This window comes from Thamnophis elegans, chromosome 2 (genome assembly GCF_009769535.1).
Source record: "Thamnophis elegans isolate rThaEle1 chromosome 2, rThaEle1.pri, whole genome shotgun sequence".
Lineage (NCBI taxonomy): Eukaryota > Metazoa > Chordata > Lepidosauria > Squamata > Colubridae > Thamnophis > Thamnophis elegans.
In genome coordinates, this window is record NC_045542.1 from 36,316,105 (window position 1) to 36,460,283 (window position 144,179).

General features: G+C 42.8%; 4 protein-coding genes across 6 annotated transcripts; 1 reads left to right on the plus strand and 3 right to left on the minus strand.

Annotated features, from left to right (window-relative positions):
• Positions 1–3,279: 3,279 nt before the first annotated feature.
• Positions 3,280–14,830, minus strand: DNAJC14 (DnaJ heat shock protein family (Hsp40) member C14). Of its 2 annotated transcripts, none has more exons than XM_032210986.1 (7): positions 14,718–14,830; positions 12,964–14,413; positions 11,545–11,651; positions 9,422–9,541; positions 7,771–7,931; positions 5,620–5,716; positions 3,280–4,614 (listed from the first exon to the last, which is right to left on the minus strand). In XM_032210986.1, the coding sequence occupies exons 2-7, from the start codon at positions 14,119–14,121 to the stop codon at positions 4,377–4,379; spliced, it is 1,881 nt and encodes a 626-aa protein (XP_032066877.1). In that variant the 5' UTR covers positions 14,122–14,413; positions 14,718–14,830; the 3' UTR covers positions 3,280–4,376. The 2 variants fall into 2 exon arrangements, with proteins under 2 accessions (XP_032066877.1, XP_032066876.1); XM_032210985.1 differs by having other exon boundaries at positions 14,705–14,830.
• Positions 14,831–24,511: 9,681 nt separating this feature from the next.
• Positions 24,512–41,165, plus strand: LOC116523875 (transmembrane protein 198-like). Of its 2 annotated transcripts, XM_032238959.1 has the most exons (6): positions 24,512–24,716; positions 25,934–26,041; positions 30,057–30,300; positions 35,111–35,686; positions 36,740–36,888; positions 40,380–41,165. In XM_032238959.1, exons 3-6 carry the CDS (start codon positions 30,114–30,116, stop codon positions 40,524–40,526), a joined length of 1,059 nt encoding a protein of 352 aa, XP_032094850.1. In that variant the 5' UTR covers positions 24,512–24,716; positions 25,934–26,041; positions 30,057–30,113; the 3' UTR covers positions 40,527–41,165. The 2 variants fall into 2 exon arrangements, with proteins under 2 accessions (XP_032094850.1, XP_032094852.1); XM_032238961.1 differs by lacking the exon at positions 25,934–26,041.
• Positions 41,166–46,941: 5,776 nt separating this feature from the next.
• On the minus strand, positions 46,942–64,902 carry MMP19 (matrix metallopeptidase 19). Its single transcript, XM_032211235.1, has 9 exons — positions 64,557–64,902; positions 62,226–62,314; positions 61,847–61,977; positions 56,117–56,332; positions 54,809–55,054; positions 53,203–53,328; positions 52,382–52,546; positions 50,623–50,750; positions 46,942–47,957 (listed from the first exon to the last, which is right to left on the minus strand). Exons 1-9 carry the CDS (start codon positions 64,653–64,655, stop codon positions 47,730–47,732), a joined length of 1,428 nt encoding a protein of 475 aa, XP_032067126.1. The 5' UTR covers positions 64,656–64,902; the 3' UTR covers positions 46,942–47,729.
• A 32,202-nt stretch (positions 64,903–97,104) lies between these two features.
• On the minus strand, positions 97,105–103,113 carry PYM1 (PYM homolog 1, exon junction complex associated factor). Its single transcript, XM_032212363.1, has 3 exons — positions 103,065–103,113; positions 100,035–100,128; positions 97,105–98,099 (listed from the first exon to the last, which is right to left on the minus strand). Exons 1-3 carry the CDS (start codon positions 103,093–103,095, stop codon positions 97,580–97,582), a joined length of 645 nt encoding a protein of 214 aa, XP_032068254.1. The 5' UTR covers positions 103,096–103,113; the 3' UTR covers positions 97,105–97,579.
• Positions 103,114–144,179: the final 41,066 nt, after the last annotated feature.

The window sequence follows — 144,179 nt, forward strand, 5'->3', positions numbered from 1 at the left end:
AAGTGAAGTCTATTTTGACTCTAGATAATTATCTCTACACAAATGAGTGTTTCCCTAAGTGCAATATGCACACAGGGTCTCACAATCTTTCTAAAGTTTAAGGTTTGAATAAAAGCTAGTCCCACGATACCTCCATTCTGAGAAGGTAAATCGAAATGCAAATGTTTATCAGGGGATGCTGCCATTCAATTATTGGCTCTCTGGTATTTTAATTCATTTTGTGTCTTATTACGAAAAAAAGATCTTTGTTAGGTTTTGTTGGGAGCATCACAATGAGGCAGAATATTAATTAAAATATTCATAAATTTAACAGGCATTCAAACATTTGATATAGGAAAAGAGCTTGGACTTGCCCATCAGCTAACCTGCAGTTTTCCTTTGCCATACTGTTATAGTTTTAGAGTGCCACCTTCTGGAAAATCAGTGGTATGCACATATCAAAACCATCTACTTACTAAATAAAAGGAGGAAATAACTGTGGTACTGTGGCATATTTTTGGAGAATTTAAATCTTTAATTGAAAAAATTCAGAATGGATTGATCTAGGTTAGGGACAAAGAAAACCAGGGCGCTAACTTAAAATTTCCTTTATTTACTAATGGAAGCTAGGAAAAAGGCAAATAGTTTACTGGTGGATCCATTCATTCATTCATGATCCTGATAACAGGGTGTGTGCAATCTAAAAAAAAATCGGAGAAATCAATTGGTGCACAGATGATTTTTTCCCTTCCTTAATTGGCAAGAAAATTGTTTGCCGATCTATACAGAGTTTTGCCCCAGGGAGAAAAATTAGCTAACTGCCCAGTCTCATGTTACATTAAGCCATGTACTCTTCCTGGATGCCAGGCCGGGGGAGGAGGGGGGGGGGGGAGAATGGACACCTTTATGCTGCCATTTATACTGTTTCAAAAGAAACGGCTATGTCCCCTTAGCCAAAACAAGAGCAAAAAATGGCTTTAATCAATTTATATTGTTAAGAGTTCAACAGCAGCTGATGGACTATATAGGATTATATATAAGCTGTGAGATAACATCATCCTGTTTTTCATATCTGCAAATTAGAGAGCAGACCTCTGTATATGGCATTCTAGCAGACTTCTGCAAATGTATAAAATGCATCTTTTAAGGTTGCAGTTAGGTCATCGACACAATGTGTATGCATGGTTTTCCCTTTTCCTTGCTTAGCTTCTAGTGGAACTTGTTGGGTCAGGACAGCATCAGGCTGGTGAGAGAGCTGCGACTCATACCTTGTGGCTCATACTGGTTTCCTTTCTTTCTCTCTCTCTCTCTAGCACTTTCACATTCTTGATGGAATGCCCTCTTGCCTTTGCATGTAGATTTTCCGATCGCTGTAGAACTACCGCTGTCTAGATTGAAAAATCATCACACATGATTCAGGGAGCATTGCTTATTTAGCTTTGTGGGGATGGGGCACAATTTTGACTTGTGTGCCAATTGCCTCTGTTCCTGAAGGGTCTTGCTCAAATCATTCATGCTTTTGTCATTTTGCAACACATTTTCTATGGGGCTGCCCTTGAAGACCGTCCAGATGCTTGAATGGATCCAGAATCCAGCAGCGTGGATAGTTAGGTTATGGACATTCCTCCTGATATCCAGGTGACATCTCTATGAAATACACTGGCTCCCAACAGGCTTCTGGAATAATTCAATGTGCTGCTTATCCCTCTCTAAAGCCCCCTGTGGCCCAGGACAGGGTTATCTGCCCATCCCATCTGCCCCAGTAGAGGGCGCACGCCCAGTCCTCTCACTGAGTCAACACCACCTCATGGGACCTTATGAGAGGAATGACTTTTTGGTGGCCGCCCCAATCTGCCCTCTGATACATGATTGGTCCTGACCCGGCAGGCCTTTGAAAAATCAGTCTAAAAATCAGGCAACAATCAGCCCTTCCTCTCAGCATTTTCAGGCTTTCTTCCAGCATGAATGGTGTCAAGTGAATCCCTGCAGTTGTTAAGTTAGTAACACGGCTGTTAAGTGAAGTGGGCTTCCCAATCGACTGGACTTGATAGAAGGTCGCAAAAGGACATCGCGTGACCCAGGGACATCGCTACTGTCATAAATATGAATCAGTTGCCAAGCATCTGAATATTGCTCAGGTGACTATGAGGTGCTACAACGGTTGTAAGTGTGAAAAATGGTCATACGTCACTTTTTTCAGTGCTATTGTAACTTCGAACAGTCACTAAGTAAACTGTTGTAAGTCAAGGGCTACCTGTATATTTCAGCCCGGTTGCCGTCTTATGTTATGGTTGACTTTTAATGCATTATGTTGGCTTCTCTTGGGGCTGACTTTTTACATGCCCTCCTGAATGACTTTGTTTGAGTCAGGGGCCCATATAGGTGCTGAAAGTAATAGATCCCTCCATCAAGGCAACGAAAGAGCCACATGAATTGGAAAAGTCAGCCTTAGCAAGGCTCAAGGGAAGCAACTCCGTCATTAACTGAGCAAATCACTCTGAAGAAGGGCAGCTAATGCAAGAGAGTCAGGAGTCCTTGGTGCTCTCTGAGCTTGCTTGTTTTCTTGTAGACGTTTCATTACCCAAATTGGGTAATATCATCAGTGCTAGTAAGGAGTGCTGTTTGCTATCAATTTATATTCTGGTGGCTTGCCCTGTCTGTGTGGGTGGGGGCTTCAACTTCAATTTCAGACCAACAATCAAGCAAGCAATACCCCAATCAAGAAACTACCACACAACCATCAGTAAAAAGCCCCCAAAAAACAACCTTTAAGGCTGCCCCCACCCACACAGACAAAAAAGACACCTGAAGACACTGACAGCAAACAGTATTCCTTATTCGCACTACTGATGTTACTTAGTTAGGGTAATGAAACATCTGCAAGAAAACAAGCAAGGTCAGAGAGCACCAAGGACTCCTCATTTCAACCCTATTCTCCTTTATTGGTAAGAAAGTCAGGTAGGTCTCACAACTGGGCTGATCTAGCAGGATTTGTCACGGTTTAACAATGCAAAGGAGAAGCAAATAAATATACTTCTCACACAATCGCTCTAGGCAGAACAGTGAGGAAGTAGTTTTGGCAGGAAGAAGATAACCATAGGCCCTGCACCCTAACACCCTTCAATGGAGTGTCTGGGAATGCGCAGGGCTAACTGGGTAGCAGGACAAATACCTAGCTGTTTCCACAATAAAAGAAGGGAAGCATTAAACTGCATCTTTAAACGTTGAATTCCTCAAAGACAGAATCGTGCACAGGGTGCAACGGTGCATGGGCTAAGAATGAAACTGTAGGCCAGCCTCTCCAAGGCATTGATACATATTTATAGAAATGATAGTACACATTGTATTAAATATATGTATATACATACAAATTTGAACTTTTAAAAAAGTAACCTTCTGTAAAAGAGGTTGAACAATTGTAGAGCTAGCCATCCGTGCTAAAATTGTCACCTAACACACCCATGTCGTGACTGACTTGACCACAGTCTTCTTAGGCCAGCATAGACAGACAGCGTGTACTTGCTAAGATCCAGGAAGAGCAAACCAAGCACCTTAGAACACAACAGTCAAATTTTACCTCCAGAGCCAGCAGCTCTTGAATCGCGTGGTAGTGCAAAACACCTCCTCTCAGTAGTCTCGCAATGGGTCTCCTTCAAGAAGGAGAAACTGACTTGGCATAATCCTGAGCGATAAGTAACAATAACCGGGCTGCATCTCTGTCTCCCCTGGTCTTTTGCTAAAAGTATTAATCTGGATGAATTCCTTTGCATGGCAAGCAATTGATTAACATTTTACACAAGGAAATTCCAGGTAGGGAGTAGCTCTCCTCTCACCATTTAATCTAGGGGCAGAACATCCAAGATGGGTTAAGAAGACGGTTGCTGAATTGGACCTCCCCTTTCCTGCCCACCCACTCTGAAAGTTATCGCAGGCAAACCAGGCCTTCCCCTGGGCACTAAGCCGTCCTCTATCTTTTTTTTATTTTTCTTCAAAGCCTTGGAATGAAACAAGAGATTTCCAGGCCAAGCCTTTTTGTGGACAAGAGTAACAATCAACTAAAATAACTGGTGGAAGCGGTAGCCCCGCCCGAGAAGTAGCGCCAGATAATTATAAAAGCATACAATTGGATGCTTAAAGGCTCGATATTGTCCACACCTTATTTTCATTAAGTGCTTTCAGGAAAATATCCAAAGGAGTTCTTTGGTATCACAGGATCCATATTAACGACTGCATGGGAGAATAGTTTGTTCCAGCTGGAAGTTACAGGGTTAGAAATGAGTTCCAGAGGAGCCTGGAAGCTTCTCTCTTCTCAAGAATACTTTTTTTCAATTTTTAAAACAGCCCTTTTGCTACCTGATAAAAAACCAGGGAGGTTTCCCTCCGGTTCAGTCAGGTCCTTAGCGCTGAAAGGGGCGTCTCACTTTTTTCCGCCGTTTCTGCTTCGAATCGCCTTTCTGGAAGCTACTGTCCACTTTTGAAGAAGAGGCAGGAGGCGTCGACACATTCCCAGGGGCTGGGGGCTGGGGGCTGCTGAAAAAGTTCCCGTTTGGCATCTGCCCGGGGTTCCCTTGGAAGATGCGGTTGAAGAAGTCCTGTAGTTCTGCAGCTGAAGCTGGGCTACTGTCTGAAGCGGCTCTTTTTTGGCGTGGGATAGGGGAGGAAAGACAGATGGAGAGAACAAATACATCATCAGATCCCGAACTGGATTTCAGCAGAGATCTATGTTCGGCTTTATGCTAAACTATATAGTGGAAGGCAAGCTTCAGAATTTGCAACTATTCATCCCAGGAAGAAAAGGAATCTATTTTTGGAAGACCTTTATAAGTACTAAATTTTATTTATTTATTGAAGAAAAGGTATGGTATATAGCCACCCAACTCACTCTCAATCCCATGGTTTTTCCTCATCTTCACAATTCTATCACACACGAGGCTATTCCACACTCTTACCAGCGTACTGGACTGCTTTAAGCCCCAGGAATATAAGCTATGTAAACTGAGTTTCACTCTCTTATCAGCTTATTGCTTTAAGTATAAAGGTCTCTCATGGAAAAAGTATAAAAGAGACAAGGCAGAATCTGGCCTCTGTAGTGAAAATTCTCCTGGTCTGACTCTCTTTAAAAAAGGAGAAAAAAGGAGAGCCAACAAAAAGGAAGTTACAAGCTGTTGTTAGTTTGGAATTAACAACCAATCAGGTGTAGGGCTGCACATTTGTGTTTAACACAACTACTACTATAAGGCTAATTGTGGACTATTGATTTGTGATTCAAATTCCATCTTTATTATTTTTTAATAAACAACTAAAATTGGTAAACATATCTAATGCTCCTTCCTCCTCCTATTTTCTCCTTTCCCTGTGAGGTGGGCTGGGCTGAGAGAGACTGACTGGGCCAAAGTCATCACCCAGCTGGCTTTCATGACTACGGCTGGACTACAATTCATAATGTCTCAGATTCTAGCCTGGTGCCTTAATCACTAGACCCCTTGGCATGTGCCTGTACAAATGGGGGGAAAAGATCAAACAGATCTCTCCAAACTCTTCAAACTGAATGGGATACATACTGTAAATCCCTAGATTTCAGTTCTCAATGAGAACCAAACATTTATTAAGAAGAAACCAACAACATAATTCCATACTAACCTCTGGCGTCCTCCAGAACCTCTTGATCCAAAAGAGATATGATAGGGAACTCGATGCGTATCTGGAGAGATTCCCACTCGCTGGCAACCAGCCCATTCTGCATATCAGAAAGGGGGGGGGAAATCAGCTATCAGTTCCTGACCCAGATCTGCCTCACAAAACAGACAGGAATATCCTAAAAATCTCATTTTTCTTCCTAGACCAGAGGTCATCAACCAGTGGTCTGCGAGAAAATCTTGGTGGTCTGCAGCGCACCTGGGTAGAGGAGCTGCTCCAGGTTGACCAATGGGCCGATCTTGTGACTAGAAGTCTGAAATATGGGACCAGCCAGGTAGCTCATAGTGGGACTGGAAATCTCTGCCACAAAGTGCAAGGAGTAGCGCAGCCCTTGCCAGCCGGAATGAGGAAATGGTGCTGTTACGGCAAGCGGGGGTTGCGGATGAGGTGGGCTGAAGCAATGCATGTCAGCAATCCACAGCTCTTTCTGCTGTGGCTTCCTATCGGCTGAACCCACCACTGGCTGGCAATTTCTCAAGACTTCAATTGCGTATGTTCTGTTAGTGGGATCAAAATATTTTTGGGGAGGGCTGGGAAACAGAAAAACAGCTGTGGAATTAAGTTCATTGGGAAATAAAAGCTTGAGTCCTCAGCATCTCCAGTTCACTTCTCCAGCTGCTCACACTCTTTAGTGTCATGATGGTGAACCTATAGCACATGTGCCACAGGTGACATGTGGAGCCATTTCTTAGGACATGCGAGACGTTGCCCTGTTAGCTCCAGTGTGTATGCGCATGCTGGCCATCTGATTTCGGCATTCATTTTCAGCCATTTTTCCTTTCCCGAACTTCCGGTTTCCTCATTGGGCTGTTTTTTTCCCCTCCAGAGGCTTCAGGGAAGCCTCCTGAAGCCTCCAGAGGGAGAAAAACGGCCCAACGTGCAAACCGGAAGTCGGAAAATGGGCTTCTGGGGGGGGGGGGGGAGGCCATTTGTGCCCTCCCTAGGCTCCCACAAAGCCTCTGGAGCCTGGGAAGTGCAAAAAATAGGTCCACCATGCCGTTGCGCCCCAAAAGCGGTTTGTGTGTGTATTGTGCGCTCATGCGCAGGGGGAAGGTGCATAGCATTATGGGTGTGGGCACGTGCACGCATGACCCTCACCCACCCACCCCACTTTTGGCACACAATGGCAAAAAGGTTAGCCATCACTGCTTTAGTGCAACTCCTGTTTCCCTGCAATCTTCTCTCATCTCCAAGGTAACCACAGTTCTTCCCTTCCCTTCTCCTCTCAATAATACTCTCCTACTAAGGTTCACGTCACTTCTTGGAAAGCTTCCATGTTAGTGGCCCTCACTACTTCTTTGGAAGCCAAGTTCACTGGTAAAACTAGTCATGAGTTGAAATATAGCACGATGTACCTTTAAGTGTAATTGCACCATTTATTTGTATGAAGGTACAAAGATACTTGATTAATTTCCCGATGCCAATAACATCACATTTGCTTTTTCCATAGCAGCCACATATAGGTTTCATATTTTTATCAAGCTATTATAACCCAACTTCCCTTTACTGATCAGTAATTCCTCCCCCTCAGCTCCCATCTGCCTGAAAGTTTTCACACCACAATATTTCTGCTTTTTATTGGGTCAAGATGTCCTTCATTGACCTAAGCTCTCTCTCACAGACTTCCTCTCCCCTTCCCAAAGAATCCCCTCTTTAAGACTTCATTGTGTCCTGTTTAAAGCTGAGCAGAAAAGAAAGCAACACTCTTTAAGATGCTTTATGCATTCGATCTGAACTTTATATTATATATATTATATTTAAGCCTGTTTCATATCTGAAACAAATGTTAAACACATTTTTTGTATAAGCAGATATTGCTGCTAGGTTAAGTTCCTTAACAGACACCATTCTCCTCTCTCATTACTCTGTAATCCTTTATTGGATCACCACTGCCAAATACATGGATGTGGAAAAAACACATACTGTATATATACACACTGTACAAATGTGGAGTTACCCTAATTTACCCTGCTCTGTGAGTATATGTATTCACAAACATACATACAACACCCTAGACAAAATAAGAACAAGAACCTCAATTGAATTTCAACTTTGTGCTACCACTTTCCATTGTCAGAGTGCTAATTCAATTACCTGTAATGTCATAAACCTTCCCATCCATCATGGCAAAGTATGTGATCTTCAATCCCAGCATACTGGATTCTGCCCAGAAGTCACCTTCCTCAGCTGCATGAAATTTACTACATTCTGCACAGTATCGGCCATCCAAGGGGTCACGATCCATCTCGAACCTCCTGCAGCAAAGAACTTCAGAGGTTAGAAAGCATCAAGTATGTTCATTATATTACAGCATCTGGCGGTTTCCAGTGTGTGTGTGTGTCCGCGCACACACACAGACACGCATTTAATTTCAGCAGAAATGCAAATAACAGAATAACAGAGTTTCAAGGGATCTTGTAGATCTTCTAGTCCAACGCCCTGCTCATGGGCCATGTACCATTTCAGACAAATGGTTGTCTGAATAACATCTAGGCATGGATCGTAAAGAAAGCATTTTATGTTCAACTTATAAATACTGAAGCTTTTCCAAACCAAATATTTTAGAAATGGATGAAGGGCCAATAGAAAATGAAAATATGGGAATTGAATCCTATGTCCAACAAAATTAGTAAGTAGTTGAGGTATAACTGAACACTTGTAGAGTAGCATACTTTGGGTACTGATAATCAAGCATTTTCAAATTTTGAACTTACAATATATATTCATCTAGCTATGAATCCATATACTATCATAAATATATTAGAAACTTCTGCCCATTAACTTATCCAGTTAGTGTCTGTGTTTTTTTTTTTTAATAAGCAAAGGAAAGTTTAAGGGCTTGGGATATTAGATTCTTTGCTTGCAGAGGAATCTTTCGGGTGAAGCAGGGATTCTGGTGTTCTCCAAAACCTTTATAATCCCTTGACTGTGGGGATATTGCAACAGTTGTAAGTGTGAGAACAGTTGCAAGTCACTTTTTTCAGTGCCCTTGTAATGTTGAACTGTCACTCAATAAATGGTTGTATATTAAAAACTATCTATATCTCTCAGTCTTAGAGAGTCTTTGACACCTCAACTAAAAGCTAGACCAGTGATGGCGAATCTTTGTTCCCTCAGGTGCCGAAAGCACGTATAGGTGCGATAACGCACATGCGCGTGCTGACAACCTGTAAGGCAATGCCTGTCCCCCCGCAGGGCCGGGCCGGGCCCTTGCATATGTGTGCACGACTGCATTGCACTACCCCCACCCCCTGCGCAACCCCCGTTTTGGTACACAGGCCTCCTTTAACCCTCCTGGGACCAAAAACAGGGCACAGGAGGGTCTCCAAATCCCCCCTACCTCCGTGCATGCAAGTGTGACCCCCTCCCACGCATGCACGCGCGTCTCCCAGCAGAGACCCAAAGATCAGCTGGCTGGGGGGGAGGCGCATGCGCAGTGGAGCTGACCTGGGCAACGGCTCGCGTGCATGCAAGGATGGCTCCACGTGCCATCACGGAGTTAGATTATTGATTTAGGCCAGCTCAAGCAAAAAATATTCTACATTACTATCCAGAGACCTTCAAGGGAAATAGAAACCTTGGTGTTGCCACTCCCCTCAGAAGAAACCAGGCTTGATTGTAGTTTCTCCCATAGATAGATTGGAGAAATGAACCTAGACTCTGTAAAGTCAGGATCCTGCTGCTTGGATAGCCTGGCTGACATCCTGTTGCACCAGTGGAGAGATAATGACAGCTGGCCACTTACTTGTGCTTCCCTTGGCATTTGTTACACTTCATTGTGTTCATGACTTCCTTCAGATCATCCTGAAGTTTGGAAAGGAAATCATTCATGGACTTCGTCAGCTCTGTCTCTGCCATGCGCTTTCTGAAAGAAAAGCAAGTGAATTTAAAAGGAAGCCTCAATACAATACAATAACAGAGTTGGAAGGGACCTTGGAGGTCTTCTAGTCCAACTCTTGCCTAGGCAGGAAACTCTATACCGTCTCAGACAAAAGTATCAGTTACATAAAGCTTGACTACGGTTGTAGCAGTGTGCACACGTACTGGAAATCAAAGCCATGTCAACATACAGGGAGCCCCCAGGTTACACAAGCCCTGATTTACATTAACCTGACCTCAAGCAAGGAGTCCCAAAATGACAGGATTTTTTCTGTGCAGGCAGGCACTACACATTTGGATGTGGACAAAGAGTGACTTATCCAAGAGTTCCCATACAGAATCCCTGTATGACCTAGAGATGGCCAAGAGTCATTTCCAAATAGCACTTGGCTGACCTTCATATAATTATCCCTTGGTCTGGAGACCACCAGGGAGCACCAGGAATATAAGCTAAACTGGAAAACTGAAGAAAAAAACATGGATAGCAATGGACACCACTTCTGTACTTAGACTATGAAAACTACACTGTGTCTCTGTGCTCACAAGTAATCAAGCTTAACTTGAAGGAAAATTCAGCTTATGATTAGCTTCAAGCTGTTGGAGACAAAGGTCCTCCAGTTACGGTTGATTAGAATGATTTTGCTGTTATAGAAATGGTTTGAAAGGTTGGGAAATGCAGAACAAAAGATTTAAGTATTTTTCCCCCTGTATTCTATTGCACCAAAAAAAGTGGGAAGTCAGGACTTTTTTCTTGGCCTTCACACTTCTCTTTTTCTCCTTCTTAGCTTTCTAACTTTTGTTTCATGTTGTATTTTTATCTTATAATAAACTTTAATTAAAAGATTTTAAAAATCACCTCCAAAGGAAAGTATTTTTTTTTAAAGAAAAAGTCAGGCTGAAAACTGAAGTAATTTAGTAGTTCTGAGAATCAGGGCAGAATATTATCTAGTATCTGATCTCTGAATTTGTTATCTCTTATCTCCTGGGTTTTCCTTCCTAGAAGGCCTTTAATCAAAGAAGATAATTTGGATGCTATCATTTCTTGTACCTTATTATCATTTCTATAATATTTTTCTTCTATGATTCAGATACTTATTATTCATACAAGCAAAGGAATGATCAGACTTTTTTTGGGGGGGGGGGAGGGATAAGGGAATACTCTTGACCAAAATCTTATTCTTACATCAAATTGAAATGAGTTCAAATGTAGAGATCAAACAAGGACCAATGAACATCCTCCCTCCTTTCTGTTGCAACAATAATAAAATTGACTAGGTGACAATCCTCATGTCGCCTAGTCAATTTTATTGTTGTTGCAACAGAAAGGAGGGAGGATGAGGAGGGAAAGGAAGAAAGACAGAGGAAGCAAGGGAGGGAAAGTAAGAATAGGAGAGAGGGTAAAGAAGGAGGAGAAGAGAGGAGGAGTGGGGACAAGAGAGGGGAAGAAGAAAAGAGGGAGGAGAGGAGGAAAGAAGGCAGACAAGAGAGGTTGAGAAGACGGAAGGAGCAGGGTTGTTGCAAAATAAGATGGAGGTACGGGGTGGCAAGAAAGTGACCTATGTTTTCTATATTTATAAGATAGTGATAAATGTTAATAGTTAATAGATAAATGTTAATAGTATTTATAAGAATGTATATTTGTGAATGTATTCGAAAAGAAAAAATAAAAAACTTTATGCATTTTTTTATTGTTGTTGCTTTTGAAATAATAATTTCAGCGTTTCCGCATTTCCATTGCAGACAAAAAAACAAAAACAAAAAACAAAAAACAAAACCAGGGAAGTAATGAAAAACACCCAGCAAGTTTCAATAAGTGTTGCTACCTGACAACATTGATGCTTTTCAGATTTATTCTCTGTCCCCTTAAATAGAGGAATCTCTTTGAAAACTGGCCTGTCCACATTGTCCCAGTCTGCGGATCAAACTTCATATAGCTATGTGGTTCTGACTGGGAGTGAAGGAAGCCCAAATAGGTTTCAGTTGACTCACATTTCATACTCCTTCCGCTTCTCTGGATTGCTGACAATATCCCAGGCTGCCCGCAGTACCTTGAATGCCTCCTCTGCCTGAGGGTGCTCATTCTTGTCTGGGTGAACCTGTGTGACACCCCATCCCAAAGCCCCAAAGAAGTTAGACTTCTAAAAAAACATTTGAAACAAACATATGCTACCTATATATTGCCAATAATCCTAACAGTCATCCTGCAAAATAAAGCCAGCACTCTCACTCCCATGTGACACAGGGACCACAAAGCCAAAAAAGAGCAAGCAGGGTTTATTTACAGATCATTCCTTGTACAGGCAACATTTCTGTTCAGAAGTTCAAATAGAAAGGTTCTTTGTCAATTGAGCGCTTTCCTTGTAACAAACCAGTTACAAAAACCACAGCTTTTTGGGGGGTCAAAAGTAATTTTTCAGATGGGGATGGGAGAGATTAGCAGACTCAAGAAGCAGCATCTGCAATCCTCCTTGGTGTAGTATAGCAGCTCATTTATCCTTCTCTTTCCTCATGCCGGGAAAGATGGAGAAAAGCAAAAATGGGATTTTCATTCAATACACCTTGAAGATTTAGGGCTGGAATTTTACAAGCCGAGAAATGAACTGCAATCCTCAGACAGGAGGATAAGATAAGTTGAACTAAGTTTCCACACATCCTGTTCCCTTGTTAGCCAAGAAGGGTAAACAAGGAGAAAAAAATATTTGTCTCAGTTATCTTGATCAACCTTGCTGCTATAGATGATTGTATTTGTCGATTCCTTTACTTGTTGAAATTGACAAAGGTATGTCCCAGAGGTGGGATTCAGCCAGTTCTGACCAGTTCTGGAGAATCGGTAGCGGAAATTTTGAGTAGTTCGGAGAACCAGTAAATACCACCTCTGACTGGCCCCATCCCCATCTATTCTCTGCCTCCTGAGTCCCAGCTGATCAGGAGGGAATGGGGATTTTGCAGTAGCCTTCCCCAGCCACGCCCACCAAGCCACGCCCACCAAGCCATGCCCACAGAACCCGTAGTAAAAATTTTTGAATCCCATCACTGGTCTGTCCCCTCAAGTAGTACAATAATTATACAGTAAATCAATATGCAGGTGATAAGTGAAGATTAATCAATTGTACTATGAAAGACTGCATGATATTCCAGACCTCTTCCCCACCATCCTGAAAATGCTGGACTACGTCAACCAGACAAGAAAGGAGCTCTCTCCTACTACTGTCTTTAACCAATCCCCACCAATATTCTCAATCCTTGGAGGAGGAAGAGCTGAATTCTTGTCACAATTATTTGCTACGGTAATACAAGGAGAGGGGGGGAAAGGAATACCACCTCTTTTAAACAGAAGCTCTCTCATCAAAAAACACACACATGTTCCAATCACGAGTCAACCTTTTTGGTTCAAAAAAACATGCTTACCAGTACTGCCAAGTGCCGATAGGCTCTCTTCAATTCGACATCTGAAGCTGTGGCGTCCAAGCCCAACACCTGAAAAGGATTGAGCTCTTCTTCAGGGGTATGTGCCATCGCCAACAAACGTACCACCTCTTCGCCAGGCTGGAATGGTCCGGATCCACCAGGAGAATCGTTCTGAGCAGTGCTCCCTGACTGGGTGGTCCTTAATCCTTTGGGCATCCAAGGGACAGTGTGCCACTTAAGCAGCAGACTTGCCATCCATTTGCCAAGCCTGCATTCTCTGAAGAGGACCCCAATTTGAGGGAAATCAATTGTTGAGAGAAGCCAGGCTCCATAGCTAGTATGAGTCATTCTACTCAGAATATTGAGTATGACTGACTTGGAAACCTTCCAGCAGAGTCGTATACTACCCAGGAGAAGCATAAGCACCAGGAAGAGAATAGCACAGAGCATCTTAAGCAGGCGGTAAGTTAATGACAACCATGAGGTTAGCTGTCGGGTCAATTTTCGACATCCTATCCTTCCACGCTGGATCCAAGCCTGCACGTCAGTTTGAATGGTGTTTAAATCATGAAGGCTGAAAAAGCAGCAAGAGTACAGCATCTTCCCACCAGCTTCCACCCCTTCACCACACCGGTGAGTGACTTGTACAATTACACTGATGAACAGTCTGAAGCAAGAAACGCAAAATGAGGCCAGACCTTCCAGATGCTTCAGCAACTCAGCTTGCACATGATGATGCCCACCATCACTCCTCTTCCTAGTCTGTCTGTGTTTCCCACCAGAGGGTACAAAATGACCATCTCCTTTGTCTTTAGGAGTGGAGCGTTGTCTTTGTTGCCGGGTAACTTTTCTTCCGCCAGGAGCCCGTGTGCAATCAGGGATTTCTTCCTTGGTTTTTGTAGCCAGGCCGTCTTCAACATCTACTTCTTGGCCTAACAGCAGCGGAGATGGGTCCTTCTCCTTGAATTCTGAATGCCAGTGCTGACAACTGAAGCCGCATAAGTCATTCCCTTCCTCCGAATAAGCTGCAGAGAGATCAGTCATCTCTCTCGGACAGTTACAGGAGCCAGTTTCATTACTGGGAGTTTTATAGTCAGTAAAGTGCAAGCTGCCATTATCGCAATCGCAACTGCCATTCCAAAGCATTTTTGTCTCCATCGCACCTTTCTCCTGACTTCAAAACCTCAGCCTTCCGAAGACTCAAGAGCTCTTCTCAGCCAGGAGATGCTTTGCGACAGCAACACTTTTTTGAAGTGGACATTTTGTTTCCTGCATCCTATATCAGAAAGGCTGCAAGGGCTCAGAACAGTCTTGGCCAAATCAGGAAACTCTAGCTGGGGTTCACACAAAGCTCCGGTCCCAGGCCTGAGGTGTTTCATGGTGTTTTTTTTCTGTTCCGGAATCACTGGGGCTTCGATGAAGGTGAAGTTATAGCCATCTTGTAGCCATCCTGCAAAGAAAACCCGAGAGAGAGGGGGGAGGGAACAGATTGTACCTCAAATTCAACAGACCATTTGCCCAAACAGCTGCAAGGCTGTTTCATTCTCAACTCTTCACATCGATCACGGAAACAGAACCCCGAGACCCACTTTCAGAGCTGGAAAGTGGGGAAAGGAAACAAGTGGAGAGCAGCTGCTCCATGCTGAGGTGGCGGGGGAGAAGAAGGAGGGGAGGGTGGACGGGGATCTCCCAACCGGGGCCGCAAGAGCCGCCACAGAAATAAGGCCAGAGGGGAAGTTACCTGCTGCTGTTACCTAGCAACCAGAAGTCGGGGGGGGTCCTGCCGCCGCCACTCCTCTTCCTCCATCTGACTGCCCCCTCACTCCCTCTCGGGCAAGCCTCCGCTTCCGCCTTCCGCCCGCCTGGCCAAACGCCGCCCTCCACTTTCCACTTCCGGGTCAAGGGAAGCCTTCTGAGTGACGCGATTGGCGCGTCACGGCCGGTCGGGGCTGCTGCGAATCCGCTTTTTAAAAAAATTCTAGCCTTTTTCACCCCACTCCCCCACCCCCACCTTCGCGCGCGCCGTTCTCCCTCTCGCGCGCTCGAAGACAAGCGCTGTTTACAGCAGGCAGGTTACGGGCTCTTCTTTCCCTCCTGGAAGATTACCTAGCTGGCTTAACGTTTGCCTTTATCCTCCTCGATCGGTGCATGGAGTAGGATAATGGGAGCTATTAGTCCTGGAGGGAATCGGGCGGGAGGAGGCAGCCGTGGGGATAAGACGTGTCGGAAAGTCTATTTTGCGTCGCTTTGGTCCTAACTCTGCACCGAGGGGGTTGAGCAGCTGGGTAACACACGCCGTCCCTTCGAATCGAGCTCGACTCGGGCAATTTCGCGATCCCAATAAAGGAGAATATTTCTAGTGCAGGGTTGAATTGGGGGGTCCTTGGTGCTGTCTGACCTTGCATGTTTTCTTGCAGACGTTTCTTCACCCAACTAGGTAACATCATCAGTGCTTCTTGATCGCCTCCATATGGCTTGCTTGGCAGCCGTACAGAACTGGGTTGCTATTACCCTCCTGCAAATTTTGGGGGGGTTTCACTTCCCGATCTAAGAAAGAGTAATGTGTTTTCTGCTGTCAAAGGGTCAGAGATGCAGACATAAAAACCTTCAGGTGATAACGAATGCATTACTGTACTCCTCTTAAAAAAGAGTTCTTAGGTTAAGATTTCAATGTTTGTAAGACCATAGCAGAAATAGATACCCTTACAAATAGCTTCATGTGGAAAGGAGGCCCTGACAGTGGAAAATGGAAATTCCACTTTGGTAAACGAAGGTGAAGTACCTTATAATTAAACCTGCCAATATCTAAGGTAATTAATCCATCATTACTTGCGAGATTGTTTTGTGCATGTAAAAAATCACAAAATTGAAACGTTTTGAAACTCAAAGGTTTCCAAGTTAAGGATATTCATAGAGAAGAATTAGAAATTAAGGATGCAGCATTTTTAAATCTTAAAAGAGTCCTCATAACATAGCACTTTGATATAATCTTTGAACTATAGGTTGAATTTATATTTGTAGTTAAAATGAGCAATCCCAACTCCATTTTCTACTGCTCCCATCTGATGAAAATCATCTAAACTTCCAACTGCAGAGATTACCCTTATTCTGTAGTAGTGGAATGGAGGCAAGCTTGAAAGCATTCCCACAGAAATATAAGTTTTAGCTTAGTTTTTATTTAACAACTGTATGAAATTTGGTGAGATCATCAATACAAGATTAAGTATTAAGGAAGAGCAGAGGTTAAATATGAATAGTCCCAATGCTAATATGATAAGAAACAAAAAAAAAATGATGTCAGAGCAGTCACGTGGAGAATGAACACTGACATTGTGGGAAACTAAACAGAAATGGGCTGGGGTGAATCACTTTACATTTTTAAAGGAACAACAGATCTTTGAGGAGAAGAAAATTATTGGAGAAATGAAATGGCTATCATTATTAACCCACAATTATCAGATAGATATAACCTGAGTGATATTCAGTTATACAGTGAAGATAAAGAACTTCATGTTCTGACTGAAATTCATGACATTTTGCTTCAAAGATAGGAGAAAACAGGAAACACATATTAAGCATCAATTTCATTTTATTTATTAGATTTTTATCCCTTTATTATTATTTATAAATAACTCAAGGCAGCAAACATACCTAACATCCTTTCCTCCTATTTTCCCCACAATAATAATAAAGTTTGGGCTGAGAGAAAATAAGTCGTCCAAGTTCATCTAGGCACATACATTAATGTACCTTTTATTGTATAATTCCTAAATCCAGTACATTCAGAATAGCTTAACTGGTTTTTCTCAAATGTCTAAAGCATTTTTCCTATTGCTGATTATCATTAAAACACCTTTAATTGATTCATCTTTTGCAGGACTCCAGTTGAGAGAGACAATGATAACTGAAGTCTTCTTGAATCATTTCTCAGTGGCTGCTTGAGGCTTTGACCTAGTAGATACCTCACAGGGCAGGTTCTTTTCCTATTAAAAGTTGTCTCTGGACTAAGGCACAGAAGCATAATTCTAACGGAATATCCAAGCAGCTGGGGACATTCTTTGGATTCTTGCCCAGAGGTTTGCTACCAATTGAAAAGGTTTAGGGGGTTCTAATTTGGGTTTTGAATTAACCCAAGCCTTAAAAAGACAAAAGGTTGCTTAAGAGGAAACATCATATTCCAAGCTGCAAATGCTAAAATAAAGGCCTTCAGACCAATTTCCAGTTTTCACCAGCAGAGGACAACTCATGCCTTTTAATTCTCCTTCAGTTCATACCCAAGAGAGGCAACAGTTGGTAGAGGGGCATTATTGCAAAGAAAATTAGCGTGGGCATGTTCTGGCTTGATATGTTGGCATCTGGAGAATGAGTTGTTTTTCAGGGCCAGTGGTATGTCCTGTAATTTGAGGAAGTGTAAACTCCCTGGGAATGTACAGTCAAAGATTTGGGAGTCTACCAAAGCAAATGAGAAATACGGCTGCTTGTGGGGAGTGAGGCATAACATTTTGGACACACATTTTGCCTCCGGCTACTTTACCTGGAAGTTCCTGAGGGAACTTCATTCAATTCTGCCAAACAGGTTTCCTCAATCCCTCATTCTGGATGTAGCTGAATCATGGATACAGCTGAATTAATCATTACACTGACTATACAATACTCTTCAATATGCACATTATTTAAAGGGTAAGCAGTGAATATACAATTCAGTGCTTACCCTTTAAATAATGTGCATATTGAAGAGTATATCAAACAGTTGTTTTAGAATTTTCCACAACTTGGGAAAAAAAGGATTTCCTAGCTGACCTATAATTCTGCAAATGCATCAATTTTAGGACAGATTTTCTCAGTTTGGGACATTGCAGATTGCTTCTCTTCTCAGTCAGTATAATTCTTCAGGATGGAAATGAGAGAAATTATAATTCAACATCTTTGAAGACCATCAGGTTGTGGGGGGGGGGGGGAATGCTTACCTGAACCAGAAATTAAAAATTACACACATTACACAAAACATCTTTTTTTTCCCTTCAGTTTCTTATGCACTGACAAATGAAGGCAAATATACATGTCCCAGGATAATGATACAGGATCCAATCTGGGTCGCTCATCGGGACCAGAGGTCTTCCAAGCTTTCGGATTCATGCTGGAGCCCATCCTCAGGGAACTTCTGAGAGAGAGAAATTCCCTGAGGATGGGCTCCAGCATGAGTCCGAAAGCTTGGAAGACTAAACCTCTGATCCCAGTGACTGTCTCCTACTGAACTGACTGCTCTTGACCTCTGCTAATGTAGTATTCTCGTTAGACTGCCCTGTCTCTATTTTGTGAAATAAAATATATTCAGAGAAAATGTTTGCCACAACACCTCAGATTACTTACTTTTATATCACACATGGTTGCACTTTGTTCACCTATGTGCTGCAATAAACATTGATAAAAAGACTTTTCTTATCATTGCAACAGTTGTTGAACTGTTCAGTCTTATACATGCTCAGTGGTAAAGCTATCTGAGTTCAGTTGGCACATCGTAATTTCAATCATTGAGTTATTTTTACAATTTAGATATAATTTAAAAATCCAAAGCTGGCCCTTAATTCTAAGGCAGGTCTCTAAATGCAGCACCACCAATTCTTCATAGTTATTCTTAGAGCTTTTCAATTTACTCCATTGGATGCTCAAGGAGCAGTACTGATCACAGGGACATAGTATACAAGGATCGGGAAAATCTCCCAAGCACTCAGAGATTCGGATAGAGATTTAGTACACTGTAGAGCTCACAGCCATAGCTTAGCCATAAAGATGTCACACTATCTATTTTTGCCTGGGCTATGGCTAAAAGATCCATAATCATAATACATTCAGATAAGACAAACAAACTGGTCAATGCTACCACCTTCTTGGCTAGTCTATATTGTGTTCACCTCTAAGCTAGAGGCATGATGGCCAACTGGATGAAGACATGGAGCAAATTTTAGATACTAGACAAAACCCAACTTTTAACACATCTCCTTAGAATTGTTGCCTATTGGTAGAATGTTAGATATGTTTCAGTATATTGTATATTCAGAACATTTGCTGTGTTGCTGTACAGCCTCCACAAATTTGATAGAGAATATTGATCTTTAAAAAGGCCCAAAACATCAACACGTTATAGCAGCTTGTTGGCAATTTCGACAAACTGTGCACTTTGAATGTCACAAGATCATCCAGGAAGACACACCCAAGGTTCCAACATCAGATTAAGTGGAGATAAATAATGACATTCACAAGTTTAATTTTAGGGACTGGTCTGTGACCCAACGGATGGTTCTAAAGTGTTTATTTGAAATCAAATTTAATCAATGAAATTAAAATTGGGAGGGCAGAAGACATCAAGCTAAGCCACTTATTATTTTTGTTCCTGTTGCACTCAAAACAAATCTTTAGAAGACAATGGAACACCTGAGACAGGATGGAGAAGAGACCTCGGAACTTGCCATACCACTTCAATCCCAGTCTGAGGGAATGCTCACCCCTACTCACAAAAGGAGAAGACACAAACAACAGTGTCTAAGTTTCTGAATGAGCAAGAAGATAATTAAATTTATCCACTTACTGATCCAGATCAGACAAATGGAACCCAAAGTCTGTCTTACAAGAGTAGACCAACAACAACACTCTTGTCCCCACCTTTTCCATCTTCACACTTCTCTCTAGCCATGCAGATTGGTCAAATACTTAATAATCCTGAAAGTTATAAATCACCTCTTAAGTCTCTGCATGACTGAATGGTGGTGTCAGTTTTCACACTATGCTTTTTCATTATTCTCAAGAAGTACACAGACTGGGACACCATCCTGGATTCTAAATAATGCATTGCCACATCAATTATTACAGGTTTCAAGTGGAATCCCTGAGATCCTTCATAAAATGCATTCAGAAAGAGGACACTCTGATCTTGTTGGACTTACAAAACCATCTTCACGTCCTATTTGATGTAACACACAGGGAATTCTTAAGATTCAAACCGTGGTGCCTACTACCAGGACAAGACTCTTTCATATGGTTTGTCATCACAACCTAGAGAATTCATAAAAGTGATTATGACCATCATAGCCCATCTCACATCCCTGGGAATACATGTGTAGCCCTATTTGGATGACCTTTTTATCTAATGCCCATTGAACAAGGGAAGGGTATATGGATCACAGTGTAGAACCTCAGGGATCTAGGGTTCTTGGTCAAGAAAGAGGAAAGCAGCCTTCAACCAGTACACAACTTACATCTGGGCACAATTCTGGTCCCAGCAAGGTTTTTGATTTTGCTATCAAAGGTGTAAAATAAGACCATCCAATGATTAATTGCTTTAGTCCAATGGACCAACCAATTGGAACTCAGGACTCTTGCCAGTCCCTGGGATCAGATAATTGACTGAAGGAATTGTATACTATGGTGACACTTGCTTCATTGGACACTCCTCCTCTTCTGGAACCAAATACCATAATCTGTGATTCCAGATTCTCCGCCCCAATATACCGTAGTTCGTGTGCCAGAGGTGGTACGCAGAGCCCTCTCTGTGGGCATGCATGCCATTGCCAGCTGTTCTTCTGGTTTCCAGCCCTGGAAATCCGAAGACCAGCTGGCTGGCGCATACCGGAACCCAGAAGACCAGGTGACCGGCATGCACATGCGCACCTGCCAGCTGGTCTTTGGGTTTCTGGGGCTCTGGAGCACGGGAAGACCAGCTGACCGGCATGCACACGCATGCTGGAAGCCAGAACACCAGGTGTGCATGTGTGCGCCGGCCAGCTGGACTTTGAGTTTCCGGGGCACTCGGTGCTGAAAAGCTTTGCCATCACTGCTGTAGTTGAATGGCTCACTTTAATCAGACACATATGGATTGTAATTTCCATAATTCTTAACCAGCAAAGCTTTTCCTCCATGCTGGGTGAGAATTCTAGGTATTGTCTCCAAACAACTGGAAGATCAAGGCTGAATAAGCTCTCAGATAAAATCAAGGTACCATTCACTGATGCTTTAAGCAGGATACCCACCTGAACTCTATATGGAAACACAGGTCTCACAGAGTTCCCCTTCTTGTTGTATAGAGAATTCGGGAACCCCCAACCCTAATAGTCTGATCAGCTGCACTAGAAGGAAGTAAGAGTGACAGCAGTGAGCTGATCATGGATGATCCAGCTCTTGTGGGACAAACTCTCCTTCGAGGATCATTTGCCAGTGTTAAAACTATGAGCCTTGGGTGAGAGTTGCTTCCAACACAAAGCCTTCTCTTGTTTCTAAAGCTCATGCTGGAAAGAATCCAAGTTGCTTCAGAGGAAGGCAAGGGTATAGGAGACTTGCAGAAGCTTTTAGCGTTTGGACATTTTAACTCTCTCACAAGGGAGGCTGTGGGAAATGAAAAAGCCCTGCCTTGGCTGTAGTGGAGCTGGTAATGAGAAGCTCAGAGGTAAAAACCAATAAAAGGGCTTCTAAGAAAGTTTGAAATAAAGCAATTTGTGGTTGCTCCTCTTATGGAGCAGAGTCTACCAATCCAGACAGAGAGATCTGCAAAAGTAGTGATCTGGCATCAGACCCCCCCAAAAGCCCATGGCTAGCTGCCCAAGGCTTCATCCCAGGTGAATTTCATTTCACTTCTGTCTGAATTTCCAGAATCAATCTGTAAACATTACTAGGTTGGCACGCTGCGCTAAGACATCACAGCAGTGTTCACAAATTATCCTAAGCCATATTTTGCTTCACATTTCATGTTAATCCAATTTGGCGGATTTGCATAAGAACTAAGCTATAAACAAGTATTTGCCAACTACAAGATGCAGGAACAAGCAAAGCCCTTAAATTACAAGGTAGCATAGCACGTGATTTCAGCCAGTAGAATTGGTTTGGTTTTACCTCTTAGCATATTATATGAACACTTCACTCAAGCACTTGATGACTGAATGGCATATAAATTTAATAAATAAATCAACCTACCATTGTACGTCATTCAGCAAAGCTTTGGCTAAGTTTGAACAACAGACTAAGTCAAAATGTGCCATGCTCGTTAGTGGCTCTGCATGACACAAAATCTCTGGCAGTGAAGTGTGTAAACCTTGGTGTTACGTGGACCCAGCCAACTGTGGTTTATTCAGTAATTTGCCAGGGGTAAGTAACCAGTAACAGAAGTGAGTTCAAAATTCTTCAAGTTTATTCCATGCTATCTATACACAAGAATCTGGTCGAGGCAAATTGCTGCTAGATAAGAGTCAATGGACTTCAAGATGTACTGGATTTAGGTCTCTTGCGGGAGTGGAAAGATTCCAGACTGATGACGCATTTGACCCCACCCTCTGGCTCAGCCTGGTCATCTCCTACATAAATAATAGTTAAGCCATTGTTCCTCTTTCCTTCAATTAGCAGAGGATATTTCCTTTCAGTACACATTTGGTTTTCATACCATTCCAAAGACTGCAGAGAAACTTTTACTCCTCTGTGTCAGTTATTGTTCTTTCCCTAAAATCTCTAACTATTCATTGCTTGTCCAGAAACAGGAATCAAATTTTTCCAAACTTTGGCAATCGGTACACAGATAAAGTTTCTTTTGTTGGCAAGAATCAAGTGTTGAAATGTGGCCATAAAAGTAACTCAGAAAAGGGTAAGAAAATCTCACTGGCAGGACAGCCTGGCCAGTCTCAGAAATTGCAGCAACATTATCAACCTGTTCCTGCATTAGGTATGGAAGTTGAAAATCAGAGCACGGAATCAAGTGTACAAAAGTGAAATGTGGAGGCAAACGTTGAGTGATATCTCTCAGCAGGGTGGGCTTCTAAGCTGTGAGCAGCCAAGCCAGAATGATTTGTTTAGGCTCTCCTGCAGTGAGAGGGGCTTAGAAGCTAGGTTTGCTTGGCTTCAGGGATGGCTGAGACCACCTGCTCTTGTACACTCTCTTTATTGTTAATGGAATGGCTCTTTATTCTATTAACGGCCCTAGGACACAGGTGTCAAACTCGCTGTGTCACTTGCCGTCACATGATGTTTCGTGACATTTTCCCCCTTTTGCGGAGCTGGGCTGGGCGTGGCCTGTGCTTCTGGCCTGCGGACCGCCAGTTTGACACTCCTGTCCTAGGACATGGAGCAAGCATGGGCTTCCCACGATACCAAGGTCAAGGGAATAGCCAGTGGTGGGATCCTACTGGTTTAACAACTGGTTCAGTGATAGTGTGCTTCACGCATGCAGTTTTGAGAAAAAGTACCTTCCACATTACTACTGGGGAGGAAAACAGCTGAAGTGCGGCAATCCACTCTGCTGCTCTGCTCAACTCAGCTGAGAAGATGTAGGTGAGTTAAGCGCAGGGACGGGTGGGCAGGTCCACTTCATCGTCGGAGCAAACCAGTTCACTCCCAGCTGATGGTCGGAGCTACCTGTTTGCCTGAACTGGTCCGAACTGGTAGAATCCCACCCCTGGGAACAGCCCAGCCAGAATATCCAGGAGTTAGTGTCTCACTTTCCCTACATCTTGTCTCTGAGTTACTATGGAACTCAGCAGGATAGATTTACTACTAGAAAGGATCTCAATCTTGATCACATGACCATGGGGATACTGCAATGGTTGTAAATGTGAAAACAGTCATAAGCCGTTTTTTCCAGTGCCACTGTAACTTCGAAGGGTCATTAAATGAATGGTTGTAAGTCGAGGACCACCTGTAGTCACTGTGGCCACCTTTGCATTTGATGAACAAACGCAGGAGACCTAAACAGTCCTTTGGGTACCACCTCTGGCCTGATGAAGCATGTGCAGAGATCCATCTAAAGGGGGCCGATATCCCCTTTAAACAGCAGGCCAGGGATATTATTGGGGTTCACCTGCCCCAGCAATCCCGCATCCTCCATCTCCCCTCTTAGCTAGACACCACTTGTCCTGCGTCGGAGGCTGCCTTGGTTTGAGGCACCTGCTGTTCCGACAGCTGGCCAGCTCCGAAGCCCGAGGCCGCATTCCTGGAGCCGAGGCCGTATGCACAGCCGTCGGGCTGAGCTCTCTCTCGTTCGAGGGCGAGATTCTTCCACAAGACTCTGGGCTGGAGTGCCGAGAGAAAGCCCGCAGCTGCGGTGGGCGGCCAGGCATCCCCTTTGCTCCCAACTCCAGGAAAGCAAGAATCGACGCAGCCGCCGCCCCGAGGTAAAAGTTAGCAAGCCCCGCTTTTTCCCACCGTTTTGCAACGGCTCGGCTCCCGCCGCAGCAGCAGCAGCAAAGCTCCACTCCTCGCACGCAAATCACGCCCGGCTTTTAAATCGCGCCTTTCTTTTTGCAAAACAATCGAGCGATTCTCTCCGGCTGGAAGGAACCACCTCGGTCGCCGAGGGGGGGTGTTCCCGGCTTGGCTTCGAGGTGGGGGGGAGGCATTTTTCCAACCGATGCTGCCCAAGAAGCGGGTCCCCCCTCAAGAGCAGAGAAAGGCTGGCCCGGCTCCTTTCCTCGTCAGGAATCAGGAGGAGGCGCCGAACACCTCGCCCCCCCCCCCGAAGCCGCTTTCCACCACCCCCACCAACTTTTCCGCTGGCCCCTCCTCCCCGCCTCGTGAGGTCACTTTTCAGCTGTCGCTGAAGCGAAGGCTTCTTTCGGCCAGTTTGCAACGGGGGGGGGGGCATTTTCGACCCTCCGGGGAAGGGCTCGTTCTTTTCTTTTCCGTCCATTTCGGAGTCTCCGGCAGGGGTGGAGTCTGGGGGAATGTGGCTTTTGCGGAGCGGTCGTGGCTGTGCACGGTGTTGGGAACCTTTCCACAGACTGGTAAGTTCTAGCATGGAGGTTCCCCCCCCCCCCATCCCCAACTTTGTTATGCTGGGTTTCCCGTCGATGTGGATGCGAATTCTGATGGCCGTGGATGAAACCGAGCCCTTGCTACCATCGGCGATCCCTTCCCTCTTTGGCTGTCCTGCCAGGGACCGGGTTTCTCTCCTTGGCTTTGCTGGTTTGGAGGAGAGGCGAGAAGGAGTTTCGGGGGAAGGGTTTTTGCATCATCCTCCGGAGATTTGGGGGGGGGGGGAATTTGCCAAGTTGGACTTGGGCACGTGACTGGAGGAAAGAGGAGGGAGGGGGGTCTTTCCAAGAGGGTGGAGGGCTCGGATTTGATCCTGCTCGTGATGGAAGGAGCTTCTCCTGTGGACTCCGCGGAAAAAGCATTCTGCGAGTTAAACTTTTAAAGGGACCAAAGGCGTGTTTTTTTAAACTAACAGTAAGAAACATACTACTACTACTACTACTACTACTACTACTACTACTACTACTACCCAATTATTATTAGTAGTAATAATAGTGACTAGTAACCAATGCCAAATCCGGCGAAATAACTGGCCGCTGTGATACAATTGTATAACAACAACAACAACAACAACCACCAGGACTTGCAAATTGAAGTTGAGCGACTGTGGAAAAAGAAATTGTGTGTTGTCCCAAGGGCTACCTCGCTATTTGGAAAATTTACCTGAACGTTCTGATTCTACAAAAAAACACCCTACTTGGAACAGCTGATATCCTACCTTAACATTTCCTAGGTCCTTGGTTAGGACTCCAGCTGTTGAGCTACCAACCAGCCCCAAAGCCTGTGAATCTCACCAAAGATTAACCAATAATAATAATAATAAATAAATAATCCCGTTTGTAACGTGGCTGCGTAACTGTTGCTTTGCAACTTCGCTGCATACCCTAACCTAAACAGTTGAGAATGGTTTACTAATCCATCCCTTCCCAGCCTCCCAGCTGTTTCTCTTCCTCCCTGGATGCGCGTTAAAGGGAGTGTTTTGAAAAGGATGATGCTGGACTTTTGATTCCAGAAGGGAGATGTGTCATTAAAACTCAGCGCCCAATTCCTATCTGGGATAGGAGCCGCGGGTGGAGAAAAGGAGACCTCCGCAGATGTTTTTTGTTTGCAAGCATATGAAGCCAAAATAGGAAGACCCATTTGGTTCAGCTGCAGGTCGAAACGTGGCACATGTGTGTTTCCCCAGGCCTCCTACTTGAAAGTTTCACAAAAGGAGGATGTATGGATGTGAGATAGTGCCTTCCAGCTCAAAGGTCTCTCTTAGAAGTTTAAGCGCTGACTTAAATTAACTGAGGTAAGAATCATAGTTTACTTCAAATAATCTCTTGCTTCCTATACTTTCATACTGTCTTCTTCCTTGTTCAATGAACTGTAATCTTTTGCTACCTTAGACATGGATTCTGAGGGGCTTGCTTTCCCTGAAAGGAAAAATGTCTGATTTTTGTGGGGCCAATTGCTTAAAACTTATTTTGTGCCTCCCTGTCAGGCTTGGGGTAATCTTGAAGACCTTAGAAATCCTTTCCTTGCATGATTATGGATAGAAAAAAGGGTAATTTTGAGACAGGAATAATCTGCTATGGTTATATATGAAATATGTAAGCCCTAAAACTTCAGAACTAGCCTTAGTTATTTGATTATCTTGCACAGGAGAAGTTATTCAAAGTCTAAGAGCCTCCTCATAAGTGCATTTCTGAGGGAGAGGATTGTTTTAAAAATTGAAAATAATCAATTTTTTTTGCTTTCCCCTGATTGCCCTCCCCACCCCACCCCACCCCGCCAAAAAAGTCTGATGCCATATTTTACAGAGTATTTTTATTTACAAAAGTGTGGCTGAAGTAGGATTAGAGTATCTCTATATAGCCCTCTCAAAAGTTCCATGAAGATCGATGTTTGTCTGAGCTGACTGTTTGAGCAGTGTCAGAAATGCTAAAAATGGAAAGTAAATAGTTAAGTAAAAGTGAAGTCAGCTGAAAAAGCTGAGTAGAAGTAGAAGATGATCCTGCAGGGAAATAAATGGAGGTATTAGGAGCTGTAGCATGCTGGATTATGGACATTTTAATTACTGGGTGTCTTGAATTGCCTACATTTCCTTGCCTTGCTCCCCTCTCTAAATAAGACCCATCTGAACAATGGTGGATACCGTCCCCCTCTGAAGCTGGGAAGAGAGCCCAGAAGTTCTGGCTCCCACTTTTACCTTCTGCTCCAATTAACAAAGCTTCCCCTTTTCGTGACAGAGCTGGGAATAGGACTCCAAACTTCTGGCTGATGACCAGATTTCAATAGCCGTTGAATTTAAATGTCCTTATAAACTTCCACGGGGATGAGAGGAGAGATTCCAGTTTGAATGCATAAACGCTGGCTCGGATTTGCTGTGATAGTTGCCAGATTTGGTTAGAGGGCTGCAGAGTGAGGCGTTTTGTCAATAACTAGCTAGGGTGGGGAGATTATTCACGCTTGCATGGTGGGGACAATTTAACTCTTGGGCAATGAGAGTAAGAAGGGAAGGATTTGGAAGTTTGGGGTGTGAAGAAATAAGGTGGTTGGGCTCATGTGAACCTAGGAGGAGCCACATTGGACTAGACCAAGGGTCAGCAACCTTAAACACTCAAAGAGCCATTTGGACCCATTTCCTACAGAAAAGAAAACGCCGGGAGCCACAAAACTCTTCCCATACCTGATTATTTCCTGAGCGGCCACAAAACTAGCATATGTCGTTGAATTAAACATTCTGTTTTCTTCTGAAACTTTTTTTCCCCTTGGATTTATCCATGGTTGGCCTTTTGGGATCGAAAAGCTCAGTAAATTGCATGCTGGCGGGTGTCATACATGGGTGATTGTGACGCATATTTTGGACAACGGAGCCGCAGCAGAGGGATGAAAGAGCCACATGCGGCTCCAGAGCTGCAGGTTGCTTACCCCTAGACTAGACCAAATGGTCCATCTAGCCCAGCACTTTCCTTTGGTGACAGGGAACCTTGTGTCTTTCATGCCTTAGGAAAGGGGAGTTGAACTGGATTTCTTCAAGGACCAGGTCAGCATTGTAGTTCTCCTCTGTGGGTCAGGCCCCCCATGCCCTGTTTTCAGCCTGGACGGCCTCCTGCATCACGCCCTCCCTCCCCCCGCACACCCTGTTTTGGCTGCCAGAGGCACAGCGGACCAGTCCTTTGCTATTTCTAGGCTGGCCCCACAGGCCAGTTTTAAGCACCCCAAGGGCCAGATCTGGCTTGCGGGCCTTGAGTTTGACACCCCTGCTTTAGGACAAAGGATCCTGGATTCCCAGCCACTTTTGCTGCAGGTAGTCCTCAACCTAAGATCACAATGGAGTCCAAAATGTCCATTGCTAAGCGATACAGTTATTAAAATGAATCTGGCTTCCCTATTGACTTTGCTTGTCAGAAGGTCACAAAAGGTGATCAAAAGGCCTCAGGAAACTGTATCCATCACAAATATGAGTCAGTCCTATTTATATTGATATATTCATACACCAAGCAACTAGATTTTGATCATGTGACCACAGGGATATTGCAATGATAAGTGTGAAAAACGGTCAGAAGTCACCTTTTTAAATCATGGTTTTAACTTTGGTCACTAAATGAACTGTTGTAAATCGAGGACTAACTATGTGCTGCAGTGCTTGGGAATTCCAGAAACACAATCATGAAGGACTGCTGCATTTGGACAACACTCTGAAGAAAGAAAACTAAATAATTTGTCATCAGTGTTTGCTGGAGAATTGACATTTTAGCTAAACCTCATCATAAACGTTTCGGTGTCATTTTATTTGCGTGTTTAAAATATTTTTATAAATGTCTTCCAACCAATTCTACGCAGCTTCCAGTTCTGGACATTATGTTTTAGTGTTATCCTTTCCTTTAAAAAAATAAAAACAGCGACCAATCCCAAGTGGAGCTGCATCAGGCATGAAAAGAAGCCATACTCTTTATCTCCCTCTGCCCCAGATATCCCTCTTTTTGTAGGGCTGTTGTCCAATTCCCTGACTGGGGATAGGGAGACGAAAGTGGCAGAGAAACATGCCATGCAGCTGCCTTGGGGGTAATGTCAGGGATGGGAAGAGCCAGCTTTAAGAATAATATCAAGTGCCTCATGCCAAGGCAATTGCTTGTGGCTTCATCATATCCATTTCACCTCTTTGACATTTTGTCAGCTAAATGAAGTTCATAGCAAAACCCCTAGAGTGGAAATTCCAGATGCACCCAGCATCTTTCCTTCCCCTGAGTACTTCTAGGACTATCAGAGGCATTGGGCAGAAAGAATGATGGGCACAGCAGGAAACACCTCCTAGAGCAAGGATCAACATTCAGGAAAAGGGTCCGCTTCCTGTGATTACTGTCAAATGATGGGTGGGCTGAAAAAAACCACCAATCTTTAGGCTCAGGGTTGCAGGAGACCAGAGGAGAAAGGGAGACAATGAAGGGGCAGGCAGGGATGCATCTTTAAAGATGAAGCCTCAGCCTCACATTCAAGTTTTCTTGAAAGCTTGACCTGAACAAACTCAAGAAAGTTTGGAGCTGGGTTCACACACCAAGCTAAGTTAATACAGGTAGTCCTTGACTTACGACCACAATTAAGCCCCAAGTTTATGTTGCTAAGCAGGATAGTTGTTAAGTGAGTTTTGCTCCATTTTACAACCTCTCTTGCCACAGTTAAGCAAATCACTGCAGTTGTTAAGTTAGTAACATGGTTGTTAAGTGAATCTGGCTTCCCCATTGACTTTGTTTATCAGGTCGCCACATGACCCTTGGATACTGCAGCCATCATAGATACAAACCCTTTCCCAAGCATCCGAATTTTGATAGTGTGACTACAGAGATGCTGCAGTGGTCATAAGTGTGAAAAATGGTCATAAATTAGTTTTTCCCCTGCTGTTGTAACTTTTAACAGCCTCTAAATAAATGGTTGTAAGTTGAGGACTGCAATGGAAATCAAATTTACAATGGGGTGTAGCAGTAGTGGGATTCAATTTTTCTTGCTACCGGTTCTGTGGGGGTGGCTTGGTGGGGGTGGCAGGGTAAGACTACGGCAAAATCCCCATTCCCTCCCGATTAACTGGGACTCGGTAGGCAAAGAATAGATGGGGGCGGGGCCAGTCAGAGGTGGTATTTACCGGTTCTCTGAACTACTCAAAATTTCCGCTGGCGGTTCTCCAGAACTGGTCAGAACCTGCTGAATGCCACCCCTGGGGTGTAGTGTAACATAATACGTCGGCCGGGTCTTGGTCCTAATTGCGCAACTGTGGGAAGAGGAGTTAGGAGGATTCTCTTCCTGCCCTGACAAAATTCTCTCCCTAGGCTGCTTTTTCTGTTTGGATGGCTCTGGCAAGCTGAGCTGTTTCCTGGCTCCTGAGCATGGATCCGACCTTGCTGCTACCGGTTGCTGTTACTCTTGATCCCCGGGGCTTTAATCAAGGGGCAGCAGAGCCCACTGAGCCCGTCTTGGACCCTTGCAGTCTCCTCTCAGAAAGGCACTATGAAGTGGTGCCCTGCGTGGTTTGTGCTCTCTGCTGCATCTTTGGAGTGGCTTACTGCTGTTTTGGTGAGTAGAAGGGAAGGAGGACATTTTTGTTGCAAGCTGCTCCTTAAATGATCCCCAGCTCCTCTTTTTTAGCAGCTTCCTCTTGGGTAATAAGGATGGCTTGATTTGAACAAATACCTTTCTATAGAGTAGGGAGGCAGAAGGTTTGCATGGTGCTTCCGAAAGGCAAGGTGTACATTTTCCTGTTGACTGAAACTTTTCTTTTACACATAGAAGCAGGGGTGGGATTCGAAAATTTTTATCAACTAGTTCTCTGCCCGGTTGCTGGGTGGTTGTGCCCATGGGGGCCATGGCCTCCTCAGCCTCCTCATGATGGGGGGCATTTTCACCCTCCCCAGGCTCTGGAGGCTTTCCTCAAACCTCTGGGAGGGTGAAAATGGCCTCTCTTGGGCTCTGGAGGCTGGAAACAGACCCGTTTTTGGACTTCTGGGAGACCCGTTTTTCACCCTCCCCAGAGGCTTTCCTTGAGCCTCCAGGAGGGCGAAAACACCCAAACTGGTCTGAACTGGCTGAATCTCACCCCTGCATAGAAGCTCCAGCCGGATGTGTAATACTTGTCTGTCATACAGCTCCCGGTCAAAAATAATTTCAGAATTACAGTTTCTGGAGCATTATTTGCATATTCTTGAGATGCACATATTATTACAGGTAATTGGGAAAAATATTTTAGCTAGTTTATCGGATAGATCTCCCACAGCTTGGAAGATGACAAAGCAAAAACTTTTGTTTCCAGTGTTCATGTATTAGCTTTCCAATCACTGAAATTATTCTTAACTGTAAGGCTTGACTTCCATACTGCTACCCCTCCAATCACCAACTAGATGGTTCCGCCCCAGGCGCCTGATGCACCCTGAAAGGTTCCTGATGGAGCTTGGGAGTTTTCCTGAATCCCTTGCTCACAACTCGACCGCAGCCCTAGTGGAAGCCTGGGATAGGGCGGCCACTGGGGCTTTGGATCGTGTTGTGCCTTTGCGGCCTCTGACCCGGTGTTGATCCTGGGTAGCTCCCTGGTTTACCGAGGAGCTCCGGGAGATGAAACACCGGAAAAGACGCCTAGAGAGTAGTTGGAGGGCCAGCCGGTCTGAATCTGATCGAACACTAGTAAGAATTCATATTAAATCCTACTTAGTGGCGATAAAAGCAGCAAAACGGCAACATTTTTCCGCTCTTATCACGTCTGCAGATAACTGCCCAGCCGCCCTGTTTAGGGTGACCCGCTCCTTACTTAACCAAGGAGCTGGGAAAGACCGCTTGCAGGGTAGGGCTGAAGAATTTGTTCAGTATCTGCAGGATAAAATTGCTCAGATCCGGACAGGCTTGGACTCTGACTGGGTGGATTCAGGCGAGTCGACGGGGATGAATCTTGTGGAGACCATCTGGGATGAGTTTGATCCTGTGACCCCCGAGGGCATTGACAGGATTATGGGGAGACTCAGCACTGCCACTTGTGTGCTGGACCCGTGTCCCTCTTGGTTAGTCTCGGCTTCCTGGGAGGTGACACGAGGCTGGCTCCAGGCGATTACCAATGCTTCGTTGAGAGAGGGGTTCTTAAGGCCCCTCCTTAAGAAGCCTTCCCTGACCCAGCTTCTTTAGCCAACTATTGTCTGGTCTCCAACTTTCACTTTGTAGCGAAGGTTGTTGAGAGTGCAGTAGCACGTCAGCTTCCTCAGTCCCTGGATGAAGCTGTCTACCTGGATCCGTTTCAGTTGGGTTTCAGGCCCGGATACAGCACGGAGACAGCATTGGTCGCGTTGGTTGATGATCTCTGGCGGGCCCGGGACAGGGACTGCTCCTCTGTCCTGGTCCTATTAGACCTCTAAGTGGCTTTCGATATCATCGACCATGGTATCCTACTGCGATGACTCGGGGGGTTGGGAGTGGGGGGCACCTTTTTACGGTGGTTCTCCTCCTACCTGTCGGATCAGTCACAGTTTGTGTTGACTGGAGGGCAGGGATCGACCCCGAGGTGCGTCACTTGTGGGGTGTCCCAGGGGTCGGTTCTCTCACCCCTCCTGTTCAACATATATATGAAACCACTGGGTGAGATCATCCGTGGTTTTGGGGTATGGTATCATCAATATACTGATGATACCCAACTTTTCATCTCTACCCCAAACCACCCAAATGATGCCCTCGATGTGATGTCCCGATGCCTGGAGGCTGTGCGGATCTGGATGGGGAGGAACAGGCTCAAGCTCAATCCCTCCAAGACTGAGTGACTGTGGTTTCCGTCATCCCGATTTGTGCATCTTGTTCCATCTTTGATGATAGGGGGAGAAGTTTTAGCCCCCTCAGAGAGGGCCCAAAATCTGAGCGTCCTCCTGGATATGTGGCTTAGTTTAGAAGAACACCTGACGGCCGTGACCAGGGGGGCCTTTTACCAGGTTCGCCTGGTACGTCAGTTGCGCCCCTTCCTGGATCGGGATGCTCTGTGCACAGTCGCTCATACCCTCGTCCTTTCTCACCTGGACTGCTGTAATGCTCTCTACATGGGGCTGCCCTTGAAGAGCACCCGGAGGCTTCAACTGGTCCAGAATGCGGCTGCGCGGGTTATCATGGGGGCACCTAGGTGCCCCCATGTTACACCCCTTTTAGGCAGCCTGCACTGGTTGCCGGTTGTCTTCCAGGTGCGATTCAAGGTACTAATTATGACCTTTAAAGTGCTCCATGGCTTAGGCCCAGGGTACCTGTGAGACCACCTACTGCCACCGGTAGCCTCCCACCGTCCAGTGTGATCTCACAGAGTTGGCCTCCTCAGGGTGCCGTCAGCCAGACAGTGTCGGCTAGCGACCCCCAGGGGGAGAGCCTTCTCTGTGGGAGCGCCTTCCCTCTGGAATGATTTGTCTCCGGAGCTTCGTATAATCCCCGACCTCCGGTCCTTCTGACGTGCCCTAAAAAGTTGACTTTTCCAGCAAGCCAGCCTGGCCTGAACAAAACAAAATAAATTATTGATCATTGTTAATTTTAATTTGATTTTTTTTTAAAAAAAATGTTATTGTCAATTCTTATTGGGTTTGTTTGGGATATTCTATTTAATTTTTTTTAAACTTTTGTATTATGTGTTTCTTTTAATGTTGTACGCCGCCCTGAGTCCTTGGGAGAAGGGCGGCATATAAATCTAATAAACCAAACCAACCTAACCCAAACCTGTGAATCTATGTTAGCAGAGTTGCTGCCTGATATCTGTTAGGACAACAACTTTCAGAATTCCCAGCAAGCATCACTAACAGCTGGGAAAGGAGTCTCTAAGGTTGTGGTTTCTCCGTGATTTAATGCCTTGCTCTCATAAGGAAGGGAAGCTTTAGGCTATGAAATGGAGACTGTCTTGCAGTTCCTGAAAAGGTTTATTTGAATTTTGTTGAAAAGTAACAGTGGGATTGTTGGCACTCTCTGAACTTGGTTGTTTTCTTGCAGTTGTTTTGTAGCCCAACTAAGTAACATCATCAGTGCTAGAACAAACCCCATTTCCTCTTAGCACTGTTGATGTTACCTAGTTTGGTCATGAAACATTTGCAATAAAAAAATCAAGCTCTGAGAGTACCAAGGGCCCCACAGTTCAACCCTGAGCTACAAATATTCTCTACTGTTGGAGTGGAAGACCTGCTAAGTTGCTTTTCAACGTACCCCATATCCACCTTGAAAGGAGGGGTGCCTTGTCTCACCAAGAAACCAGAAGAAGAGGGGAGACGACTAGTAATTCTTTACCTCAGAAAATGGTCATAAGAAGTTGCAGCTAGATACAAGTACATGGGAAAGGGTGCAGATCAGTTAATATAGCAAACAAGTGAAGAAAGATAGACACAGAATGGACTAGAGTAGAAGTAGTAAAAAAAAAAAACCACCTTATTTGTTTTCCCCCCATCAATTTTTACCAAATTTTATAATAAACAAATAAAAATAAAGATAGTAGGGAAATGGAGAAAGGGGAAAAAGAGAAGTGTGGGGTAGGGGTAAAAGAAGAACAAAGTGTTCACATCCAACTTTTTTCAGTGCAGTAGAATAAAAATAATAGGGTTCAGCTTCATCTTTTTACTTTTGCATACTTAGTTTATTAGTCATTTCTATAACAACAGATTTACCTCATTAGGAAATCCCCAAAATCATTTGTTTTTTTTCTGTCCCAAGCAACAAGTTGTGAAGGAGTTTCCAAACACAATAGAAACAAAACTAGATGTTTTCTTTGATTAAAGCAATAAATTTGACTACCTCTGCGAGCTCCATCAGTTTTTCCACCCTTTCTTCCACTGTGAGGAATGGAGGTAATTCTCATCTTGAAGAAAAACAAAACCATCTTTTCTCTTTTTAAATTATCCGTTCTGGGTGCTAGTAGTTCAATTGGAGTGCATAGTGAGAGCAAAAGATTGTCTTTTATTCTTATTCTCTTGAGCTATAACCAGAAAAGAATCACTAAAAAAGGCTGTTGTTTTAAAGTCATCCATTATGTTTCCCCCTTTTCAACCCATGCTTCCATTGAGCTAAATAACCAAGCTCCAGTGAGCTCCAGTGTCCTTCGTATCTTTCAAATAACATCAAGTTCCAAAAATTGTTTTATAGTAATAATGATAGTGGCAAGTCCACATTGCAAATGAAACCTTTGTTCTAAATAATTATGACAAAAAGGCCAGGGTTTTTTTTTTAAAAAAGAAACAGCTGATTACTCTGGGCATTTTTCTTACTATTGAAAATTAACTGAACCCTGATGAGTATTTGGATGTAATGTTTCTTCAGTTGCCCTATTAACATGTCCTTCTATTCATAAAATGTGTACCACTTGCCTTGGTAGTCTCACTTCCTTCTTTCCTGTCAATAGGGTATCGGTGTTTCAAGGCCATCATGTTTCTCTCCGGCCTCCTCTTCGGCTCCGCTGTGATCTTTCTGCTTTGCTATAAGGAGCGTATCTTGGACACCCAGCTCAGCTTGGAGGTCAGCGCTGGCATTGCCCTGGGCATCGGAGTCTTGTGCGGCTTGGTTACTATGCTGGTGCACTCCGTAGGGTTGTTCCTGACAGGGCTTCTGCTTGGCTTGCTAGTGGCCACCGCTGGGCTGGTAGCCACCGAGCCTTTCTACAAACTGCCCAACGGGTGGGTCCCTGCCGGGGCCCTGCTGGGTTTGTCCCTCTTAGGTGCCGTCTTGGCACTGCGCTGGCAGAAGGTCCTCACGGTGATCTCCACAGCCGTGTTTGGGGCTGCTGTTCTGACTCTCTGCTTGGACTATGCGGTGGAGAACCTGGCTTTGGGCCACCATGTCTACGACCGCCTGCGTCTGGCCCCTTCCTCCCTGCTCTGCTGGTGCGGCTGGGCAGTGCTGGCTACGTGGCCTGCCCTCGCCTTGATGGGCGTCCTGCTGCAGTGGAAAGTAACTGCTGAAGGCTTCTCCCACACAGACGGTGAGTGGAGATCTTGGATCTGACTGAAGGAGTAGGCCTAGCTGAATATGGACCCCTTGGGCAGCGATGGCTAACCTTTTCGTCACCGCGTGCTGAAAGCACATGTGCATGCGTGCACCCATAATGCAATGCACATGCAATCTTCCTGCACCCTGAGCATGCGTGCATGACCCCCTGTGCTCCTCCCGCCCCTGCGCATGCATGTGCGGCTGCCCCACGCTCCCCACGCATGCATGTGACTTCCCAATGCACCCCCACCATACACGCATACATGTGCGACCCCCACCCCCATGCATGCGCATGAGTCTCCTGCTTTGCCCCCACACATGCGCGATGGAGCCTTGTGGTGACAGTTTGCGTACCTGCAGAGAAGGCCCTGCGTGCCACCTGTAGCATGCGTGCATCAGGGTCCTAGGGTGTAACAGACCATTTCATTTTTTTCTTGCTGTCCTTTCCCTATTTTGCCCCTGAATATACCCCACTGCCTCTACATGTAGTCCTTGACTTACAACCACAATTGAACCCCACAGTTGGGCCCATTTTTTGCTCATTTCTGCCCTCCCCAGCCCCAAGGAGCAATCTGAAAACCTCCTAAAGGTTCTGCATGGCCATTTTGGTGAAGGGGGCGGGGTTTCAGGAGGTGTCCAGTGTATAACATGCATCCAGATTTTCAGCCTTTTTTCTTTTTTGAGGGAAAAAGGTGCATCTTATACTCCGAAAGATACGGTAGCTAATAGTTGGAGGGTGGGAAGAAACCACTTCTGCCTTTTCTCCTGATCTATAAGGAAGCTGAGATTTTTAGGAATTTTAATGCAGCATAATAACAACAGAACAGATATTTTTAGCCTTTCTGCCCTTGAAGGAGATGGAGGAAGGAAGGAGTAGAGACAAGACAAATTCCAAAACCTATAAGTCAGAGGCCATAGTCTGAATCAAAGCTTCTCTTTCAACCTATCTTTTCCCCCCAGAATGGGACTGGGCTAGGCTGGTTCCAAGTGGGATTTTAAGCTAAGTCTCCATCATCCAGTCTCACGTCTCTTTTCTATGACCCAGTGGTCCTGAATCGGCGCCAGAAGCAATTGCAACTCTTACGGATTCGACAGCGGGAAGCCAAAAAGAGGCAGTGCCAAGCTCCACAGGAAGGCTCCTACCGGCACAAGACCAGTGCCATCAAACGCTGTGCCGGAGACGTCCTCGCACCAGTGAGTAGCTGCGACCAGTGGCTGCTCCGCCCCTTCCTCTTTTTGCTTCTAGGAAGCCAATCCCACCATCTCAGCCAATGGAGCCTCCCAAGCTTTCTCCAGAATGGCTTTGGGGTGCCAAAAATAGTAACAGTGATCAACTTTTGTGCCTGTTTGGGAATCCCTTTCCTATGAAGAGTTGCTTGGCTCCTCCTTCATTGCCTTTGCAGCTCCAAAAGATCTACTTTCTCAGCCAGATTGTTATTTCATTTTTTCTATTTGTGCTTCAATGTGCCCTCCATATATGCAAATACATATAGATATATTCTTGCATGCATGCATATACACACACCTCTTAGCTGTATGCAGAAGCTAATTTAATTGATAACTGTCTTGCATCCATGTTTTATTACAGCAGCATAAAATGTATCAAAATCATTCCATATTTTATTCATTTTATGCTGATATAATAAGACATCAGCGCTGGCTTTCAAGTATTACAGAAGGCCCTTGGAAAATATTCCTGATTTGAAGAGCAGCAAATCAGCTCTTAAATAAGTTGATAGTCAAGACGGTTAATGTGCCCGATAGCTATTTTACCATCATGTGTTTCGTAGGAAGAAAAGATTTCTTTCTTACTTTGACCCAAGGGCCTATGAATGGGAGGGCCTCTTTTCTCTTCATTCTGGGAACATTGCCATCCGAGAGCACCAAAGGGTTCCTGGTTTTGCCCAGAGGACCTTCTGAATAGATTGATTAAATTCTCTCCTTGCTTTGATTGGAAATATAGTCATATTTGGGTTCATAATGGAACCTTAAGAGTTAGAAGAGCCCCAAAAGGTTTTCTCTGTTTAAAACTGCAAAACTTTTGTCTGTCATTCATATGTTTTGGGGGATGTGAGCCACTCAGACTAATGAGGAACCAGCTTACCAAATTTTGAAATATATAAACAGGCAATTGATTGTAATATAGTCATATTAGGAGCATATTCCGTCACTCAGTGTCTAATCTCAGTTTAGATCTGTCTTGAGATTGATGGTGACTGCAATGTGTGGCAAGAAGAAATTCTGACTTTTGTAATTTGTACTCTGGAGGTACTGGATTTCCCTGTTTTATTTAGCACTAGCTGATAACCCGGCACTGCCCGGGTATTTATTTATCCCAACCCTCCTTCCATGAATGTTGCCGCAATTTCTAATGTTGGGTTTTTCCCCCTTACCAGAGGGACCCCCCTTGTGAAGCACTGTGAAGCCGTTACCATGGCAACTCCACAGCAGAAGCCATTTTACGGCAGTACAGTAGAAGCCATTTTAAGGCAGAACATGCTGTACCTGAACAGAACACACATCCCGAGGGGTGTTAGGGGTGTCTTACCCCCCCCCCCACAGTATTTGTTTCCAGAGAATAAGTCATCTGTGTACCAGGTTTGGTTGAAATTGCTCGAGGCGTTCCAGAGTTATGCTGGAACACACAGACACACACAGACACACACAATTATAGATAGATAGATAGATAGATAGATAGATAGATAGATAGATAGATAGATAGATAGATAGATAGATAGATAGATAGATTTCTGTGTTTATTGAATAATGAATGTTGGGACAGCTCCTGGAATCTGATACAAAGAAACCAATTTTAAAACTTTAGGGCAATGTTTCACAACCTGGCTTTTTCCGTGTGAATTGTGGTTTAGGAAGGATAGTAATGGAAGTCCAATACAGGTAGTCCTTGACTTACAACAGTTTGCTTAGTGACCATTCATAGTTACATCTCTGAAAAAAGTGACTTATGACCATTTCCCATACTTATGACCATTGCAGCATCCCCAGGGTCATGTGATTTACATTCAGATGCTTGACAACTGACTCCCATTTATGACAGTCGCAGTGTCCTGGGGTCATGTGATCTCATTTTTGCAACCTTCTGACAAGCAAAGTCACTGGAGAAGCCAGATTCACTTAACAACCATGTTACTAATTGAACAACTGCAGTGATTCACTTAGCAAATGTTGTAAAATGGGGTAAAACTCAATTAACAAATTTCTCACTTAGCAACATAAATTTTGTGCTCAGTTGTGGTTGTAAATTGAGGACTACCTGTACAACTGGGGAAGTACCAGGATGGGAAGCTATTTTCATGGCAGAGGGAAGTCAGGATCCCTGATACTTGGAGCTGAGGGAAATTCTTTTTACACTTCAGTATGGTTCTTTTCTAAAGTTTTGATCTGTGATGCAGATGTTTTTGTAGCTCTATTTTATATGTAAAGTTTGTGGGAAAGAGGAGCCCTGCTGAAAATGCAGGAACTGTTATTTTATTTATTTTATTTTTAGATGTTGAACCCACCTTTATTACTTTATCAGTAACTCAAGATGGTAAACACACGCAATATTCCTTCCTCCTCCTGTTTTTCCTATAACAACAACCCTGAGGGGTAGGTTGGGCTGAGAGAGAGGGACTGGCCCAAAATCCCCCAATGATTTTTCATGTAGAATTAGAACTCAGCGTCTCCTGGAAGGCCAGCATCGTAGACTACACCAATCTGGCTCTTGTTGCAACAATATAAATTTAATGAACAGACAAACCAATAATGAACAGCATTATAAGAATGAAAAGCTGTTTGAATGATCTTGGGCCAATCCCTCTTTCTCAGCTCAACCTCTCGTTGCTGTGTTGCTGTGGGGAAAATAGGAGGGGAAAGGAGTATTATATATAATATGTTTGTCACCTTGAATACTTATAAATTAACAATGGCAGGATAAAAAAAATCTAATCAATAATAAAAAAAAATAAAGATAGTCCTCGACTTACAACCATTCGTTTATTGACTGAAGTTACAACAGCACTGAAAAAAGTCACCACTGCTGCAGCAGCCCCATGATCAACAGGCTTGACAACTGGTTCCTATTTATGGCAGTTGGAATAATGAACCAAGCAAAATGTTTAAAAGTTATATTTATGTAGTTACTTACCAAGCGCATCTAAATTACATTAAAGTAACCAAAATATCATTACAATCCCCAAAGCATGTCACAACTTTTGAGCACCCCTAATGTTTGGAAATTGAAAGTTGAAAAATTGGACACACCCTGTAAAATGCAACATCCCAGAGTCATCTGATCCCCTTTTGCAAGGCCACCTGACAAGGAAAGTCAAAGGGGAAGCCAAATTCACTTAGCAACCATTTTTACTAGCTTAACTGCAGTGATTCACTTAACAACTGTGGCAAGAAAGGTTGTAAAATGGGGCAAAACTCACTTAGCAGCATAAATTTTAGGCTCGATTATGGTTTTAAGTCGAGGACTACTTGTAATCGCGTCATCCTTCCTGTTGTTCTGTCTTTGGAGGCCCTTACTCACATCAAAAGTGAGGTGCTTTAAAAAAATGTGAGCAAATTCCTCATTCGACACCCTCACACCCCTGCTGGTACCCACTTATTGAAGAGAATACATGGTTCCCATTTCCCTGAGGTAATCTCATAATCTCTCGTTTCCCGCTTGCTCCCCAAAGAGTTACATCCAGAGCCTGCGGGACCGTCAGCACTTGGGAACCGGCACCTCCTTGAGCAACCTCAGCCCAAGCGCTCATACCACGGTGGATCTGGATTATGACTCGGGCTCTACCGTCCCCCTCACCACGCCACAAGGTTGCCTCTGAGGAATGTGTGGGTATGTGTGTGTTCGTCATGTTACTGCGTTGTCTCCCCCGCCCCCCTTCTGCTTTTAGCAGAACCAGAGCACAAGCCGGCCAGGGTTCTTTAATATGTTCTCTTCTGTCTGCAAACATCTTTGAATAGCCCGTTATATTTAAGATTGCTTTTCAAGTGTTCAAACCAGATGGGTCTGTCTCCTTTCCTCTCTTTGGGAAGGTCCACGGGTGACTTAAAGGAGGAGCAGAGAAAGGATTTAAGGAACACACATTAATGTATTTCCACTTTATCAATGAAGGCAGTTTTTTTAGAAGATCTTGACAGCCACCTCCAAATTTTGCCGGAATAAATGGACTGGTGTCTAGGACGTCTGTCACCATCTTTGAAGCTGATTTTGTCTCTGTCTGAATGCTAAGCCATACCTGGATCCTTCTCCGGATTGAGAAGGCAATTTGCTCTACTTTGCAGCAAATCTGAAGCAAGCCTCTTTTGGCCTCGATAAACTGCCCTTTGTAGAAACTTAACTCAGGGGTAAAATACAACCACATGGTAGCTTACGACGGTTTGTTGCAATATAAACGCATGGCATATGTGTTCTGATTTGCGGTGCTTCTCCTTCAAGGTGTTGCCATTTTTTGTACATATGCCACACAAGAGATTTATTACATTTAGTTTAACCTTTCTCTAAAGGGCAATTAAGGTTGCTTGTTTCAAGAAGGGAAAGCTGCTCTTCTGTCCTCTCCTTAATCTAAGATCCAAGATGGACCCTTAAAAGCTATAGTCAGACATTCACCCTTGCCGTAATTATGATCACCTGTGGTGCCCAGAATAGTCTATAAAGGTCCCCAGCAATTTCAAAATGTAATATTGCATTTTAAAAAAAATTAAGCATGTACAAGATGTCAGCTTTCTCATTGAAATCTATTTGACCTTAAGATTATGACTGAAACTATTTGGGACACTCTCATTATTGCACAAAATCGTATGTCAAAAATCACCTTTTGAAGATTACTAACTCTAGCCAACAGGAAGAGTACCCTGTTTCCCCGAAAATAAGACCTCCCTGGATAATAAGCCCAATTGGGCTTTTGAACGCATGCACTAAAATAACCCCTCCCCCAAAAATATTGCAACACAGCAGCAGCCATGAGGTGACCACACTCGCTGCCTCCTGCACCTCAATAATAATAAGACCTCCCCGGAAATAAGCTCAAGGCTTATTTCGGGGTGGGTTGGGGGGGGGGGGAAGAAAATCAGACCCTGTCTTATTTTTAGGGAAACACGGTAGCAACATTCTTACTAGCCCAGTCTTTCCCTATTCCCTCCACAGATGTGAACATGCCATATATCTACCTTACTGAATGGGAGGGGAGTGGCACGATCGTGTCTGTGGAGAGAATGGTCTTCTGTGGTCCTTCAGATATTGGATTTTGATCTAAATCACCATCAAAAGCCTTTATGGTTTATGGTCATCTGGAGAGCCACAGGTTTCTTAATCTCTGTTGTGGTAAAGTCTGACCAGCAGGGTTATAAAATTTACAGGCGGAGCTTATATTTGCAGAACAGGCCACCTTCATGAGATGTTCACCTTTACTAAGTTGGTGATGACGACTAGAAATCAACTGGGATGTAGCAAGGAAGTGATTGCACTTCCTCCACCCTTGTAACCCCCAAAGAGTGAATGCCAAATAAAACTCTTAGTATTATTTGGAGTGCCTTTTCTAGTATACATAGAGCCATACACGCTTTGGAATGTTTCTGAATTTAACTTGACAATGGTGCTTTTACGAACATGTACGTAAGGATTAAAAATTAAAAAAAATAAGAGTCCTAATCCTTGAACTCTTAACTGGGTAAGCTAACTCACCTGATTTTCAAATCCTGATATTTTTTTTTATCCAAATTCACTCTCTGTGCATAGGTTCAAATCCTGTTCAAGAAACCTTTTTATTATTGTGTTTGTTTCCTATGACATGTTTGTTAACTGTTTTATAACTGTTCCTGTTTATAAAACTTAACACAAATACACTTTGTTTGACTCCTTCACATCAGTTCTTGGTGGGTGAATTAAGCTCGTGTTTCTGGGGGTTCCTACACAGACAAAAGATTATCACTGTTTCCACCCATCTCTGGTTTTCATAAGGGAGAAATGTGCTGCTAAAATCTGCTAATGCTTTGATCATCCTGGTGTCCCCTGGAACAACTGCTGCAAATCTCTTTTTTTTTAAAAAAAAATATATATATAAGAAGGACAGGACAAAGAGGCTACTTCTGCAGAGTTAAATAGGAATCTGTAGCTAAACTTCTGTACTTCATCTGCCTTTCTCCGTTAATATTCAAGTGAATGGATGTAAAGAAGTGTTTGCTCTGCAGCTTATAACACCTGCCTTATGTTCTGCATCCCAGTTAAAGCAGCATCTGGCTTTGGTCTGCATTAAATCTCAGTACTCCATATGGAGTTCTTTTTGATCCCTCATTCAGCTCCTACTGGCACTGTTATATTAAAAAAAATTATATATTTTTTTTCTGGTAGTTCTCCATTTCCACAGTGCTACACAGCTTTATCACTGTCATACACAGAGGCTGTTTCATAGAAAGGTAAATAATTGGACTGTCTTAAACCAATTGATGGGGAAAGCAGAATAGGAAATCAAGGGAACTTGAAAGATGTCATCATATGGAGGGGTTCTGAATGAAATGCCATCTGGACCCACAAGACTCTTGGGCCTTGGATTCCCCTGATACGACAGAGAAGCTAGTTTAATTGAAGCATTGTGGGGTATTTAAATGGCTGCCTTCTGCTTTCATAAGAGACCAGCGGGATAAACAGTGTTTCTTCATATGTTGATTTAATTACCGGTACTCTGAAACTGCTCCCATCTTGTCTCCAATCTGAATTGTGATTTGGAGCCATACTCAATTTTACATTGCTGGTTCTAACTTCCCCAATCATTTTGAGTTTTCCCTCCTCCTTGTTTTGGGGAATTGCTGATAAGAGAACATGTGTATATGTGTATGTATACAGGTTGTCCTTGACTTACAAAAGTTCATTTAGTGACAATTCAAAGTTACAATGACTCTGAAAAAATGTGACATGACTTTTTTTCAGTTACAACCTTTGCAGCATCCCCATGATGACATGATCAAAATTCAGATACATGACAACTGGTTCATACTTATGACCATTGCTGTGTCCCAAGGTCATGTGATCACTTTTTGTGACCGTCCAGCAAGCAAGGAAGACAGATTCACTTAACAACCGTGTTACTAACTTATCCGTGACCCGTCAAAACCGCGCTCCACAAAAGCGCGATCGACGAAAGCGCGCATTTGACGTCATCACAGCGCGACGAAAAAAATTAAAAATTGAAATAAAATTAAAATTAAAGCAAGCCGATTCACATAAAGGTAAGGGTTAGGTTTAGTATTTGTATTTGTATTTTGTACAAAAATACAAATTAGGTTTAGGGTTAGGGTTAGGTTAAGGGTTAGGGTTAGGTTTAGAGTGTTAGGGTTACGTTTAGCGTTAGGTTAAAGGTTAGCATTAGGTTTAGCGTTAGGTTAACGGTTAGGTTTAGGGTTAGATTTAGGGTTAGGCTAAGGGTTAGGGTTAGGTTTAGGGTTAGGTTTGGGGGGGTTAGGGTAAGGTTTTCGCTTTATTTGTACATTTTTCGATCACAGCGCGATGTTTTCGTCGCGCTGTGATGACGTCAAATGCGCGCTTTCGTCGACCGCGATTTTGTCGTCCCCGGTTTTGTGGTGGAACCAACTTATCAATTGCAGTGATACACTTAACAATTATGGCAAGAAATGGGGCAAAACTCACTTAACAAACAGAAATTTTGGGCTCAATCATGGTCATAAGTCAAGGACTGCCTGTACATGTGTATGTCGAAAATCCAGAATTTTGGCAGGAGCCAAGAATGTTCATTATGAAACTGCAATGAAATAGATACTGGTTGCCTCTTAATTATAAAATAGATTACAAAACCTAAGCACAAAGTAGTAGCCACCAGCCCAAAATTTAAGATGGTTAGACATTCTCTCCCACTTGCTAAGTTTTCTGCTTATAATGTTGCAGGATCTGGTCAACAGCCAGCTCTTTACCCTTGCAAAAGTGTTTGTCTGGTCGTGTATTAAATTTGAAGCAGGCTTCAGGATTCCTTACTAGAGTCCTCATGTCTGTTTGCAATGTGGAGCAGATACACATCTGTAATGTTTTTACATGCATGTCCCTAAGCTCAACGTTTCAGAAACTTTTGGAACGCACCAACGTGAATGCAAAAAAGAAAAAATACCCTGTTTAATATGGTTATTAATAAAACTAGACTTTCTTCCAGACTAGAACAACCAGTAATTTCAAGGTCTATATGATGGAGGTATGATTGAGCCAATGGTAGTTGATGAAAATTTATGAAAATTATTGAATTACGGGTGGAAGGAATCACAAGGATCACATACCCAGTTTGGTGTTGGCTTAGAAACCAGGAGACTGAGAGTTGTAGTCCCACCTTAGGCATGAAAGCCGATTGGTGACTTTAGACCAGTCACTCTCTCTTAGCCCTACACACCTCGCAGGGTGGTTGTTGTGGAGAGAATAGGAGGAAGAAGGAATATCAGCTATGTTCTCCATCTTGAGAGAACATAATAAAGGCCAGATAAAAAGGTTTACCATCACCATCCCAAACAACTGTCTACCTGTCTCCTATTTACTAGGCGAAGTTAATTTACTTCCAGCTCAGTGGATTATTGAATTTGTAGGTTGCTTGTGGAAATGCAGATTAGGAGTCTTGATTTAGATTTATTTTGCTGCCATATCAGCATTCTCATTTCAATTTTGGAATAATATGTAAAAGCGAAGATTCAAACAGGCAGGAGCCCACATGGGCTTCTCTCATAAAATCAGCCATTACGGCTTTCAGTCACATTGGGAGAACCCAGTGGGACCTTTTCCTTCCAACTGCTTTAATTAATGACAGACTCAAGTTACTTTGGAATGGTGGGAACAACGTGCCTTCCCAATGAGCGAGGTCTTCTCAGCCCTTGTGGAAAGGCACCAGATTAGAGATGACCTATCGCATGTGCTAGTATCTTCCTCTCCCAATATGGCGCCTTCTCAAATTCCTAGAAAGTAGGAATAGAACTGATGCCTTCATTCAGCACAGCTCCTTGACTGGAGTGCCTATCGGGTTTCTTTCAGGTCCAGCCAGCTGGCTGAGATGGCAGGAGAAAGGAAGCGGTAAATGAGACAGACACTTCTGGACTACAGGTTTTCCACACAGTGTTTGTACCCTTCCTAGATTGGCTCTGAAACTTGTGATTGCCTGCTCCTTGTTCTTCAGGAGCTGGGCTAAATTACTTCTTGCTCTAATGTAAGCATAACTACTCTGAAACTGCTTTTCACTTGAAAATGTGAAGCTTAGGGATGGGTCATGAAAGGATAATTAATCCACCAGGTTGCCTTGTCTTGGCATTCCTCTTAATCCCCATGTTTTAGCTGGTGGAATGGTGGCTTGGCAGTTAGACATCTTCCCCTCAATAGTTAATCAAAATGGCAGAGATAAACCAGAGGAGATTCTGTCAGTTTTCCCCATTGGCAGCGTGACATGAAGGTGTCAAAGTACCAGACTATCTGGCTTCATTTCTTTTATTTCTCTTTATGTAGGATGCATTGGTAGGAGGGAGTGGGCGGGATTGAAGTTTGTGGCTGTAGAATCTACAATGTTCTGACTGTTTTCATTGTTCTCAATGATGCAAAGCTGGCAGAGGGTGGGGGGCAGTGTAGAAACAGTGGCATTGTGACCAACATGGCACTAAAGGGGAATTCTGTACTGTGACTTCTTGCAAAATGAGATCAGAACTGTATTACAGAAATTGCAAGCTGACCTTCACTTCCTTTTGAGAAAACCGATAATGAACCCCACCTATTTTCTGGCAGGGTTCGCGTTTTTTTCTGAATGGGTAACAGAAGACTATTGTGAGTGTTTTAAGGCAGATTGGCATTAACTGTTGCTCATGCTTGCCCAGCCAATTATTTTCAATGGAGAATTTCAATCGCAGCAGATCATGAAAATAGAATAATGGTCCACAACTATGTTCAGGCCTGTTGGTAGCCAAGCCTCTTTGAGATAAGCTGACTACATTTCCTCCCTCTTCATCTGCAAAGTAAAATGGAGAGGAAAGGATTGTTCATTGTTAAATTTCTGTAACTTCCCCCCCACCATTTCGAAATATGCGCCTGGGATCTTCTCCTTCTGATACTAAAATAACAATTCTGAACCACATCCGTGCAAAGGAGGAGAAGGGATGGTTTGTGCTGCTCTGCCTTAGGCAACCAAACATTTTGCCTGGTGGTATCCAGCTAAACAAAACCAGAAAGAAAAATAATTTCCTTGTTGGAAGAAAAAAGCAGAAGTACAAACATAGAACAATATTCTTCTTTTTATTGGAAACCTGGTACACTTTGCATAACTGGAAGCCACATTCTAGCCCTCAAGTCATCCTGCTGGATATCTGAGATTAAATTATTACCATGGAATCTGCAGTTTGCCCTAACAATGATGTGTATCGATGTGTATATGTATGTGTGCATGCATTGCAAGAGATATACTCCTCTAACCCCAGGATATTCCATGCACTTTCCTTGTGATTTCGGCTTTAATATTATTATTTTTTAAAAAGCTTAGCTGTTGTTCTGACAGACATACAAGTAACAGTGAACCATCAATACTCTAAAACTCTGCAGTTCTATTTGACTAGACACAGCCATAGAACAAGGAATGATACTTCTAAAATGCCCTTAAAGTTCCCTTTAAAAAAAAACCCTCTGATGTTGAATTATTATTCTACAGACTGACTTCTTAGCTATAGTCTCCCAAGGTCTCCTGAATCCTGAAACTGGGCTAGTTCCTTCTGCAGCTATGTTGCCTTCGAGATCATCCGGATATTTTTTGTTTTGAAATCCAGCATTTTATTTTATGTTTTAAAAAAGGTAGATATGTCTGCAATGAAGAAGCTCAGCGGAAACGGAGTTTCCACAAAATCAGTGGTTTTCTTTGCTCCGCTGCCCAAGGTCCCATTCAGAAGACTTGCTCCTGTGCATCACCTGTAGGTGTCGCTGTGGGGTCTCTTAAAAAACAACAACAGCGCATCTCATTGCTCAGAGAAGGGCCTGTCTCTGAAAGTTGTAAGCCAGAGCATCGCCCTAAACATCAGCAGTTCATCCAGCGCTCAGCTGTGCTTAGGGGGTAGCCTCTCTCTACCAGAAGCTGGTCATTGAGTCTCCAGTAGCTCCGTCCTTTGAAAAAGTAGAGCTTGCCGTTCTCCCAGGTTAGTGCAGCATCCAGGTGTGATGGAGCCCCGGTGAAGAGGGTGGAAATCTTCCTAGGAATATTAGCAAAATGGCTCCCCAGTTCATCCCATTGCCAGTACTCCGTATCCTGTGAAAAGAGATCAAGGAGGAATTAACACCCTTCCTAGCATTCGCAGCACTTTCATCCATTTGTCTAGAGCAGTGTTTTTCAACCACTGTGCTGCGGCACACTAGTGTGCCGTGACATAGTGTAAGGTGTGCCGTGGGAAAAATACCCGCCGGGTGTTTTCAGCGGAGCTCTTCAAAACAAGACTTGTTGAATTCCGCAGGTTTTGAGGCCATTCACTTCCAAAAAAACCCACTGCTTCCCCCAATAAGCCTGCCGTTTCGGGAGCGCTGCAGATTGGTCTGCTTGACAACCCCAGCTGGGGATTCCGGGATCGCATTCGCGGCACCACGCAAATGCCCGCTGACTTGCACCTGGCTCCTCCGGGCTTATTTCCCGGCAGAGAAATCAGGACAAGGAGATTGAACGCAAAGCAAGAGGAACGAAGCCAGCACCCCCGCTTTCCTAGCAATGTCTCCTCCTCCTCCCCGTTCCCGTCACCCTCCCGCAGGCAGATTTTGGCCCAGACAAGCCAACGGGGCTCTTCTCGTCCCGGGAAGGGAGGAAGGAAGGAAGGGGCAAGGTTCAAGGCAAACTCGGGAAGGGGGAAATCGCAAAGCTGGAACGGGAGACCTTCCGCGATGAACACGAGCCCAAAGGGGCAACTCCGCGCACGAGCCTCGCCCTGAACCCTGAAAGGCAGAAGACCGCAGGACTCCCATGCGCTCCCCCACCTCCAGCAAAAGCAGCGCAGATGCTGCTCTCTTCCCTGCGCTGCCTCGGAAAGGGAGCCCAAGCCCCGCCGCCCCAAGCGCAGTTTCTCCCGCGATCACCCACCTCTGCCGCCTCTTCCCTGCGGCGCCTCAGGGAGCAGCTTTGCTCCCCCCCGTCAAATTCACTGGACTCGCTCCTGTAGGATGGCTCCGAAGCTAAAGCACAGGCTATATTCATGCAAAACAGTTCCAAGATTTTGAATCTTGGTCTTGCCCTCAATTGGTCCTCTCCCAATACTGTTCCTATACTTCAATGATGCTGTTGTTAGCTTTCAGTTTTGGAATAATGAGTGAGGAACTAGGTAATACCTACCTCATACCCTTGGATGGATGCTAGCATTCTAGGAAGTATAATCTCAAGAGAGTGGATTTTAAATTGATAAATTGATTTATACTTCACAAAAGACAATTGCAAATTGAGATAATTGTAAATTGAGAAGATATAGTCAATATAGGCACAGAGTTAAATATTTTTAACATTTTCTAATGGTGGTCTGCCTCGTGATTTTTTTCGTGAAAAAAGTGTGCCTTTGCACAAAAAAGGTTGAAAAACACTGGTCTAGAGATCCTCAAATGTTTAAGAAAATGTTTAAGAAAAGAACCCAACCACAAGCCAACTTTCTATCATCATCAGTGGCTCTGCCATTATACATTAAGAGCAGTCTTTCCTTCCTGTCACTAAGCAAAGTCTGTTCGGGGAATTGCGCAGAGGGGACGTTGACATGAACTTGCAGTTTTATATAAATAAGTATATTTTACATCTATATTTACAGCAAAGGAGATTAGTCAAACATATAGGAGCATCATGAGGTAAATGCCAGAGGATACAAAGCAGAAAGAAGAAAAAAGTGGGAAAAGAGGGAAACTCTCCCTCCGCACCCACAGCAGCCAATCACAATGTAGATTGCCTCACGCAGGAGCAAGTGGGAGCACTCTCCAACCAATCAACCACAACTGTGTGTTCTGGCTGACCACACAACCCTACTGCTCCAGCTACTAAATTTAAATATCCTAACAAACCAAGTGGCTTCCCTTCTCCGTGTGGCCTCCTCTCCAGTTCTTTCTGCAAGGCGTAGATCAGCTGTGCCTTCTCTTCTCATGCCTCTTATTAGTGACATATTCAACCTATCCTCCGTCTCTCAAGCCCCATTTTAAGAAAATATGCATTGTGCTTAGGAGAGGTAGTTCAGCTGGATGCCACATATTCTGGAGCCTTCCCAATGATGGAGCCTGCCCAATTTTCTTTGCTGTAGTTGTTAAGCGAACACTGCAGTTGTTAGGTAAATGTAGTGGTTGTTAAGCAAACCATAGGTGCCATTTTTGCAGAAAACCTGGAAGTAAGTGCTATTGTTTGGTAAGAACCATCACAAACACAATCCCATGACCGCAGGCCACTGCAAACAGCCACAAAGGCAGCTTTGTTGCCAAGTTCCTGAACTTCAGTCACATGACTATGGGCCCAACGGTTGGAACTTCAAATCCAGGTCACTGAGTGAGCGGCTGTACATCAAAGACTACCTGTGTATCCCCTGGATTCAGAGAACCTCTAAACACCAGAGAATGAGGAGCAGAAGTTGCAAGGATGAACTACAAAAGCTATCTGAACCCCGAAGAAAGAACCTTCAAAGAGAAAACAATAAGTCCAGTTGCTTCCAGAAAAAAGCACTTTTGGGACAACCTGGATGCTGCTGGAGAATTTCTACAAACTGCTATCTGAACCACAATGAAGAAAACAGGTTTTTTTGACCGAAACAATGTCACATCCTGGCATATCCAATTCATATCCTAATAATTCAGGTTTATCTCATATATCTCCAAACTTGTATTGTTCATTTTAGAAAGCTTTTTGGTTGAAAATGACTTCTAGCTTAATGCTTCCCAGAAGTTTAAAACCTCATGGTTTGTATTTTTACCTTAAATAAGAATATCTTCTTATTTACTGGCCAATAGAGAGCAGCATCTATCTTGGCAGGGATACGAGTGAGGGGCTTAGGGTAACCGTAATCCAGCTTGAATCCCCGGTAACGCCATACTTTAGTGCCTGGTAACAAAGATGGAATGAATACAGATTAAAAACAGACAGTAAAATATAGTTTATAATCATTAATAGCAGCTACAGAATCTATGGTCAAATCCCTGCTAGCAACTTTGTCTCCTAAAATTATCTACCCATTGTTGTGCCAATATACCGTATATACTCGAGTATAAGCCGACCCGAATATAAGCCGAGGCACCTAATTTTACCCCAAAAAGCTGGAAAAGTTATTGACTCGAGTATAAGCCTAGGGTGGGAAATGCAGCAGCTATGGTAAATTTCAAAAATAAAAAATCAGTGTTATTTGAAACTCAAAGTTATGTTTATTCAAGGGACCCGCTTAATTAAAGTGTTCTATAATATCAGTATGACTTATAATACTGCAAGTCTGCAATATTAAAATACTTGTATAGGGGATCCCCGGGATCCCCCGAAGAGATCAAATCACAACCAGTATGCCACCTTCTTGGTATATTGTTTTTATTTTCACTGAGTTTTTAAAAATGAGCATTATTTCATCCTTTTTTTCTTTATGTTTGATTGGTATCTGCAATTTGTGTTAATTCTGTTCATACATATAATATAAATGAAAAACCCAGCTCTCTTAAAAAATATTTTAAGTTCTTTCTGGTGCTCCCTTTTAGCTTCGCTGCTCCATCCGCTGGACTGTGGGGCTTGGAAGGGGGTGGGAAGAGCGGCGGGGCTAGCGGTGGCTGGTGATGGCAGGCTGGAATCCCCTCTCCAAGGGATCCCCGTGCAGAAAATGCGGGGAGCAGCAGCGAAGCCCCAGAGCTGCTTCTGCTCCATCCGCTGGACTGTGGGGCTTGGAAGGGGTCGGGAAGAGCGGCGGGGCTGGCGGTGGCCGGCGGTGGCAGGCTGGTTCGCCTCCTCCTCCTCCAACAGGCAACAGCACTGCCGGATCCAGTTGTAGACTCGAGTATAAGCCGAGGCGGCTTTTTTCAGCCCAAAAAGTGGGCTGAAAAACTCGGCTTATACTCGAGTATATACGGTAACAGCAAAGAAAGCTGTGTATCATTTCAATAGTAGCTGAGGGAAGCCACTAGTGTAAAAATGCCCTATCCTGGAGGCAATTACATTATCTTATTATTACTTTGGAAACCTTGTGAAGAGAAAAAAAGGTATCATCATCAGAATGGAGGTGGAACATACCTTTGGAAAAATATGTTTTTATTTATTACTATCTGATAATCCAGCGTTGCCCAGGTATTTATTTATAGGGGGAAAATGTCCGGACCAAATGTAATTTCTAATGTTGGATTTTCTCCCTTGTGGGGTACTGTGAAGCTGTTACCATGGCAACTCTACTGCACTGTACAGTAGAAGCCATTTTAAGGCACAACAGGCTGTGTCTTAACATACACACCAATGGGTGTTAGGGGTATCTTAGTCATCTGTGTACCAAGTTTGGTTGAAATTGCTCAAGGCATTCCAGAGTTATGGTGGAACACACACACACACACAGACACAGACACACACACACACACACACAAAAGATAAAATGAATGTGTTGCTCATCTTGCCAAGAGGTGACTTTGAGCAGCTTACAGCAAAGATGCATAATTTTCTTTATAAAAAGGGATCAAGGAAGAGGAGAGGGATCATCTCAATGCACAGACCTTTGAAGAAGTAAGTGCGCCCCGTACGGGGAGAGTGCACAGCAGCATCCAGCCACCCAGGCAGCCCCTTCCATAACGTTGAAATCTTTAATGGAGGGTTAGTACCAAAATCGGTCACCATCCACACGTAATCACCATGGAAAGCATACGTTTTGTCATATGGTCCTAAACAGTAGGAGAGAAGAATTAAAAATCAATAATTGCACTCTAGTTGTTTTTTTCTTATTTCTGAAAGGACACAGAGCAGCCTCCTCCTCCTCCTCCTCCTCCTCCTCCTCCTCCTCCTCCTCCTTCTTCCTGCTTCCTGCTCCCCCGCCTCCTTCTCCCCCCTCTCTCCCCTCCTCCTTCTGTAAGAGGTAAAGCAGGAAGAGAAATCCAGAGATCTATGTGCCTCTTTAAGTGTTCCTGGGTCTTCTTCAAGTCCTGGATGAAGATGGATGAATGGGTCACCTAAGTTATAGACAGATGGCTTTAATCACTTGAACAACTGCTGTTTCATGGATGGTATCATTTGTACCCATATTGTTGTTTTTCAACTCTGTGACATCACTCAGAGTGATTTAGAGTAGGATGGCCACAACACACATTCAAGATTCCCTTTAGTAATCCACAGCAATTATTCGTCTAACCATCGCATAAATCTCCACTCTGCAGGGCTTCTTCTGTGCCTCCCTACCCCAGCATCCTAATGGGATGGCAGGCTTCCAAGGTTTTGTACTCTTAATCAGTTTTGTTCTGCTGCTGAGTTCAAACTTGGCTTTTTTGCAAGCGATAGAAGAAAAAGCTTGGCTCTAGAAACCAGGATGAGAGCGATGGCTTACCCAACATGATAGCATCCAGATCATCTTTGCATGGGTCAGGGACTTTGCTAGGTTTCAGAGCACCTGCTGGGACAGTAGAGAGGGCAGGGGAGGTCTCAGGTGCAGTTGTTGACAGGGTCTTCTTACCTGTATAAAAAAATTAATTTGAATTGTGAGTCAAGCCTAAAAGAACAGGGAAAATAATTGGGATGAAATAAAGCGGGGGGGGGGGGGGATATTTGTCAATGTATTTGGCTAACTACTGATCTCTTGCTACAAGTAGTCTCAACTTACGAACATTCCTTTAGTGACCGTTTGAAGTGATGACGGCACTGAAAAAAGTGACTTATGACCAGCCTTCGCACTTAATTACTAGTAAAGTGCCCCCGTAGCCATAATTCAAGCACTTGGCAATTATCACATATTTATGACTATCACAGCATCCCATGGAGGTGTGATTGCTATTTGCGACCTTCCCAGCCTGCTTCCGACAAGCAAAGTCAATTGGGGGGGCGGGGAGGAAGCAAGATTTGCTTAACAACTGTGTGATGCAGTTAACGATGGCAGCAAAAACAAATCAGGGTGACTCACTTAACAACACCTCGCTTAGAGACAGAACCCAATTGCCATCGTAAGTTGAGGGCTATTGTATTATATTGATTCCATGATTGCTTTCTTAAAGTCAAAAGCTTATTGAGAAATGCATCGCGAAGAAGTCCAGGCCAATTTTGTCAACAGTCTTGGCTTCCTCTGCACATGATTTCAAAACCCCTGGATCAGATCCCTTCATTGTCATTGTGAGAAACAGATCTTGTTGCTAGGAGATGGACTAACCAGAGAAGACATGAGAACAGCCAAGAGGTCAAGTAGGAGGGTGAGAGGAAAAAGAAAGGAAAGGAAAAGAGACATTATCAGAATTCAAGGATAATAGAAAATAAACAGAGAGTTTACCCCTCCAGAAGAAGCCTTCCTTTTGGAAGACATAATGTGAAAGTTCATTATTTGTCAAGGGAGTTCTCCCTCTTCCCTATATAGAACTTTTTGTTTTACATAAAAGTGCCTTGGACATACTAGGTGTAACAGGGAAATGATAAGTCTACAGCACCTAAACTTCCCAGATTATATTAATATGGGATTCAATGCAGTTATTTCAAATATTTCTAGATGCTATTCTTTAAAAATTCATAGTGGTTAAAACCTAAAAGTGGACTCATAATGAAATAATGCAAACAAACAAAAAAATTATATATACACACACACATATTACACATAACACGTATTACGCATACATATACTATGGATACACCCACTATGTCCATACCCATGACTTTGTTATCCTGCTTTTGTTTCAACTCCAACAAACTTATCACAAGCCGACCCAGAGTCAGAAACCAGCCCAAATTGTCTGTTCCCAGAAGTTTTCCCCACCTTCCTTACATAGGAATTCCAGCTGCTGTGGCCACACAAACAGACAAAGAAAGAGGACAGTGCAGCTGAGCATGTTAAGAATGCTCTTTGAGGGTCAGGCCAAAGGCCAGGATGACAATCCTGTCCAATTGCATGCAAACCGGGACAGAGAGGTTCCCAAGGGACCCGGGGTGGTGTGCTGGGCTGCTGAGTTCCATACCATACAAGGCCTGGATGCCTTCAATGTCGTCCCGATGCAGGCGAAAGGGGGACCGATAACCACTGTAAGAAGGAGCCATGAGTGCTGTCGGGTACCGAGAATGACCCAGGCCAAGCGCGTGGCCAATCTCGTGGGCTGCTATGATGCGGAGGTTAATCCCACGGGAAGTCCCTTCTGTCCAGTACTCATCAGAATCAAAATGAACTGTTCCTAATTCTGGGATATCTGCATGGGCCAATACGTGACCTGAGAGAGAGAAAGGATTGAGTGTTAACTAAATTGCAATTTAGGCTTACGCTTGTGAAATTTTGTTTTAAAGATGGGCCTGTCTTATCTTACTAATTCCTCTGCACAACACAGAGCCCCATTTCCTCCTCCTCCTCCTCCTCCTCCTCCTCCTCCTCCTCCTCCTCCTCCTCCTCCTCCTCCTCCTCCTCCTCCTCCTCCTCCTCCTCCTCCAGAAGCACCAGCCTTCCTATGAAGCAATGCTGCTTAAAGCATGGATGCCATCAAATGTGGCAGGAGGGACATACACATATGATATTTTAACCATCATCTGGTGCATTGCCTTCTAAATGGTTGAAGACTAAGATTAGTGCAAGCCTTATGTTACAGATTCAACATGAAGATAAGCACATTATAGTTGTTTAAATTTTTTATAGAGAAAACAAGACTTAGGTTAAAAACTACACAAACAAGTTGAGTAGTACTTTCAAGAAGAGTCTATAACAGCTCTAACTTCTTTGCTTATAGCAGGGGAGTCAAACTCAAGGCCTGCGGGCTGGATGCTATCCGCGGGGTGCTTAAATCTGGTCTGTGGGGCCAGCCTGGAAATATCAAAGGACTGCCCCGCAGTGCCTCTGCCAGCCAAAATGCGCCATGGAGGGGGGGATGCGTGTTGCCCCTCCACAGCCTATTTTCAGCCTTCCTGGCTTCCTGCAGCACTCTGCAGGGCAAAAAATGGGCCACGCGGAGGCCTCACAGGGCCTCCATTTATAATGCATCTTGGAACTTAAGATGGTACAAACAGTTACTTATCACTCTACTATATTATATCCCTTTTTGTTCTGTGAGATAAACATTTGCAAATACACGCAGTGAGTGCCATAGTTGAGGGAAAATCAAACCCAGGTGTCCCCAGTCACAGTCCAGTTTCCAACCATACTTGCTTACAATACCCTTCTTCTATCAATAAAGCAAAATCAAGCTTGTCATCTATCACATCCTTGCCAGCTGCTCCACCCAGTTTCTCATCCAAACTCCAGCCAGCTCCCCCTCCCTCTTTCCCAGCCCTGCTTCGGTCCATACCGGGCCCATCGAAGGACCGTGAGCAGGTCCAAGGATTAGAACCATGGAAGGACAGGCGGATGTCAGCACGGCCAGTCCGCACCTCCTGGAAAGTGAGCTGGGTCACATCACTCCAGTACTTGAATGCTGTCTGGATTGCAGTGCGTGTGGCAGGGATCCCCAAGTCTTTGCTGTAACTGTAGATCCTGTAAGTTAGGTGCTTCTTGTGCCAGCGACCTGTGGAAGGAGGCACAGAACCAGAGGGATCAATAACTGAGCTCTGGCTCACCTATAGTAACAAGGCAGGATGAAGGTTGGGAGAATCACAGCCTATGAGTGAATCCTAAAAACAAACACAAGAAGGGGACATCACTACTTTAAAAGTTTGTGTAACAGCTCTCTCTCCTTCTCCCTCCATTCCTCTCTTCTTCTCTTCTCCCTCCCTCTTTCGGAAGAGTGAAATCTAAATGGAAATCCCGAAACAAAAAAAGACCAACATGGAGCCTCATAGGAACTGTTACCTGTGTTTCCCCAAAAATAAGACAGGGTCTTATTTTGGGGGGTTCCAAAATAAGCACTAGGGCTTATTTTCTTATTTCCCCCCCATGTATGGGAGGCTCACTTCTTCTGTTTGCTCGTGGCTGCAACTGAGCAGGAGGCGGAGCAACATGCCGGGGCCTGTGACCACAAGGCGGGGATGGAACTGCCCCACACTCCCTGCACTGGCTTACCTCAAGGCCCCCTCAGCCAGGCCATCCATGCCTTGACATCTGCCTCACCTCACAGCCGTGGTACACCACTCGGCCTCCTGCTCTGTTATGGCTGTGAGCAAACAGAAGTGGGCCAGTGGCCATGTAGACTCCTGCTACAAATGGCTGCCAGTGCTGCTGGCACAAGGCAGGTGTCAGAATGTGGATGGACTGACTGCGGGGGCCCTGAGGTAAGATGGTGTGGGGCATGTAGGGTAGCTCCATTCCCCCTGCCTTGCAACACAAGCAACCAGAATGGGTGGGCAGTTGGCAGAGTAGGCTCTTAGGTAGAGCTTATTTTGGTGGGGAGGGGGGTAGTGCTTATATTAGGTGCATGCATAAAACATGCCAGGTCTTATTTTTAGGATAGGTCTTATTTTCGGGGAAACAGGGTACTTGGAAATATACCCTAAACTAGAGAAATGTATTGGACTTACTTTTTTAGTCATCATGAGTAAAACTAGCTTTCCAGGCCATTACAACCACAACAACTACAAGCTGGCCCTAATTCCTACTTTAGGTCAGAGCTACATGCCCACTCCTTTCATACTAAGCATGGGTGGAGTGGGTAGACTAATTCATTAATCTTGGCTTTGTGCATCTCTTTGCTCAAACATATCAGCTCAAAGTAGATTCAAAAATACTTCCAGGCAAATCCAAAATCAGCCTTTTGAGACAGGCCTAGTTAAAGACCAGACACCGCAGGAATGCCAGAAAAGCATTTTCATTTTTGTTTGATATACACTAACAAAAATCTTGAAAGCCTGCCCAAACCCTTCACTGCTCCTTTTCAAGGACAAAAGAAACTCAAGGTAGATTTTCTCTGAATCTCTTTCTCATCTTTCTACTTTCTCGGGGCACAGCATCTCTCCCCACCCCTTCTTAAATTCTTCTACATCTGGGGATCTTTAAAAGGGAAGACATCCAAATTCTGGAGAGTTTCTCCATGGTCAATTATCTTTCACTGCAATATGCAACTGCTTTATATTTTCTTGATGAGTTAATAGTTTTGCCTGGCTAGGATAGAGACTATTGCAAAATTCCTGGGCCATAAGATAATTGGGAAAATGGAAAGACTTCATGGAAAAGACAGGGGGGAATTTTTCTCCATATTACATCCCGAAAATTACCTAGGCTTGTCCAGGAAGTCTCTGTAAACTCAGCATGACACACTTTTGATCACTGGCACTGATGATGTCATCTATTCTGGTTAAGAAAACTTCTGCAAGAAAACAACTAAGGGAGTTCCAAGGACGCCTCATTTCATCCCTGAGCTACAAATATTCTCCTTTATTGTTTTTTTATCAGTTTACATGGAGGAAATTCACAGCAAGTGAAAGTCTTACAGTAGAAATGATTGCCTGCTAGTTCTCGACTTACAACTAAAATTGAGCCCAAATTTCTGTTGCTACTGTTGAGACAATTAAGTGAGTTTTCTCCCATTTTACCACATTTGTCACCATTGTTAAGTGAATCATTGCAGATATTAAGTTAGTAACGCAGTTGTTAAGTGAATCTGGCTTTCCCATTGACTTTGCTTGTCAGAAGGTCACAAAAGGTGGTCACCTGACCCTGGGACACTGCAACCATCATAAATATGAACCAATCACTAAGCAGACTTGTTTTTTTTTTCACTTTGGTCTCAGTATTCCATCTCTAAAATGAAAATGATCTCTAAAACTGCAAAATGTCTTTCCTAGCCTGATCTTTTCTAACTCAGCTCTAATATTTTTAAGAAAACAGGGAGAAAATAAACTTGTAGGAATAGGAATATTCTTTACTGGCCAAGTGTGGTTCGATACACAAGGAATTTGTCTATGGTGCATAAGCTTTTAGTGTACATAGAAAAAAAATCAAAGTGGTAAGTAATAGATCATAAATCATAAGGTACAATCTTAAATCACAAGATACAAACAACATGTGATAAATCATAAGATACCAATGGAGAAGACAGGAAAGATGAGAAAGATGAGAAGATGTAGCTGCCATCATAACTGAGACGGGAAGGCATCATCATGAAAATTGCTGTAATCCATCAATTACAGATTTTACTAGCTTACTGGGTGCCTTTGATTATAGCCACCTGCTCTTAGAGACTTTCCAGCTCTTTGCTGATGATTATAATGTTTAGAGAGCATACAGAAGCCTCTTAATACTTATTTTCTCCAAACTGAAAAGAACTTCAACATCCACCAGAATCCTTTGGCAAGTGATGGTTTGGGAAAGAGGCTAAGTCTTATCTCCCTTGCTTTAAGTAAGATAAGAAATAGTAGTAGTCGCCTACATATCTTACCTTATCAGCCCCAGGAAGACTTAACAATGAGATAAATCCTTCTTTGAACTGAACTGAAAAATTGAATCACGTCTTGTCAAGAAATAAAAAGGGGCCATTGATTTCATTTCCTAGGAAACCACATGGATTCCTACCTTACTCATACAATATTGGTTTGTCCCTGCAAAGCGTGGATATACAGGTAGCCCTCCACTTGGAAACAAAATCGGGACCAGGATTTTTGTTGTTGAGTAAGACACTTGTTAAATGAATCGTGCACATTTTGCAACCTTTTCTGCCACGGTTGTGAAGTGAATCACTCCTGTTGTGAAGTAAACCGGGTGTTCATTAAGTGAATCTGGCTTCTCTCACTGACTTTGCTTGCCCAAAGCTGAGAAGGTAGCAAATGGGGTCACGTGAAACCAGGATCCTGCGACTTTTGTAAATATTTGCCAGTTTCCAAGCACCCAAACTTTGATTATGGGACTGTGTGGGTGCTGCAATGGTTATAAGTATGAGAAGCAGTTTGTAAATTATTTTTTTCATTACCATTTTACTATTGCATGGTCACTAAACAAATGGCTGTAAGTTGAAGACTCCCGGTAGTATTAGGTACACCTCCTTCATAGGTCTTTTGTGGGCAAGATTGTACAGGTACCGTATATACTCGAGTATAAGCCGAGTTTTTCAGCCCACTTTTTGGGCTGAAAAAAGCCGCCTCGGCTTATACTCGAGTCTACAACTGGATCCGGCAGTGCTGTTGCCTGTTGGAGGAGGAGGAGGCGAACCAGCCTGCCACCGCCGGCCACCGCCAGCCCCGCCGCTCTTCCCGACCCCTTCCAAGCCCCACAGTCCAGCGGATGGAGCAGAAGCAGCTCCGGGGCTTCGCTGCTGCTCCCCGCATTTTCTGCACGGGGATCCCTTGGAGAGGGGATTCCAGCCTGCCATCGCCAGCCACCGCTAGCCCCGCCGCTCTTCCCACCCCCTTCCAAGCCCCACAGTCCAGCGGATGGAGCAGCGAAGCTAAAAGGGAGCACCAGAAAGAACTTAAAATATTTTTTAAGAGAGCTGGGTTTTTCATTTATATTATATGTATGAACAGAATTAACACAAATTGCAGATACCAATCAAACATAAAGAAAAAAAGGATGAAATAATGCTCATTTTTAAAAACTCAGTGAAAATAAAAACAATATACCAAGAAGGTGGCATACTGGTTGTGATTTGATCTCTTCGGGGGATCCCGGGGATCCCCTATACAAGTATTTTAATATTGCAGACTTGCAGTATTATAAGTCATACTGATATTATAGAACACTTTAATTAAGCGGGTCCCTTGAATAAACATAACTTTGAGTTTCAAATAACACTGATTTTTTATTTTTGAAATTTACCATAGCTGCTGCATTTCCCACCCTAGGCTTATACTCGAGTCAATAACTTTTCCAGCTTTTTGGGGTAAAATTAGCTGCCTCGGCTTATATTCGGGTCGGCTTATACTCGAGTATATACGGTAGTCCTCAGTTTACAACAGTTCATTTAGTGACTGTTCAAAGTTACAACAGCACCGAAAAAGTGACTTATGATTGTTTTTTGATAGTTATGACTTTTGCAGCACCTCCATTGTCACGTGATCAAAATTCAGATACCTGGCAATTGTTTCACACTTATGACCTTTGCAGTGTCCCGGGGTCATGTGATCCCCTTTTGCGACCTTCTGACAAGCAAGTAAATGGGGAAGTCAAATTCACTTAACAACGGTGGCAAGAAAGGTCGCAAAATGGGGCAAATCCCACTTAACAAGTTTCTTGCTTAGGAACATAAATGTTGGGCTCAATTGTGGTCGTAAGTCAAGGACTACCTGTATACAGTATAGAAAGCCACGCTCCATTAAAAGCCCCAATAATAAAAACTTGCACTGTAGAATTGTAAAAGAGTGTCCAACACTCTTTTCTATTCTAGCTTTACGGAGTTTTAACTATCTCCCAATTAACCACCCAGTATTCTATATTCACTGAGCATGCTCAGTCTACATTGTTCTATCTTACAGGATTTGTCCATGTATTACAATTTATATGTCGCTCAGTCCAACAAGGCTCTAAGTAGCTGGCAAAGAAAACACCAAATATTCTTGAATGACATTCATAAGCCAAATATAAATAAAACAACAGTGCCCTGAGGAACACACACACACACACACACACCCCAGCAGGTGTGCCGCTTGTCACCAATCTACTCCAAAATTCTTTGGAAGGACCACATTTTAATAACTTTCTGAAAAACCAGCGGGATGGGAGCCAGTTTAATCTGGGGAGGGACATCCTTCGAAGAAGAGGGACTGCAACAAAGGGAGATGTTCCCTCAATTGAGGGTGTCTGGCTCAGGTTCCTCCCCCCCCCCCCACTATTTTGGAAGACCTTGTGACTCCCACCAGGGTGATAGTTCCCCTTTGTGTGCGAATGTGCCATTTGGGCTACATAAGAGCATCTGAAAAAAGGTGTGATTTCTCTATTATGCATATCTCAACATCAGAGAGGCTTTCGATTTGAACACAGGGCCCTGCAGCAGAATTCTCAAGGATGAGATATGCATCTCAGGGCAACTGGAGTCCCTTTCTTGCACCCTTTAATAATCCTTCACCCTTTCCCCATACCCAGGCCTTCTGCGGGAACTAGATCTGCCCAAATGCCAGCCACCTGGCCTCCAGAAAACAAGTGGAAGGATGCTCACCCAAGAGGCGATATTTGAGGGTCCTTTCATTGAAGGGGTCATCCACACCACAGCGGGGCTGCCTCATCTGGGAGACGGTTGCCACGTCCACCTGCCCAGTGGTTGGCAGTCCTGAAGCAAGCTGAAAAGCTCTGTTGAACCAGAAACAAGAGGGAGGAAAGAATACACACAGTGATTGGCATTGCCCAACATGCGCACTCTGGTTTACTTAAATCACCAAGTTCCCCAGGTTGCAGGACACTCAACTCATTGGGCTTGTCTGTGGTTCCAGTGTGCCTCCCTCTCCCCAAGTGAGACTGCTGACAGGACATCCCAAAGTTTTAGCATGTTTTCCTGAAATATATTTCAGATTTAATATCCCTGGGGCTCTTCATTTTACCTCAAAGCAACCTCGATCTCCTCTTCTGTGAACTTATGTGAGACCCGTTCTAGCGGCTGCTGTAAGTATCCAAACTGCAGCAGGAAATCCTGAAACAGGGAAATAAATTGTAAAGGTAAGCTCACCCACCCTCCCAACATTACTGGAACACAGAAAGTCCTAGCAAGCTGGATGTAGAAATACAGAACCAATGGTGCTTTTTCAAAAGGCAACTGGACTTCCTTTGTTTTTACCTGAAGACATTTCTCTTCTTATCCAAGAAACTTCTTCGGCTCTTCAGTCGAACAGAACTGAAGAAACGTCTTGGATGAGAAGCAAAACGTCTTTAAGGAAAAACAAAAGAAAGTCTAGCTGCATTTGGAAAAAAGCACCTTTGGGGCAACCATGACCTGGATGACTGAGAATCCCAGTAGACAAAATACAGAGCCAGTTTGGTGAAGTGGCAAAGGTGTTGACCTAGAAACCAGGAGAACGTGAGTTCTACTCCCACCTTAGGCATGAAAGCCAGCTGGGTGACTTTGGGCCAGTTATTCTCTCTCAGCCTAACCCACCTCACAGGGTTGTTGTTGTGGGGAAAACAGGAGGAGGAAGGAGTAATATGTATGTTCTTTACCTTGAGTTACTGATAAAGTAATGAAGGTGGGATAAAAATCTAATAAATAAAGATGAACTTGATGAAGATAGGGAGGAGCCATTACCAAGGCAAAAGGGGTTGAAGCATTTTTAAAGGACAGAACAACAAGACAACATTCAGAATTAGCTCAAGTGTACACCTCCCTAGTCCTTTATGAAGAGAGGAGGAGGAGGCTGGATACAATCAGACTTGCGAGATTGTGTTATTATAACCAATCTCAACTTCTTTTGGAGTGATTTCTGGATCCATTCCACCTAAAGGGGTTGACATTGAGTAACCTCCATGAGGTAATTTCTCTCTGTGCAAATCAACGCTAGATTTTGCAGGCCGCAGACCTTCCTTTTTCCGAATCTATTTGGCTACCCCTGCTGTCTTCAAGTGAATGGAGATAGCAAATAGCACAAATGCTAGGAGTTCTCACGCAGACCCACATTTCAGAGGATAATCCTCAATAGCCCCTTTGTTCTTCCCAAAGCATTATGTCTCTCTCACAGATACATTCACACTCGTGTAACCGTTGCTACATTTTGTGGCATGCACACATTATTATAAATAGCACGGTGCTGCTTCCTTGATCCCTCCCTGATCAAGCCAGATTCTTTTGCTGTGAGCCAAAATTGCGCCCTTGGTTGTACAGTACCGCAAAACTCCTCAATCTGCCATTTCAGCTCATCGCAAGTGAGTCAGCCATTCATTTTGCCACAAGAACAGAATCCGTGATAAATTGAGTCAACATGGATTAAACCGGGCAGATGAAACCCGAGAATCATGAAAAGCCAGGAAGATAGACTCAAGTCTGAGACAGAAGTGAAGATAGATACAACTAAAATAAAAATGAAGACTGGTTGAATTCACCCATTACTCTAAGCCAAAACAAATGTACCAGGTAATGGCTTATTACAATACCTGAACCCTATCAATGCAATCTTTATCCACTCAGTTTCATATATTATTTTTTGTTCTTGAATCAAGGTCTAGATAATGATTAGATAGATAGTTAGTTAGTTAGTTAGTTAGTTAGTTAGTTAGTTAGTTAGTTAGTTAGATAGTTAGATAGATAGATAGATAGATAGATGGATAGACAGACAGACAGACAGACAGACAGACAGACAGACAGACAGACAGATAGATAGATAGATAGATAGATAGATTATCTATCTATCTAAGTAGGCAGGCAGACATAAATATAATAGATAGACAGACAGAGAAAGAAAGAGAGAAAGAGAGAGAAAGAGACAGACAGATACCGTTGAAAAATCTTTTTCCAGTCTTTTCTGCAGGACCAGAAAGAAACATTTCTGACTAGCCATGTTGGCAGAACATCTATGTATGGCTAATTCAATCATGTTTTATTCACTTAATCTTGTTTTCTAGTTAACACAAAGCATGCTGACTTATTCATAGCAGCACACACCCCTACTAGAGTTAGACTTGGCTGTTTTGCCAGTAAAGGTTCTACTCCCCATGTTTTGAAAATGTTATAAAAAGCTCTGGAATAAAAGCATCTCAATTTGGGAAAAGGATACATTGGGGATTGAAGTCCGAGGAGAAGAAAGAAAAGCCTGGGGAGATACAGGTCAGGCCAGGTCAGGCCAGAGAGTGAGCTCTTCCCACCCTTCTTGTCTCCTCCTGACTGTCCACCATACATAGGCTTCTGCTCTTCCATCAAAGGTGGGGGGACTCTGGGTCCAACCTACCAGGGCTTCATCCTCTTCCATGCTGTTGAGAGCAGCCCCCTTGGCCGAGAGGACCCAGGCGAAGAGCTGGAAGAGCAGAGTCAGCCACGGGAGCTTCATGTCTGGTTTCCTCACACGCCAAGCCAGAGGCAGCTCTTCAGCACTGCTCCCCAAGAAGATCCACAGAGCACTTCAACAGCTGCTTCCTACTTTGGATTTCAGGCCAAGCAAATCAGAACCTCGTTCTCCACCGTCTCTCTTCCCCTCCAGCCCAAGTTTTGCTCTGCCCTCCTTGATCCCTCAATCCATCGTATCTTCCCTCCCCTTTCCAAAGTTTATAAATCAGGCCAAACAGTGGAGTGAGTCACTTCCAACAGAAACATGTTGCAACCACAATAACCCCCCTTTTTTTGCAGAATATTAACTCTTTGCAGAATAAACTTTCTCTTAAAGTGACAGCTCTTTGTGTGGGGACCTTCTTTAAACTGGTCAGCTTGATGACCCTCTGGTTCCATGGTCTGTACAACAGCGTGTGGTTCAGAGGCCGGAATGAGGCCCAGGTTGTTTTCTCTGATAACGCTTAGTTGCTAGGCTAAAAGAAAATATCTGGGAGAAAAATTGCTTTAATTACACAGCTTGTTTTAATCAAATCCAGAGATTCTGTTCCTTTGGAGAAATATAGCAATACCAGAAATGAAGCCCATGCAAAAGTCTGCCTAGGAATAGCAGGCCAATTCAAGCCTTTCCTTGATTCTTGCTTCCTTCCTCCTGTTACGAATTCCCCCTAAACAAAGAGCAAAGCTAATTAGCCTTCAACTTTATTTTGACCTGGAAAATTTGCACGTTCTCATAGTGCTAAGAAATATTAGCTTGGCTCAAATATCAAGAGTTGCCCAAGTCTTAAGTAGCATTTAATGCAGGGATGGGCAATCTTTTGGCAGTCCAGGTGGCACATGACATTTTGGGAGAGGAACACTGAGGGCTGAATATGGCCATTCAATACAAGAATAAATGTATTAATGAGTTGACATTCTGTGGGTATTTTTTAACAGTGATGAGCAAATCTTAAGGTTTAACCTATAGTTCCTATGTGTTTCCCAACTCAAAATGATAGCAAACTGCTGCCAGGTTTCTGTCATATGGTCTCAGGGAACTCTGAGGATCTCACACACAAAATATAAAATAAACTTCAGTGCTGCCTGTGGTCCTAGGGCCACCTACATCCCAACATGATTTAGAATATTGTATATAGCAGGCATAGGGAAATTGTGGCCTCCAGATGTTACTCAACCACAATTCCCTGCATCTTTCACTTGGAACATGTTAATTAGGACTGAGGGAAGTTGAAGAAGATGTCTTACTCCACCGATGATTCACTGATCCAAACTCAAGTTCTTCGAGTTCATTGGACAGTGTGCATACATATGTGTGTGTTTAGAACATAGAATTATGTAAACATAGAAAAACAGGGTTGAAAGGGACCTTGGAGGCCTTCCAGTTCAGCTCTAGTTCAAGCAGGAGAACTTATATCATTCCAGACAAATTGTTCTCCAGTCTCTTATTGAAAACCACCAATGATGGAGCACCAACAACTTCTGAAGGCAAGTCCTTCCACTGATTAATTGTTCTCACTATCAGGAAAAAAAATTCCTTAGTTCCAGGTTGGATCTCTCTTTGATAAGTTTCGATCCATTACTTCTTATCCTGCCCTCAGGTGCTTTGGAAAATAGGTCAACTCCCTCTTCTCCATGATAGTCCCTCAAGTACTGGAAGACAGCTATCATGTTACCCCTTAGTCCTTCTCTTTATTAGACTAGGTACACCTAGTTTCCCCAACCACTCATAGTATGGTTTAGCCTCTAGAACCCTTATCTGTTTCTCTTCTGTATACTCTTTCTAGAATCTCAGCATCTTTTTTTTGTGGGACATTATCAATAAATTTAAATCAATGAAAAGCCTACATACAGATACAATAGGTCTGTCTCTTGGAATTAAATATAATCCATTTATTTCGGAGTAAACCTTGCCAAGAAAACTGCAGGGACTTAACCAGGCAATCTTGGAGAACCAGACACAATTTAACAGAAGAAAGAAAAATAGCACGGCAACTAGCGTGAGGTGAATATTATTCTCTTTTGATTCCAGGAGTGTGAAGGCAATTGATACAATAATCTGGCTCCCTAAATAATTTGATTCAACCGTGAACAAATGTTTCCTTTAATGCAACTCAATGTCCCTTTCTAATTTCTAAGCAGATTGTCCCCCCCATGTTCCCAAAAGGTATGTTTCTATCTATATTCCACAGCAAAACTTAAAAAGAAAAAAGACAAAAAAGAACAGGCAACAATCCCAGATTCCTTTTTTTCCCAGCGATTGCAATAAAGAAGAAAAACACGATCCAGGATAAATCATAAACAAAGCTCTATCGGTTCTTCCCATCCTTCATGCCAAATCACTGACATTTAACTTTATCTTAAGGATTTCATGAAGTTTTTTCCTCCCTACAAACCTACTGTGCAGACATACATATTTAGGGAGATCTGTGAATCAACTGCCAGCACACCAATTGACACAAACAAATGTCAAAGGGACACGTTTCATTGCCGTCAGATAATGTGACTGATCATGAGTCAAAGGATACATATTTTTGCGCAATGATTCAACTGCTGCTGTGCAAAGTGTTTGTGAGGCTTGGTTTTCATGATGCAAGCCCATCCTTCATGCAGGTTGACATCCTTCATTCAAGTTGCAAAGCAATACATGTGAAACTATTCTTTCACTTCTGGGCACCCTATCTTCAACTTCTCAAAACTGTGGAAATATCCAATTTGACTGATGATTAATTGTGTACTATCAAGTCATGGCCAACTCTTTGAGATCACATAGATTTTCTCCACAATAATTTGTTCCCAAGACTCACTACAACACCTCCCACACCACCACCACCACTGTAACTGAATCTATCCAACTTTTCAGCTGATTGTCCTCTTCTCTTTCCTTCCACCTTTCCCAGCATTAAAGCTTTTTCCAGATCTTTGCATAATGTGTCCAAAATAGGAGAATTTGATCTTGGTCATTTGTATCTCAAGTCAGAACTCTGAATTGGATTGTTCAATGATCTTTTGGTTTATTTATTTATTTATTAAATAAATTTGTATGCCGCCCAATCCTGTAGGACTCTGGGCGGCTTACAGAGACAAGATAAAAAGTTAAAAATTAAGAGTAAAAAATACAGTTTTTTAAAAGTAACACACCATCCATTCTGTCTAGATGGGGCTGGACATTGTTCAGCAGCCATCTGTTTTCAGTGAAGGAAAAACCAGTGATAAAAATATTCTTTCATCATTCTCTTTCTCTCTTCTGTCTATCTTCACATTAATATTAAAATAATTTGAACGTTGGATATTGGGCATCTATTTTATAAACCATTTATCATTTCCCATTGTAAGGTGGCCTCTCTTCTTAATTCCCTCCACAGAAACCAACTTGACTGGCAAAAGTGTTCCTGTAGCATTTCCGACAGAGTTGCCCATTGCATCTACCAGGTGAACTTAGAAGAGACAGAACAATTGTAGATGGTGTGCAGTGCTCGGGCCAGTATCGTTCTATCTCAGCACTAGCTTTTGAAGGGCATCCTGGACAATTTGAAACAAATAAATAAAATTTCTAATTCACTTTCCATATAGGCTAAACTCTTTTCAAAAACCAGCTTCCCATTTCCAAGAATTTTCCCCAGTCTCTAACTAATCAAAAGTTATCTGCTGGCACAATTAGTAGCCCCCAATGTTTATTTAAGCAAATCTTATTTATCTGATTTTTTAAAACCTATTGTTACTCTATTCAGAAAATTAATTAAAGTATTGTTAGCCATCTACAGTTGTCCCGATAAGTGGGCAGTCAGAAGGAAGGGGAAGGGGAGGGAGGGAGACAGGCACTGTCTGCTGTGCATCACAGCCTACTTGAACTTTTAGTCAGCTGACCTCAAGGATTGCTTTCTAAACCATCAAATTATATAAAATACCTAGTTTGCTCTTAGAACATACCGCTCAATATGAGTAATTTGTAATGGAGAGAAGAAAATACTATTTGTTCTCTTGCTGTTTTATTCTGCGTGTGCCTCATTCTCTGGTCTTTGGAATTTTAAAAGGTGACCTCAAACTACCTTAGACCACACAACTACAGCTTCTACAGCTTCTGGCCACTTGGAATGCAGTTGTTCCCTGAGAAACTGGATGGGGTTGGCCCTTTTTGAGGCTTAACAGATGGGTGAGGAAGTGCACTTATTTCATTTGTGTAGCACTTCAGCCAAGAACTTGACTTGCCATCTCATGAACTGGGTGCAATTTTTAAGTATTTGTGCAAAGTTGAGAAAAGAAACTAGTTGAGACGCATTAATGAAGTAAAGTACACAATTTCCATCCACGTGCCACATGAATGGAGGCAGCAACCAGTGCTTTGGGAGCTAGATAATATGGGCAAATTATGTACACCAATAACCATTATTTGCAATTAAGAATTAGACCCGCCACGTAGGAGTGTAAGTAGACAACTACAAACAATAAATACAGAAATGCTTGTCATTGTTGCTTGAGAACATATAATGCTGCATAGCTAATTCTTCCCATCCACATTGCAGATGGATAGAGACACAGACATAGTGCTGAATTTTACATTTAGTGGGAGCAGTTCCTGTTCTTTAATTAACATTTGGCTTGAACTTCAGAACTGGTCAGAGTTGGCCTTCAGATCAATAGCAGCCAGCACTGGTCCAAACCCTTGTGGTTAGAGACATGTGTCACAGCAGACCAAGGACCGTTTGAGAGTCCTCATCCAACACAGGCCAGCAGCCACGGGGAAGGACAGTGATACACAGTGGACAGACAGCTAAGTATGAAAGAGCTACCTGCCTCAGGGAAGCAACTCAGGATGACGTCAGAGTCAGAGTAACCACCCAACACCTCTCACTTTTATATACCACTTGATTGTAGGATCAAATATTTTTCAGAATCGCAAACTCTGAGAATGGCATCGAGATACTGTGGCAGATACCCGCGGGGAGAGAGGGTGGGGCAACCCAGCTTGCATTACACTGCCACAGGCTTGCCATTGCCATTACCGCACAACATTCCCAACAAAAATAGTCCATGGGCCTGGGAAAGGATTAAAATCCATGGAAGAGTTCCCAAACAAGCCCCACCACATTCTGAGGTCCATTCGTTTATGCGTTTTCTCTTATCCCAGCAAGCCAACCATATGTAGCACTTTAATACTGAGCAGCAGCAAATTAATACATCACCTAGTCTTATTTTCTTTATCTCTTCCCTAATCTTAACAACCTGTTTCAAATGAACATCTGGCTGTTGATGTAAGATTGTTCTAATCCCCCCCGCCTTTCTGGAGCCTCTAAAGGTGGCTGAACTCCAACTGAGAAATCTTTCATTAAGGGCCTTGATGGCAGAAACTGGACATACTGTAGCATGCCAGCAGTGTCTGGAAACTATGTTCCTTATATCCTTCCAAAGATCTGAATAATGAAGAAGCAGATGTAATTATACAGGGCAAAGACTCTGTGTATATGGGATCTTATTTGTGCAGGCTTTTCTATTATGCTTTGAAGCTTGAGTAGATATAAAATGAATTCAGAAGGCAAAATGTGGACTGGTCTATGCCACTATTAGATGAATATAGAACTGGTTTAACAATCAGCCCCCAAGTCAGGGGTGGGTTCCTGCCAGTTCTAACCTCTTCTATAGAAGAGGTTCCACAAATCTACAGTGCTGCTTAGAACCGGTTCCAGCTCCCTTCCCCCATACGTCCACAAATCATCAAGATGAAGAGCGAGAGGAGGAATTCTGGGAGTTGAAGTCCACAAGTCTTAAAGTTGTCAAGTTTGAACATCCCTGGGGTTTTTTTTTCTAAAGGGTTAGGGGTGCAAGGGTCTTGTAACTTGACAGCTTTAAGACTTGCACACTTCAATGCCAGAGTTCCTGAGCCAACATTTTGGTTGCTAAGCAAGAGCGTTGTTAAGTGAATTTTACAACTTTTTACAAGTTGGCCACCCCTACCCAGTCACATGGCTGGCAAGCCACCCCCACCCAGTCACATGGCCGGCAAGCCATAGCCACAAAGCAGGCCACACCTACATAAGAGGTTCTAAAAAAAATTGAAACCCACCACTGCCCCAAGTGTATGTAAAATTGCTCTACACTGGTGATGGCGAACCTATTTGTCACCAAGTGCCCAAACTGGAAAGCATGTGCGCCCACCGGAGCCCCAGAAACTCAAAAACCAGCTGGCCAGTGCCCATGTGCATGCCGGCCAGCTGGTCTTCACACTGGCTGGAGCCCTGGAAATTCAAAGACCAGCTGGCCAGTGTGCATGCACGGACCGGCTATCTGGTCTTCTGGTTTCCAGTGCGCGCATGTGTGCTGGCCAGCTGGTTTTTGGGTTTCCAGGGCTCTGGCACATGTGAAGATCAGCTGGCCGGTGTGCATGTGCGCACCAGAAACTAAAAGAGCAGCTGGTGACGGCGTGCGTGCCCACAGAGAGGGCTCTGCGTGCCACCTCTGGCATGTGTACCATAGGTTCGTCATCATGGCTCCACACCAACAGGAAAGATAGGTTGGTTAGCACACAGCAGGGCTTTTCGTAGGGACCTATTTACAAGTGATTTGGATGAGGAGTTGGAAAATATGATTGTCACGTTTGCAGAGGGCACAAAGATGACAGGCAACAATGAGGTGAAACTTCCTTATGATCTCAAGATGCCAGAGCAACCCAATGAATTTCAACAGGTAAAAATTCACTTTTTCAGTAGGGTAAGGAAAATGAAATGCCTAACGACAGGACAGGGGAGATGATCCTTGTCAGCTAAATATGAGGGCAACACTGATATAGCTGCAAAAACAGCAAATGCAATCCTAAACGGCATCCAAAGTAGAGCATCCAGACCAAAAGAAATAGGTTCTTCTCTCTATTCTGCATTGGTCACAATATGCTTTGGTCAGAATGCTAAATCCAGTTCTGAGCACTGCATTTTAGAAAAAGCATTGATAACTAGCAGCCTCTGTAGAATAAAGTAATCAAGATGATAAAGCAACTGGAAGAGACTTGGGTGGAAAAAAAGAAGAATTGAGACATTGGTATGGCTAGCCAGAGAAGAGAAAGCTTAATGGAAGGCCTCTTACAGGTAGTCCTTGACTTGCAACAGTTTACTTAGTGACTGTTTGAAGTTACAAGGGAACTGAAAAAAGTGACTTATGATCATTTTTCACACTTACGACCATTGCAGAATCCACGTGGTCATATGATATACATTCGGATGCTTGACAACTGACTCACATTTATGATGGTTGCTGTGTCCTGGGTTGTGTGATCACATTTTTGTGATCTTCAAAGTCACAAAGCCAAGTCAATGGGGAGACCAGATTCACTTAACAACCATGTTACTAACTCAACAACTGCAATGGTTGCCTTAACAAATGTGGCAAGAAAAGTCATAAAATGGGGAAAACTCACTCAACACATTTCTCACTTAGCAACATAAATTTTGGGCTCAATTGTGGTCGTAAGTTGAGGATCACCTGTAGTTTCCAAAGTGTAAATGATAGGTAGAACTATTCAGTTTTAATTTTTGAAGACGAGAAGACACAATGGGTTTAAATTAGAAGGAAACAGACTTCAATTGGTTATCAGGAAAGCATTAATTTTAATAAGATAAAGGTTCCCCTTGCACATATGTGCTAGTCGTTCCCGACTCTAGGGGGCAGTGCTCATCTCCATTTCAAAGCTGAAGAGTCAGCGCTGTCCGAAGACATCTCTGTGGTCATATGGCCGGAATGACTAAATGCCAAAGGTGCACGGAACATTGTTACCTTCCCACCAAAGGTGGTTCCTATTTTTCTACTTGCATTTTTACATGCTTTCAAACTGCTACATTGGCAGAAGCTGGGACAAGTAACAAGAGCTCACTCTGTTACGTGGCACTAGTGATTCAAACCACCAAACTGCTGACCTTTCTGATCAACAAGCTCAGCGTCTTAGCCACTGAGCCACCACGCTCTTTTAATTTGAATACTAAACTTCTAATTCTCATCCTCTTCCTTTTCTGTTTTAAAATCCCACCGTTTCATTGTTTAAAATGAATGTCTGATGTTGTAAGCAGTTGAGAATCACCTTACAGTGAAGTGGGCAGCAAGCCAATTTAATGAATAAATAGCAAACATTAAAAATATTACCAAAAAAACCAACAACACCCAACAGCAAAGAGACTGTTACATTTAAATATTTTTAAAAACACCTTGAAAAGTAGTTAATGATAATTTCCTTTTCTTGGTAGTAAGAGGTATTTAACAATGGAGCAAAATTGCTTGGGAGGTAATGGATTCTCTGTCATTGGAAATATTTAAAGACAGCCTGGATGGCCATATGCTGAAGAGAGAGCATTCCTGGGTTAGGCAGAGGGCTGACTAGATAATGTTCAAGGTCACCTCCTGCCCTTACATTCTTTTATGCCCTGTGTAATCTGGATCATAGCAGGCCTCCAGCAGTAGGACAGGACATTACTGAACAGTGCTGATGCAGGAAATAACTAACTATGACTTGTGGGATGTTACGAAAGTAGAAGCTGATATTTATACCAAAGATTCCTGAGTAATATAGAGAAATCACCCCTCTCCTTCTCTCTTTCTCAACCACTTTGAGTCCCATATATCTCTCTGAATGATGGGCAGATTTCAAGCCCTCGGTCAGGAAATTGGCCCATTCTGGGTGCAAGGATGAGGTGTTCCTACCAAGAGTTTTCCACATATCTGTGTGACTATGCCCATTCATTGGCAGGGTTCCGTTTCTGAAGGTTTCCTAATTTTGCTGGTCTCTCCAAAAATGACATTTTAAGAACTTCATCCGACCTTTCTGGTTCTTTCCAATTTTGTGGACAGATGCCATTTGGATGTGAAAAACACTTTGCCTTAGGTCAAGAATGGACAACTTCATTTAAGTCAGGGGCTACAGAAAGCCTTCTGGGGACTTAGTGAGGAGCTGAAAAATGTTGATCCCATATTTTGCTCAATTTTGAAGCTGGGAGGGCTAAGCATGAGGATGGGAGCCTTTTATATAAGAGAGACCTTGTGGGAGTGGAGTAGAGACAAGAGTGGAATGGGAATGGATGGAGAGTTCCACCATTTAAAGTGTGAGGAATAAAAGACCTACACAGAGCAAAAATCACAATGTTTCAACTACCAATGTTGTTGCTGAAGGGATGCGGTGGCTGAGTGGCTAAGACGCTGAGCTTGTCAATCAGAAAGGTCGGCAGCTCAGCAGTTCGAATCCCTAGCACCGCTTGTTACTTGTCCCAGTTTCTGCCAACCTTAACAGTTTGAAAGCATGTAAAAATGGAAGTAGAAAAATAGGAACCACCTTTGGTGGGAAGGTAACAGCGTTCCATGAGCCTTTGGCGCTTAGTTATGCCGGCCACATGATCACAGAGACGTCTTCGGACAGCGCTGGTTCTTCAGCTTTGAAACAGAGGTGAGCACTGCCCCCTAGCGTCAGGAACAACTAGAACATATGTGCGAGGGGAACATTTACCTTTAACCAATGGTGCAACCACAGAATGCTCCAAAGGAAATCAAAGAGATGATCAAAGCCACATTAGGCCCTTAAGAGACCAAAGGTTGCTCAATCCTGCCTTAGAAAGGGGGACCAATTAGATAAAACTCTTCTCCAAGGTTATCCTAGTGTCAGGCACAAAGGGCCAGGATCACATGTAAATTCCAATTCAGAAGGTTTATTACTCAAGCCTATACACAAGAATATGGTAAACTAACAGTCAGTATAAATAATAAACAAATCTAAATCTAAAATCTAAGTACTAAATTGCTGCTAGATAAGGTTAATGGAATTCAAAGGGGGTTGGACTATTTGTGAACATGTAATGATTCTAGGCTTAGTCCGCTCTTGACTCCACCCCCAGTCTAGGTCTGCTCTGCTTCTATATCTGGTCTATGTCCAAAATAAAAATATGATTGACTCTTCCCCAAGGTGGGGTAAAAGCCCAATTTGGAAGCATGGGAATGCTGCAGTTTGAGCAGATATAAAATAAACAGTGATTGGATGGCTAGGCAGGGAGACAGAATTGACAAAGTATCCCAAGCTTTATATTACTCTGATTTCCTGTACCCCATTTAACTTAATTTTAAACTTTTGTACTTTTTTTACATAATGGCTTGAAGTAGCATGTGGTTATAGAACAAGGAATCATAGTAGAGAGGATTGAGAACAGCTGATTCTAATTCCATGTATGCACCGTAACATTAAAATTGCTTGGTTTTATGTGAAGATTAGCCCTGAGGTTCTCTTGGGGAGATGCTTGCTCAACCCTGAGACTTGGACACTTGCAGGGATTTGTATGAGTCAGAATTTCTTTTACCACCCTGCCCATCAGGCAAACAGCAATTAAAAAGATCAGTAGCAACTTTTTCACAGTAGCCTTGCACATTGGAAACATGATCTTTTAATTATTCAATCACACTTGAACCCTTGCCTCAGCCCAACAGTCAGTTTCTATGAGGTGAGCAGCCATATAAATGTGATTATTAAATAAATAAATCAAATAAAAGCCAAGGCTGGGCCAAATTGCATGCAAAGAGCTGACAGGGTAAAGGAAGATGGCTCTACTTTTGCCCCTGACTAGAAGTTTAACCTTCCCTTACAAAGGACAAACTACTGAATCAAAAATGCTCCCTTTGTGGCTTTCAACCTCTTACCAAAATGGGTGATGGTGACAGGAATCCCACATGTTTCTTGGGGAATAAAACGGGAGGACGGTGACAAAAGGATGAGGAAATGCTGCCAGGAACTGTGTGTGGCCCAACCACCCAGAAATACTCCAAGACCATTATGCTAAGCAAAAAAGAAGAAAGTGAATCAGAGGTCTGACATGGAAAAGAAAGTACCAAATGTGCTGACTTCATCAAGAAGAAGAAGAAAAAAGAAGAACTATTTATATCCCTGGGCAGTTGGAACTGTCACTTTGATAAATCACCCACCACAATGACACTTCAGCCATTCATGACCGTTTGGCTCCCAGGAGAGAACTATTTTATTCAAGAAGGACTCTTTCTTCTATCACTGCTGGATTAGAACATGAATGATGCATAGAATTTTCTGCAGGGAACCAGGGATCTTCTAATTATAGAACTGATGACTTGGAAGGGGCCAATACGAAATGATGGATCTTATACAATACCAAACCATGTAACTGCAACTCTCCCTCAAATATTAGCCAATAATTTATATATTCATGGATTTATTTATTGCACTAGGCTGGTCAAACTCCAGCTGACTTACAGGTAAATGTAATTTAAAAAAGCAGTAAGACTAGTATAAAAAGAATGTAATAAGAACATGCAGTTGTAATGCAATAAGCAATGCAATTAAACTCATTCTGGTGTTTATGTCTTCACAATCAGTTCCGATTGGTTCTCTGAAAGAGCTACGTCCATTTGAGGAGGCCATTGGTCAGGGGATATCTTTGCCTCAGAGGCTGTTCCACAGGAGGAGGAGATGATACCTATTGTTAACCCCCATCATGGCCTCCTGGGAGACTTCAGCAGGGATTCTCCTCTGAGATGTGGAAAAAGCTGCATATTAGATACCCGAATGTGTTTAGAGCTGGTGGGAACACAGACATCTGAATAACAGAATAACAGAGGTGGAAGGGACCTCGGAGGTCTTCTAGTCCAAGCTCCTGCTCAGCCAGGAAACGCTACACTAGTGATGGCTAACCCTTTTCTCCTCACATGCTGAAATTGTGCGTGCACAATGCACCCCGCCCCTGTGCATGTGTGCACGACCCCCCCCCGTGCTCCCTGCACATGTGCACAACCCCCCCGCACTTCATTTTGGGCCTAGCAGTCCTCCTGAAGCCTCCTGGGACCATATATAGACTGGGGAGCGGTTCCACCACAAAACCGCGCTCGACTAAACCGCGTCCAACTGAACCGCATAGCTGACGTCATCAACAGGGCGACAACAGTGTGGAGACAGAAGCACGCTGTAAACCCTAAACCTAAAATTAATCCCTAAATCTAAACCTAACCCCCCTAAACCTAATCCTAAACCTAACCCTAAACCTAACCCTTGACCTAACCCTAACCCTAACCCTAAACCTAACCCTTAACCTAATCCTAACCCTTAACCTAACCCTAAACCTAACCCTAACCCTTAACCTAACCCTAAAGCTAACCCTAAACCTAACCCTAAACCTAACCCTTACCTTAAGTTGAATTGGCTTGCTTTCAAAGCGCTATTTAAAGCGCCCTTCTTTCTCCGCGCTGGCTGTTGTCGCCCTGTTGATGACGTCAGCAACGCGGTTTAATCGGGCGCGGTTTAGTCGAGCGCGGTTTTGACGGGTCACGCTGGGGAGCAGCAGTACAAACCCCCGTGGCCCATTTTGGGCATAGCAGACCTCCTTGAAGCCTTCTAAGACTAAGAATAGGGCACGGGGCCCCAAACTGCATCCCCCATGTTCCCCCACTCCCATGCAGGTGCGTGTGACTCGCCGCCCCTGCTCTCGTGGAGGTGTGTGCCACTCCCTGACCCCCACAGAGATGCTTGTGACCCCCCGCACATGTGCGTGTGTCTCCTGCATGCGTGGCAGAGACCCGATAATCAGCTGGCCGGCACGGTGCAGCTGAGCTGGGCGATGGCTCGCATGCTCGCAGAGAGGGCATAGGTTTATCATCACGCCCTATACCATTTCAGACAAATGGTTGTCCAATCTCTTCTTAAAACTTAGCATAACATCCTGAATAAATATCAGAACATAACATTGTGAACATAAGATATTCTGAAGTATTCAGAAAGTCTGAAATTATACCAATTCTATAACCTGCACAGAAAAATAAAGAACACGAATGTCAAACCACTACAACAAACAAATTGTACTGTCTATACTCTTGGCCTATTTCTACAAAAAAAAAAAAAAAATAGTGACTCTCCTAGCCCTAACCTAACCCTCTGCTTTGATTAGAGACACTAGTTTTCCAACTTCTTTGATACTCCTTCCAATTTAACAGAAACTATTGCAGTGATGGCAATTTTCTTCCTTTTCATCCTCTTTCCACAGATTCCTGCTCTTCCAGATCTTTACTACGTGCAATATAGAGAAGGGCTGTTCTGCATATTTGACAAAGGGCAATCACCTCTGATGATGAGAATAGGCTACTGGGGCCAGCAGTTGGATTGCATGTCACCACCCCACAGAAACCTCCAAGAGAGTGGCTTACAAGAAACAGAAAACAGAAAATAGCTTATTTCTATCCAGTACTCCAAGTGGACAACAAATCACCCCTGTTACGGACTATGGAGCAGGCTGTATATATAGCCATTTTAATCACGACACCCAAGACTGGACTCCAGAAAGTATGAAGATTCCTGCACTGGGCAGATGGGTAGACTAAGGTCCCATCCAAATCTGTAATTTTATGAGCCTATGATTCTAAAATGTATACATTTTCTTTGGATACAGGAAGTGGTGTTTTCATCAGGTTCTTCTTTATTTGAAGAGTTTCTAAATAAACATTGATGGATGTTGGTTATACCTATGCATAGTTTTGATTACTGTAATTAGAGAGGGATTTGGAAATTGAAAGTTAGCTCATGACAAGAACTTGGCACTATAGGAAAGAGGTTCACACACACACACATTGGAATGGGGTCACCTCTCCTGTTAGAGAGAGGCAGTCCGTTGAAAGTGAGCGTGGGTTTCTTTATCTCTTAAGGAGGCCTTGGTTTCATCCCTTCCTCAAGAAGCCATGACTGGACACCACCATACTGGATGAGTGTCATCCAATATCTGCGCTCCCTTTTGGGGAAAAGGTGATGGAGAAGATGGTTGCACAACAGCTTCAGAGGACCTTGGATGAAGCAGAGTGTCTGGATTTTTTTCAGTCAGAATTCAGACCAGGGAATGGGATGGAAGCCACATTGGTTGTGTTTTTGGATCTGTGGTATGGGGAAAATGAAGATTATGCACCCATCCTTGCCTTTCTTGATCTTTTGGTGGCTTTTGATATCATTGATCAAGGTATCCTTCTGGATCAACTCAGAGAATTGAGGCTAGGTGACATGGTATTGTGCTGGTTTCCCTCCTTTCTCCATAAAATTGTTGGGTAGCTCATCTATTGGAGTGAGGTCCGGTCAATATGTTGATGATACCCAATTGTAGTTCTCTGCCTCTGCCTCTGGCAACTTAAGTGTTGCTATGGGTGTCTTACTCCAGGGTCTGGAGGTTGTGAGGTTCTGGATGGGAAACAACCTGGCAAGACTGAGTGGCTTTGGGGTTTGGAGCCCTCAGGTTCTATGACTATGCCTTCTTTGGTGCTGAATGGGGTTGCACTGCCCCAAGCAAACCCCATGTGCAACCTGGAGTCCTCCTGGATTCACAACGCCTGCTCAGTAAGTAGATTGCAGGTGTGGCTACGAGGGCCTTTGCCCAACTTCATACTGTGTGCCGGTTGCACCCATTTCTATATCGAGGGCCACTGTTCACTTATGCCCTAGTCACCTCCTGGTTGAACTATTGTAAAATGCTTCATGCTGGCGCAAAATGCAGCATCATAGGCAGGCAGTTGCATGTGTTTCTAATACAACACCTGTTACATCGCTGCTTTGCAAGCTGCATTGGTATCGGTCTGTTTCTGGATTCAATTCAAGGTGCTATTTTTGATCTTTAAACCCTACATGGTGCAGATTGGGTTATCTGAGAGCCCGCCTCTCTCTAGTTACACCTACCTATCCCTCCAAATTGAGTACAGGTAGTCCTCGACTTACAACCATGATTGAGCCCAACATTTCTGTTGATAAGTGAGAAATTTGTTAAATGAGTATTGCCCCATTTTACAATTTTCCTTGCCACATTTGTTGAGTGAATCACTGCAGTTGTGACATTAGTAACACCGCTGTTAAGTGAACCTGACTTCCCCATTGACTTGGCTTGTCAGAAGTTCGCAAAAGGTGATCCCATGACCCCGGGATACTGCAACCGTCATAAATATGAACCAATTGTCAAACATCCGAATGTAAATCACATGACCATGGGGAAGCTGCAAGGGTAATAAATGTGAAATACACTCATAAGTCACTTTCCCCCCCCCTGTGCTGTCGTAATTTCGAATGGTCACTAAATGAATGGTTGTAAGTCAAGGACTACCTGTTGTGCGGACGTACTACAAGTTATGCCATTTAGGGAGCTACATGTGGTGGGCTTTTTTAGTTGTGGTGCCCGCATTGTGAAATATTTCCCTCACTGGCAACATCACTCTTGACTTTCTCACAGTCCCTCAAGACCTGCTTGTGCCATCTGGCCTGGAGACCCCAGGAAACCCATGAACTAATGAGGGGGCTTCATTATTATATTCAGCTATTATTTCTTTTTTAGCATTGGTTTTATACTTGTGATGCTTGTTAAAATTAAGAATAATAGTTGGCATGTATTCCTTGTTTTTTTTAGCTTTGTTGTTCCACATCCAGGGTCTTGTGAGATGGGTGGCTATCTCAATTTTTTAAAAAAGAAACAAACAAAAAAAATCAATTCGCTTCCAAGACTGATTTCTGTTCAAAGCAATTGCCCCTGGTCCTTGCAATGATTGGGTTAGGGCTAATAAAACAATGCCTAGTATTAAGGGCTGATTAAATCTTGCTGATCTATTCTTCCTTTATCTGCCTTGAAGGAACAATCGGATTCAAACAGCTTTTTCTAGATGCTTTTTCCCAAGAAACTTTAATCGAAGCTCAAATAGATATATTACCACATTCCCCCTTCATCAGAAAATTCTCCCTTCTCCTTATCTTATCTAAACTTTCTTCCTGCCAAAGGAAGAGTCCCTCTTGTCATTGGCATTGGCGCCTGTGCTTCAAGGAGAGCCTTTGTGCCTCGAACAGCGATGTGACAAGGATCTTAAGTGAGGGGCAGGCAGAGGACATAACTTGCAAGGAGTCTCCAGTTCAGAAAGGGGAGTAGCAGAGTACAAGTGGTCCTTGACTTACAACAGTTCATTTAGCGACTGTTCGAAGTTACAACGGCATTGAAAAAAGGGACTTGTGACCATTTTTCACACTTATGACCATTGTAGCATCCCCGTGGTCATGTGATTTACATTCAGTTGCAACTGGTTCATATTTATGACGGTTGCAGTGTCCCAGGATCGATGTGACCATCTTTGGCGACCTTCTATCAAGCAGTCAATGGGGAAGCCAGGTTCACTTAAACCATTGTGTGACTTACTTAGCAACTACAGTGATTCACTTAACAAGTGCGGCAAGAAAAGTCGCAAAATGGGGCAAAACTCACTGAACAGTAGAAATGTTGGGCTCAATTGTGGTCGTAAGTCAAAGACTACCTGTAGCAGATGAAGGGAAAGCCATTGGGTCTTAAGTTTTCCGGAAAGCCGAAATATTTTTATTCTTATTCATTAAATTTCTATACTGCCCATCTTACCCAAGGAACTCTAGGCTGTTTATAGCATTATAATATAAATATGTTGATAAAACCATAGGTTAAAAACAGAATTAAGAACAAGAAGTTAAAACTTATAAGTAAAAGTAGAAGTCAAAGTTAAAAAATTGAAAAGGCTAAAAAGTTATCAAGGCAGCGAGAATGTCCTCAATCCATCAGCCTCTCCTTGGGGTGCATCATACCCTCAATATTCCCATGCTAATTGGCAAAACCAGGTCTTAAAACTCATCCAGAAAACCAAAAGAGTGGGGGTTCACCTGAGCTTTGGGAGTAAGATGTTCCACTGGGGAGGGGCGATAGCTGAGAAGGCCTTCTTCCTAGATCTCACCAGTCAAAATTCCTTGACTGACAGGACAAGCAGCATGCCCTCCCTTCCTGACCAGGTATCCTGATTCCGTGCCATAAGGGCTTTAAAGGAAATATTGAATTATTGATCAAATATTGCTAAGAGTGCAACTAGGTCCTAATCATTTGAGAAAAAACATACTGTAGTGTAACTTCTCAAGATGGATGTAACTAGTGAGTGATGGGATTCAAATTTTTTTACTACCGGTTCTGTGGGCATGGCAGTGGAAAGATACTGTAAAATCTCCATTTTCTCTCGATCAGCTGGGACTCGGGAGGCAAAGAATAGATGGGGGCGGGGCCAGTCAGAGGTGGTATTTACCAATTCTCCAAACTACTCAAAAGTTCTGCTACCGGTTCTCCAGAACTGGTCAGAACCTGCTGAATAACATCTCTGGATGTGACCTTGCTAGATTAGGTTGAAACATCTTGTTAAACCACCGTTAAACAAATGTGCCACGATGAGCTGAGTTCACACATTATGGTAAACCATAAAAGATGGTTTATCAAAAAAAATATGGCTGGCTTCAAAAACCCAGGAAACTGCAGTCCGGCACACAATATTACGGTTCAGCTTCAGTTAATCTTTAGAAACTGCCATTTTATAATACCGCCCACCCATCCCCTCAGCAAAATAAAACTTGCATTAGGAATTTGTCATGAACAGGAGTGGTTGGAAGATGCCATATATCACAGTGGGCAATCCGTCACCATGGGAAGCCTTGCCACCATCTTCCTCTTCAAAATATCCCACTAGGTTTGTATTCCAGCGCCAGATGTTTTCAAAGGGGAAGAGCTCATTAAACTAATGTCTCTTTCCAAAGTGGCCTTTTCCACTCTAGCATAAATATTTGGCTTGATGCAGGGGTGAAATTCATCAGGTTCGAACAGGTTCTGAAGAATCGGTAGTGGAAATTTTGAGTAGTTTGAAGAACCGGCAAATACCACTTCTGGCTGGCCCCATTCCTGGCCCCATTCCTTCCCTCAGGAATGGAGAGGGAATGGGGATTTTACACTATCCTTCCCCTGCCACGCCCACCAAACCACGCCCACAGAACCGGTAGTAAAAAAAAATTGAATCTCACCACTGGCTTGATGGATGAGGCAAGAGAAAATAGGAGGTGGAAGGGTTGTTGGATATGTTTGTGGCTTGAGTTATTTGTAAAAATGATAAAGATAGGATATAAACAAACAAACAAACAAACAATTGAGCACAATTATGAGCACAATTGAGCCCAACATTTCTATCGATAATCAAGAGAACTGTGAAGTGAGTTTTACTCCATTTTACGAACTTTCTTGCCACAGTTGTTAAGTGAATCACTGCAGTTGTTCAGTTAGTAACACAGTTGTTAAGTGAATCCGGTTTCCCCATTGATTTTGCTCGTCAGGAGGTCACAAAAGATGATCAACATGACCCTGGGACACTGCAAGCATTATAAATACCTGGCAGTTGCCAAACAGGTGAATTTTGATCCTGTGACCATGGAGATGCTGCAATGGTTGTAAGTGTGAAAAATGTCCATAAGTCACCTTTTCAGGGCTGTTGTAACTTTGAATGGCCACTAAGCAAATGGTTGTAAGTCAAGGACTAGCTGTAACTTAAAAGCTGGTATGCATTTGAGAGAGGGAGAGAGGACAGACAGGCCCTTCTGGGAAATATTATGTCTGACATATTTATAGCTTAGTGTGCATATGTGAGTACGCTTCTGATGCATGGGTGTGGGATGAATGCACATGCAGAGAGAGATTTTGTTTTAATTTTCTTTCTCCCAACATAAGCAGATGCACATCCTGGGAGTGAATCATTCAAGGCTAGAGAGGAAATCTCTATCGCGTAACGTTATCAAGGGAAACCTCACATTCCCAGCTAAGATCTTATTTCTCATTTAATAGGAAGGATGTGGGCGATCTAACCAGTGCATTTGCCAGAAGAGCAGAGAGTTGTGGAGCCAAAACCTCCTCCCTAACTATAGATATGCCAAAGACCAAAATATGCCAAAGACCGAAATGTGCAGTCTCCAATTCATGACCAAGAACTTGAGTATTCAAGAGCTGTAAAGGAGAAAGGAAGCTCATCCCTCACAGTTGTCGTGCACACCCAAGATAGAGCAGTTCTGTTGAAATCTCCCCTTTTTCACACTCTTTACACTTGCCAGAGACAAGCAGAGCAGTAGGAAAACACAGATGTGATCCCAGTTCCAAGGGAGGCTAGAGCTACAGACTGATTACCAGGAGGAACATGGACAAATTTGGCAGATGATGCCCAAGGACAGGAATTCCCCAAATTCTATATCCTGCTGATGCATTTGGAACTCTGCAAAAGTATAGCACTTAGCAATAGCACTTAGACCTATATACCGTTTCACGGTGCTTTACAGCCCTCTCTAATTAGTTATATGGAGACAGCCTATTGCCCCCAACAATATGGCATCTCATTTTACCCACCTCGGAAGGATGGAAGGCTGAGTCAACCTTGAGCCAATCAGGATCGAATTCCTGGCAGTGGAATGCAGAGTTAGCCTGAAATATGGCATTCTATCTGCCGTGCCACCGCAGCTCGTAAGTAATTCTTATTCCAAAAGATGGGAAGATGTTCATTCAAAAAATGCTGCTCTGGTGATAAGCATAGCATCATTCACAGCAGTAGCAAACTAGCAGCAAAGAATCAATTTGGACCTTGCAAACTAGGATCTGTCTGAACCTCAAAACACAAAACTACTCATCCATTTCCCATCTGCTCTGTTTTCACCATGCTTTCATGGCACATATCTATCCCACTTTCTTCTAGCTTACCAAGAAGTAGATTGTGGTCTACTTTGTCAAATGCCTTGCTGAAGTTGAAGTCTATTGAAGAGCATGACAGACAGTCACAGCATTTAAAGCAGGGGTGGGATCCTACCGGCTTCACCAACAGTTTGCTGAGCGCACGCCGCTTGACGCGCACTGCATGCACATGCAGAGTTAAGAGAAAATAGAACTTCCGCATTGAAAACAAGGAAAGGAACAAGGAAAACAGCTGAGGAGCAGCAATTCAATCTGCTGCACCTAATCAGCTGTTCTTCAGAAGCAGAAATAAAGATTTGTATAATGCAGGGACGGGTGGGTGGGGTGGGCCCACTTTCACAGAAACAGAGAACCGGTTCGCTCTTGACTTGAAGTCAGAGCTACCGGTTTGGGTGAACCAGTCTGAACCAGTTGAATACCACCTCTGAATTGAATGTTTCTAGGAAATTACTGCTAGAAGTGGTTACTTTTATAGAGAAGTCTTCCTATTGTCCCTAAGGAGTGCACAAAGTCAGCCTGCTTTTTAGGGATTGCGGAGAAGCAGACCCAGTCTAGCAGAGAGGAAAGCGTGGTTTTGATTCTCTATGGACCCTTTTGCAGTCCTTTTGTGAGTCAAGGGGGCGACCTAGGTATAAGAGGTTTGCATGAGGAAATCTATTATTGCAATGAGCAACTTGTCATATCTGGAGGGTATTTTCTTATTAAGTTGCTGGTACCTATCAATTTCAGCTGTGTAGTGGCTGGCTTTCAGTCTAGGTGTTAAAAGGCTTAAGGAGGCTTTGCTTTTACTGTCTGAGATTAAAGGTGATGGGAGGTGGGGCATCTCTGGCCTTCTTACACTCCTTTAGGGACAACAAAATCAAAATCAAGCTACAGATACTCCATGACTTACAATGTTTTGTTTAGTGACTGTATGTAGTTGCAACAGTGCTGAAAAAAGTCACTTAATGACCATTTTCACAGTTATGATCATTGCAGCATCCCCATGGCCATGTAGTCAAAATTCGTATGCTTAACAGCTGTCTTATATTCATGATGGTCCCAGAGTCATGGGATCCCCTTTTGTGACTTTCTGGCAAGCAAAGTCCATGGGGAAGCCAGATTCATTTAGCAACCCTGTTACTAACATGACAACTGCAGTGATTCACTTAACAACAGGGAGAAGAAAGGTTGTAAAATGGGACAAAACTCGCTTAACAACTGTCTTGCTTAGCAACAGAAATTTTGGACTCCATTGTGGTCATATGTTGAATTACTATCTGTAATTCAGGGAAAGATCACATGCATTCCTGACTTTGCTGACATGTGTGGCATAGTCATGTCTATTGCGTCACTGCCTGCCCATAGAGGGCCTAGTCCAGTTCAGCCAAAAATGGTCTCTTGTGGAACATGCAACTGGAAAACAAAGAAATTATTGTTTTTGTTGTGCAGTCACAAACTACACAACCCAAAGCCTTTAGTTCTTACTGGAACATCTTGTTCGTGAGGAATAGCAGCCAACTCAGAGCAGGCAGAAGAGAACAAATGTCCACATGTTCATGTGGGGACAGAGAGATTTCAGGAAGAGCTGAAGCCATCAGTATCTCGAGGAATTACTCACACAAGTATAAGAACAGGTTTTCCCAGGCCATGGCTTTCCTAACTGTGGCCTGTTGGTTTGGCTGAATTAGCAGAACTTATCAAACTATAATTCATGAGGTAGAAACCCAGGACACATCTTCCATGAACTCAAAATAAACAAATCCCAAGATGGCTTAGCAATGTGCTGGTTGTATGAATGCAACCAGCATGTTAAATCTCTGGGTTTCGGAATGTATAATGCAAGGGGCAATGTGCGTGAATGATAAACGCAGAAATAAAGATAACACACAAGCTTTTGGAGCCTCTGCTGGGAAAATTCAAAGTTATTCCTTCTTTTCCTCCAGGACACAAAGAGAGGTTTTTGTCTAGCAAGCATTTAACTGATAAATTGGTTTGTCTGTTAAATATTTGTTTCTTTGTCTCTTTTCATGTATGTGTATTTTAATATATTTTGGAATAGTTTAGTTATAATTCCATAATTATTGGTGGCAGTTGCCAAAAAAAAAAATCTTAACATAAACTGTAAAGTAAAGCCCAGGCTGAAATATTATCCTATAATAAGAAGCTGGAAACATAAGGATTTAGGAACAAAGTTGTTTAGCTCAAAGATAACAACCCCCACTTATTCATGTCTGACACACAGAAAGGATTATGGTGGACAGGGGGTATATTAAAAGCTTCGGCTGACATAATTATTTTTATATTATTTTATTATTATGATAATATTAAAAGCATCCATGGACAGAAATCACAGGCTGAATGTAGATTTTATTTCTGCATCTTTTGCAGATGGCTGCCTTAATTTAACATATCAGAACTTTTGACTTTTGTGCTAAAGCCTAGTCTCTTAGGTGTGTTTAAAATGAAGTACAATGACTAAACACAGACAACTAAGTGAAGGGAAAGAAATAAAAGGACCATAAGTGTAAAATTAGAATGTATAGTGGGGGAAACAATATCTGTAAAGATGCACCGATAGATATCTGCTGTAAGAATGAATGTTCAGTTCTGGGGTTGTTTGTAAGTTATGGGTATGTTTTTGTCAATGTGTTTAAATGTTTAAAATAAAAAATAAATAATACAATAAAATAAAATAATAAAATAAAATAAATAAAATAAAATAATAAACAAAATAAAATAATAAACAAAATAAAATAAAATAATACAATAAAACAATACAATACAATAAAATAATAAACAAAACAAAACAAAACTTCCGGTCACGACCGTAATCCATTCCAGGATTTGGTCGTGACCGGAGGTAAGACTGACTGTGCATGGACGTGCAAAAAAAATAATAATAATGGGTCAGAAGGGGAAATCGCTGCAACAGGAAAAATTGCCGTGGCTGTGTTTCATCATCACCCGAGGATGTGTTTGCAACCAGAGTGAAACATTTAGCGGATTTTTTGGTCGACACCCAATTTGGTCATGGTCAGAAGCATTTGTGAATTAAAGTCAAGTTACTAGATTTGACAAGCAATAGATGGCAGCAAGGAGACCTTTTTGATACATTTGCTGCCATCTAGTGGTCATGTACATTTAGCTAAATCAGTGTTTCTCAAACTTTCTGCAATTCTGGAGAACTCAATAAATGTCCAGAAAAATATGGGGACAACCCAATCACACAGATATTCTGTACTTAGTTTTTGGGCATCCCATCTCCTCGATATTTAAAATATTTAGCAAAATATTCAATCCAAACTATAACCCTATTCAAAGCTAAAAATGAAACATCTCCAAATCCAGGTACTCCAAATAGCCACAGCCATTCTATCTTGTCATCTTCCTACTGTACACCAAACTGGTTGCAATTTATTTACTTTTGTTTACTGTTTACTTTTTTTGCAGATCAACAGGTTGGTAGTGTGTGTCTGTGGGTTTGTGTCTGTGAATGTGTCTGGCAAGGGGCTGATGAAAGCTGATTTTACCAGCTGACTGGCAGTGAATGAGAGGGCTGTGATAGTGGACCAGTGATGACTTCTGCAAACCACAATGACTGCCCTAAACAAAAGATTTCCACATAGTAGCAAAGGAGTTTCACCCGTAACGATGGCTCCAGCTCATATCACTGGTGATTCTCTGCTCAGTTGTGGCTTCCTACCAGTGTCTGCTGCAGAGGTGGGTTCCTACCAGTTCGCACCTATTCAGTAGAACCAGTTCGTCAAATCTACCGAACCGGTTAGAAGAGGTTCCACCAGTGGATCCGGAAAGCAGGCCATACCTACAGAAGAGCTTCCAAACTTTTTTGAAACCCACCACTGGTCCTTGGATATGATTATTCTACACTATCATGCTCATATTTATAAAACTCAGTGCCTCTGTGAAAGGTAAGGATGACTACTGCGTTTGTGGTGCAATCAGAACATTGCGTGTGTTGAAGTTGTTTTAACGCAAACCAAAGATGCCTTTTAAAAAACAAATTTACATCATATTCTTATGCATGCCAGTGCTGTGTGTGAGGTAATTTAAGGTGGTTCTGACAAGCGTCGTCGGCATCTTCATATCTGGTCACATGGGCAGCAAGCCACCCCCACAAAGGAGGCCACACCCACAGAGTAGGTTCGGACAATTTTTGAAACCCACCACTAGGACTCTGCTGGATGTCTGTATGTATGTATGCGTAATCCCAGTATCACAGCAGTGGTAGCCCTCTTGGTGACAGGAACCTTAGCACGCATCCTTTTATGTCCCGCTAGGCTTCATAGATGGCAGAGTGTGTTGGGATTGTTGCAATGGTTGTGTGAAATACAACCCTGTCACTTTTTTCAGTGCCCTTGTAACTTCAAACGGTCACTAAATGAATGGTTGCGAGTCAGGCCTGCCTCTGTAAGGTAAAGGTTCCCCTCGCACATGTGTGCTAGTCGTTCCTGACTCTAGGGGGCGGAGCTCATCTCCGTTTCAAAGCCGAAGAGCCAGCGCTGTCTGAAGACGTCTCTGTGGTCATGTGGAACAGTTACCTTTCCACCAAGGTGGTCCCTATTTTTCTACTTGCATTTTTCATGCTTTCTAACTGCTAGGTTGGCAGAAGCTGAGACAAGTAACAGGAGCTCACTCTGTTACGCGGCACTAGGGATTTGAACGGCCGAACTGCTGACCTTTCTAATCGACAAGCTCTTTTATCTGTATGTATATTTCTCTCTCTCTTGCCTTTGGGAGTGAGCTGTTCCACTTCTTTTTCTTATCAGATACATCCCAAGTTCTTTTCTTACGACTGTAGTAGTCATCCTTTGGACAGATCAGAACCTTTTTTTGGCATGAGGAGGGGTTAGTCATGTCCAATTCATCATGGAAATGTCCACCACGTACTCATTTGCCTGTCCTTGCCAGCCACAAACATTTTAGTCACAGGCATTGTTGTTTACAAATACTGTTGCTAATACACACACACACACACACACACACACACACAAGCACTGGGAAATCAGAAAGCCCTGCAGATTGTGAACCTTTGTGAATTCGTAGCAGCACATCTGGAACGCATTAGGCCCTCCGAAAGAACTGAGCTGAACAGAAAGCAGAGGACGTGTCGGCTTTGGGAGGCCCTTTGTCGGAAGGACTGTTTTACCTCAGTGAAAATTCCTTTCCCTTGCAAAGAAGGTGAAAGCAAAGTTACTAGCCTACAAGTCGTTTGACCCCTGAGTCCACCCACCCGTGCCTTTGTTAGTCAATTGTGGCACACTGGATGGCCTGAATGGAGGATAGATTAAATCTTTTCTTCTTTATCATTTATCATTTCTTTACGCTTACATTCTTTATCACTTCATCATTTCTTTACAGAGAAGTTGGAGGCATTACTTGTCTATGAGCTCATTTTTGAGGGGGTCAAGTAGGAGCTTGCTTACTCTGCTTTGAGAAGTCGCTGACTACTAATGAACAGTATGCGGTAATGAATCCTGCGCTGCGTAACAGATGTGATGGTTGTTGCATTGGTCTGAGAGCACACACATTGTCAAGTAACTTTCAACTCTTCACTGAAACTTTTGAGCAAATTGGACAATAGCAGCTGAACTCAAAAAGCTGGTAATGGCTTTTCAATCTACTAAAATACGTTCAGAGGAGAAGACCAAAAGTGGGAATATTACAGGGTGGGGTGCTTTTTTAACAAATTATGCCCACAAGGCATCATTTTAGAGATTATGAATTTAGATTTCTGTTTTTTTCCCTTTCCCCGTCTGGTTCCATCCATCTTCTACGATGTTGCTAATTCTCGTCACAGGGAAAATACATACGTATCTTCCCTTTCAAAGTTTGCACTGCCCTTCAGCTTTATAAGAGACTGTTGCGAAGCAAAACAAACTCTGCGTTTCTTTGAAATGAAGTCAATCTGGAATCTCAAAAAGAGCAAAGCAAAAGATGAAGGAATAATGTAGTGAAGTAGCTTAATGCATAAAAGGAACTACGGAGAATAAAGCGGAGGTTTTCTAAATTGCTACAAGAGTACATCTAGTTTGCGCTTATGTTGTGCACTTACCATGGTCGAATTAATCGTTTTCTGATTCAATTTTCTGTTGAGTTCCCATAATGCTTTGAAATACGACCGAAACACACAGACTTGGTTCGTGTATTAGGCTGAAATATGTTGGTTAAGAATGTAACTAGAACAACGGCTTAAGAACGTAACAACTGGTCTATCATTTCCAAGGTGTATTCTAGACTAAAGGCTTATCTGGGATTTCCTGGGGTTTATGCTAAGGCATAGTTTTTTGAACCCTGGTTTATTAAATAAGCTACAAATTGACTTAGCATGTCCAGGCGATATGCTAAACCAAAATCAAATAAACTGCACAATGCTTTATTATATAATATTTAAATATATATGCAGTGTTCATCTGCATACAATAGATATACAGGATTTCTGCATTTGATTCCTGAAACTAAGAAACTGAAAACATGAGATGTGGACAAAAGATGAGAACAATAAATTCCCAGAGTGGTTTAACCACTGGAGCAAGAAAAGTCGTAAAATGGAGGGAAATTCTCCTAACAACTGTCTTACTTAGTAATGGAAAACGTAGGCTCAATTGTGGTCGTAAGTCAAGGACTACCTGTACTTCACTAGAGAAAGTGGCAGGTTACAACAATCCTTGACATTTCTGATTGATAAAAATAATGAGGTTCTGAGGAATTCAGAGCCGAGGTAGTACAGTGGTTAGAGTGCAGTACTGCAAGCTACTTCAGCCAACTGCTAGCTGCAATTTGGCAGTTCAAATCACACCGGCTCAAGGTTGACTCAGCCTTCCATCCTTCTGAGGTGGGTAAAATAAGAACCTAAATTGTTGGAGCCAATAGGCTGACTCTGTACACAGCTTAGAGAGGGCTGTAAAAGCGCTATGACACAGTATATAAATCTAAGTGCTATTGCTAATTAGACTCCTTGGATAAGGACAGCTTTCTCCACAAAGGCATTGTGAGTGTAGTTCCTGGAATCTCCTACTGGTAGCCTTCTGGCTAGGAATTCTAATGTCAACCCATCACAGAAAGTCAACAAGATCCTTTAGTGTTAGCAACTTGGTCTCAGATGAACCGACTGTGTCATAAGAGTGAAGACAGTATCATTGCAAAGCTGATTGGCTCTTCCTCAAAGAAATGTGTTGAGTTAATCCTTTATGGAGCTGAAACTAAAATAAAATTGACCAACTTAGAATCTTGTGTTTGTATGTTATACAGCTCTCATCATCTCTTTGCAACACAGTTATTGATCTATAGATCTTAATATTAAAACTAAAGAAGTAACACGACAATATATTATTCAGATATGTATTCAACATTCTTACAAATTTGTTTTTGGACCATAAGTAGCAGCTGATTATCAAAACTGCTTCATGACTGAACAGAAATTTGAACCCTAGATCTGACCTGCTAACCACTGAACTATACTGTATTTGACAACAGATTGGGGGCCAAACTTACAGCATCTGCTGATTTAGCACGTTTATAGACATATTAGGTGAGCCTTTGAATATAATATAGTTATGATTAGGGGCTCCTTGGTGTTCTCTGAGCTTGGTTGTTTTCTTGCAGATTTTTCATTACCCAAACTAGGTAACATCATCAGTGCCACCTAATTTGGGTAATGAAACATCTGCAAGAAAACAAACAAATTCAGAGAGCACCAAGGAGCCCTCATTTTGACCCTGAGCTACAAATATTCTCTTTTATAGTTATAATTGAATTGAAAATTCAATAAGCTTGAGGTTAATTATTGCCTCCAATCAAGCATAAGAATGTAATCCTCCTTTCCCTATGGTAAAATCTCTTCTCAGGAACTGCAGTTTTTACCGGGGGTGGGGGGGGTGGGGGGGGTGGGGCTTTCTGACTAATATGAAAGGAGGATTTCCTTTACAAAAACAATGTTGACTGTGAATGTTAAGATTCGAATGATAACTAATACATTAAGAAGTGGCCTTGATTTAGGAAGGATGGCTTAAATCTTTAAATTGGTGGATTTACTAAACTGATCACAGTCCAATTCAAACACAAATATCCTTGGGCCAATATACGGTAGTCAATAGCTTTAACAATCCTAAATTCTGGTTAACACTTGACTAACCTATGATTTTTTTTAAAAAAACATGACACATTTAATAATATTTGGCTAAATTCACATATTAAACTAAACACCACTGTATATAAGTTATAATAGCTGGGTATATATATCATATCAAACTCCCCACTGTTCTAAAATCTCATTTTTGATTAAATTGGTGACTTTGTCTCTGATAGATGATTCTCTTATCTAGGAATATAAATGCTAAAGAATCTCTGCCCCAATGAATTTTTCAGATAAATCTCAACACTGTCAAAATAAACTAGAGGTGTATTCGGTCAGCCAAGGATCCTGCAAAGAATAATTAGGTAACAGTTTTGTTTTAATACTTGTATTTGTGACATTTGGAGGATTCACTTTATAATGCCTTGACCATACACTCACTTTCTAACGCCTTGTTAAGGCCACACTTGGAATATTGCATTCAGTTTTGGTCGCCACGATGTAGAAAAGAGTGGAGACTCTAGAAAGAGTGCAGAGAAGAGCAACAAAGATGATTAGGGGACTGGAGACTAAAACATATGAAGAACAATTGCAGGAACTGGGTATGTCTAGTTTAATGAAAAGAAGGACTAGGGGAGACTTGATAGCAGTGTTCCAATATGTCAGGGGCTGCCACAAAGAAGAGGGAGTCAAACTATTCTCCAAGGCACCTGAGGGTAAAACAAGAAGTAATGGGTGGAAACTAATCAAGGAGAGAAGCAACTTAGAACTGAGGAGAAATTTCCTGACAGTTAGAACAATTAATCAGTGGAACAGCTTGCCTCCAGAAGTTGTGAATGCCCCAACACTGGAAGTTTTTAAGAAGATGTTGGATCACTATTTGTCTGGAATGGTATAGGGTTTCCTGCCTAGGCAGGGGGTTGGACTAGAAGACCTCCAAGGTCCCTTCCAACTCTGCTATTGTATTGTATTGTAACATGTTATCCAACAGTTGAATGGAATGAAATAGGACTAGACTAGGACTAGAATAGGAATGGAGTAGAATAGAATAGGAATAGGAATGGAATAGAATTGGAATAGAATTGGAATAGGATGGGAATAGGAATGGAATGGAATAGAATATTCTTAATTGGCCAAATATTAATTGGCCAAATTTAATCAAGGAGAGAAGCAACTTATAACTGAGGAGAAATTTCCTAACAGAACAATTAATCAGTGGAACAATTTGCCTCCAGAAGTTGTGAATGCCCCAACACTTTAAGATGATGTTGGATAGCCATTTGTCTGAAACGGTATAGGGTTTCCTGCCTAGGCAGGGGATTTGACTAGAAAACCTCTAAGGTCCCTTCCAACTCTGCTATTGTATTTGTATTTAAATGTGATTGGACACACAAGGAATTTGTCTCTGGTGCATATATAAGTATGTAATAAAAAAGTATAGTATACTGTGCAATCGACTTTTTTCTGAATGTAAGGCCTACACGTAAGGCATTTATGTTATCTTATTTATTGACTGGCGGGAAAAATCAAACTCCAAAGCAAATAGCAAATGAAAGCAGATGATGAAGTAACCAAATGTTTGCCCTCAGTGATTGCAGAAAGGACTTCCCCCACTTCACATATTTAAAAGTTTCGCCCATCACGTAAAAGCAAAATACTTTCAGGTTGCAAGACTTGACTTTATTTTTCAACCAGAATCCGTAAGCCTGCCAACTTTTGTGCTTTTGGGTTACAGCATTTTGACCCACCCACCCGCCTGCCGCAAAGGACTCTGTCAGCAGGAGAGTGAGCTTCTTGAAAGAAAGATTAAAAACCACAAGGGTAACATTGCAAAAAATTACCCTTTGTTTAAAATTACTCGACATGGAGTACAATCAAAATGAAGGAAAATAGAATTCACCAGAGACCAAGGAAAACAGATCATAGAGTTGGAAGAATAATGATGCCTGGAAGTTTTGTCTAAGGACTATAGCTTTCATTAACATGCATTTCATCAAACTTATCAGCCACCTTCTGCTCCTAGTACAAATTAGAGAAAGATACAAACCTTGTTAGGAGAGAGACAATGGGAGGGGAACAACAGTAGCAGCTGTGTTTTTGATGTCTCCCTAAAGCTTCTCCAGGTGATCCTTTAATCTTTCTGTGTGAAACAAAAGGACAGCTGGGTAAACAACAGATAAAGGATATTTGGGAACCATGTGGTGTTCTCCAATTCGTTTTCACCACAAGAAGTGGTGTTCCTGACTATTGGCTACAATTGGAAAGGCTGATGATAGTTGGAACCAAGGCTTGCTAGAAGGGGTCCTGTCTTGCCCCCTCTCCGATCCTCCCTGGTAGTAGAGGCAACACTATCCTGAGTTCTCATCTGTCCAATGAGTGGCTCTCATTTGAGCTATTCATTGGCTCCAATGAGCTAGTTTTTCAAGTGATGCAGTTATTCTTTTTACTCTCAGCCATAAGCTCAGTGACCTGCATCTAGACTACAGTGGAATATGGAAAAACCAGTCTGGGATGGGATCTAGGTTAGTTATGCATGAACGCCTTGGCCAGGCATGTTGGCCTAAAAAGGGACTTGCAAATTTGTCATTCAGTGTGTGTGTGTGTGTGTGTGTGTTTTACCCTGAGGGACACGTTTTTGGTAGTCCATCTAAAGCAGTATGCTAGCTGGCTGGGGAACTCTAGGGTTGAAGTCCACAGGTCTGAAAGTTGCCATGGTTAGATGCCCCTGATCTAAAGGCATATTAGCATGTGTGTGAAGTGGTGGCTTCAAGAAAAGAAAAACGATACGATATTGAAGTAGCTGAGCAGACAAGATTGCACTATGAATAAGACCTTTTAGCACCACCTGCTGGACAAAGGTAACAAAACCCCTAATCCAGCAAAGGACAATGTTACTGTCCTTTGTTTTTACACAGTTGTAGGAGCAGCTGCTGCTGTTTTTTTCCCCTGTTCCTAAACAGGAGGTGCAATCCGACACCAACGGTACCTACCACTAATAAAAAACATTCAGTGTACACTCTATTTCTTGACACTGACTTTGAACTGCAGCGCTGATTTCATGGCTGAAATTTTAGCCTAATTTTTTTTTAAACTCCCTTGCTTCTTTCTCATCTTCTGCCTTTGGCAATTTCAGTGTAACTCAGTGGAAAGCTTCAATGTTTGCTCAGAGACTGGGACAGAGGCTGCACTTTGCTCATGCCAGTGTTAGTTAAGAGACAGAAAGAGAAATCTCTCTCAATTTAAACTAGGAGTGTGAAATTAAATTTTGTTTTCTTAAACCAAATACACATTCCAGTTGGACACATGAAAGATCCTCTGACATCAATGAAAATATTTTAGCATATTAACATATCTAGATATAATATGATTAAACTGCAGTTCTTTCCCATAACCAGGAAGATATCACGTACTGTATGGTCATTTGCAGCCGCAACCGTTCGTGTGTGTGTGTGTGTGTGTGTGTGTGTGTGTGTGTATAAAACCACACATTTTTTTAAAAAGTTCTTCCAACTAAGTTACTCAGTCTCAGCTTTCTGCCATGCGAGTTGGAGAATATATAAAAATGGCAGTTTAAGCCACAGTGCTGCTGTGGGGAAAACTAGAAAGAGGGCGTATTGTGTGACACCTTGAGTTGCTGAGTGAAAGGTATGACATCAATCAATACATAAATAAATAAAATAACAGTTTTCAGCATCAAAGAACATCCCACAAAAAACTAACAAACAGAAAATATTTGCCCTGGCCATGTCTATAACACAGCTACCCATATTTTATACAACTGCTATTTTCTTGGTAGACTTTATTGCTATTACTCCAAAAGTTAAGCGTAGCTTTTGGTCACCCCAGGATTGATCATTTCCTCCCTTAAAATTTGGTCCTATGTTTTAAGTGAATCCATTTGCAAAATTGGTCTTCGGCTGTGGAAATTCATGACCGCTGTTCTAATATAGAAATGAGAGAGAAAGAGAGAGGGAGAAAGGGAGAGAGAGAGAGAATTTAGTTATCTTGGCTAGGAAGCCCTTGGATTTTTATTTAAATTGAAGATACCTCTTTATTTTGCCCTTCTCTTCACTTTTCCCCAAGTTTAACTTTCCTGTTATCTGAAAGGGACAAGAACTGTGCCCACTACACCGAGGATTATCACACCATATCCACACATTTATTATCGAGTCTATTTCTAATAATCCCTTAACATGAAACACACACAGGAACCAGATTCACACAAAACATCCAGCTCTTATTTAACCAAGCACAATTGTTATGTCCAGGGAGATTTTACCTGGGATGCAAAAACTCTGGACAATGATTAGATTGATCTCTTCTGCCACCTGGTAATCAAGCAGATTTGCTTTCCAGATATGACTAAGGAAATAAATTGTGCTGCTTAAGTTTGATAGTCTGGATCACACAACATAAGACAAGGTCTAGGCTCATGCAACAAGCTCCATTACAAATCATTCAATTTTAGCCCCAAGGGGCCTGTTATGCAGCCCCAGCCTGGAAGCTGCCTTAGCTAAACCAGAACACTGTGAGATCAGCAATGTTAAGACCGATTGACAGTGGCCACCCAAGGCGTCAAGCAGGACTTTTCTTCCAATCTGAAGATAACTGGGATCAGACTTCAGAATGTCTGTGTATAAAACATATGTTCCATGACTGAGCTACTGTCCCTTTTGCCTTTTTTCACATCTATCACAAACCGCTTTTGACATTGGGCTGCATCCACCAGCCAAAGAAAGGGAAGCCTATAAAATTGCTAATATCATACAGAAGACTTTAAAAAAAGAAAAAGAAGAAGAAGAAGTGCATTGGGGAGGAAAACACAGATGTCCTAGAGTCAGAGGTCACTACTGCAATTTTTATTATTGCATCCTTTTTTCAAAATGAGGAGGAAGAGAAGATGGAAGGCCGTGTGATTGTTACAGAGAACGTGAAAATGTTGAATATAATACAGTGGCAGGAGGAAAAGACAGATTGCTCCTCCTGGTCAGGTGCCTCTGAAAGTCATCCCCTCGGTGTGAAATGACATTTCACCCACCCACCTGGAATAAGAATGGAAGTGGGAAGGGGAGGAAGAAACTGGAAAGAACTAGGTGGCAAAGTTGTTGCCTTAAAGAAGTCCTAGATAGCTAACACATCAACAGCTGGGAGAAATACTTTTAAAAATTCAGACAGCACCAACATAAAATAAAATAATGGTACAAAGGAGAAGGCTGAAGACATCACCATCTTCTGGTCTTTTTGTTGCAGTTCTGAGAATGTTTCCCCAGGGGACGGTTTGTTCCTAAGCACACGAGGTCCGGTTGATATTCCAACCCTTTACAAATCCAGTTCCAGGTCCTCAAGTTCTTCTTCCAAAGCTTTCCGTCGAGCCAGCTTCTCTAACTGCTCTTTGGTCGGCTGCTTGATCTCCCCAGAGTCAATCCGCGCCTGCAGATCCTCCACCTGCCGTAGTTTCTTTTTCAGGTTTTTAACTTTCTTGTTCTTCTCTAAGGTGGCAGTGGCAGAAGCTGAAGAGACATCCCTGCTGCCAGCAGGGGTTCTTGGGTTGGCATCAGACACGGCCAGCTTACCATCCCCGCAACTGCTCGGTGTCGCCGATAAGGTTGTTTTCTCTAGAGACTGAATCAGGTCATCGTTGTCTCGATCCCCTTTTTCATGCTGCTGTTTTCTCTTCTCCTTCCGTTTGAGGTTCCTCTTAGCGGTCTTGGAGAGTCCCGTCTCTCCACCCTCGGGTCCCTTTGACGTTTGACGGGCCACAGGCGTCTGAACTTCTGGATTCAAGCCTGGAGGTAACTCTGGCTTGCTTTTAAAGAACTTCACATATTTATTCTCATACCTGCATGAGATAAGAGAGAATATGGTGTAAAGGCGGACCGTGTTTCCTCTGGAAGCTCAAGGCGGTACACACGGAAGGTTATCTTCACTTTACCCACACACACAGCTTCTGTAAAATAGGTTGAAAGGAGTGACACTGATAGAAGAGCCCTAGCACTGATGATGTTACCTAGTTTGGTAATGACGTGTCTGCAAGGAAACTACCAATCTCAGAGAGCACTAAGGGAGAACCCCCCAGGAGTGACTGTTTGAAAACTTTCTTAAAAGTGTTGTAATTACAAAAAAGTGCTATCTGGAAATCAAACAGATCATTATTACAACATTTGGAGCATACCAAGGTGCAGAAATCTAACTTAAGAGCATACAGATCATCTAGAAAGTGTTACTTTGTACAGCAACCTACAAAATGGAAAGAGTGTATGTGAAATATAAAGAACATGGCTTGGGTCAGGTGGTCTCAGCAAATTTTCACAGTCGTTGTTCAGAGTAGACTACAGGCAATCTTTATGCTGCTTTATGCCTACTAAATGAACACTGAAACTTCTGGGACAGTTACTTCTTGTTTAAAAAAGACAATGGCTATGCAACATTCTCATTCAAAGTGTTCAGGAGTGCTGAAATGTATGCAGGGGAATGTGCAAATTGTTTTGAGCTCCTTAAATAAAATATTTTTCTTGGGATCCTGCTGCAATTGCAAAGGACCACTATCTAAACCTGGGAAAAATGGCAGCTGCTTTAAGGAGTTGCAGACAGGTGTTGCATCAGCATCCTAGACCCTCTGACTTCCTTTTCTGCCTTTATTTATTTATTTATTTATTTATGGAATTTATATTGCTGCCTATTCGCACAGGCAACTCAAGGCGGCTCACAGAATATACAACTTTAAATTTGGCTACAGCATAGCTCCACAAAATGCCCCAATGCCCTGTGTTTCTTGCTTCTTGCTGAATTTTACATTCCAGATAAATGAAAATACTTTAGCCAAGCATTGAATCTTTCTTGCTGCTGACTGATCAACGGACATTTTTTATGCCATTCTGAAGAAACCTTCCCAGCCTGGCTCGGGAATTCTGGAGTTGAAGTCCACAGGTCATAAAGAGGCCATAATTCCCCACCCCTTTTCTAAAGGATTCGCAAACTGGATCTCACCACTGTAGTCATGAAACTAAACTTTCACAATCAGCCCATAACTTTTAACAAAAAACCCACTATCCATCATTCCATTGTCACAAGTAAAGAAAAAATATAATGTAAGTAATATGTTCAGAAACTTAGTGCCCCTGGAATGAGGAAATTTCACTTCAGCCATCCCAGATAAAGAAAAGCTGCAAGGGGAAAAGGAAACTGAGATAGTCAGAATTATAAGTATACACTGTCTTGAACCTCTAAATGTTTGAAAAGTCAGTAGGTGGAGATCTAAAAATAAAATAAAATCTAAAAGCATTAAATGCTTAGTGAGAATTCCGAGTTTTTCCTATCAAAAGTAGATCAAGTTCCTCCTGATCTGAGGCCACATCACTAATGAAAAATGTTTTTTTTTCAAGAATATCACTCCAAAGACTGAAGATGATGATGGAAAGTGTGTGTGTGTGTCCTGACAATGTCGTGGCCCTGTTTTTTTTGCTTTCTTGCCCTCCTACTCCAAGGACCCCACAGTCTTATGCTACCTTAAGGACTAATACATTTCTAATCAAATGAGATTTCATGAACTATACAGTCTGCTTCAGCAAAAGCAGGGAGCATCACATATACACAACTAATACAAGAGGAGGATAAAGATTATATAAAATAACATTTCGTACATCAGATAAGGTAGTCTGTGATCCACGGCTATCATGCCTATGTTAGCTTATGTTACAAGAGTGTTTATTTTTGCTTGCGTGGCCTACTTCTCTGTACATATCCACAAGAGGAGCAGGGTGAGGATCGGACTTACACTGGCACTTCTTCTTGGGGAACGTAGCCTTCTTTCACCCGTCTTTGTTTTCTCCAGGTACCATCTGGGCGCTGTGTGGATGCGATGTATTTTCCTGAAATATGGATTGGTTATTTTGGTTTGGGAAGGAAACTGCTATCAATCAGTCGATCAGTCAATCAACCAACCAACCAACCAGTCATATTTTTCTGGGTGATCAATAGGAATTTAAAGCTTTTAAAAAAAGCGAAAAAATCCTTTGCAAAACAGGAAAAAGATATACACAAACCCAACCAGCCATTCAGATTCCACAAGCAACCTAATCATAGATTTTTCAACTAAGCATAAAAATCTAACCCTAGTTAGATTATTTATTTAGTGTATGGCATGTCATATGTGGAGTAGCAATATATATTAATATTTTAGCTAAATTAGCAAAACACAATAAAATATGTTTAAAAGAACTGTGTCTAGACCATCTAACCATTGAAGCGCAGCATCGTTTATATGAAAAATAAATCAGACACTGGACCAGTATATGCCATCAGCTTGTAGCCAGTCACAACGTGATCTACAGTTTGACATGGGACTCCACAGTCACACTGAAGGGAAGATACTATTCCCCGTTTATACAGTGAGTTCCAGCAGACACGGTGTGAGGTGCGAATCCTATTCAGGATTGTCCATTGCTGACGTGGTAGTTCAAAGCCTGGCACCTTTTTCGTGGGGTCATTTATACCAGTGTTTTTCAACCACTGTGCCGCGGCACACTAGTGTGCCGTGACATAGTATAAGGTGTGCCGTGGGAAAAACACCCACGTATATTGAATATAGGCAGAGTTAATTTTTTTTAACATTTTCTAATGGTGGTGTGCCTCGTGATTTTTTTCATGAAAAAAGTGTGCCTTTGCACAAAAAAGGTTGAAAAACACTGATTTATACAGTATGTCTCCCTACATCTGGCCATTCAGTGATCTATTTGGCTTTCCATTGGGAATCAATGTTAAAATTGTTGGGCAGATATTGTGCCAATGCCGGTGGGGACTTCCTGGACTTGAGTCTTTTCGCTGATAAATGAGGAAAGTTGGTGTGCACCATTAGGGCTGGTTAGTGTCTGGAAGGGCGACCACTGACCACTAAGAAATACCAAGGTTTTGGACTCACTAGACAACGAAGTTAAAAAAAAAACTTAGCAAAAAACAATGGCAAACCACTTTGGTACCTTTGGTAATAAAGTTAGATGGGGGTTTCCAGGATGTCATGAGGAATTGAGGAACTAACACAAAGGAGACTTTTTACCTTTTTTATATGAAAGTTAAAGTTATAAAGAAATGAAAGCAAAATGCCTCTGCACAAGTAATAACGGATATTTTTTTTACAGGGCAACACTTAATACTTACAAAATGTTTCTGTCAGTGACCCTGTAAGTTAGCAAGGATTCTTATTTTTAAAAAAAGATAAAATGGCAGATGTGCAGCATATGATCATATGCAGAACAATTAATGCATGATACGCATGACAAATTAAAACTGCCACAAGGAGAACAGACACATACAAAAATCACTAATATTTTCAGAGACAGTTAAGGCTACACTGCTTCCTTAAACCAACTGTAGCAATTTACTGAAGAGGCTTGGATTTAAATCTGTAGTTTAGACACAAAGCTGACAGGGTGACTTTGTTCAATTTCTCTCTTAATTTAATCCATCTCATAAGACTATTCCGAAGAGAAAAAACATTATAAACAAGGTCTTTATTCTGAAAAGGCAGCATCGAAGAGACTCTTCTATTATATATGGATTTGACTAAAAAGTCCAGGAGGATTACCCTGAAACTTCATTGGTCAAAGGGAGAAAAGTCCAGAAATTTCAATCTCTTCAAAAATTCTGCACAAGTTATATTCAAAGACACAGGTTGGGGCAGAGGGGGGGGGGAGAAACCAGTAACATCTGCAATCCAAAAATAGATAGAAATTCACTTAAAAAGAGAAGAGTGAGCTTAAGACCCACATTAGATGTTTGGCATGTACAAGCTATGCATACAGAATTGTAGATACTCACTTGTGGTGGTGGGGAAGCAAAATCAATGGAAGGACCTCCTTAGAAATGTTGCTGTATTATTTTATTAGGAATTTATTAGGCCTATTGACGTTTTAAAAAATCACAGAAATCTTTTAAGCAACAAATGCTTCCTTAATCAGGCAACTTCATTATGAGAAAAGGCGGGGAAGAAATAAAAATAATTACAGAGGCATATCTATACCAGGTCATGTTGTTGGATTCCATCACCGATATAATTTTGATTTAGATACCTAAATTCCCCAAAACTGACCTATTTGATTTAGATGCCATTTTTAGATACTCCTAATTAGATACCCCCTAATTTGATTTAGATACCATTTCCTCCCTGAACCTGATTTCTTCCGATATATTGGACTGCAATCCCCATCTTCTCCACCTCTATTGGTTGGGGATGATGGGAATTGGTGATCCAATACTTCTACAAGCGGTTCGATGGAAAAGGACACATGTGTGCATATAGAATGAAACTAGTCACAGACTAAAAAGCTTTATTTAGTTAGACGCCCTCGGAGGGAACAGTCCCAAGGGAATTCCCGGGATACGGCAAAGGCAATCCCCGTAAAGACTGCCCTCTTGCTTTAACGCACGTGAGAAAGCGGAGGAGAAACCTGCGCGTCTCGCACCTGCCACGGGGATGGCTTTCGGGCGGGCGCCGAGAGGGCTGCCTTGCTGCAAGGGGCGTGGCGCGAGACGGCGAGCCCGGGAAGGGGCGGGGCCCAGCGGCGGGGAGAGCAGGCAGCCCAGAGAAAGGAGGGACGCCCTCGAGGCAGGGGGCGTGGTGTAAGAGCGGGACGGACAAGCGAGGATGGAGATGGGGAGGAGCCTCGCTTCGGAAAGAACCGGGGATGGAGCGGCCGGGCGTGAAGGGTGGGGGAGGGCGGATGTCCGAGTTGGGAGGGAGTCAGGGGAAGAAAGACTCTGGCACTCGAAATTACGTCCCTCACACCCCAACCGCAGCTCCCACACTCACCGGTTTCATCAGTAACATAGGGAGTCGCCATCTTGGAAACGCGACCCACTTCCGGTCGCATCCCCCCCTCCCCCGGATATGGCGCGCAGGGGAGGAGAAGACGGGTGCTCCTGCGGCCATTTTGTCCCGGAGCGGAACTGCTTTTGTGCTTCACTTTAGTTTTTTGCGCTCTTTGTGTCCGACGCTTAAGCCCTCTTTTTTTTTGGGGGGGGGGGGATGTCGCCAACAGTTCTGCGTGCCAGAACTGAAATTAACAATGCTTTGAACCTCGAAGCTAGCTTTCTTAAGTGTCTGTCTGAGGATGGTCAGTGCCATTCATTCACTGCATTCTCTTAAGGAGGATTCCATCTGTTTATAGGAACGCAGCACAGCTCCCCTTCCCGATTTTATTTTAAATATTTTGCCTGATCTTACAAATCCTTTTCTGTAACCATTTCGAACAGAGAGAGTGTTTGTTAACACTCTTATCTTAGGAATCTGATCTTGTAGTTAATGTATGCTTTAGTATATTATGGGACTCTAGAAAGCCAAATAAAATACAGTATAACACTAACCATGGGCGAGTAGTTTGCAAATTTACCCGATGCCTTAGAATAATACTGGAGAATGTTAATTTTACAAATACAAGTGACATAAAAAGATCAAGAAGCTGAAGGCTGAAAACCTTGACTTCTATCATAAGTGTTTATCCCTCAAAACACAGACATCTAAATACAGAAAGTTAAGATTAAGCAGATAAATTTGCTGAGTTATAATCAGGATAATATGGTAGCATATGACATTTTAAGTAGCCCAAGTAGCTATAAAATAGTTGTAATTTGGGAGAGGGTGTTTCTGTTTCTAGAATAGCTCCTATAAAAGGTAAGCAGGTTGCTACATGATTTTTCAGATTATATTAGCGAGATCTTCCTACCCACTGGAATGGAATGGAATAGAAAATAGAAATAATAGAATTCTTTATTGGGCAAGTGTGATTGGACACTCAAGGAATTTGTCTCCCGTGCATAAGCTCTCAATGTACATACAAGCAACACGTGATAAATCATGATCATAATCATAAATATCATCATCATAAGATACAACACACAGTGATAGTCATAGAATACTAAATAAGCAATCAACATAAATCATAATAGGATATTAAATAGAAACAATCAACATAATCATAAGATAACAAACAACATAGTCATAAGCCAAGGAAATAAGTAAAGGAAAGATGAGAAGAATAATAGTAATACAGCCCTACTAGGTGGTTTGTCATCCCAGGGCATAAGACAGGGTTGTGGGAATTAGTTGTGATAGCATGGAGGAAGAACTGTCTATCTTTGGTTGTTTGGCGTGCAATGCCCTGAAGCATTGTCTTGAGGGAAGAAGTTGAAATAGTTTAGGTCCAGGATATGAGGGGTCTGTAGATATTTTCACAGCCCTCTTTCTAGCTTGTGCTGTGTACAGATCTTCAATGGGAGGCAGGCTGGTTGCAATAGTTTTTTCTGCAGTCCTAACTGTTGAAGTCTCTGTCTGTCTTGTTTGGTTGTTGTACCAAACCAGAACAGTTCTAGAGGGGCAAATGACAGACACAATAATCCCTGTGGAGAACTGTATCAGCAGCTCCTTGGGCAATCTGAGCTTTCTGAGTTGGCACAGGAAGAACATTCATTATTGTGCTTCTTTGATGACATTTTTGATGTTAGATGTCCATTTTAAGTCTTGAGGTATTATAGAACCTAGAAGGTCTCTACTGCTGATACTATGTTGTCTAGTATTGTAAGAAATGGTAGAGTAGGAGGGCTTCTCCTAATGTCTACTATCTTCTCTACAGTTTTTGCTGACTGGCACCTTCTAGACTGCTAGCCAGGTCTCACATCGGCTTCTAAAAACATAGGCGTAGCGCTGTTTTAGGAGAATGCTCATGTACACGCACAATAAGTAAATGTAAATTTTAAAAAGTGCTGGGTCCTATTTTGCTGTTTTTGATTCTTTTACTTTAGCTTAGATTACTGGTTTTTGTCTGTTTCTGCCTACAAGAGGTTTCAATTACCTAATTTTTACTGTTTTTATTACTTCGGGGATGTGGGTATGCCATTTTTTTTTAATCCTTTCCAAATCCATGGCCAGTTCCAATTTTGTCCTTGTGGATAGTAGCATTTGATAGCAGCATTTGCTGCTATTCCCAAGGACAAAATTGGAATTACCACTAATACTGCTGTTCCATTGTTGCACTAATCAAGGATGAAGGTTGCTTTTTACGGATTGCTTCACATCATGCTATTACTCCGTACCTTGTGAGCCAGGCTTCTTCAGAACACAGGTTTAGCACTGTTTCAGAAGAGCACTATACTCACTTTTATGAGTACATGCTCATAAAAAAACGAACTGATAAATGCAACCAATTGGTTCAGATACTTGAGTGGTGGGTAAAACCACAATTCCATGAACCCACTCATCCATCCACACTTTGTCTTGTGTTAAGGAAAGTGATTGTTGGTCAATTTCCTGTCAGCAGGCAGTGCTTGATGAAACAAGAAACAAAACTGGAATAATGCATAAATAGCTTTCCTTAACATGTCCTGCATTAAAACAGAACCACTCACCATTCTCATTATTGTAGAATAGGCACCATAGTTGTACCGGTAAATTTTATGTTAGTTAACATTTCTGTCAACTCAAGGACTATGTAGAGAGCCCTTTAATGCAGCCAACTGGTTGTTCTTTATGTGCAGATTCTCATATTCTCCACACTGACATCAAGATGCACTCATGACTTGATTTTTTAAAAATGTACTTAGTGTTGCCTTAATGAGACAGCTTAAAGTTATATGCACCTGTTTCAATTTAAAGTAGTTTCCCCCCACGTCTACCAGGACAAATTTTAATAGTGAATTGCTGTAGTTGATTTTAGAAAAAATTTCCTTAGATTCTGGAGAGAAATATATAGATGAACTGGCAAGGTAGAGATTTCTCACTGTGCACGTGGAAATGGAAAGAGTTTTCTTGGGAAGAAGGAATCTTTCCTGAGTTTTGAATGTATGGAAATAAACTGCATTCTTTTGACCTTCTTTCTGTGGGTCTTTAGTACCATCAATACAAAGAGCTACACACTATCCTACATTCATCATCAGTGTGCTCTATTGGCATAAGATTTCCAGTTTGGTCTAAATTTGGATAGGGTACTAGAATACAGGAGATTGCAAGTCCTGTTTTAGCCCTTTTACACTTTTGCTCCATGAGCTGCCTTGATCACCAGTTTTCTTTCAAGTGTAAATCAAGGTGCTGTTTTTGACCTTTAACCCCCATTAAATGGCGTCAGGTTATCTGTGCACCACCTCTTCCCAGTTACATCTGCTGGACTCTTGTGACCTTCCAAAAGTCCCTTTAACACAGGGTTTTTTTCCAACAGGCCTACACACTGGTTGATTCACGTATGACATTCTGATTTTAACCCTCTCAAAAATCTTGGTTTTTTTAATTCTTTAAAGTGTTCTTTGTAATGCATTATAATTATTGGTTTTATTCTACATCATCCAGAGTCACTCTGGACAAGATGAAAGGCCATTACATGCATGCATGCATACGTACAAAAGTCGTGAAAGAAGTCAACAAGAGATTTAAATTGATAAAACACTGACATCTGCATCCTATAACATCCCACAAATAGTGCAAAGTAATGACACACAAAAATACCTTGCCTCAGTGTATCTACATCTATGTATCTATCCATCCATCTTATCTATCTATCTATCCTCTATATCCATCCATCCATCATCTTTCTCTCTCTCTCTCTCTTCTCTGTCCATCCATCATATATCTCCCCCCCTCTCATCTCTATATGTCTATCCATCCATGTATTATCTATCATCTATCTATCTAAAGTAATGTAAGGAACAAAAACAGAGTATTGGATAAAGTTTCCAGATGTGCAATGTGGCTTTAGTTCTTAGAAGGCAAGACCAGAGAAAATACTTATCTGTCTTCTCCCAGGAGGTTGTAAAATCGTTGAGATAATATGATAATTATACAAGTATGAGATTAGCATACATTTTAACTTCCCTAAGGAGAAGTCAGACACAATAACAAAAGAGCATCTAGTCATTTTTTAAAGAAATATCAGAAGAAACACTCCACCTCACAGTAGGACTTCATTACTCCATTAAAGATGGGAATGGAGGGAGATTGTTGAAAGAACATGTAGTAACAACTTCTGCATAGGTATCCTTTTGGTCTATGCAATTGCTTTCTGTATCAATAACTATTAGGTAGAAAATCCTAACCTGCTGGGCCTACTAATCCCAGCTTTAATCATTTTTTTCCTCCCTGTTCTGAGTAGCATATATTGTATAATGACCAACCTATCCAGCAAGCAGAAGCTTATTCTTAACAGCAGCTGCAAGAAACACAACAATGCTAAACATAATAGCCAGATGCTAGAAGGTTAGGGAGGAGAAGATATTCCAATCTAATTCACAAATAAAGCACCAGCAGATTGAAAGATTTATACAGAGGACAGAGAACAGCCTCTCGCTAATTTGCCCCTTTCCATAGATGAAGGCAATGCTTTGCTTGAAATGTACTTTCCAGTACTGTAGGTGTCACTGCAGCTTGCGAGCAGCTGGGAAAAACCAAAGGAATGGGAATCTGATTTCTTTCTCTGGTCTAGCTGGGTGGCATGAGGGATCAGTGTCTTCGTTGTATGGTATTCATAGTCATAGCCAGCCCATGGTAAATTTTAATCTGGAGTTTGCACCTCGCATATACGTCTCATAAATTCTCTCGCTCGCAGCTTTTTCCTCTCTCGGGGAAGTTAGTTTAAAAGAACAGCTATCAGGGCGAGAGGAAGAATCCTAAATCCATCTTTAGCAGTCCAGATGGTTACTCTCCTCACCCCCACCCCAAACCTACAAGACAAAGAGGAAAAATTGTGTCTTGTTTTTTATTCAGTGCAGTTTGCAATTTGCACACTGTGTGTAGGCAATAGCCTTTGGAACAACATCCTCCAAGAGAACAGGTGGGCCCCTGCCCTCCCAGCCTGGCTTTTCCCATCAGCATCAGGATAATGTAAGGCTAGAGCGAAGGAAAACTCCTTGTAGATGCGTGGAAATGCATGGTGGCACCAGGAATTTCTTTGGTGGTGTGTTTTTTTAATTTAATTGTTGTTATATATATAACCTTTTGTTATATATATATATATATATATATATATATATATATATATATATATATATATATAACCTTTTACACCGAGAGGAAGAAATAGATTTGTACTGAGATTTTAGATCAGTGGGAAAAGGTTAAACTGCTTACTGTACATTACAACCTTGATGCAATCCCTATTTTTTGTGGCCATAACAACAATAATAAAGGTGTGGTTAGCAACCACACTATTAAAACTTCTGTGTTTTGACCTGGCCTGTGCAAATTCTACTCTTCATGCTGGTTAATTAGTTTGCCCACATTTTTATCCTAACTGGGAATTGAATGTTGGCCTGATTTAGAGCTGCTGCAAAGCCAAAGAAATCTAGCTTGGAGGCCAGGATGTTCCAGGGAGGCAGGCTCCTAAAAACGCAGCACCATTTAATCAAGGGATCTGCTCAATCTGAATATAATTGATACCCTGAAGATAATACTACACAATATTTAATCCTCTTGATCCCTAGAATACTATAAGGATACCTTGGCCTACAACTTTCTGCATGCCTAGTGTAAATCAGAATTCCTCAGTCTTTGGAATATTGCAGTCTTTCCCTAAGGGTTTTTGGTGTCATTTTACATTCCCCTTCCTTCCTTCCTTCCTTCCTTCCTTCCTTCCTTCCTTCCTTCCTTCCTTCCTTCCTTCCTTCCCATTCATCTAAATTTCAGGGCCCTCCAACTCCTCAAGTCTGGGTTGCTTACAAATAAAATAAAAGACAGATATTTTCATTAAAAAACCCACAATAAACAGTCAACCTTAAGTTAAATAAGTTAAATAACCATAAGGGGGCCCCTAAAACACTGGGAGAACAACCAGGTTTGAGTAATTTCAAGCGTGTCATAAGGATGGGAGCTGCACAAATCTCCAAGGAGATATCATAAAGCAGAAGCAAATTTAATCAAGCCTATGACTTCTTCCTATCTTTAATAATATATTCCCATTTCCCCCCCCCAACCAATGCCTTTTTTATTCTGCTTTTTATCTAAGAAACTCGAGACAGTTTATTTCCTTCTCTATCCAGTAAAACTAGGAGGTGAGCTGGCCTTCCAGTGAGCTTCAAGGAATGGTATTTCTTTAACCTGATCAAAACTCTAACAATAAATGTTGTTCTGAATTCGTTATTATTTTAGATGTGCAAGTAAACTACGGTTCTGCAACAGCTTTACTAATTTCCTATTCCCAGTTGGTTATAGGGGAAGGAAGCGCCCCCCACCTCCTGAGTTTAACTTAAAAAACACAAAGAAAACTACTGTATTTATTGAGCTGGCCAGGAGAGAGAAGTTAGAGCAGTTGCTGCCTCCTCCACCAATTTAGTCACCTAACCCATGACTTAACTTCAGAGACAAATATGTACAGTAATGTAGTCTCACACTGCAGCCTGAATAGCTTGTCTGTGCTGCTAATGGCTGTTCCTGAAGCCAACTTCCAATCCAAATTAGCTTAGTTGTTTATGGGGCCAGGTGGGTGCACAGTCTGAACTTCAGTCACCACAGGACTAGACTCATTATTCCTCTGCTTCCTGCCGTTCCCACCCATATACCGGTAGGGTAGATAAATCCTATTGGGTGAACTGTTTGACCAGTGCTTGCCTTTTCTTTTACAGACTGTTTTCTCCTCCTGTGCCTTTCTTTTTGCTTGATGATGCACTGATAATGTTACCTAGTTTGGTAATAAAATGTCTGCAACAAAATAATGAAGTTCACAGAGCATCAAGTGTACCATAGTTCAAACCTGAGCTGTAAATATTTTTTTTGCTTCTTCAGATGTTTGCTCGCATGGTCGCCTTCACATCTTGTTCCACATTTCCTTTTGATACTAATGCAAACACTTTCTTTGTTCCCCTTTCCGGGACTTATTTCTTATTCTCTTATATCATCATTGTTCTGATCCTAAAATACAGGAACTCTTCGATTTGCCACCACAATTGGATTTAGAATTTTCATTGTTAAACTGTGGCTGTAATCATGCAGTCATTAAGCAATTCCGGGTTCTTCCTTTGACTTTCATAGGAAATTGCTGAGAATGTCACAAATGGCAATTATGCAACTCTGGGATACTGCAATGAATAGAAATACATGCGGATCGCCAAGTGTCCAAATTTTGAACATGTGATTGTGGAGTTGCTGTGACATTTGTAAGTGCAAGGACTGATCATCACTTTTTGCAATGCTGTTCTAACTTAAAGGTTTTTAAATGAATGGTCATAAGTCAAGGATTACCTGTAATCAAGAAGAAAGGGGACAGGCTATTCTTTTCTTCTCATGAACTCCTGTAAATACCATAGAAACTTTGTAACAAGAAAGCACAAAGGTTTCACTTCCATAGCGATCAGAAAATATTCACTGAGAATGTAGCTTCATTCCAGAGTTCCTATGGTGCAACTTAAAAAAAATTAGAAATAGAAAAACAAACAGAAACTTTGCAGTGCTGTAGCCAGGGGATGAGAAAGCAAGGGGACCATGCTTCACACAGCTTGGGCAGAAACTGAAATAGGTGCCCATTGGGTGTAAAGGAAGTTTTAGATTATCTAAGTATCAAAGAATCTTTAAAGAGGAACCTGGAGAAGTAATGACATAATCCGAAGGTGAGTTAGAGGCTTACACGGGCTTTCAAGTTTCTGTTATTATATCCTACAACAATAATGTAGCATACCTGCCATCCTTGCAGTGTCTGTTTCCTGATCTGGCCTACTTCAAAGGATGACATCAAACAGAAGTCCTCTCTGCCCCTTGTCATACCAATAAAACCAAGGTGACTTTATTCTGAGGTTGTTGTTGTTTTATCCCATCACACTTGCTTCAGTGTTCTGGATTATGTAATTTCTCCTCTGTCACCCTCCTTAGTAATTCTTTCATAACAAGATCTCTAAATTCTTTTACAACACAGGTGGGGAACTGTGGCCCCTTTATGATTTGTGGACTTCAACTCCCAGAATTCCAGCATGGCTGGCTCAGGAATTCTGGGAGTTGAAGTCCACAAGTCACAAAAGGCCCATAGTTCCCCATCCCTACTTTACAACAAGAAATGTACAGGTTCAATTGAGTTATGAGCTTCTAGAGGGCAGGGGGGGATTTGGGGTGAGGAAAGGCCAGGTTATGATGTCATCCATTCCTGCATTCAAAAAGAGGAGTGTGGCTCATTATGTTGGTGGGGCAAGCAAAAAGTGTAAAGCTGCCTTTAGTCTCAATTGGTTATTGTTTGTAATTTATGAGAGTTTTGAGAATTTAAATATAGCTCTGGTTGATGAACTCAGTCAGAAGATATTCCCCATTATGTTCTTTGTTGCCAGAGGAAACAAAGCACTGCACACAACAACATTACACATTGCTTATTCCATTTGGTTTTCTGACTAATTATTAGCTGTACTTGTCTTGGTGGCTTAGAACTGTTACCTCATACAGACGGAAGAATATGATCTATTGGGATCTTTTCTAAAGTCTCAGTAAAATTTTTACACAGGCAGAAGTTTCTTCAACCTTGATGATAATCAAAGAATTAATATTATAAGAAATGATGGACTGTTTTTGAGGTAGTCTATCTCACTTATCAGTCTTCAGCAAAACATACAACACAGGAACACTTTGTCTTTTATTAATAACAAAATCAATGGACTCTTGATTCATATAGACTATAGATTTGTATCCTGCTCTTCTATCCAGTGACTTTGATTAGGTCCACAATACAGGTGGTCTTTGCTTAGGTCTATTTGTTCAGTGTCTGTTTAAACTTGCAACAGTTGCAGCATTCTTTTTTTTAAAAAGTTTTTTTAAGATAAACATTAAAAACATTGGACGTAGTGCGACATTTCTGGCATAAATGTTTCCATATAGTGATTAGATCTTACAACAATTACATTTTATATCCATTACATAGGTATGTGTACTCAGTCAGATTATCTGTGCGTTGATCCTTTCTTTTATAGAATTACTAATCATACAAATACATATCTGATTCCTACCTATCACACATTCTTAATATCATATTTTTCAGTTCTTAACTTGTCTGTGTTTTTCTGTCCCGGCCTTTTCCCCTCATTTCTAACCATCGGTACCATTTGTCCCAGATTTCATGATATTCCGTCTCACCCTTGTCTATGAGCTCTAGAGTCAGTCTGTCCATTTCTGCACAAGTCAGTATCTTATTTATTATTTCTTGTTCCGAAGGAGTCTCTTTATTTTTCCATTTTTGTGCAAAAACTAGTCTTGCTGCCATTAAAATATGCAGCATTAAATATAGTCCACCTTTGCCGTGTTTTTCTTTTGTGATCCCTAGTAGAAATAATTCTGGCCTCAACTCCATCCTTTAGCATCTCTTCCAAATACTTTCTTATCTGGTGCAGCATTCTCATGGTCATGGGAACATGATCAAGATGTTGGCACCTGGCTCATAATTACAATATTGGAGCATTGTGTGATCACCATTTATGACCTTCACTGGTGGCTTCCTATAAGTAAAGTTAATAGAAAAGCCAGCAGACGGTCACCATGTGATGTCATCCTCACTTAAGGATCCACACTGATTAGTGTAAAAATGGCAACCAAAAGTGCCAACATTTCCATCGTTAAGTGATGTAACAGAATAACAGAAATTGGAAGGGTCCTTGGAGCCTCTTCAAGAAGCAGATCCTATACCATTTCAGACAAATGGTTGTCCAATATCTCTTCTTTAAAACCTCCATTGCATGCATAACCTCTGAAGGCAACTTGTTCCACTGATTGATTGTTTTCACTGTCAGGAATTTTCTCCTTAGTTGCTTCTCTACTTGATTACCATAGTTTCCATCCATTGCTTCTTGTCCTTCCTTCAGTTGCTTTGGAGAATTGATTGTCCCCCTCTTCTTTGTGTCAGTGTCTTAAATATTGGAAGACTGTTATCATGTCATCCCTAGTCCTTCTCTTTGTTGGACTAGATATATCCAACTCCTGCAGCCATTCATCATATGTTTTAACCTCCAGCCCCCTAATCATCTTTGTTTTTCTCTGCACTTTTCTATAGTCTCAATATTTTTTTTTGTACTGTGGTAATCAAAACTGGTTGCAGTATTACAAGTGTGGTGTTACTAAAGTAATACATAGTGGTAGTAATACTTCACATGATCTTGATACTATTCTTCTGTTGATGTAGCCTAGGACTGCATTGGCTTTTTGGGCAGCTATAGCACCCTGCTGGCTCATACCTAAACGGTTATCCATTAGAACTTCTAGATCCCTGTTAGAGTTACTGCTGTTGAGCCAGGTAACACGTATTTTGTACCTGTGCACTTGGTTTTTATTGCCCCAGCATAAAACCTTACTTTTCTCACCACTGAATTCCATTTTGTTAGATAGGGTCCAGTGTTAAAGTCTGTCTAGATTCTTCTGGATCTTGAGTCTATCTTCTAAAATTTTGGCTATTCCTCCTAGCTTGATGTTGTCTGCAAATTTGATGACTTACCCTGCTATTCCCTTATTCTTGACTTCATCTTCACAGATTTCGGCTGTAGGCTGATATTCTGCCTTAATTACATGTCTCTCTTTCCACTTTTTATACTTGTCCTTTTTCTCTTTCAGTTTATCAGAGTTTTTTATGCAACCATAGTGGTTTCATCTGGAATCTCTTGTTTTTCATTTCCAATGGTATTGTACTAGACTGGGCTTTTATATTCTCATTTTTCAGAGTTTCCCAAGCTTCTTGAGATTTTCCCTTTTAAGATTTTCATCCATAGAATCCTTATCAAGCTCTCATAAGTCTTAAGATGCTAGTTTGAGTCTATTGCTTGTATCTGAATTATGTTGAATTCTAATAAGACACAGTCATTCTCCTCCAAGGTTCCTGCAACTTCAACCCTATCTATCATTTCGTCTCATATATACTGTGTGTGTATGTATGTATGTGTATGTATGTATGTATGTGTATGTATGTATATGTATGTATGTATGCATGCATAACATATATATATATATATATATATATATATATATATATATATATATATATATATATATATGTTATTTTTATTTACTTATCATCTTATTCTTAAATTTCATTTGATTTAGTACAGCAATCACTTCTCCTTTACCTGCAAGATTAAAAACATAATTGTTATTTTCTTGCCTTGCTATGTTATTCCAGTAACTCTTAAAATAGCTTAAGACCTTTCAATAATCTTCACTATGATACCAAAGCCTTTCTCTTCTGGTTTCAAATAGATTTAAATCTATATATGAGGTTATATCACATTGCTAGCAATGATAAGATGTTCTAATTACCACAACATCTGTTAAAAATAGAAATCCTTCTAAATAGAATTGTTCCAAAAGATTTTTTTAACTTACCTTGGTGATAGAAGTTTCCTTCTGTCAGCAAGTACCCTAATTCCAAGCTTGGGAACTGCGAATCAGGTCTTAAAAGACTTCCAGAATACTTAACAGGATGAGAGCCATACATAGAGAAAGAATATTGAAAAAAAATGATTAGCTGTTGCTGAAGGTCTTGATTTTAAGAAAAGCTAAACCTGTGGCTACTGAAATGCAGATTTTGACCCAAGGAACCAAATTTGAATAACCTCAAAGCAATTATAAATAGAATTATGAAAATGACCAAAGTGGGTGAAACTCAAAGGTGGTATTCAGCCGGTTCGCAGCGGTTCATCCGAACCAGTAGCAGAAATTTTGCATCAGTCGGAGAACCAGTAGCAATGGCTGGCTGGCCACGCCCCTGAACTGGTCTCCTTGTTGCTGGTTGCTCACCCTGACCATCTGGTCACCACTTGCTTGCACTGCCTTTTTGCATACCGGCTCTCTAAGAGGCCGGTGGCTGGCCGCTGGCCACTGAAATGTCCTCCCATCAGCGAAAAAGCAGCTGCCATCGCTGCCATCTTCTTCGCGCATGCGCATCCCATTGCCTTGCAAGTCCAAGTGGAAGGGAGGGCAGGGGTAAATAGAGAAAAATTCAAAGAAAATTCCTACCTTTTCCTGTGGGTGTGGCTAGGTGGGGGGGAATGTGATTGAGTGGGTATGGGCATGAGTGATGTCACGTTGGTGAGGCCCACTCAGTCTCATGTCCCCCCCAGTTAACCACACCCACCGAAAACTATTAGCGAAAACTTTTTAAATCTCACCACTGGTAAAAGTCCCACAAAAAAGATACTGAAAGAATTGCAAATTATTTTCATCAACGGAAAATAATCTGGAACTCTGCAGAACAATTGTGCCTAATCTTAGCAACTTTAAGACCTGTGGACTTCAACTCCCAGAATTCCCCAGCCAGCATGGAATTCCGGGAGCTAAGGTCCACAAGTCTTAAATTTGCTAAGGTTGGACACTCCTGCAGTAGAAGAAGCCAGCATGATTGCACAAAATGTTTACTGAGGTTATAAAAACAAAGAAACCCAAAGGACACATGTAGGAGATGGAATAAGAGAGAGGTCAACAAGGAAGAAAACACAACAATATTTGAAGTTGTGGCGAGAATGGTGTTGGAAGGACTAAGGCTCAGAATGAGCTGAGGCTAACCAAGGATGTATTAAAAAATTAACAAAAATCTGTGCTAAAAATAAAAGGAAAAAACCCTAAATATGTCAGCTAGTCAACAAGGGTGGAAAATATCAGCAAATAACAAAGAAAGTTCTCTTATTTTGGCTTTTCTGAAAAGGAGGCATTTGTTCCATAAGGTGATTGTGAAGAGCAAGATGAAGAGATAGGAAACTGAAACTGACAAAAGCATGATAATGGAATATGATAATGAACTATCCTCTGGGTATCATTTACCTCAAATGACTAAATCTCCAGAGTCAGATGAATGACATCATACTGAAGCTGTAGAAGAAATTGCTGATAGTCTGTCTGAATTTACATGTATTATTCTTGAGAAATCCTGACAATTGAGTGAGCTGCCATAGAATTAGATAGAGGCATAGGTTAACTCCGTAGGAAGAAGAATTCAGAGAACTATAGACTAGTTCAGTGAGATGGTGAACCTTGTCAACACAGTGCCAAAAAGGGAGCACTTCGCATGAGCGTGCTCGTCTGGGCTGTGACTAGGAAGAGAAGCTGCTCGGGGCATGCGCACACCAGAAAATGATCTTCCAGTTTCCGGCAGGCATGCCAGCCAACAAGTCTTACTGCCACACATGCGCACCTGGCTGGTGCAATCAGCTGGCTGGCGTGCATGCTCACACCAGAAAACGGAAGATCAGCTCTTCCGGTTTCCAGCACTGCCGCGTGCGCAAAGGTCCGCTGATCGTTGCATGCGCATGAGTGCCAGAAACCCGGAAGAGGAGCGGGCGATGCCGCACATGCCAGGCGATATGGCTCCACGTGCCACTTTGGGCATGCGTGCCATAGGTTTGCCATCATGGGACTAATTAGTATGAATTAAATACCTGGGAAGATTCTAAAGAACTTCTTGAAAATCATATGTTGATGATCAGAAGTCGGCATGAATTTCTCGAGAACAAAGCTTACCTGATTAAACTTACCACTTTTTTTCAAGTTGGTAACATCCTTAGCAGAGTGGAACAACATTATATAGGCAGTCCTCGACTTACAAACATGCGTTTAGTGACCGAAGTTACAACAGCACTGAAAAAGCGACAACACTGATGACTGTTGCAGCAATCCCCATGGTCATGTGACCAAAATTTGGACGTTTGGCAACCGGCTCATATTTATGATGGCTGCAGTATCCCAGGGTCATGTGATCACCTTTTGATCAATCTTCCGACAAGCAAAGTCAATGGGGAATCCAGGTTCACTTAACAATCATGTTTCTAATGAAACAACTTCAGCAATTCACTTATTAGCTGAGGCAGGCAAGGTCGTAGAATGGGGCAAACGTCACTTAACAACTGTCTCATTTAGCAATAGAAATGTTGGGCTCAATTCTGGTCATAGATCAAGGACTACCAAAATATTTCTTTCTTTCAATTAAGTATTAAAAAATCCTATCCCATACCTGTCTGATTAGCAATGTAGGGAGACTGGGCTGGATGGTGTAACAATTATTAGGAAGCACAGGTCATTTGAGTACAGGGAGTTCTTGACTTACAATCGTTCATTTAGTGACTGGTCAATATTACAACGGCACTGGAAAAACATATGACCATTTTTTCACATTTATGACTATTGCAGCACCCCCATGGTCATGTGATTTACAGTACATATGGATGCTTGACAACTAGTTCATATTTATGATGTTGCAGTGTCCTGAGGTCATGTGATCACCTTTTGCAACCTTCTGACAAGCAAAGTCAATGGGGAAGCCAGATTCACTTAACAACCATGTTACTATTGTGGCCTGCCAGCGGCCAGTCAGCTGGCAGCAGAGTCGGACAGTGAGTAGGTTGGGAAGGAGCATGGACCACTCCTGAAGGCTGGGGAAGGATCGGACGAGGGCTCTGCATCGGAGACAGAGATGGGGCCGAGGCCATCTGGCACACAGAGGATGATCAGAACTAAGTCCTACACAGTGGTGGGTTTCTATTTTTTTAATTCTGGTTCGCTCATGCGCGCAATCCGGATGGGTGGGCGGAGCTTCCTACCAGTTCACCCGATCCAGGCTGAACCAGGAGCAACCCACCTCTGGTCTGGCAGTGATCAGGTGCCTACGGAGCTACACAGTAGTGAGGCAGAGGAACAGCTAGAACCTGCTCCCAGTGTGCGCATGTGCAGAGCTGCCAGAAGAAAAGAACAATTCAGAAATCAGGGTAGACTTGGGAGTAAAGTCACAAGTGGAAGGTGAATGGCCCCTCCATAGGAAATAGAAGAGGAGCGAAAGGGGAATGGGCTTTTGCAGGAAACAATTTGTTTGTTCAGTCATTAGATTTGATTCAGGAGTGTGAGGATCTGTCCGTGAATCTCAGAGAGTCTGTGCCCAGTCTTTCCTTGCACAGCACCTCATTTGGAAAATATTTACATGGCAGCTTTCCAAAATATATAAGGTCTGTAGTCATAAATATTCCTTTGAAAATCTGTTTGCCAGGCCTTGCTGAATATGAATGAGAGGAAATCACATTCGTTTAATAAAAGGGGTTTTGTCGGGACCAGGACTCTGCCTCATGCTTTTTTGGGAAGCCTAGGTCAGAATAGTTACTAATTTAACAACCATAGTGATTCACTTAACAAATGTGGCAAGAAAAATCATAAAATTGGCAAAACTCACTTAACAAATTTCTCACTTACTGACATAAATTCTGGGCTCAATTCTGGTCATAAGTTGAGGACTACCTGTATCATGCTTAAACAGAGTTCATTGGGGTTTCTATATCCAGTTAAATGAAGAATTCTAATGGGATCCTGTATCTGGAAATCTTCAACACTTTTGTGTTTAGTAATCTGGAGAGGGTGGTGGATGGAATGCTTACATTTGCACAAAGTGCAAATCTGGGTAGAATAACAACTGATCTAGAATACAGAAATCAAATTCAGAACAATCTTAATAGGTTAAGATTAGCAGAATTAAATCCAACAAATGCAAAGTTACTTAAAACTAGTGATCAAAACTGCAGGCATAAAATGGGGCATCCTGGCTTGATAAACTCTACTTAAGATCTTAAGGTGGTAATTGATTGTGGGCAGAGAAGACATCAGGGTAAAATGGCTGCAAGAAAGCCAAGCGCAATTTTAGGCTGTGTTAAATAGAAAAAATATTAAGTTGTACGAAATACTATATTTATTCCATTCCATTTGTCTAATTGTCCCATCCTACTTGTCCCATTCAGTTTGGCCTAATGGCTAAAGCCCCAGGCTAGAAACCAAGACACTGTGAGTTCTAGTTCTGTCTTAGGGCAGGAAAATCAGCTGGGTGACTTTGGGCCAGTCACTCTCTCTCAGCCCAAACCACCACACACGGTTGTTGTTGTGGGGAAAGGAGGAGAAGGGAGGAATGTTAGGCATGTTTGCTGCCTTGAGTTGTTTATAAAAAAATAATAAAGGTGGGATATAAATAAATAAATAAATACATCTGCCCTGATCATCCTTTTGTTTACGATGTTTATTTCTGGACACCACTTTTTAAGAAGAATTCAGACACAGTGGAACGTATTCAGTAAAAGGTCAAGAGGATGATCAGAACTAAGTCCTACACAGTGATGGGATTCAAATTTTTTTACTACCTGTTCTGTGGGCGTGGTGTGGCTTGGTGGGCGTGGCCACCAAGGGGAAGAATACTGAAAAATCCCTATTCCCTCCAGATCAACTGGGAGTCAGGAGACAGAGAATAGATGGGGACGGGGCCAGCCAGAAGTGGTATTTACCGGTTCTCTGAACTATTCAAAATATCCGCTACTGGTTCTCCAGAACTGATCAGAACCTGCTGAATACCACCCCTGGTTCTATGAAGAAAGACCAAAGGAAAGGTCTGGGGAGGTTTAGCCTTGTGAAAAGAAAAATGAGTGCATTCTTCACAACCTGAAAGAAAGTCACAGTGCCTGACTTCCCCTTTGCTGGCTGTGTACAAGGCAGCCATATTGAATCTGCATTTCTACAAGGCACAGGAGATTGGACTTGACGGCCCCAAAACCTCCTGCTAACACACAAGCAGCAAGGAGAAAAATCAGTTTATTTTTAGAATGAGAATTACTTTGCACGTTAGAGGCTGTGCATGAAGGGCGTGTGTGACTTTTCTTCCTCACGTTGTCACCAGCTCCGTGCTACTTTGGGACAAGTACGTGTAAATCGAGTGCATTTTCTCCCTCGCACTTTAGGGCGGGTTCTCCATCAGGTCAGAATAAGGCTGGGGGCTGGCAGGAGGAGGTCAATCTGCCAAACCATGGGGCAGCGCAGGAATGGCCCGTTCCTTTGCACTTTGTCCTTCTGCTATTTCTGCTTCCTGCGCTTAGCAGCTCATAATTTTCACAGTGGTGAATTCAACTGCTGTTCTTTCCTCTTGTTAGTATCGTCCCCGCTTGCTTTTCCTTAGAAGTGGGCAAAGCAGCTCCTGCACGGAGAAGAGCAGGCGGAGGCTGCTGCGTTGGTGCTCGCAAAAGCAAGGGCAGGGGGTGACTCATGCTCGGCAGAGAACACGTTGCTGCTTCTCTGGGACCAGCCTGTTGTGAAGCAGGTCTCTTGACTTCCTCAGCATTTCCTCTTCCACCTGCTTTCAGAGTGGCCTTGAAATCAAAGAGCCTCTCGGTTTCCATTCAAGAAGGGATCTTTCTTGCACAACTGTACACGAGGCTTCTTTTAACTGCTTTTTAAAAAAATGCTTGCACAAACCGTGAATATTCTTCAAGGAGGAGCCCGCTACTTTGCTCAGTTTTCCGGTGAAATGGTCTTCTTGATGCCAATTCGTCCTAATGGCAATGGGTGTAGATCAGAAACGCCAGACAAACCGTGTGCAGGCTATCGTGTATGATCTTTAATATGAATGCATTTTGCCCTGTCTGTGTATCCAGTTAGTCATTGACTTGCTACCACAACTGTGCCTCAAATTTCTCTTGCTAAGTGAGTTTTGCCCCGTTTTACCGCCATTCTTGCCAGAGTGGTTAAGTGAATCACTACAGTTGTTAAGTTAGTAACATGGTTGTTAAATGAATCTGGCTTCCCCGTTGACCTTGCTTGTCGGAAGATCACAAAAGGTGATCACATGATCCTGGGACACTGCAAGGCTCATGAATATGAGTCAGTTGCCAAGCAGCTGAACTTTGATCATGTGACCATAGGGATGCGGCAACAGTCATAAATGTGAAAAACGGTCATACGTCACTTTTTTCAGTGCTGTTGTAACTTCGAATGGTCACTAAATGAGTGGTTGTAAGTCGAGGACTACCTGTATACTAGGATTGGCCCTGGCTTCCCACTAGGTACAGCATAAAAATCATATATGAAAATATTCTTTGTTGCTTTGAATATGGAAAAAAAAATACAGGATAAGAAGTGACCCATTTTAAAATACTTGAATAGTAACATGATTTTGTTCCATTGAGCTATTTGACTGTAGTGAAATAACGTTTTATTTACAGCAAGGTCTGTACTCTCCATTCGTTTACCCACATTGTGCCTTCATGCATACTTCATGCAAATAAGTCCAAGTTAATTAATTTGCATAATTTTACTTCCCAACTTCAGCTATACGCTGCTTAAGGTTCACGGAAATGTTTAGTCCATGCCTGATATTAAAATAATCTATTTAAGTCCCTTTAATTTCTATGAACGACAGAGCGTTTTATCTAGACAGTTGCATTTTGAAACTGCAATCATTTACTAAAGAAGCAAAACTTTCCTTTGGCATTATATTTTCATATTTTTAGGTGTACTGAACTTACACGTTTGCTTTAAAGAAGTTAGAGCTGTCATTAAACTTGGGAAACTGGGCCATTAGAGTAAACTGTTCAATTAATCATGACTGTATTGTATGAACCCATTTTTTTCATCAACCTGCTATAGGCTATCCAGACTCCAGAGCTGAATCACAGTGTACCATGCTTGAGCACATAACTGGTAAACATCTTCAGGCATCTCAAAAGATTGAGCCACAGAGAAAAAATATTAGGCATACAAGCCAGTCTGACTCAAAAGGAAAATTGCATGTTGTAGAGAAAATGGCAAAGTGGTAGAAAATGTGTGGAGGAGGAAGAAAAGACTCATGAGTCAGATAATTTATACATAAGTAGGCAAGTAACGAGGGCTCTAGCTTTTACTCTTTTGAGAAAACCTTGGGATTCCCAACTGTTAGTTCAAGAAGTATCAAGATTCTGATCACATCTTCAAGTAATTAACTCATTCTCTGATCCCTTTGTTTAAATCTGGTCCCGGGGAAAGAGTGCTAACATTGCTACTTGACCTCCAAATCTTGGGTTGACATTTCTTTCAGATCTTGTCTCCTCTGTTGTATAGCAGTGAAAAAGGAATAATTTTTCTGCCACAATTTCTTTATTCATACATACTGTGCTGCTCTTTGCCACAAGGGATATAGATCACAGGCACCACAACATTGTGATTTTCCTCAGAGTTTAACGCCTCTATTAAATAAATGCTGAATACGGTCATATTCTGCCTAAAAGGTAAAGGTTCTCCATGCACATACGTGCTAGTCATTCCCTACTCTAAGGGGTGGTGCTCATCTCCGTTTCAAAGCTGAAGAGCCAGCACTGTCCAAAGACATCTCTGTGGTCATATGGCCGGCATGACTAAATGCCAAAGGTGCACAGAACACTGTTACCTTCCCACCAAAGTAGTCCTTATTTTTCTACTTGAATTTTTACATGCTTTCAAACTGCTAGGTTGGCAGAAGCTGGGACAAGTAACGGGAGCTCACTCTGTTAAGCAGAGCTTCAAACTACCGAACTGCTGACCTTTCTGATCGACAAGCTCAGCGTCCTAGCCACTGATCCACCATGTCCCCGTATTCTGTCTACATTTAATTAAATTGAAGAAAGATTATTTTCAGGGAGGGGGAGAGAGAATTGTGCCATTGGCCACTTGGGTTTTAAATATGAATTTCTTCAAATGTGTATCTCTTGAAATTAAGCATGTGAACAGGTCTCTGGAGCATCTTGTAAGCTTGTAGTCTGGTAGTTCTATTGAAAACTATGTGGAAAGCTATATCAGCCAGCCCAGGGTTGCTCTGAAGCTTTTAGGTGTGAGGAAACAAGGCTGGCTCTCTGGAGCACCCTATAGTTGCTTGCTGACACTTTGCTCTGAAGTCTCATGCCTGTCCCAATACCTCCTAGAAGGACTCTTTTGAATGAGGCATCAAAAGTACCGTGTGTTCTAAAGAGGCCAGCTATTTTCCTGTCACACAGAGGAATGGTGCCTGGCATGGCTCTCCAGAATGCATGCCAGGCACAAATGACTCATTCCGAGAAGGCCTTAGAGGAAGCATTGTGGAAGAACTGACTGCTGCAGCATAGGTGGTCTCCATAACTATTTCACTAACAATGCTTCTCAGTCAAAGTCCATCCAAGCAACACAAAGTATGACAGGAAGGGACAGATGAATGGACTGTCCTGAGATAGTGCTTTAGTGTCTCTTCTCCAACTTTTAGGCAGCAAGTCTTTTTTTTTTGTCCTGCCAAGGATGGTCCCTGGGAAGAGCACTTTGCAGAAGGCTAAATGGAATATGAAAACTGCATGTCACAAACGAACATTTTTGTAACCCAAAGAGAAAGAAAAAGTTGGCAGGCAGTGGTCCTGTTCACGAGCAATGAACGCCGTACAGGACTACAATTGTAGTTGTATAACAATAATATTTTGCCAATTCATCATATTGCCATTAGAATGCTTCTACTGGCTGGATTCCATCCACACAGGAGGAAAATTTATATGGATTTGGGAAAGCCCAAGGAAGTGTGCTTATAGTTTAGATCTTGCAGTCCTTGGGTCTTGGTGTAGTGCAGCAATCTGCAAACTTGGCAACTTTTAAGACTTGTGGATTTCAACTCCCAGAATTCTCCCAGCATTGCTGGCTGGAGAATTCTGGGAATTGAAACCCACAAGTCTTAAAGGTGCCAAGTTTGCAGACCCCCTGGTCTTGGATGTGAAATGGGTCAAGAAGTTTTTTGTTATTCCGGGAACCACTTAATTCAGAAAGCAGGGCTAGTCAGCTGGAGGTAGCATTGATGGGTTTCATCATGTTCCCTGCCCACTGGCCTCATCCACACACTCTCCTTGATGTGCTTTCCTCCCATGCTTGAGATAGAAGGAACATCTGTCAATTGGATAAATGCTGCCCCCATAACATTCCTTTCTGTGCCTCCAGAATCCGGCTGGTGGAGTCATTGCTGTCAAAAAGGGGCGAAGGTTAGCTGCTGCTACTCTTACATGTGTAAAGATAGCAAAGAGGATTCTTGCCCCTTTTTGCTCCCTGCTTTTCTTTTTTCCAGGCCAGGCATGTATTCTTTACCTTCTCTCCTTGTTCTGACTGCAGAAACAGTACCAAATCACCACCACCACATCCAGGCCTAGCACAAATCCTTACAGTGATGCAGAGGGCAGCAGATATTTCTGCTAATGGGGGTGTGCTAATGATCTCTAGCAAGGATGGAAATAAAGAAAGGTGCAGCAAAGGAAAGAGGAACAGGAAAGGCCTGGCTAGGGTCAGGGATAGAGGCAAGAGAGCAATACAGAGATTAGAATAGAATAGCAAAGTTGGAAGAGACCTTGGAGGTCTTCTACTCCAACTCCCTGCATAGGCAGGAAAACCTACACCATTTCAGACAAATGGATAGCCAATCTCTTTTTTAAAAACTTCCAGTGTTGAAGCATTCACAACTTCTGTAGTGGGGTATGTATGTGGAGAATGCCTGGTCGGTACGTATGAGGGGATTGAGTGCGCGGCCTGGAGCCCCCTCCACTAAGTGCAATAGCAGAAGTGGATGGGGTCCCAGACTTGCCTCTCATCCCAGAGTGCCTGGATTGAATGGCCTGCCGAGTAGAACGGAGGCCTTGGGAGATGGAGGGGGATCTACAGACATGGGGGCGGGCCAGAGCATTAGGGTTATGACTGGGAGGGCCAGGTACGACAGGAGCTTCAGGGCTAGTCATTACCGGGGAAGGAGGGTTCGCTACGTCACAGCGATCCCTCATTCTGGCCCTGATAGCTCAACACGGGAACCAAGTGACATGGGAAATCAGGGCCCTGGTCTCAGGCTGCTGCTGCTGAATGCCAGATCTGTGGTCCATAAAGCTCCCCTCGTCTGGGACTTATTATTAGACAAGGGGGCAGACCTGGCATGTATTACTGAAATCTGGCTGGGCCATGAGGGAGGAGTCCCCCTCTCAGAAATGTGCCCAGAGGGGTTTCAGGTGCTGCACCAGCCACGACACCAGTGAAGGGGAGGAGGAGTTGCTGTTACAATCCAGGAGTCACTGATGCCTCGCAGGCTCCCTGCTCCAGAGATTGTCGGATGTGAGTCCCTCCTTGTGAGGCTGGACCTTGGGGGTCAAGCGGGCTTGTTGTTGACATACCTACCTCCCAGCTGCATCACAACAGCCCTGCCTGCGCTCCTAGAGTCAGTAGCCGGACTGGCGGTTGAATTCCCCAGACTTATAGTACTGGGGGATTTCAACCTGCCATCTCTTGGCGAACGCTCTGATGGGGCCCAGGAGTTCATGGCTTCCATGGCAACCATGGACTTGACCCAAGTAATTCAGGGTCCGACTCATATGGAGGGACACACACTCAACCTTGTGTTTCTCTCGGAGCAGTGGAGGCGTGATCTGGAATTAAAGGGGATTGAGATCTCGCCTTTGTCATGGACAGATCACTTCCTGCTGAGGCTTGATTTTCGGAAGCTACTCCCCCACTGCAGGGAGGTGGAGCCGATTAAATGGTTCCGCCCCAGGCACCTGATGGACCCTTTGGGATTTCAGACGGAGCTTGGGGAGATACCTGACTCCCTTGCCCACAATTCGACTGAGTCCTTGGTCGCTTCCTGGAATACCGTGGCGACTAGGGCTTTAGATCGGATTGTGCCTTTGCGGCCTCTCCGCGGCAGTGGATCCAGGAGGGCGCCTTGGTTTACCAAGGAACTCCGGGAGATGAAGCACCAAAAGAGACGCCTAGAGCGACGGTGGAGGGCTAGTAACTCCGAATCCGACCAAACACTGCTAAGAACCTTTATTAGGTCTTATCTAGTGGTGATACGGGTGGTAAAATGTGCACATTTTCCCGCCCTTATTGCATCCGCAGAATCTCGCCCGGCTGCCCTGTTTAGGATAACCTGTTCCCTCCTGAAAGGGAGAGAGGCGGGTGAACCCTTACAGGGAAGAGCGGAGGAATTTGTTCAGTTTCTGTCGGATAAAATCGCTCAGATTCGGACGGACTTTGATTCCACTTGGACAGTACCAGCAGAGATGCCTAGGGAGAGTCTTGAGCAAACTTCATGGAGTGAGTTCCAGCTTGCCACTCCTGAGGAAGTGGACAAGGCCATTGGATCGATGAGTACCGGCACCTGTACTGGACCCTTGTCCCTCCTGGTTGGTCTTGACCAGCAGAGAGGTGACTAGGAGCTGGATCCGGAGGATTATAAACAGGGTTCGCTTCGAGAGGGGTCCTTCCCGCAGCCTCTGAAGGAGGCGGTGGTGAGACTCCTCCTCAAGAAGCCTGCTCTGGATCCAGCTGTCCTTAAAAACTACCGTCCAGTCTCCAACCTCCCTTTTTTAGGGAAGGTTGTTGAGAAGGTGGTGGCTTCTCAACTCCAGCGGACCTTGGATGAAGCGGATTTTCTAGATCCCTTTCAGTCTGGTTTCAGGCCTGGTTACTGCACCGAAACCGCTTTGGTCGCACTGACCGATGATCTCTGGCGAGCCAGGGATAGAGGGCATTCCTCTATCCTGATGCTTCTTGACCTCTCAGCGGCCTTCAATACCATCGACCATGGTATCCTTCTGCGACGGCTAGAAGAGATGGGAGTGGGAGGCACCATCTTGCGGTGGTTCTCCTCCTACCTCTATGGCAGGTCGCAGTCGGTGTTGGTCGGAGGACAGAGGTCGACCCCTAGGCCCCTTGAATATGGGGTGCCGCAGGGTTCGGTCCTGTCCCCCCTCCTATTTAACATCTATATGAAGCCGCTGGGTGAGATCCTTCGCAGGTACGGGATCAAATACCACCAGTATGCGGACGATACCCAGCTGTATCTGTCCGCCCCATGCCAACTCAGTGAAGTGGTGGAAGTAATGTGCCAGTGCGTGGAAGCTGTTCGGGTCTGAATGGGAATGAACAAGCTTGCGCTCAACTCTGACAAGACTGAGTGGCTTTGGATGTTGCCCCCCCAAAATAGTCCAGATATTCCACCCTTAATCCTGGGGGGTGAAATCTTACACCCCTCAGAGAGGGCCCGCAACTTGGGTGTTCTCCTGGATCCACAGCTGACATTAGAACATCATCTGTCAGCTGTGACCAGGGGAGCTTTCACACAGGTCCGCCTGGTGCACCAGTTGCGGCCCTACCTGGACCGGAGGCACTCCAAATGATCACTCATGCCCTCGTCACCTCAAGGCTTGACTATTGTAACACGCTCTACATGGGGCTGCCCCTGAAGAGTGTTCAGAGACTACAATTGGTCCAGAATGCAGCTGCGTGAGCGATACTGGGTGTACCTAGGTACACCCATGTTACACCTATCCTCGCAAGCTGCACTGGCTTCCCATCGGTCTCCGGACACGCTTCAAGGTGCTGGTTATTACCTATAAAGCCTTACATGGCCTAGGACCTGGATATCTCCGTGACCGCCTCCTGCAACATACCTCCCAGCGCCCAATAAGATCGCACAGGGTGGGCCTTCTCTGGGTACCGTCAGCTACACAATGCCGTCTGGCAGCTCCCCTGGGGAGAGCCTTCTCTGTTGCTGCTCCGGCCCTTTGGAACGAGCTACCCCCTGAGATCCAGATCCTCCCCACTCTCCTGGCCTTCTGTAAGTCTGTTAAGACCTGGCTGTTTCGGCAGGTGTGGGGCTGTTGAGCTTGACTGAACTCCAGCCCCATTATAACTGAGTGCATGTTGTGTTTTCCTGTTTTAAATTGTATTGTTTTGTGTTTTTAATCTTCTTAATATTTTGATTGTTTTTATGTAAGCCGCCCAGAATCCTTCGGGATTGGGCGGCATACAAATCTATTCAAATTCAAATTCAAATTCTAGAGGTAAATTGTTCCACTGATTAATTGTTCTGTCAGGAAATTTCTCCCTAGTTCTAGGTTGTTTCTCTTCTTGATAAGTTTCCACCCATTGCTTCTTGTCCTGTCCTCAGGTGCTTTGGAGAATAGCTTGACTCCCTCTTCTTTGTGGCATCAGATATATTACAAGACTGCTATCATGTTACCCCTGGTCCTTCTTTTCATTAAACTAGACTTACCCAATTCCAGCAACTGTTCTTTGTATGTTTTAGCCTCCAGTCCCTAATCCAGTCCCCTAAGATTAATTCTCTTCCCTGCTTTTCTTTGCTTGAGGGTCTTGTAGGGAGAGAAATATGGCAGGCAGGAGAAGAAGGAGGTGGGAAAGTCAGGAGACTGGTTGTGCAGAGGTTACTGGTGGGAATAGGGACTTCATGGAAGGCATTCCACATGAGTGGAGCAACAAAAGACAAGAAAACTTTGGTTGTCCGGAGAGGTTTTGATCCTTGCAGCAGCCAAAGAGGAAGTAGCCATGAAGGCCTTGCAGCTGAATGGGAAGGGATGATTCTGCAGTGAGTCAATCAAACCCCAAAAATCAACCACTTCCATCTTTCTCCTCTTCCTCCCTGCAAGACAGGATGATTGCAAAGAAGGGAAAACGCTCCTGCTAGGTTACCTTGATCTGGCAACAGCCTGTCTCAGCACTCGGCTGACCACAAGATGAAGCCACTGCTGTGGAGATAAGTTATCTGTGAGACAGAAGAGAGCCGTCATAGAGTTGGGTGTAGAAACTATATGGATGAATTTATTCTGGGCAATCCAAGATCAGATGGAGTGAAAATAGTTGCACGAGCAAATTAAAAAATACTTTTGAAAACTCCGAGAGTAGAAACTGTGCTGCTTGCAACAGCTCCCTGTGCAAACTATTTAGAAGAAAATAACATTTTATTAGGCAGCCTCATGGTGTCTGAGGCCTGATAGCAATCCATTATTCATAATAACTCTGGCTTTTGAATTTTTTTCTGACTGTATGTGTAGATGGAGCAGAGCAAATGTGCTATTTTTACTTGATTTGTTTGCCACAGCTATAACCCTGAGTGAAGGCTAGGAAATTTTAGAGTAGCTTTGAAGAGCCTGAAACGTTGGTGTGGGTACACGAAGAGCCCTAGATCTTTAGGTAGATAATAGCAACCTATTCAGTATCTTTTGTTCTTGTGCTATTTCTGGCTATAAGCTTGGATTTCTGCAGCTCTACTGCTCCCAAGGTGTTTACATGCTCAAAAAGAACGGCTCTGCGGTTTCTTTTTAAATGGTGTTTTTTTTTGTCAAGGTGCTAAACGTCAGTAAACAAATGAGATGTTGAAATATTTTGTTTTAATCAGGAAGTCGTAATAAGCAGCTACCTACATTTATTCCAAGAAGACCATTTCCTTTAAGGTAAACAATATTACACAAAACACCCAAAAAGTATTGTTAGCTAAATAAATTATGAAATAAGAAAAAAGGAGATAAACATCGTGGCACGACAAAACCGCGCTACGCAAAATAGCGGAGATTAAATCACGTCGCTAAAGTCGCGATGTCATCACCGCGCGTCATCACCGTGGGGACAACAGCGCGGTGACAGAAGGGCGTTCTACATGCTTCGTTCTTTGCCTCCAAAGGTAGCCCTCCTCCTCCAGCTGACAGCGGCAGCGGGCACGGGGCAAAGCGGGCTGCCCAGCAGCAGCAGCCTGCGGGAAGGGTCCAGCACAGCCACGGGGGGCAGCAGGAAGCCCGCGGGGGGCCCGAGCAGGGCCGCCGACGCTGGTGGCGGCGGAGGACGCAGCAGCGGCGGCGGCTGAGGCTCTCCCGGGGCCGACGAAGCGGGCTTGCCCAGCAGAGGCAGGCCGCCCTCTTCTTCCTCAACAACATCTCCTTGGATGGGCGGCCACCGCCACCGGGCAAGCCCGCTTCGCCGGCCCCGGGAGAGCCTCAGCCGCCGCCGCTGCCGCGTCCTCCTCCGCTTCCTGCTGCCCCCCGCAGCTGAGCTGGACCCTTCCCACAGGCTGCTGCTGCTGGGCAGCCCGCTTTGCCCCGTGCCCGCTGCCGCTGTCAGCTGGAGGAGGAGGGCTACCTTTGGAGGCAAAGAACGAAGCATGTAGAACGCCCTTCTGTCACCGCGCTGTTGTCGCGGCGGTAGGGTTGTTTTTTTCTTAGCGCTTCGGACGCCGCGGATTTGCCTCCGCACTTATGTCGGCGCGGATAAGGGCATCGCGGTTTTGTAGTGGAACCGATAAACATAGCTAAATCTAGTTTCTACCAATATTATGCTCCTGTGTCTTCATCAGTCTATCCTTATAAATCCACTTTGCTTTTTCTGCATTCATCAGTTGCTTCATACTTTGCCTTTTATTCTCAAACTTCTCATCTCTTTTTAAAGATCTCATCAACTCCATCTAACCACAGCTTTCTCAATCTTCTTTTGTCTCGATCTCTTCCTTCTTCACTTGATTTACTTCATTCATTCTTTCTATACGATCAAGCCACTCCAAGATACTTTCCTACTTTAGCAATAGCAATAGCATTTAGATTTACATACTGCTTCACAGTGCTTTATAGCCCTCTCTAAGCAGTTTATAGAGTCAGCATATTTCTCCCAACAATCTGGGTCCTCATTTTACCCACCTCGGAAGGATGGAAGGCTGAGTCAACCTTGAGCCTGGTGAGATTTGATCTGCCAAATTGCAGGCAGCTGGCAGGCAGCAGAAGTAGCCTGCAGTACTGCATTCTAACCATTGCGCCACCACATCTCTTTAATGTTTAATCCACATTCATCCATTGCTCATTCCTTCTCAAATCTCTCTTATTGTTTTTACCAACTATATTCCAACTGCATGAAACTTACTTTCCCTGATATATAGGTAGTCCTCACATTATGACCACCATTCAGCCCAAAATTTAAGTTGCTAAGTGAAACATTTGTTAAATGAGTTTTGTCCCATTTTACAACATTTCTTGCCACAGGTCTTAAGTGAATCCAGTTGTTAAGTTAGTAAGTGAATCTGGCTTTCCCGTTGACTTTGTTTGTCAGAAGGTTACAAAAGCTGAACACATGACTCCAGAACACTGCAACCGTCATAAATATGAACCAGTTGCAAAGTATCCAAATTTTGATCACAAACTAAGGGGATGTTGCAATGGTCGTAAGTGTGAAACATGTCAAAGTCACTTTTTCTAGTGCTGTTGTAACTTTGAATGGTCACTAAATGAATTGTTGTAAGTTGAGGACTACCTATACTTAACTTTCCTTTTCATATAACCAAATGGGTAAAAGCCCACTGTTATATATAACTGCTTTCATTTCTTCTGAGAAATGTTCATGCCTTGCAATAAACCAGAGTTTTTCCTAGCTTCTCTGCTCATCATTTCTCAGTCCAATTCCCATCTTTAGTAAACATTCTACCACAGTACACAAATTCATCTGCTTGCTCTTGCTTTTTGCCTTTTATGTATAACTTGCAATCATTCACTCCTTCCCTGCCAAACTTAGACAAAATGATCAAATGCAGCTCCTACCATTTGCTGCATCCATTAACTGTGAATTGCCTACCAGCTAACACTTCCACAATGCCATTTAAGCTGGTTTAAGTACAGTCACTTGGTGACTTTGCAATAACAGACATTTCATTGCTTCTCATGAATGTTTTTATTACTTTTTTCCCCCTGCTGTTTTATTTAGCTCTGTTTTTATTGCTGCTTTGTCATTATTGCATCCTGACTTCCAAAAAAATGCCTAGAAAGAAAGTACGGTAAGTTATAGGTTTTTAAAGTAAGTGAGATTTTCTATATTTCTGCCCTGAGTAGTGGAGGATATTTGAGGGGGAGCAAGTGGAGGAATTCATTTTTTTTTTTACCAGCGGTTCTGTGGGCGTGGCTTTGTGGGCGTGGCAGGGAAAGGATACTCCCAAATCCCCATTCCCTCCCCACTCCTGGGGGAAGGTTACTGCAAAATCCCCATTCCCTCCCCACCCCACTAACCTGCTTCGTTCTCCTGTTCATGGCACCAAAAAAGATCAGCTGGGAGGCTGGGAATGGGGCCAGCCTATTTGCCGGTTCTCTGAACTTCTCAAAATTTCTGCTACCAGTTCTCAGAACTGGCTGAATACCACCTCTGCAAGGGACATACTTGCTCCATTGGGACCTAAATCTGCATCTTAAGTTTTTGTGTGTGACATCATGATGCAATTATGAAGGTGTACAGCTTGCATTGTGACATCATTATATACACTGGGCAGTATCATGTGCAATGGTATGTGAAAAAGATCTTAGGAGCTACAGTGAGGAGATGCTGCCTAGGGAGCGGTCAGATAAGAGACAGAAGAGCCAACAGCTGGATAATAGGCAAGGCAAAAAGCTCAGAATGCACTCTCCTAGGTTCTCAGGCTGTAAAGGAGACAATGGAAGACTTGCAAGATTCTATATATTAATAATGCAATAAAGTAGAATTAGTTTATCTTGGCCATCCTGTTTGGTCCCCTTGGTATGGCTGACATCATGACTTATTGTGCATGACTCTGTGAATGGCTTCTGAGTGTAGAAAAAGTCTAAACTGGATGCATATTATATTAAATTCTCAACGTGATCTGAACTTATATGTGTCTGAACTTTAGGTATGGAAATGTGAGACAATTCACTAGTGGTTAAGTGCAGTTTTATCCTCTTTACCTACATATTGTACAGTCCTCCAGCAGAGGGGAATATGCATTGGCTCCAGTGATATATTTTTGTTTCCAGAACATGTGCTACAATTCAATACAGGTAGTCCTCAACTTACAACACTTCATTTAGTGACCGTTCAAAGTTACAACAGCACTGAAAAAATGACTTATGACCCTTTTTCACAGTTATGACCTTTGTAGCATCCCTGTGATAATGTGATCAAAATTCAGATGCTTGGCAACTGGTTCATACTTATGACCATTGCTGTGTCCCAAGATCATGTGATCATTTTTTGTGACTTTCTGGTAAGCAAAGTCAGTGAGGAAGCCAGATTCACTTAACAACCATATTGCTGTACCAGCTTATCAACTGCAGTGATTTACTTAACATGCGAGGCAAGAAAAATCATAAAATGGGGCAAAATTCATTTAACAAATGTCTCACTTAGCAACAGAAATGTTGGGCTCAATTGTGGTCGTAAGTCAAGGACTACCTGTAGTTCAATCAGACTCAGAGAAGCAAACCACACTACATTTCTAATTTTGCTCCATATAAGGCTTGTGTAAACTTTACATTTATTATCATATATAAGCACACATGTATGATTCAAAAGTTCCAGTTTTTTCTCTGTCTCCACAATGCTCGGATTGTAAGGAGGATTGGAAAATAGAAGTGATATTGTACATGGTATTAGAACTTTCATGTCAGAGTGGAGAAATACTACACCATACATATTCTTAAGTGCTAGCTTCAGCTTCAAGAAATCAATTCCAGTTGTTAAACAGAGTTAATTTTTGGAAAAATAATCAGCGGAGTATTTATGTTGAGTACTGAGGTCCCAATGAAATCAGCACAGTCTTACTGTACAACACAGACTGTAATACAGACAGTCCTCAACTTATGATCACAATTGAGCCCAACATTTCTGTTGCCAAATGAGACATTTGCTAAGTGAATTTTGCCCCATTTTACGACCTTACTTGCCACAGTTATTAAGTGAATCACTGTGGTTGTTACATTAGTACTCCGGTTAAGAGACTTTGACTGTCAGAAGGTTGCGGGGTGTGTGTGTGTGTGTCACATGACCCCGGGACACTGCAATTGTCATAAATATGAGTCAGCTGCCAAGCATCTGAATTTTTAACATGTGATCATGGGGATGCTATGATGGTCTTAAATTGAAAAACAGTTGTCACTTTTTTCAGTGGCTTTGTAACTTTCAACAGTCACTAAACGAACTGTGGTAAGTCGAGGACTGCCTGTTAACAGCCATCACAGAAACCCACTCTGACAGTGTTTCTCAACCTTGGTGACTTTTAAGTCTTGTGGACTTCAACTCCCAGAATCCCCCAGCCAATTGGTTGAGAAACCCTGCCCTATGGCAAAGAGGGCAATGTAAACTCACATTGGCCATAGGGTAGCTGAAGTTCAACAACATTTGAACTTCAGCTTCTACAACAGGAGTTGTACATCCTGTTTCTTCAGAAGATGAGATAAAGAGGCAAGAGAAGCTTCTATGCCACCTGGAAAGGCGAGGGGAGTGTAAAATGTCAGTGTTATTAGGTGTTTATTTATTTTGTGGAAACAAACAATCGAAGTCTGTAAAACTTTGTTGTTTTTTTAAAAAAAACCTATCATAAAAATTCAGTTCACTTCTTGATTGTTGTTCTGGAAGGAAAATGGTGGGGTGATCATGCAGAGGAAGGAGTGGGCGAAGGAACTGACAATTGAAACGATGCTATGAGGGGAAACCTAGCAACGGTCCCTCTTGTGAAGAAAACTAGTATAACGGAATTGGAGTTGTTGTTTTTTTCTTCTTCCACCAGGATAGTGCATGAAACTGCAGGCTGGTATTTGTACCTCATTCATTTAAATAGAGGAAGTGCCCCAATTTAGTTTAAGCAGGCTTGGGCCACGTGAGGCCTTCCGATTATAAAGCCAGAGCTACTCCTCCACCCCGACTTTGATACAGGTTGGTTAGAGTTGGTGAAACTCAGCTTCAACAATTGGCAGCCACATGTTGTTCATCTCTGCTGTAATGCTTCAAAGTGTGATTCAAGATGTATGGCTAGGAACAGCATTTTGAAGGAAGACCGTAGGAAACAACCATAAGACTTGAAAAATAAATACTGGCTGCTAAAGTGGCGGAATGAGGTCAGCTGCTACTTTGAAGATACTTCAGAGACTATCTTCCGTAAAGGGATTCCGATTCTTGAGTATTGTCTGTCTTTCCCAAAGAGCCAACAATGGGGTTGAGGAAGCACATTCAGAATGCAATTTCTTTGCTGTCTTTGAGGTGTTGAAAACACAAACTGTTTTCAGGCGCATGTGATAAAATGTCCTGTTACAACCCTTTGATGAAAATAATAACTGGTATAATAGAGTACCAATTGTTAGAAACAAAATAATCCTTGGTAGCACCTCAGAACTATTATTTCATGATGTTGGGGAAAGACAAATGATTTATTATTACTTTCATTATTCAGATTATGTCCTGTCTTTTGCAGAAGAATTCGGGGCAGCATATGTAGCACTCCCTCCCTCCATTTCTCCTCATAACAACAACACTTTGAGGCAGGTTTGGTTTAGAATAGGGCTGTCAAACTCGTGTCCCGCGGGTCAGATGCATCACATGCTGGCTACACCCACACCCGGTTTAGCGAGGGGGGGGGGAAATGTCGTGAAATGTCACGTGACGGCAACATGATGAAGTGAGTTTGACACCTGTAGTGCAGGGGTCTCCAACCTTGGCAGCTTTAAGACTTGGGGACTTCAACTCCCAGAATTCCTCAGCCAGCTTCTGAATTCTGGGAGTTGAAGTCCACAAGTCTTAAAGTTGCCAAGGTTGGAGACCCCTTGTTTAGAGGAATCAAAGTCACCTAGGGAGCTTTCCTGACTAAAAGTGGATCTGGGACTTGTCACTTGACGCTCCTAGCCTAGCACTACTCTGGTTTTCATTAAGCAGCAGCAACAATAACAACATTATATGGCTATATTTTTATAGGAATTTGATTGTGGATCAATAAGGATCTTGGCAGAGGAGATAAATCGCATCCACAACTAGGCAAAATTTATTTATTTTTCAGCCTATAGAAATGCAATTAAACCTAGGGAAATACAACGGAAACAAACCTTAAAATATAACTCAAACAATAAACAATCCAATAGGTACAATATTTCATTGTTTCTCATTATTTTTAAAGTTAATTATTGCCTGGAAATTTACTAGAGAAATGTCCACTTACATATCACAGCTCCCTCTCTTTTTGAGCCAGTGTACACAAAGACAAATTTTGACATGTTACCAATGTTCTCACAAAATGATTATTATGGTGGGCATGACCATCAAAAATACCAATTCCTCAAATTTATTTATTTGTTTTTTCTATCTGTTTGTATGCTGCCTTCATTAGTATATTTAATTGGATATTTTCAGGGATTGTATTGGTTTTACTGTTTTTATTGTTTTGATTAAAAAAAATATTTTTATCTGTAATTTACTTTTTGAACTGCCCAGTCGTTGACTGAGATGAGTGGCTATATAAATTGAATGAGTGAGTGAGTGAGTGAGTGAACTCAATGTGGTGAACATATTCCTTCCTCCTCCTATTTCCTTCACAACAACAACCCTGTGGAGATGAGTTGCTCTGAGAGAGAGGAGGTGGTCCAAGGTCCCCAGCTGGTTTTTATGGCTCTAAGGTGAAACTAGAACTCATCGTCTACTAGTTTCTATCTAGCCTGATGCTTTTAACCACTAGACCATTGATGACTAGCCTTTTTGTCATTGTATGCCAAAAGCGACAGCACGCACATGCACGCACCTGTCATGCAATGCACATGTGACACCCTGTGCTCCCTCCATCCCACAACCCCCCCACACCCCATTTTGGGCCTAGTACACCTCCCTGCAGCCTCCCTGGACCAAAAATGGGCCATGGGGCCCCCCGCAACTCCTGCACTCAACCCCTCACTCGCCATGCATGTGCGAGCATCTCATGCATGCACCACATGCATGCATGGCAGAGACCTGAAAATCAGTTGGCCGGCAGGAGGCGCATATGCATGGTGCAGCTGAACTGGGGCGATGGCTCGCATGCCTGCAGAGAGGGCTTTACGTGCCACCTGTGGCACATATGCCATAGGTTCGCCATCACGGCACTAGATCAGACATGGTTTTGCTGCCCTATCGCTATTTTCTAGAACAGTTCTGGAACAAAAGGTGGTCTGAAGCCTTCTTGGAAATACAGATTAACTGGTGCCGGTGCTTTGTTTGGGCCGGTGCTTTGTTCTGCAGATAAGTCACTGACTTATCTGCAAGATTTGGGGATTCATTTTTTTCTTTGTTTTTTGGGGGGAGGGCCAAAGTTTATTGACATTTTAATATTTATTAGGGTCTTAATGCATCAATTGTCCTTGACTTCCTGGCAAAAGCTGGCAGAAAATCATGTTATTCAACATTTACCATTCAATTTTGGCCGTGTGATTTTTTTTTTTCAGCTCTGGGAACTGTAAGAAAAGAGGCTTTGGAGTCATGAGTGACCTAAAAAGCCACATGCCTATCACTGAAAAAGTGGATATAATAAGCTGCTGGAGCAGTCGTAAGAGTATTCAATTATATTTAGGGGGAGAAAATACATGCTTACCACCATGTATTGTGAGATCCTGCAATAATCCTGATGGCCTTCTTGGAGGGAGATGCAGGTCAGTATAATATACAGTGAATATAATCATCCTGGCTTCTCAAATGAGTAATCTGCATAGAAGGCATCTGTTCTGCAGATATTGTTTTAATAATCAAAGCCCTTTACCTGAATATCTCTATTCTTTACAACACTAATAGTCAATAGAGGCCTTCTATAACTCGGCCCAATGGATTCATCATATCAAACATGAAACTAGAAGTCTTATTTTCTGACATAGGAAAATTTGCTATATTACCAAATCACTTTTTGAACTATTTCTGATCTACTATATTGCTAAATTCAAGGGCAGGTCAGGAACATATCTGTCTCAATCTTGGATTGATTGCAAAATGTATTTGCAGCTTCTGCTTTTGAATCATTATTTTGTAGTCAATCATTATTTTTTCCCCCTTGGATGTTACTTGGGTGTTTCAGTTTGGGGGGAAATGCATATTGGTTCCACAGTCATCAACACTTGCATGAATGTGTACGTTTCTTCGCTTCCTTTTAAAAGTCTCTTCTTAATCTGAAATAGATTGACAACTCTATTATTGGCATACATCAGGGGTGTCAAAGTCGATTTCATTGAGGACTGCATCAGGGTTGTGTTTGACCTTGGGGGACGAGTGGGCATGGCCAGGGTGGGTGTGGACAGCTAGATGTCACTTGTGTCAGGGGTGAGGTGGTGGGGGGCGCCCATGGTGGCCCAAGCACTCTGCCAGCAAAAACGGAGCTTGGGAAGGCCACACACGGTTTTCGCTGGCAGAGGGTTGCAGGAGGCGGTCACAGCCTCCTGAGCTCTGTTTTCACTAGCAGAGGCCGGTTCTTCTCTGTTTTCAGAGCGATCCTGCGGGCCAGATCTAAAAGGCCTTAAGTTTGACACCCCTGGCACACATGGACATCAGTCCTAGCATAGCAACTGTCTCATACAGTGACCATTCACTGTTAAAACAGTATGAAAAAGTAACAGTGTGACTAATCCTCACATTTACAACCCTTGCAGATCCATAAAGCAAGGGAAAGTTAAAGTAAGATGATAAGCACAGTCACAGTTTTCCTCAGAAACTGTTTTGCTTTCTGACCAAGTTGCCAGTTCCAGTTGAAGTCATTAAACAAGGATTACCCATAAGATGATGTGAAACTTCAAGTAGATATATATCACCACCTTATATCATAAACTGACCAATATGTCAGCTGTGTTACTCCTCCGAAGAAACCCGGAAGTGAAGATTTATTCAAACTGTGCATGCATGCACAGCGTTCATGCATTAAGCAAACCAGTTGTTAAACCGGGAGGATCCCACCACTGCCGCTAACCCTTTCCAATCCTATAGATTCTATGAATGCAATTAAACCCATTTGGTCTCATCAGCTAGATAAATAAACTAAGGGATTTTAATCAAGCATTTCTCAGGCTACAATTCAAAAAATGCATCAGAACCCAACAAGAAAATAAGAGCACCGTACTTCAACAGTGCATGATTCAAGGAGAAGATATAGCTGCTTTAAAGAACTGCAAACAGAAGCTGTATTTGTACCAGTGGTAGGTTCCTAACTGGTTTACTACTGGTTCGCTGAGAGGGCGTTTTGCTTTTTCAAAAGGCAACTGGACTTACTTGTTTTTCTTTGAAGATGTTTTGCTTCTCATCCAAGTGGCCTCAATTACTCTCTAAAAGGATGCAAATGACCCGTTGTCCACAAGGGATATAAATCCTTCCATTCTGCACCATAAAATCAGAGCTGAAGAAGCTTCTTGGATGAGAAGAGAAACGTCTTCAAAGAAAAAGAAGTAAGTCCAGTTTCCTCTTGAAAAAGCACCTTTGGGACAACCATGGAAACATACAGGCTGATTTTGGTCCAGTTACTATCTCTCAACATAATCCATCTCATGGGGTTATGACCTGAGAACATTTTGTGAGAGGCAATGTTATATTATGTTAAGCTGACTTAAGTCTCTGGAGATATAGTGCAATATGAAATTGAAAAGCAAATACATAAAAATATGTTCATATTCCAAATAGATTCGCCTGGTGCACCAGTTGCGTCCCTACCTGAACTGGGAGGCCCTCACAACAGTCACTCGTGCCCTTGTGACCTCTAGACTGGACTACTGCAACGTGCTCTACATGGGGCAGCCCTTGAAGAGCATTCGGAGACTTCAGCTTGTCCAGAATGCAGCCGCGCGAGTGATAGTGGGTGCACCTCGGTTCACCCACGTAACACCAATCCTCCGCAAGCTGCACTGCCTGTCTATTGGTCTTCGGATACGCTTCAAGGCACTAGTCGTCACTTATAAAGCCCTTCATGGTATTGGACCTGGGTACTTGAGAGACCGCCTGCTGCCAATTACCTCCAATAGACCGATCAGATCCTACAGATTAGGCCTCCTCCGAATTCCATCCGCCGGCCAATGCCGACTGGCGACTACCCGGAGGAGAGCCTTCTCTGTGGTTGCTCCGACCCTCTGGAACGAGCTCCCCGTGGAGATTCGAACCCTCACCACCCTCCAGGCCTTCCGCAAAGCCCTTAAAACCTGGCTGTTCCGACAGGCCTGGGGCTAAAGAGTTTTGCCCCCCTTCTCGAATGGTATGGTTGTTGTGTGTTTTTAAATTTTATATTGTTATGTCTCGTCTTTTTTATCCCCCTGTCTGTACCCCCTTCCCTGATTGAATTGTGAGCCGCCCTGAGTCCCCTTGGGGAAAAGGGCGGCATATAAATGTAATCAATCAATCAATCAATCAATTACAGATAGTCCTTGACTTACAACCATTTGTTTAGTGATCGTTCAAACTCAAAAACAGCATGAAAAAAGTGACATGACCATTTTTCATGACCTTTATAGCATCCCTATGGTCACATGATCAAAATTTGGATGTTTGTCAATTGGCATGTATTTACGATGGTTGCAGTGTCCTGGGTCAAGTGATCACCTTTAGCGATCTTCTGACAAGTAAAAATAAATGAAAAAGCCAAATCCCCTTAACGACAATGTCACTAACTTAACTACAATGATTTGAGTAAGTGCTGTGGCAAGAAAGGTGATAAAATGGGACAAAACTTACTTAACTGTCTTGCTTAGCAACAGAAATGTTGGGGCCAATTGTGTCGTAAATCGAGGACTGTTTGTAATAATCCTGCTCATCTTTTAATTGAACTAGTTGACTTTGTGGAATGAATAGACGTAAAACTGACATCAGACATAGCAATATTTTTTGAGGGGTGGGTGGGAATAGGAGAAACCGATCAGCTTCAATATGGCATTTCTCAGATCAAGGTGGCCTTTCTTAAACAGAACTACCATAAATACTAATCTATCAGGAAATGGTTGTATTTATTTCACAGAAATTAAACTGACCAGAATTTCTCTTCCCAGTACAATTTGGTTCTACACTGCATGCTTAGCCACACTTAACTGAATAAATATTTTACAAATCATAATAACCAAGTGTATAAACTATTGATGCCAAACAAGACCACCTACAGCATCTTAGCAAAATGAGAAAATTTAATCTCTACACAAGGATGTCACTTACAAATGTCTTGCCTCTTATCAGTCAACAAGTCACTCTTCTTCTGACCTCTGTTTTATAACTCTCCCGTTCCCTGCACAACAATGTATACACATACGGAAGATACTCCTCTGTAGATGATAGCACCTTTTCTGAATAATAACACTTCAATAAAAATGTTATTAAAAGGCACAAGCTTTTCCACAGCTGTAGCTCTTTTCATCGGATGCACAGAATAGCAAGACTGTCATAGCATTTAAATTGGTGTGAGGCATTGGGGAAGGGAAGAAAGACAGGCTGTTCATACAGGTAAGGATTATATGCGACACAGGCAGCTATAGGCAGGTGGCTATAGGCAACTTACCACAATTGGGACCAGAATTTCGGTTGCTAAGCAAGGTTGTTATGTGAGTTGTGCCTCATTTTACAACTTCTTTGCCTTGGCTGTTAAGTAATCACTGCAGTTAAGCGAATCATGCAGTTGTTAAGTTGGTCCAGTTTCCTGAATTGACTTTGCCTGTCGGAAGCCAGCTGGGAACATCACAAATTGTGATTATGTGATCCTGGGGGGCTGCAACCATTGTGAATGCATATTGGTTGCCAAGCCCTGAATTTTGATCGTGTCCGAGTAATGCATCCATTGAAAGCATAACTCCGAGGCAGGTAGATTCCTCAAAGAACATGTTTATTGGATACATTGGGGTGCTCCCAGTCCAGCCTGGATCGGGTGAACTGGTAGTAGCAGCGTCAGGAGGCTCCGCTCACCTGCCTGGACACTTTTGCACATGGCAGAAGTTTTGCGTGCACGCATGAGCGAACCAGTAGAAAAAAAAATGGAAACCCACCACTGTATACATCATATCGGCACAGCTGGTGAAAACCAACTCTAAAGGTTCACGTGGTTTTCACCTAATTAAAAAAGTAAAACTTCCCCCCTCCCTGGTGTCATCAGTCACATTATCCAATGAATATAGCTGGCAGGCTCCTCTCCTCCTTCACCAGCCACCTGTTACGATGACCTTGGTTTCCACTGGAAATTTTTTGTTTTGACTGTTAGCTGGGCTATCTACTTCCCTCCTTCTTTCCCTCTCACAGGCTTCGTGGCAACTATGAGGCAGCACAAGATGGCTTCAGCCAGGTTTGCTTCAGAGTTCACACATATGACCATAAGGATGCTGTGAGAGTTGTAAACTTGAGGACCTGTTGTAAATCCATTTTTTTCATTTTTTTTTAATTTAAAAAAAAAGATTTTATTGGTAAAAAGAAAATACAACATCCATAACTTGTAAAAAACAATACAACTACATTTCGAGATATTCCCATACTATCAAATCATTATAAACATCAAAGGTTAGGTATCTTATTCCTTCCCTCCCTCTTCTCTTCCCTCATTTCTTCTTTTCCATACCCTTTTCTTCCCTCCCCCCCTTACTTCCTTCTCCCCTGCCTTCCCTCCTTTCTTTTCTCCTTTCCTCCTTTCCTTCCCCCTCCTTTCCCTCCCTCGATCCCCCCCTCCTTCTCACATACCTTCCCTCCTTCCCTTCCTCTTTCCCTCCTCCTTCCTTTTCTCTTAATCTCCCTCCTTTCCTCCCTCCTTCCTTCCTTCCTTTCAACTCTCCTTCTCTCTTTCTTTCCCTCCCTCTTTCCCTCTTTACAACCCTCTCCTCTTCCCTCCCTCCTTCCTCCCCCAGTTTCTTCATTTTTTTCAGTGCTGTTGAATTCGCTCAACGAATGGTTGTAAATCAAGGATTATCTGTGTTAATTATCTATTGCAGTATTCTAAGTGTGTGCAGATTGCCTAAAAATATTTTGCTATTGGTTAAGTGCAGCAATTTCTTGTTCAGCTCTTAGGAAACAAATTGTGATTCTTTCCCCCACCCCCCCCACAAAAGGTTATCTATAAGATATTGGTGAAGCTTAAGATGCCACAAGATTGTTTGCTGGTTTGGCTGCAGTTCAATCCCCCAACTCCACCTCTGGATCTTAGTCAAGAAGAGAAGTTAAAGGTAGTGCAGGAAGTTGCTGTTAGGCAGGCACTTATGCCTCTCACCCAGTGGTGAAATTCATTTTTTTTACTGCCGGTTCTGTGGGCATGGCAGAGGAAGGATACTGCAAAATCTCCATTCCCACCCCACTCCTGGGGGAAGGATACTGCAAAATCTCCATTCCCACCCCATTGTGGGGTTAGACAGAGGTGGTATTTACCAGTTCTCCAAACTACTCAAAATTTCCGCTACCGGTTCTCCAGAACCTATCAGAACCTGCTGAATTTCAGCCCTGCTCTCACCTACAGACTTGGTATTCTGTGCACCTGGTACTTTCAAAAGTGAAGTAACAGTTCAACTTCACTTTATATTATTTTACTCTCTGATAGCAGGTGAGGCTCCCTTTGGGAGTGGAGGCTCAAAAGGGTAACATTTTCTTGCCATTAAGATGTGGGGCAGGAAGGATTAATTAGCTAATGATAGTAATTGGATGGAGAAATGTAGCTGTTGAGTGGGCTGCAAGTGTCTGTGTGTATGTGACTATTTACAAACCACAGTACCAACACTTCCCGCCTACAAAACATTTAACAGACAGAGAAAACATCTGCAGCCTTGAAAGGGGAAGTTCCAGATGCAGCACTTATGACATCATGGGTGGGAGGAAGCTATTCTCTAGGCATCCCCTTATCTGGGTATAGCACCAGCAGATCCTATCTCACAAGAAAGAAGGAAACCAAGTTTAGCTATCTTATAAAAAAAAGGTCACCTCCACTGTGGGGGTGGGAAGGGAAAATAAGCAGTCTGATCTCAAACGAAGCCTAACTATTTCAGTTAAAACTCGACTGTTGTCACCAGTCTCACGGAAGCCAATTTTGTCTCTTGAGACTTGTGGGATTACCTCAACAGAGTTAAGAAATATCACCGACTATAAATAATCACTTCAGCAGTCTCAGCAATGAAGTGCACTGAGTTAAACAACAACAAATAACCACTCCAGACAAGCTGGAGAGTTGTAAGCAAGGCCAGCTTGGTTTCTCTAGAGAAGACTCAGAGTTCCAGCCATGCTAGCTAGTCATTTGTCAGCTTATGTATTTAGGAACAATAGTGCAATTATACCTTCTCCTTTCTTCTCTCCCTAAAACTTGGGTCAGCAACCCGCAGCTCTGGAGCCGCATGTGGCTCTTCCATCCCTCTGATGCAGCTCCCTGTTGCTGAAAATATGCATCACAACCACCAATGTGCGACACCCACCGGCACACAATTTATTGAGCTTTTTGACCTCTGGTGGGCCAACCTTGGATAAATCCAAGAAAAGAAAAGTTTCAGAAGAAAACAGAATGTTTAATTCAACTACATATGCTAATTTTGTGGCCACTCAGGAAATAGTCAGGCAGGGAAGGGTTTTGTGGCTCCCTGTGTTTTCTTTTTTGTGGGAAATAGGTCCAAATGGCTCTTGGAGTGTTTAAGGCTGCCGACTCCTGCTTAAAACAAGACAAGTCTTTATACCAGAAGTTGCCTCTAGATT

Coding starts and splice junctions, on each gene's coding strand:
- MMP19 (XM_032211235.1), bottom strand. CDS start 64,655: ATGAAGCTCCCGTGGCTGACTCTGCTCTTCCAGCTCTTCGCCTGGGTC. Junction 56,333..61,846: donor CCTCAAATATCGCCTCTTGG/GTGAGCATCCTT, acceptor CTCCTTCCACAG/GTCGCTGGCACAAGAAGCAC. Junction 55,055..56,116: donor ACGGTCCTTCGATGGGCCCG/GTATGGACCGAA, acceptor TCTCTCTCTCAG/GTCACGTATTGGCCCATGCA.
- PYM1 (XM_032212363.1), bottom strand. CDS start 103,095: ATGGCGACTCCCTATGTTACTGATGAAACCG. Junction 100,129..103,064: donor CTATGTTACTGATGAAACCG/GTGAGTGTGGGA, acceptor TCCATATTTCAG/GAAAATACATCGCATCCACA. Junction 98,100..100,034: donor CCCCAAGAAGAAGTGCCAGT/GTAAGTCCGATC, acceptor TATCTCATGCAG/GTATGAGAATAAATATGTGA.
- LOC116523875 (XM_032238959.1), top strand. CDS start 30,114: ATGGATCCGACCTTGCTGCTACCGGTTGCTGTTACTCTTGATCCCCGG. Junction 35,687..36,739: donor AGGCTTCTCCCACACAGACG/GTGAGTGGAGAT, acceptor TCTATGACCCAG/TGGTCCTGAATCGGCGCCAG. Junction 36,889..40,379: donor CCGGAGACGTCCTCGCACCA/GTGAGTAGCTGC, acceptor TGCTCCCCAAAG/AGTTACATCCAGAGCCTGCG.
- DNAJC14 (XM_032210986.1), bottom strand. CDS start 14,121: ATGGAGACAAAAATGCTTTGGAATGGCAGTTGCGATTGCGATAATGGC. Junction 9,542..11,544: donor AAGCGGAAGGAGTATGAAAT/GTGAGTCAACTG, acceptor CTTTTCTTTCAG/AAAGCGCATGGCAGAGACAG. Junction 7,932..9,421: donor AAATGCCAAGGGAAGCACAA/GTAAGTGGCCAG, acceptor TCTTTGCTGCAG/GAGGTTCGAGATGGATCGTG.